We start from the raw sequence: 144,179 nt of genomic DNA, 5'->3' as shown, positions 1-144,179 counted from the left end.
AGGACCGACCTAAAAGCTAGGGTGTTGTCTACAACTATGGTACCCCTAGGGCGGCTACTTTCGTAATCCAACATGAGCTGGTCGACGCAGTGGAGCAAGGTTTCATCGAAGTCTGGGTAACTTCGATGGCGTTGGACGATCTGTTTGGGATTGAACCTAGCTAGTCGGGGGTCTACAGTGGCCCTATCTAAGTTCCTAAACATGTAAGGGTTACCTTGGCCGGAGGGACCTGCAGCTGCTCCGGACCGGATCCTCTCCTCGTCCGTTCTTTGGGCGACCTCCAATGCCCGCTTCCTTGTCCTCACGAGGGGCACCTCGTCCTCCTCCTCATCCTCATCCCCCGTGACCTCCTCCACGATGATAGGCCTCATATCGCGGGCTGGGGGAAGCACCCGGGGCCTCCTCAGGTTCAGAGTCTGGCCTGGGGAGATCAGCTTACAAGCCAGCATCGTCTCCTCTGTCACGAGCTGACGATAGTCCTTTTCACTGGGGGGTAAGCCCGCCAGTGTCTCGTACTGGCTCCCGAGGATCACAGACTTCTCTGTCCTCGCGAAGATTGCTGCAGAATTATTCTAAGTCAGAAATGGATATAGGGGGAGCTAACTGATACTTAACTTACGAGCTAAGGTTGAAAGGCACTTACGAGGACGATTGAAGTAGTGCAGCTCGCAGTTTCGGAACCTCGTCGACATAAAGAATTGATCTTTGAAGTCGTTGGGGTGGCTGGGCAACTCGATGACCGTAGCCTTGTTGGGGAACCGGGTTAAGTAATAGAACCTGTCACCTCGCCCCCGCTGCTCCGGGCTGGCCTTGAGGCAGAAGAAATACAGAATGTCTGCAGGAGTGGGGACCTCCCACTCCTGTTTCAAGAACAAGTATCTTAACCCCCGCAACAAATGGTAAGAGTTGGGGGGGAGCTGGAATGGGGCCAACCTCACGTAGTTGAGAAAATCGGCAAAGTACTGGTCCAACGGGAGGAAGGCCCCCGCCTTGAAATGTTCGTCGCTCCAGGCCGAGAACGCCTCATCAAGCGGCGCGCAGCTCCGCTCGCCTTCTAAGGGAGGTCGGGCAATCACGGTTCCTCTCCCCAGCTCGATGTTATGGGAGAGGAATATTTTGTTTACCCTCGCCTGGTCAGTGATCTTCGAGATGATCTTCTCCGCCTCAAAGAACGCGTCAGGGGCCACCTCGAGCTCCCGTTCCACTGCTGGCCCGAAGTTGGGAATCGAGGATTCAGCCATCACCTCCTTTCCCTTGTTTTGTTGGGAGGACGAGCTACCTACGGACTTCTTGGGAGCGTTCTTCTTGGGTCCCATCTGGTTGCCTAGCGAACAAAAAGAAGAAATTTTAGAAGAAGGCGACCTAAAAATGGAGAAGAATCTGAATGTGTTTCCTTGACACGAGCTAAGGTAAGCCCAGCCCATGGAGAGTGAGACCACGCGGTTCTATGAACACGCGCCTGTGCTCCCAACAGATCCCCGATTACTCGGAATTCATGTGTCAGGAGGGTCAGGATAGAATTTTCCTTGGAAGAAAGGTTTCAGTAGGAAAGAAAGGCAAAACCGCCTGTGAAGCGTGTCCCCTAAGCTACCCAGTTTTGCACCCAAAATACTGGGTATTTTAAACAAACATACCTAAAATCCTACCCAGAAAATTTCCCCAGAATGCACACCCTATAAACAATGCTCCTAAATGGGTTTCAACTACAAACGATACCCTAACCTAAAAGGCTTTTACCCTTCATGCCCACAAAAAACCAACAAAACCTTGCATGTGGCTACAGTAAATATTTAACTAAGCTACAGTGAAAAATAATTTCAAAACATGCACAGTTAGGAGACTTACAGAATGTTCTGGTTGAGAAGACGATGAAGGCATCGCCTGGGTTGGGGCTTCGTCGGAGTAGTTGATTCCAAAGCTTCGAAGGAGCCCTTGCACCTGAACTTCTTGAGTGTTGGGAATGGCAGTCGGAAAGAAGAGGGTTTTTTCTTTTGGAAATGAAGAGAGAAGAAGAAGAAAATTTCTGAAAATTTTCAAATGAACGGGTGGCCCATGCGTAAGGTGGCCACCCCTTTTATATACGTGAAGGGCCACGTGAGGAGGGCCGTTGGATTGCCCTGATGTGGGATCCAAGGCTCTCCACTCGAAAGACGAAACGACGGCTGAGTATAGGCTAGGCCATTAAATGCGGTTCTCGGAAGACGTACCGCCACCAACCACGATGTTCCACGTATTCGGTGCCTGCATAAAATGTGGAATATGAAGAGTTCATGGAGAAGCTTAAAAGCCCCTACTGTGGCCCTATGCGACGTCGTGTACCACGAGCAGGGGCTTGGGGGGCAAATGTACGCCCTGGTTTTCCCACGAGCTGTTAGCAAGCTGAGATACGGCCTAAATCATGAGATACGGCTTAATCATGTCTACCACGTGGACATCCCCAAGACCGGAGCTGCCATAGAAAGATCCTACCTCCTCAGCTCGAGGTAACCTAAGGGTTCACCAAGGTTAGACTAAGTTTGGACTCTGAAGGCCACAGGTCGAGGGAAGCATCCAGCTCGTGGTGCAAGCTAGAGTTGGAGGCTGTGAGCTTTTATAAAGTCAACCACGCAAGGTAAACGTGCATATATCAGACATCACGTGTCTGATATATCCCTGACTTCTCGGACACGCATCATGAACGTGCGCATTCTGGCACCCACGACTGGGTTGGGCCGTGCGGCCCATTATCTCCCTTACCTATTGATTAGACCACACTTCATGTGTCAGGTTTTAGGAATTAATCATGAATGTCACAGAGTTGACATGATAGGTAAGAAGGTCACGGGATGACCTTCTTACCAACTCCCAGGTGCCCTCTCCTATAAATATGGAGACCCTGGGAGTTGCAAGGAGTTGGATTCTATTGTGTAAGAAATACCCTGTAAAAGAATACCAAGCATATAGCAATAATATTGACTGGTGGAGTAGAAGGATTTTAACCTTTGAACCACCTAAAAACGTAATTGTGTCACCAGCCCATTTCTAAAAAGATCATTCATCTATTTCGGTTCAACATAAGCACTAATCCCTTCCTCTTATTTTCTTAATTACCTGTTGGTGAAGAACCGCGTCAACACAAATATTTTAACCATTAGAAAAATAATAAAATATTAATAGTTATAACAATCATAAAATATCTCAAAACAGTTAATCAAATTCAAATATCCATAAAAATATCTAACTAACAATATTCAAATTTCAAATAATTTAAATATTAGAAAACTATAGAATAAACAGATATTTATATTTTCAAATAAAGATTTAACAAAAATATCAAGAATTTAAAAAAATATATCTTAAATATCTAATATCTTAATTGTAATATTTTAATATATTAAAAGGTTTAAAATTAAGTTGTTAGTCTATTTTTAAATTTGAATTTGAATATTTGTAGAAAATATCTAATTATTTAAATCTCAACTAATAAAAATATCTTATTTTAAATATAAAAAAACAAATTTGATATTTTTGGCTTTGATTATAAATAATTTATTTCCACAAATTTTTTTTTTTTGATCAAGAAAAGGATAGTATATTGATCAACCAACAAGTACAAACAAAGGCCGAAGTAGCTTACTCCCCCTCAATTACATATTAGAGAAAAACTTTAGCATTAACTTCTCTCTCAAATTCAGTTTCTTCCTCATACAGCAAAAGTTAGTAACTCTAGCCTGAACTAACTTCCTAATAAGATCATTAACTTGAGCTACTGAAGAGCAGCAACTATTCACCCAGCAATTGTTCCTATTTTTCCATTAGTAGTACACTGATGCAGCCAAAATAGCTGACACAACCCGAGCCAGATCAACTGAACTAGGATCTTCCAGCCAGCAGCGCCACTCCTGAAAATGCCAAGGCCAAATAAGGTTTCCCAGCCACTTCTCAACTGCCTGAAGCACTTTCCTTGAAAAAGGACAGTAAAAAAAAAAGATGAGTATGGCTCTCCATTTCAATTTCACAAACTAGGCAGTTATGGGATGATACTGGAATGTTGCAATGATGAAGAAGATCCCTGGTTAACAGTTTTTGGTGATAAGCTTGCCAAAGTATAAATCTGTGTTTAGGCAATGAAAGCTTGCACCAAATAAGATTCAGACCTTTGCTAGGGGAACCAGGAATTAGGTTCAGATAAAGAGAATTCAGTCTTAATTTTCCCTTGCAAACTGCTGTAGATAACTCAGTTTCAGACAGAAAATTGCTAACCTTTACTAGCTTTTTCCAATACCAACTAGTGTCTTGATGAATTTCATAATCCCAGATTCGGGTCCCTTTTAGATAAATGCAATTAACCAATTTGACCCACAAGCTATCTTGCTTAGAAGAGATCGCCCAAACATATCTCGTAAGATTAATCTTATTCCAAAGAACACTCTCTTTAAATCCTAAACCTCCATAAGTTTTTGGCTTGCAAACATGATCCCAAGAAGCTAAATGAAAATTGCTACGAACTCCATTGCCACCCCATAAGAAACCCCTGCATAATCGGTCAATATCTTTGATAACTTTCTGAGGAAGGAGAAAAATGCTCATCCAAAAGTTCCTAATTCCTAAAAGAACCGATTGAATTAGCTGCACCCTCCCAGCATATGACAGGTTTCGACTAGCCCAACCATGAAGTCTTTGACGAATTTTCGAAATTATTATATCACAGTCCATTGCTTTCCACTTAGTAGGCCTCAAAGGAACTCCTAAATACTTAATAGGAAACTGCCCTTCTCTCAACCTGGATAAGCATAACAGCGACTCCTTCTCAGTTGAATTAATACCTCCAAAGTAAATGCTAGACTTAGCTTGATTGATGTTTAGGCCAGAAGCTGAAGAAAACTCCTGGAAAGCTTGCTGCAATATCTGAATTGAACTGAGATGAGCTTTGCACATAATCAACAAATCATCCGCGAAACAAAGATTAGTAATATTTAGAGATTTACAAAGCGAATGAAATCTGAATTGTTTATCTTTGGCAGCCCCATGAAAAATACGGGTGAGATACTCCATAACAAGGACAAAAAGAAGGGGGGAAATAGAGTCACCTTGACGCAGCCCCTTACCACCCTTAAAATCACCATAAAGTTGACCATTCATTAGAATACTATAAGAAGAACCTCTCAAGCAGACCATTACCCATTTGATATACCTTCCAGGGAACTTATAAGCATTTAACAGACTTTCAAGGAAATTCCAATCAATTGAGTCATAGGCTTTGCTCAGGTCTATTTTCATTAAGCATCTAGGAGACACTCTTTTCCTGTTATAACCTTTGAGGAGGTCTTGGAGAATAAGAATATTATGAGCAATACTCCTATTCTTAACAAAAGCACCTTGGTTTTGATTAATCACCTTAGGAAGGATAGGAATTAATCTGTTACAAAGCATTTTAGAAATGCATTTATAAAGAGTGTTACAGCAGGCAATTGGGCGGTAATCTGAGGCATTTGAGGGTTGAGTAACTTTGGGGATAAGGGCTAAAATAGTACTGTTCAGCCTCTTCGGAATATGGCCTAGATCAAAAAATTCCAACACTGCTGAAGCCACTTCTTTCCCTATATTAGGCCATAAATTCTTATAAAAACCAGCCCCAAACCCGTCTGGACCCGGGCTTTTTATTGACTTTATGCTGAACATAGCTGTTTGGACTTCCTTGAAAGTAAAAGGTTTAATCAGGGAAGCTTGATCTTCAATACTGAGGATAGGACCTGAGAGGACTATAGAGGTATCGACCAGCCCAGAAGCTGCACTAGATTCTCCTAAAAAAGATTGAAAATGCTGAGAAAAATGGTTAACTACTTTAGGATAATCCACTACAACACTACCTTGATCATCAACAAAAGAAACAATCCTATTGAGCCTCTTCCTTTTCTTCATGCTAGAGTAAAACAGATAATAATTCTCATCTCCAAACCTCATCCAATCAACCTTACTCTGCTGAGATAAGAAGCTAGCATAGGCAGCCTCTTTTTGTTTATAATTCAGGTGAGAAATTCTCTCTTTATCACTCAGACTTTGGTTATTCAGATCAGAAAACAAGTTATTTTTAGCTTGCTGTAATGACACCTTGCTATTCTCATACTCCTTAACTATATCACCTACCACTTTCCAGTTGAATCTCTTCAAAATGGACTGAAGACGAAGCAATTTCCTCAATATCTGATGCAGACCATAACCCTCTGAAGGTAACTCTTTTTCCCAGCTATCTAAAACAGTAGGCTTGAAGAGCGGATGATTAGTCCACATATTGAAAAATCGAAAGGGCCTCAGACCATTTTTAATAACAGAATTATTCTTCAAAATAATGGCACAGTGATCCGAAATTACCTCCCAACTAGCTATTGCATTGACATTTGGAAACATATCAATCCAATCCTCATTTGCAAATACTCTGTCTATTTTGGAAAAAATGTGATTAGGACCATCTTGGTTATTCGACCAAGTGTAATACGAGCCCAGCAATTTCATTTCTTCCACAATCCCAAGATTAAGCCAATTCCTAGCATCCTCAACTTCTTTAGGCGAAATAACCTTACCCCCAATTCGATCTTGCACATCAAAAACAGAGTTAAAGTCACCAAGAACTAGCCAAGATTTGACAGGAAGAGAAACTAAGGCTAACTCTGACCAAAGATCTTTCCTCAAATCTAGCTGATTTAAGCCGGAAACAACAGTGAAGCAGAAAGAGAGACCTGTAGCCCAAACCAGAACCTTGCAATGAAGAAACTGAACATGGTCAACTAGAATTTCAACCTTGACCCAGCAGCCTTTCCAGATTAAAAGGATCCTACCTTCCAAAGCCTTACTACTATAATACTCCCAGTTAACAAAGCTAGTATTCATTACCTTCTCTCTACTCTATCACCTTTTATTTTGGTTTCCAAAAGAGCCCCAATTCCAATCTTATTGATCTTGCAAATATCATTCACTGCTATTTGCTTATTTCTCTTATTCAACCCTCTAACGTTCCAGCTCATTAAGTTGAAATTGTCCATTCAAATTCAAAAGTGGAGAGGGATCATGAAGAAACTGTTGCTGTTCTTGGAGAACACTAAATGCATTTTTGGAAATCTGACCAACATCAGGGGATTTTATCTTCATGGTTCCTAATTTTTTCGGTGTAGTCCAATCTTTCTCCTTCTGAAATTCCCCCCTCTGGGACTGCAGTTCCTCTACTGAAACCACCTGATCTGTAACAGTTATCTTGTTGTTGTCCTTTCTTTCTGAGTCAGCAGGCTTAGAGTTGTTATCGGCATCAGCTACTGGGACCTCATTTCTCCTCCAAACCAGACCTTCCAATTGCTTGCAAGAGGGTGCTGTATGTCCTAACTTTTTACAGTTAGAACACTTTGTAGGCAGCCACTCGTAATCTATCAGTTGATCCATAACTTGGCCTCTCTCATTGATGTAGTTGATGAACTTTGGAAGAGTTTCAAAAATTTCCATATCTACCAAGATTCGAGCAAATTTAATCATCGACCGATCCTTTGTGACTTTATCAATCATAATTGGTTTACCAATGGTACTAACCAATGCACTTAAACATTTGGTACCCCAATACTGTAAACCCAGATCAGGCAGACGAATCCAAATAGGTACCGATTTGATCGATTTCAGATTTTCAATGTCTGTCGTCCATGGTCTCAAGATTACAGGCTTCCTATCAAAATGGATAACCCCTGCTTCTAAAATCATATCGCGTGTAGCTTCATCTCTGAACTTGACCATTGTATACCCAGAGTTCATCCGTGCTATTTGATCAATCCCAAATTTTCCCCACATCCTGTTGATGAAACCTTCAAAAACTGGCAATGGTGGATTAGCCCCAATGACAACACAGATCAGAGTCGAATTCCAGAATGATGCTTCAACCTCTATCTCCTCAATATCCAGCTGAGCTATCTTTTGACCTTCTTTCTGGAGAGGTTCCATAAATTCTAATTTCGAACCCCCCTGAAACGGATGGGCTTCCTTGAAACTAGACCATGTAGCCTTTGCCTCTTCTTGGAAATTTTGTGACTCAACCTCTTCCGCCCACGAATTAGGTCTATCGTTAGATATTACCGGAGCTTCAGGAGAAACAACTTCCTTCGCCTTATCAGGGCACTCAGGGAACTCTGAGGGAATTTCCTCATCTGCTCGTATTTCACACACAGGCTCAGACGATGGAGCCTCCGATTGGACCTCTGTGGATGAAGGGAGCTCTTGACAAGGGACTGCCTGGACTAGCTTCTGCACCACCTTTCTTCGCGGCGCCATGGCAGAGAGAGAAGGAGGAGCTCACGCTTTTATTTCCACAATTTTTAATTTTCTTTAATTTTAAAAAAAAATTAAAAAAAATGGATGGGTACTGTTCATCGTGCAGGTGGCAAGGCGGCTGGGTGTGCGAGCGCGCGTGGGCGCGCGCGGGTGGGGCGTGCGAATGGCAGCCAGTGCAAAAAAAATTCCAAAATATTTTTTGAGCAATTTTTCAAACTAAAACCATTTTCTAATTAATTTTTAACATGTTTTTATACAAAATAAAACATATATAAAAATTAATTGCATAGAAAACACTACAAAATAACCTAAAAATTTCTAATAATCACATAAAATCAATATGCTTCATAAAAATATGAAAATCATCCAATTATTCAAACATATCAAATAATCCAATTTTAAACATGTTCATGCATGAAAATAAAGATTACCAAAGGCTCTGAGGCCAGTTGTTGGGAAACTTTATACAAGATCTTTATTTATTTTCATGTAGATCTAATATTAAACAAATTAATATGAGATAACCTAGAACATGTTTTTAAAATTGAATTCAAAGAGAAACAAAAATAAGAATACTTACAGTATACGCAGCGGAATGAAAGAGTCCTCCCTTCAGTTTCTCCAACTCTTGTATCCTTTCTGTTGCAGAGTATTATCAAGAAACTGAACTGTTCTTCTAATTTCTTCACAGTCTTCCAATGTATCCTTAGAATCACCTAGACTAGTGTGGGAAATTCTCAACATATGAGATAGATACAGAGAGAAGAAGATAAAATAATAAAGAGGCTTATAAAATGACTTGTGTTTAGAGAGAATCTAAAACTTATCAGAAAATCTGACTTGTGACTTGTCAAACTTGTATTTTGACTTCTCTCTAAGCACTCATTTTATAGGCTCAATTAGGCCATTTAATTTAATTAAAAAATCAATAAAATAATAGCCAATTTGAAGCTCTAGGTCGAAATTAGCATAGGCTTTAGGCTCATGAAATTTCACATTGGACTTAAAATCAAGGCCAGTATTATTTTCTATTGATTTAATTAATTAAATAATTATTTAAATCCTTTATCAAATTAATTATTCATAATTTGAACATTGATTTTGTTGACCCAAGATTTGGCCAACTGACACGGAGTCAGAATATGCTTGATATGAATGAATGTATAGAAAAGAACGTAATGGCAAAAGTAAATAAGACACAGTATTTTATAGTGGTTCGGCCCCAGGATTTGGTAATGACCTACGTCCACTTAGACTGATATTGATATAAAAAATGAGAAGAATGATCAAAGAACTAGGGTTCAATGAGTTTCACTAATCTCTGAAGAACAATACAATATTACTAGGAGAATTACTATAATCTCAAACGATTCAAAAGCCAAAAAAAGTCCCCTCCTTTGAGCTATCTCTTGCTATTTATAAGCTCAAGGGGGATTACAAAAGATTGTTACAGATATTCTTTCCTGAATAATCGGGCATTCAGGAGATTGCGCGAGATAAATTCGGGATTCACAAAGATCTTCCCATTAATGTTGCCTTGTATGCGGAACTATCGACCAGACTGGTCGCAGGTAAGACAGGTTTGTACTGCTTCTTATGTATCTTCTAGTCGATACTCTAGCAGAACGTTTCCATGTGTCAGCCGCATGTCCAGGGATCACTTGCCACGTCACTAATGCTAATTTTTTGGATAACATTTTGCCCCCCAAGTTTATTTACCTCGAGCAGTAAATAAACTTTTGAACGAACGACTCTTCGGTAACCCCGCCTGACGTGTCAGAACCCTTCGTGTGTTCTTGAAAAAAAATTCTCTGTCCAATCACGTCCTTTCGGTTCCCCAGAAAAGATTTTGACGGCCATCCCGCTTCCCCATACTTTGAAAAAAGGGAAACTGATGATTACATCTTTTTAATGCCACAAACAAACTTATATAAGACATTTGAAGTCTTTATTTTCTTTTTACGCACGCCATCGTCTCCACAAGAAAGCCTAAAATCCAGAGCCCTTGACGTTCCTGAAGACCATTCCATCTGCACTTTCAGAACCCCGTCCGAGAGCTCCTTGATCTCCGAAGACCTTTCTTCCATCTTCACGATCACTTTTCTTGGTAAGTTTTCGAGTTCCCACGCTTTTAATTTTTCGTGGTGCATGCTTCTGAATGTGTACTGTTTGAGTTTATCTGTTTCTGGTTTGAGATGCTTCTAGACAGAATATTTTTTAGGCAAAATAGGGTTACGAGTTAGTTTAAAATCCAGGATCATGCTTTTTAGGACGTAAAATCGAAGTAAAGATTCGATCTTTAAGCTAGTTGAAAAACAAGTTTTTCCCGCCCTAAGGGGAGTTGAAAAAGCTTTTTCAGAAAAACTTTTTACTTTCACCCTTTAATCCGTTTTTCAAACTGTTCGTGTAGAAAAATTTAGCTTTTTGCTAGAATGCTATTGTATAAAAACTTAATTTTTATACTCGACCAGCGTTATTCTAATAAGCTTTTAAAAGTTTTCTATCCTCACCTCCCTATTCTTCTGTATGCAGACTTTAATGCCAGATTTGTGGGGAGGTGAAAGGCCTATTGACGACGACCTTCTCGCCCAACTGCTCGAGGGAGAAGAACAACCAGCTGACCGTGTCCACGAGATCCCTTTTTCGCGATCCTCTTCCAGACCCCATCCTTCTCCTCCAATGGCCCGTTCCAAATCTTTAGGCAAGAAAAGACCCGAGTCTGAAAACAACCCAGATTCTCCTGTCCGGCCTGATTCGCAGGCAAGGGCTCCCTCGACCAGTGGTCAAGAAAATCTTGTTCCTGACCCTAATATCCAAATTAGGGCCAGCCCTCGCCATCAGAACTTGCATGATGTCGAGTGGTATACTTCCCCAGCCAGTTCAGTAACTCTTTGAATGGTTGCTAACTGCTTCAGGAAATTCCCTCTCACAGGGGTTTCCATTATACGTCCTGCCGAAGACCAGAGGGCTAACCTCCCCGGAGGTGCAAACAGCGCCTGGTCTCGGTATCATATTGAGGCGGGAGCTTATCTCCCTCTTCATCCCTTTTTTATGGGGGTGGCCAATTATTTTGGTGTCGCCCCCTTCCAAATTACTCCAAACGGATATAGAATGCTGGCCGCACTCTATATCCTGTATAAAATTAAGAAATGGCCAGAACCTTCGCCCCACGAAGTCAACTATCTTTTTGACCTTAAGTCTAACCCGCAACAACACGGAACGGGTTTCTTCCATTTTTGTCACTAGGAAACCAATCGAACATTCCTGAGTGACACTACGCATATCTCGAATGTGGGGCAGTATAGTAAGGAGTACTTCCTTACCCTGGATATAACCAGCAACAACCTGGCCTTCACCCGAGGAGGTAAGTGCTTGTCTTCGATTGGTCGATACTTTTCGTCGATTTGTTCCCTTCCATTTTTCTTAAACTGTAATCTTTTTTTCAGGCCCCTGGTTACGTCCGACCCCAACACCAGACATGGTGTTGAGGTCCAATACCTTGCCCAGGATGTCCGACGCAGCAAAAAGCGTCAAGACCCTGGTAACCGAAGAAAACTTGAGGCGGTCTGGCCTCCTGGCTCCTCGCCATGAAACTAGAGGGTCCGTGGTGGACGAAGCCACTGTCGAGGGGGTTCCCGAGCAGCAACCTCCTGCGTCTCCTCCTCAGAGGAGGCCAACGGGGGTTACAATCAGGGAGCCCACGGGCAATCCTTCTGCAGAAAGACCTTCTGCTCCCAAAGGCAAGGGGAAACAAAAGGCCAAAGAGCCTACTGTGGATTTGGGAGAATCCTCTGATGATAACGGTAAAGTTATTTCGCTTTTAAATGGTTTGCCAATTCCCTGTCATTTGTTTGACGGGGAGGGTAACTTTACATATGCTCCAAACCTAGGGCCAGACTTCTTCATGCTAGATAATGAGTATATGACTAATAGAGTCAATAGTGTAGCGACCAGTAGTTGTAGCTCGGGTATTCACTTTGTTACCTCTTTTATGTTGTATAATAACTTATCATCTGCCTCTTATCTTATCAGTTTCCTGTGTTTACTCGTATGCAGATATGGCCACTCCCAATATTTTTGACATGTATCAGGCTGAGGAGGAGGAAGAAGTTCCTCAACTCCACCGGAGGTTCAAAAGGAGAACTAGAGAATCCAGCCGAGGTCCTCTAGCCAAGAAGGGTCGAACAGAAGACCTTCCCAAAGACGCGCCAACTGGGCAAACTTCTGCCCATCCTCCAGCTCCTACTGAGAAGCAGACCCCTCTAGCCCCGCCAAATCCTCCGGCTGCGCCTGCCAGAGAGGAAACTACCCGTGAAGAAGCTTTCGGGGCCAAACTCATGAGCCGTACCCTTCGATCAGCCAGGGATCGCCTTGACAGCATTGGCAAAGGTGACCGTGTCAGAGATGCAATGGTCGAGGATGAAAACATGGGGGCCGACCAGGTTCTGAACAGGGCCCTGAATGAAATCTCCAGTGTGAGTACTTCTTCACTTCTTAAGCCTTAGTCTTTTATTCTTCACGGCAGGTTCTAACTTTTTCCTTTGTTCACAGGCCTTGCTGTCTGCTATCACTACTCGTACCCGTATTCAGGCTTCCATCGAGCAGGCCAAGGCAAAGGCTACTGAGAGGCATCAAGTGAAGGCAGCTGAGGAGCTTTCGGCTGCAGAGGCTAGGCACGCCAAGGAGTTGGAGGCAATGGCTCGAGAAAGGGATGCTGCGGTGACTAAGCTGTCAGAGGCTGAAGCTGCAAAGGAAGCTGCAATAAATTCAAGGCAGCAGTATTGAGATGCCAGCGTAACCCATCTTCGCGAAATCAAAAGGCTGGAAGAGACGCTCAAGCCCAAAGATGAGGCCATTGCTACTCTCGAAGGCAAAGTCGCGCAGTTGGAACTCGACAACTCCAAAAATCTGGAGAGGTACAAGAGGACGACGCTCCGATGTTTCTACAACTTCTGGAAACATAATCAGGGTGCCGGCTTCAGCTATCTTTTGGAAGAAGTTAGGACTGCCGAGTTGGCCCGCTGCACTGCCCAACTAGCCGAAGAGGAGGCAAGAGCGAGGATCCCTGCCTCTCCAAGCATTGTTGGTGTAGAAGAAGAAGAAGTTGTCGAGGACACGACCAACCAGGATGCTGCCCAGGACCCTCCGGCCCCAAATGCCTCTTAAACTATCCATTTATTTTTTCTTTCTTTTCGGCTACACGACCCACGGGTCGTGATGTAAAGACAATATATTTTCGTTTTAAACTTTGCTGCACGGGCAGTAAATCTTTTTTCTTTTATTTGAACAGTTACATCCAAGCAGCGATGCTTGCGGTGTAAAAGCTTAAATCTTGATGCTATAATATCTTTATTTATTATAACATTTGTCCGTATGACCGAACTTAGCATAGTACTTTGGCATGATTTAACAAAACATAAATTTTGAAAAATAGTCTAAGTACTGTAGCATGCTTTCACTCATTTTGTTCATGTGTTTACATACCTTGCGAGTATGCTTTGCTATCGATGTACCTTATATGCCCCCCAAGTGATCGAGGAGCTTTAGGTCCTTGGTCACTTGCCCTGACCATGGCATGTTCGAACATTCCTGTTCGTATGAAAATTGATACTTGTAATACAGCAAAACAACACATGTAATGAACAAATACTTGTAAATGTAAATTCACAATGGTTGGCAAGAATGACTGGCTGCACACAGTCCCTTATAATCTCGTATTAAAAAGGGACTAAACATGTCTTTACGAGTGATTCTATAATAGAACCTTACATATACTAGCAGTTAGCCATACAACGTGGCTAACCCTCTTTGCAAAACTTGTAAAAATTGAAATTTAATACAAGCCAGTCCTTTAGAAAGGACTGTTTACTGACAATACTTGCGCAGGTGTTCTCCATTCCAATAGTGTGGAATGAGATCTCCATTTAAGCGTGCAAGTTTATAGGTGCCTGGATGAAGGACTTCTTCAATCTGGTAAGGTCCTTCCCAATTGGGTCCGAGCACTCCAGCAGTAGGGTCGCGGGTATTTAAGAAAACTCGTCGTAGCACCAAATCTCCGACGTTGAATTTTCTTTCTTTAACTTTGGAGTTAAAGTACCGGGTGACTTTTTGCTGGTATGCAGCAACTCGGAGTTGAGATTTTTCTCGTATCTCATCGATTGAGTCTAGGGAATCCATCATTAGTTAGGTGTTTTGATTCTGGTCGTAAGTCAAACGCCGATGTGAGGGGGGATCTAACTCAACAGGCAACATAACCTCATACCCATAGGCTAAGGAAAATGGAGTATATCCTGTCGCTGTTCGGTGAGACGTTCTATACGACCAGAGAACTTCAGGCAACTGCTCTGGCCATGCTCCTTTAGCTTCTTCAAGTCTTTTCTTCAGGGTGTCCTTAAGAGTTTTGTTCACGGCTTCAACTTGCCCATTCGCCTGGGGGTGTGCGACTGAAGAAAAGCTTTTAATAATTCCATGCCTCTCGCAGAAATTGGTGAATAAATCGATGTCAAACTGGGTCCCATTGTCTGAAACTATCTTTCTGGGCAAACCATACCGACAGACAATGTACTTGATGACAAAGTCGAGAACTTTTTTGGTCGTGATGGTTGCGAGTGGTTCAGCTTCGGCCCATTTGGTGAAGTAATCAACTGCCACAACTGCGTATTTTACTCCGCCTTTCCCCGTAGGTAGGGATCCAATCAAATCTATCCCCCATACTGCAAAAGGCCATGGACTCTGCATCTGTTTCAATTCGTTTGGAGCTGCTCGTGGAATCTTGGAGTACCTTTGACATTTATCACATTTTCGTACAAACTCCATCGAATCCTCGTTCATCATTGGCCAGAAGTAGCCCTGCCTTAGAATCTTTTTTTCCAAACTCTGCCCCCCAGTGTGATCTCCACAAAAGCCTTCATGTACCTCTTTCATGAGTTCCTTAGCTTTTTCTGGTGTAACGCACCTGAGTAGTGGCATCGAATATCCTCTTCGGTACATAATGCCGTCGACTAGTATGTACCTAGCAGCTCGTCTTTGTAGAGTTCTGGCTTTGTTTCTATCTGCTGGTAGCGTACCATTTTTCAGATACTCCAAGTAAGGTGCCATCCATGTATTCTCCATTCGAATCTCCATACTGGACTCAGCTTCTTGTATGCTCGGCTTACTCAGTCTTTCTACTGGCACAATGTTCAAAGTGTTAGCATCCTTCGCGCTTGCGAGTTTGGCTAAGGCGTCTGTGTTTGAATTCTGATCCCGCGGGATTGGCTGGAGGGTATACTTCGTGAACTGGGCTAGCAGGTCCTTTGTTTTATTTAAGTAGGCCACCATTTTCAAGCCTCGCGCTTGGTATTCTCCCACGACCTAATTCACCACCAGCTGTGAATCACTGTAGATATCAAGCGTCTTTATGCTCATATCCTTTGCCATTCTCAATCCAGCAAGGAGTGCTTCGTATTCCGCTTCACTATTCGATGTAGTGAAGTCGAACCTGATGGCGCAGTGAAATCGATGCCCTTCCGGCGTTATCAATATCACTCCCGCTCCAGCGTGGGATTTGTTGGATGAACCATCCGTGAATAGCTTCCACGAAGGGGTTTTATCTTGAGGCCCAGGCGCTTCAGGCTGTTCGCACTGCTCACTGTATGGGAGTTCGGTGAACTCTGCAATAAGATCGACCAAGACTTGTCCCTTAACTGCTGCTCGCGGTGAATAGGTTATATCGAACTGCCCTAGTTCGATTGCCCATTTTAACAATCGCCCAGCCGCCTCAGGTTTTTGGAGGACTTGCCGAAGGGGCTGGTCAGTTAGAACTGTGATAGGATGGGCTTGGAAGTAAGGACGTAACTTTCTAGAGGCTAGAATTAGGCAATATGCTAACCTTTCGATTGGCAGATATCTTAATTCGGCACCGATCAGCCTCTTGCTGATATAGTAGACTGCTTTCTGTATGCCTTCTTCCTCCCGTAAAAGTACCGCGCTAGCAGCAACTTCTGTAATCGCCAGATAGATAAATAAAGTTTCTCCTTCGATCGGCTTCGACAAGATGGGAGGTTGTGCCATATGAGCTTTCAACGCCTGGAATGCTTGCTCGCAGTCTTCCGTCCATTCAAACTTCTTATTCCCCCTAAGTAGATTGAAGAATGGGGCGCACTTGTCTGTTGACTTCGAAATGAATCTACTTAGGGCTGCGATCCTCCCGGTTAAACTTTGTACATCTTTAATCCTTTCTGGCGACTTCATGTCGATCAGGGCTTTTATCTTGTCGGGGTTGGCCTCGATTCCTCTTGAATTCACGATAAACCCTAAAAACTTCCCTGATCCGACTCCAAAGGAACACTTGAGGGGATTTAATTTCATTTGGTACTTGTTTAACATATCAAAGCACTCTTGTAAATCCCTCACATGCCCTTCTGTCTTCTTAGACTTTACCAGCATGTCATCCACATATACCTCCATGTTTACACCAATTTGCCCCTTGAACATGTGGTTGACTAGCCGTTGGTAAGTCGCACCCGCGTTTTTCAGTCCGAAGGGCATTACTTTGTAGCAGTACAAGCCCGTATCGGTCCGAAAGCTGGTGTGATCCTCATCAGGGGGATGCATGCTAATCTGGTTATAGCCTGAATATGCATCCATGAATGAGAGGATCTCATGCCCTGCAGTAGCGTCGACCAGCTGGTCGATCCTTGGGAGTGGGAAGCAGTCTTTTGGGCAGGCTTTATTGAGGTCTGCGAAATCCACACAGGTTCGCCACTTGCCATTAGGCTTGGGGACTAGCACCGGATTGGAGACTCACGACGGATAAAATGCCACCCGTATGAACCCATTCTCCTTTAGTCTTTCGACTTCTTCCTTTAAGGCTCGTGATCTATCTTTATCGAGCAGCCTTCTCTTTTGTTGCACGGGTGGAAAGGTCTTGTCTATATTCAGGACATGGCTGATTACTGCAGGATCTATCCCAACCATGTCTTTATGTGACCAGGCAAAAACCTCCTGATTTTTTCGCAAGAATTCCACCAGTGTGTGCTTTGTGGTAGGCTCTAAGTTTTTTCCAACCTTTATGACTCTGGTTGGGTCTTCTTTGTCAAGTTGGACCTCCTCCAGGTCCTCGACGGGTCCAACATTTTCTTCAAAATCCCCAAAGCGAGGATCCAAATCTCCATCCCCACTTTGGGCAACACCCTATTTGGTGACTTTATCACTGGATTGGGCTTCCGTATCAATTGCCATCTACAATCCATCTGAGGTAGTGCTCCTTGGCATTCCACTTTTCGCCTTTGTGATCGAGGCGTTGCAGCACTCCCTAGCTTCCCTTTGGTTTCCCAAAAGGCGTCCTACCCCTGCGTCTGTTGGGAACTTCATGGCTTGGTGCCACATAGAGATGACGGCCCATTGATCAACCAGTATGGGCCTTCCAATAACGGTGTTGTACGCCGAAGGATAATCGACCACTACAAAAGTGGCGAGTAATGTTCTTTTTGCAGGCGCTGTACCCGTCGTTACTGGGAGTTTGATCAATCCGGCTGGGGCGAGTCCTTCTCCAGAAAAGTCATATATCGTTTGATTGCAGGGCTCTAAGTCGCTCACGGACAATTTCATGCGTTCCAGTGTTGATTTATACAGGATGTTCACTGAACTTCCTGTATCGACTAGTACCCTCTTCACCATCATATTGGCCATCTGGATGTCCACGGCCAGTGGATCAGAATGTGGGAACCGGACGTGTTGGGCATCACCATCAGAGAAGGTTATCTCTCCTCCCTCTGACCGAGCCTTTTTTGGGGCACGGTCCTCCACAGTCATCATATCGATGTCCTGGTCGTGGCGCAGAGTCCGAGCATATCGTTCTCTGGCCTTTCAGCTATTTCCCGTGAGGTGCGGGCCTCCACAGATGGTTAAGAGTGTTCCAGCCATGGGGGCAGGCTGTAACGGTGGCGAGCGTTGGCGTGTGGATCTGCTCGTTGCCACCTGGAGCTTCTCGTTGGGAATTTCCCGAGGCCCGTACGTATCTTCTCAAGTGTCCTTGTCTAATAAGGAACTCGATTTCCTCTTTTAACTGGTTGCATTCATTAGTGTCATGTCTATAGTCATTATGGTAACGACAAAACTTGGTGGTGTCTCTTTTCGAAATGTCCTTTCGAATGGGCTCAGGTTTCTTGTAAGGCACACTGGAACTTGTGGCCTAGTAAACCTCTCCCCGAGACTCAACGAGGGCAATGTAGTTAGTGAACCGAGGCTCATAACGATTACCCTTGGCTCGTTTGTTGTCGGAGGTGGAAGGCTCGTTATACGGGCGTTTTCCACCGTTCTTGCCACTACCGTTGCCATTCTCGTTGCCTTTGCCGTTGTCGTTAGGTTTAGAACCATTGGCGGCTTTGGCGGGTTCGGCAGCCTTCTTACCCTTGTTCGCGGGCTTTCCATCATCAGCAATGGCTTCTTCAAGCTTGATGTAGCGGTCAGCTCGGTCTAAAAATTCTTGGGTAGTTCTCACTCCTTCTTTTCGGAGACTTTTCCAGAGGGGAGAGCAACGTTTAACCCCCGCGGTAATGGCCATCATCTTGCCTTCGTCTCCCACTGTTTTTGCTCCAGCCGCCGCTCGCATAAAGCACTGGACGTAATCCTTTACTGAATCTCTATCCTGCTGGCGAATTTCGACTAGCTGGTTTGCTTCGGTTGGGTGCACACGGCCAACATAAAATTGTCCGTAGAACTCCCGTACGAACATTTCCCAGGAAACAATGCTTGTGGGAGGGAATTTGAAGAACCAATCCTGCGCAGCTTCAGAAAGTGTTGCAGGGAAGATCCTGCACCGAGCGTCTTCGGACACTTTCTGGATGTCCATTTGAATTTCAAACTTATTCACATGCGATACTGGGTCTCCATATCCGTCAAAGTTTGGGAGCATAGGCATCGTGAATTTGCTAGGAGTTTCGGCGTTAGCTATCCTTTGTACGAAAGGAGTGCCTTTCCTCCTATCGTGGTCGATGTAAGAAGTCCTTCCCCCAACCAGCTGCTGCACAGCCTGGTTGAGGGCGTCTATCTGGGCCTGCACAGCGGTAGTTTTTGCTGTGGCCTCTATTGCCGAGGGGACGTTCTCGCCGTGCCTCTTGCGGCGATCATTGAGTACATCTCTCAGGTCCTCTTCTCTTCTCTGCTGCTCACTACCCCCGAGCCGGTCGAAGACATTATTTTGTCTGGGTTGCCCCCCAGCATCCTGCCTATTTGGTTGGTCATCTTGAGGTACCTGGCTCCTGCCTTTACCTCTTTCTTCATTCCACCCACCAGCATTTCCTTTGCCTGAGTCGGCCTCATTATATCCGTGGCCATCTCTGAACCTCGACTGGCTATGGTGAGATCGACTGTTCCCTCGATGTCCGTTCCTGGCTGAACTGTCCCGAGCGTTAGAGGGTGGCCTACGCTGGTCGCGGTGTCCTCGTGCATCATCGTGCCATGGGGGACCCTGGACCGCAGAGCCTAACTCCGAGTCCCTCCTATGGCCAGGAGGGTAATGACCTCTGTTCGGTAGGTTCGGCCCATCATCCCTACGGCGTCTAGGAGTGCGAGGCTGATGCTCGGCCCTATTCTGCCTCTGTTGCGGGGGATTACCCCGAGCAGCTTGGGATGGTGGTTGTGCCTCAGGCTCCAGTGGGACATCGTCATGGGGCATCTGAGGTTGCTCGGGCCTTTGCGGACTCGAAGGCTGGATTGGTGGGCTTGGATTAGGACCCCTCTGGGGCAGCCCATTCACAGGTTGGTCAGGCTGCGAGGCAGGTGCAGCTTGATTTCTGGCCAATAGCAAGGCTGCTTCGAGGGCTGCCATGGCTTCGTTCTGGCGGCGGTCCACCTCCGCCTGCCTTTCACTCAATTCTGCGCGCTGCCGTTCAATCTCCTGCTGCTGCCGCGCCATCACTTCAGCGGCAGTCTCCTGGCTGGCCCTCAGATTAGCCAGTTCTTCCTGCAAGGCGCCCAGGGTACTCTTCAACGTTGCATCATCCATTTCCTCCTCCTCAAAATCTAGTTGTGGCTCATCCTCTGCCATGCTTGCAGGAGGAGGAGGAGGTGGCGGGCTTGACAGTGCAGCGGCGGCCACCTGTCCAGTTTTCTTTCCAGCTTTCGCCATTAGTTTTCTCAACAACGATAAATCAAGCTCTCAATGAAAGCACCAAAATGTTGACCCAAGATTTGGCCAACTGACACGGAGTCAGAATATGCTTGATATGAATGAATGTATAGAAAAGAACGTAATGGCAAAAGTAAATAAGACACAGTATTTTATAGTGGTTCGGCCCCAAGATTTGGTAATGACCTACGTCCACTTAGACTGATATTGATATAAAAAATGAGAAGAATGATCAAAGAACTAGGGTTCAATGAGTTTCACTAATCTCTGAAGAACAATACAATATTACTAGGAGAATTACTATAATCTCAAACGATTCAAAAGCCAAAAAAAGTCCCCTCCTTTGAGCTATCTCTTGCTATTTATAAGCTCAAGGGGGATTACAAAAGATTGTTACAGATATTCTTTCCTGAATAATCGGGCATTCAGGAGATTGCGCGAGATAAATTCGGGATTCACAAAGATCTTCCCATTAATGTTGCCTTGTATGCGGAACTATCGACCAGACTGGTCGTAGGTAAGACAGGTTTGTACTGCTTCTTATGTATCTTCTGGTCGATACTCTAGCAGAACGTTTCCAGGTGTCAGCCACGTGTCCAGGGATCACTTGCCACATCACTAATGCTAATTTTTTGGATAACAAATTTAAATTTATTTATTAAATTAGATATCAATTTATCTTAATTAATAAATCTGCCATAATTTCTCTTTTCTTCTCAAAATTACACAACTCTGTAAAACTATCCAAAATTGACCTGGTCAACTTTGATAATTCTAATTGATGATTAAATCAATTAATTGAGACTATCTAGATGATTTTATCCAAGGTACAATGGGGACCATGGGCCTATGAAATCAAGCTCCAATAAGTTATCATAAATCTAACAAATAAATTTACTAACTTAATAATTCCTCGTGACTCCACTATAGACTCGGAATTGCACTCTTGAATTCATAGAACGCTCTATAACAAATATAGATAGGCTATTAATTATCCATTGTTACAACAATAATTGTCACTCAATCCTCTATAGACGGTCTACAATGAGATATGACTAAAATACCGTTTTACCCCTCATTGTATTTTATCCTTAAAACACTTAGTTCCTTGTAAATGATATTTCAGTAAACTAATTTAATTACTGAAATGAGATCTCTATCATTTAACACCTTGAACCAAACTAAAAAAAAACCATCGTTTCACTTCTTCATTAGAAGCTATAGATGTTCATATCTATGATTAACACTCCCACTCAATTATAGTACCGAGTTCCCAAGATGTAAGTATGGGCTAGTCCGTAGGGTAAGCTGGTAACGAACAAGTCAAAGAACTCAAATAATACAATCAGTTAGAATACTAACCACTGAGAATTTAGATTGAATTGACCTAAGGTCAACTATATGATATGACTAGAATAGATAATAACGGTATGTTTACTTATCTTATCAACTGTCAATATCGTTCCTGACCGATGTAACAAATACATCTGATCTTATCTACTTTGCTAATGTTCTGGAAATAACATAACACTACAATGTGTAAGTAGATCATATGGTAGATTGGCAAGTCAGTGTAAATCATGTGCATTGACTAATCTTAGGAATAACTTATTTTGAACATATAATCATATTTATATTCCATTGTGATTATGCCACTATAAATATGATAGCTATATGCTCGGGATTTAATAGAAGTTTATATTAAACAAATAATCATGAAAATAAAACATGTGAGCAAAGTGATTGACCAAGTCAAAAAATGATTTATATTCTTTTATTTATAATAAAATGAGATTACAAAGAATTTGAGTTTTAATTAGGGCATAAAACCCCAACAACATAGGCCTGATCCGCCTGTGCCCAAGGCCAAGCCTAAAGTCGGGGGTCCATCACATACCCTCTTAATAAAAAAAGTTTATCTTTTTTGTTTATTAAAAAAATTATTACTTTTTTCTATAAAATAAATGAACTATTAGCAAATATATTTCTTTACATAAATTATTTATTATATATTTTTAATAATATTTATATTAATAAATAAATTAAAATATAATAAAATTACGATATAAACATGGCATTCCAGACAATGATTATGTCTCCTACCTCTAAAATCTTTGCAGGTTAAATTGACATCGTGATAGATACACTCATCATTACATGCTATGTATACTAATAAACACTCATAAGTGTTAGAGAATATACGTAAAATCTAAAGATAATTATCATTAACAAGTATGAAATATACTAAATATATAAGTAATTAAGAAATAATGATTATCTTTACCAAAATTGAACTGGTAAGAAATACCTAAACAATATGTTATATTGATTAAAAAAATTGAATAAAAATTTCAAATTGAAAGTGTAATCATATTAATAAAAGTAGAAAATGATGTAACTGAATTGACGAGAAAAATAAAAATAACTAATAAAGATAACAAAACATTTAAATATGTAACTGTGTTATAAGAGAAATTTCATGTTATATGGACGATAATTTGGTAAAAATTTTTAATATGCCAATAAAAGTTTCTATCTTAAATATGTGATAATTTTAATTTTTTTGGACAAAAATATCCCTAACATTCAAATACATATTTCTCTCTTTGTCTGAACTCTCTCTCTAACTTCTCTCACTCTCCCACTCCCTCTCTCATTCTAATATTGTAAATCTCGAAAAAATACCAAAAATTAAAAAAAAAAATCATCTGAAACGGATATTTGAGTAAAAAAAATATGGACATCCAAAGTTTTCGTTAAATTTCAGTGCAGAGCATCGAAAAAACATCGTTTTGGCCAAAAATCAAGTTTTCATGATTGCATCGCAAAAACATCGATTTTGCATAAAAAAATCATCGTTTTGGTGAAAAAAATAAGTTTTCATAATTGCATCACAAAAGCATCGAAACACCATCGATTTTGCATCGAAATTGTATCGAAAAAGTATTATTTTGTCCAAAAATCAAGTTTCATGATTGCATCGCAAGAGCATCGAAATTGTATCGAAAAAACATCATTTTGCCCAAAAATCAAGTTTCATGATTTCATCGATTTTGTATCAAAAAATCATTATTTTGGCCGAAAATCAAGTTTCATGATTTCATCGATTTTGCATCAAAATTACATTGATTTTGCATCGAAAGTACATCGATTTGGCATCGAGAAAGCATCGTTTTGGCCGAAAAATCAGTTTTCATGATTACATCGCAAGAGCATCGAAACACCATCAATTTTGCATTGAAAACACCATCGATTTTACATCGAAATTGCATCGAAAAAACATCGTTTTGGCCAAAAATTAAGTTTTATGATTGCATCGCAAGATCATTGAAACACCATTGATTGTTGTTGCGATAATTTTGCTATGCAAGTGCACACAGTCGCAAATTCGTAATAAACTGGTAAAACCAAGTATCGTCCTCAATGACTGATTTACCAATTACCAGTCAATTAATTTCTTGTTCTATTTGATGAATTGAAATTTCTTGATTTTTGTAAAATACAGCAAAAGAACCAATAAAGTGCAGAAATAATAATCGACAATTAAATAGAATAATAACTAATAGTAAAAACTTTTAATTTAATCACTGAGAAACAATTAGGATATTCAATCTCATCAACTATCCTTCCTATTATTCCCTAATGCAAAGTATGAATTCTTCTTATTTTTTTACCTAATTCAATTAACAAGTTGAAACAACAGCCTATAATCATACTATGAATTATAAACTCAACCTAGGTGACAATTTCCTATATTTCTATGGTAAATTGAACCACAAAGGTAGCATTAAATTCCACAACTTAATAACAGTTACACAATTAATTCAGATACTTTCGTTCTAAATCAAAATTATGTCCAATATAACCAAAGCATAATTAAATCTCACTTCTCAGATTTTGACTTAAAAACATATGAATGTGACTAAAGATGGCCAATCAATAATCACTCTATAAGAACAGATTATATGGAATTGAAGAAGATTGAAGAAGAGGAAATTAAAATTGCATTAGGTCATAACAGAAATTCAAGTGATTCAATTGAACATCCTAAACAGAAAATTAGTTCATAGTCATAGTGCTAATCACAACAGAAATTAAAGATAACATCAGGAAGAAAAACATATAAAAAAATACTCTAAGCTTCAGCCTCCCAAAACCAGAACTCCTCCTTCATCCGTACCCCTGTATTCCTCTCCTTTTCGCAATCTTAAAACCTAAGATTTCAAAAATTAAAGAAGCGGGCCGCGGCTCTACATGCACTATGCCGCGGCCCATATCACAAATTCTGGGCAGGAGGTCCTTTTCATGCCGCGGCTCTCTGAAGCCATGCCGCGGCCCGCATCGACGAATTCTGGGCAGAGTACCCATCTATGCCGCGGCTCTATCTAGCCATGTCGCGGCCCGAAGACTTCCTGAAAAACAATGCTTCTGTTTCCCACCTAGCCGCGGCTCCCTTTTGCTCATGCCGTGGCTCTTAAGGGAAATCTCATTTCTTCAAGTTTTCTTCCCAAAATTTCACCAACACTTCCAAATTGTGTTGAGAACCATTCTTGATCAAAATATGATGGAAAACTCGGTTATTTCTTCCCTTTCTTTGGCATTTTCTTCCACATGCTCAATTCTTCCTGATATTCACAAAAACAACCAAACAAAGCATAAACCCGCGCTAAAACAAGGAAAAACAAAATAAAAGACTACTAAAAACATCACCAAAACATAATAAAAACTAGACTCATCAATTGTGCATAAAAAAAAACATTGTTTTGGCAAAAAAAAATCAAGTTTTCATAATTGCATCGCAAGAGCATCAAAACACAATTGATGCAAAATCGACAATGTTTTGATGTTTTTGCGATGCAATCATGAAAATTTGATTTTTTGCTTAAACGATGCTTTTTCGATGCAATTTCGATGCAAAATCAATGGTGTTTCGATGCAAAATTGATGGTGTTTTCGATGGAAAATAGATAGTGTTTTGATGTTTTTGCGATGCAATCATGAAAACTTGTTTTTTGGCAAAAAAAAAAAAGCTTTTTCGATGCAAAATCGTTGGTGTTTCGATGCTTTTGCGATGCAATCATGAAGACTTGATTTTTGGCCAAAATGATGCGTTTTCGATGCAATTTCAATGCTCTGCACTGAAATTTGACGAAAACTTTGGAGGTTCATATTTTTTCACTTGAATGTCTCTTTTAGATTTTTTTTTTTTTAATTTTGGTATATTTTTTAGAAGAATTTGTCAAAATGACGATCTAACAAATTGAAATTTGCAAAATAACATTTCCTTTTATGCTTTTGCAAAAAAAAAAAAAAAGCTTTTTCGATGCAAAATCATTAGTGTTTCGATGCTTTTGCGATGTAATCATAAAGACTTGATTTTTGGCCAAAATGATGCGTTTTCGATGCAATTTCATGCTCTGCACTGAAATTTGACGAAAACTTTAGAGGTTCATATTTTTTCACTTGAATGTCTCTTTTAGATTTTATTTTTAATTTTGGTATATTTTTTAGAGGAATTTGTCAAAATTACCATCTAACAAATTGAAATTTGCAAAATAACATTTCCTTTATTTTATTTTATTTATTAAAAATTAATGAAGTGGCACTCAATAAATTTAAAAAATCACATTAACAAACCCTAAAAGTCACGATACTCCACATTTTCTCTTCTCCTCTCCCTTTTCTTTCTTCCTCTGCTAAGACCAAAAAGACCAGCCACTCCATTTCCTAACCAAAAAGTCCAACCACACTCAATACTTTTCTCTTCTGATTCTTCTTGTCTTCTTCATCCATGACCAATCCCTTCCATTCCCCTCTTGGTTGTAAGACGAAAAAGATTTTTCTCTTATTTTTATTCTTCTTCATTCTCCATTAATATTTTGGGGATTTTGTTCTTCATTCTCTTATTTGCAATAATTATTCTCCCATAATTGTAATGGAATCAACCAATGATGTATTAACTACAGTTCCCACACCATCAAACGAACGTGAACAAGTAAGTATTACGATTTTTATTTTTTTTCTACATGAAAATTAGTGTTTGAATGTTATCTTTATCATATAGAAATGAAAGAAAAAATAGATAAAACACAACAATCAATTTTACACTTTTCATTTTGAAATTTTCATTATTCAATACTTGAAAATTAAAAAAAAAATGAAGTTGATTCATAGTAACCATTTGTAGAAGATATGAAAATATAGAGTATATTATGCGGCCATGTGCGACCCTATGCGACCTTTATGATCACACATGATTTGAACAAGATATGAAAATATAGACTATACAATGCGGCTGTGTGCGATCGTATGCGACCCACATGGTCGCACATGATTTGCAAAATATATGAAATATATTGTGTGACCGTGTGCAACCAGTTGCACAAGATGTGAAAATATATTGTGCGACCATGTGGGTCGCACAAGGTCTTTTAGTTAAATTTTTGGTCGTATAAAGTCGCTTAGTTAATAAATTTGGGTCGTTTAGTTAAATTTGCAATTCATGTTATAGTTTTTACATTTATATTCTTATTATTTATACTAATTTATATATTTTTATTCATTTGGCAAATTATTATCGTAGATGCTTAGAACTGTATTAGCGACAGAGCTTCCTTGTATACCCTGTGTCATTACTACTAATACAGTTGCAAAATCTAAAGTTACCATCAAATCTCCGCTGAGTGTGATAGGCCAAATAAAAGATTGGCTTTCAAAGTTTGACAAGGTCGTTTTTAAACATTACACCCAGTTGGTCCGTTTCTTGGACTCGACATTCAAGGCTCTTTCCTTGACACCTTAGCAAACTAGATAGTTTTGAGGATGATAGATTGCCAAAAGAGGCATGAGTTATGATTTTTGATTAATGACAAATCTATGAGGTTTTCTCTCAAAGAGTTTGCAATAGTATCTGGATTGTACACTAGTGGTGGACCAATACCTGAAGAAATGAAGGTTGTTTCTTCTGAGAACAGTTTAAAGAAAAAGTACTTCAAGGACAAGATGTCTATTAAAATAGAGGACGTAGCTAGTTCTCTGGATATCATACCGAAAGAATGTAGGACTAAGGACAGAGTGAAGTTGTGCTTTATATAATTTCCTCAGCGCATTTTTAATAATGCAAGTCCTGGTTCGATAATAGATCTTAAATGGCTATGACTAGTGGACAAGCTAGATGTATTTGACAAATCACTACAAGAAATAAGCTTTTTGCCGGCGCAATTCCGAATTGCGTCAGTAAAAGCAACTTTCACCGACGCAATTGGCGAATTGCGCCGGCAAAGGTGACTTTTACCGGCGCAATTTGGGGTTGCGCTGGCAAAAGTGATTGCTTTTTAAAAAATGGAGTACCTTTGCCGGCGCAACCCCGAATTGCGCCGGGAAAAGTCCAATCAGATTTTTATATATAAAAACCCACAAACTTTTGCCGGCGTATTTCACCTAACGCGTCGGCAAAAGTCAACGTATTTTTTGAATTTTGCACGTTTAGAAGAAGTAGGTGGGCATACTTTTGCCGGCGCGTTTAGTTGCGCCGGCAAAAGTCAAAAAATGCGCCGGCAAAAGAGGGCATTAGTAAAACGACGCCGTTTTGTGGTAGGGTTTACTAAGTACCTTTATCGGCGCATTTTTTGACTTTTGCCGGTGCAATGAAACGCGCCGGCAAAAGTCATAACGATTTATCACAGCCACAAGCCTTTTTCTTCCCCATTTCAGTCTCAAACTTTTTCAGAAAAAAATCTCTCTCTCTCTCTCCTCTGTTAATTTCTCTGACCCTCTTTCTCTCATTTTTTTTTCAGACACTATCTTCTTCAACGGCTCCATCTCTCTCAAGTGTAAGTTGTTTTATTTTTTTGTTTGTTTTGCCCCTAAATTTTCTACTAATTTCATTTTTTGTTTCTCTGTTTTAGTACGCCGACCGGACCACCACCACGCCACCACTCCGCCACACCTAGCCGACCGAACCACCGCGCCACCACCGGACCACCACGCCGACCGAACCGAGGGTATACCGATATATATATATATTTATATAAGTTATATTATATATATATGTTATATTATATATTATAATATTCTGATATATAAACTTATATATATTATATACCGATATATATTATATTATATTATTATATATAAACTGATATATATATATTATATTATATATAATTTGATATATATTATATATTTAAATTAATATATATTATATATAAACTAATATATATATATATTTAAACCGAAAAATGTATATGGTTATATTTATATTTATGTTTTTTTTTTCTATTTTCTATTTTGTATTTTTTATTTATTTATTTCTGTTTATATATGATTTAATTTTTGTTTTTTGTTTTTTTTTATTTTTATTTTCTGTTTTAAATTTTAAAAAAAGAGGTACAAGAAAAAAAATCAAATTTTATGTTGTGCATGATAGTATAGTAAAAATAATTACATTAGATGATCTAATATAATCTCATAATTAGAAATTAATTTAATTAGTATTCGATTAATCTTAAGATTATGAGATTAGATTTGGTATTATAATAAGATTAAATTTTAGCAATTAAAAATCATATTTTAGAAATTTTAAGTAAATATACGTTTATGTTGTGCATGCTCTGGGAATATTCTGTATATTGATCTAGTAATATTATGTATATTTTTGTGTGTAGTTTGCAGGTTTTATAAAATTTTGGGATAGTTTAAAATATAGTTGTTATGCTGTCCAAATTTTGTTAGTCTTAGGAAAATTAACATTAATTACAAAAAATATAGTCGTTAACATTAATTTTTATTTTAATGCTTTATATGTATTTGTTTATCTTAATAACAACTATATTTAAGTTACTTTTATAATATATGTTTTTTGTATTTATTAATTTTTTTTGTAAAATTTAAAAAACAGATTTGAATATGATTTTTATTTTATTTTAATGTGTTATATGTATTTGTTTAATTTTGCTTGTTAATATTTATTATATTGTATTTTGCGATATATGTATTTTAGTTAAAGTATGAACTTAAAAAAACCAGATTAATAATGTATGTTCATATTTTTAAATTGTTTTATATTAAATGTGATATTTTTGTAAATATGTATTTAATAATTTTTTTTGTATTAATAAAAAAATTAGTTTTGGTATATGTTTTTTTGTGGTTAAATATTTGTATATATGTAAATTGATGTATTTGTTAATGCATATATATGTTTTGTATGATCTGAGAATATTCTGGGTATATATGTGTTTAATTTGTAGGTTTTTCAATTTTTAGGATAGTTTGAAATATTGTCGTTATGCTGCCCAAATTTTGTTAGAGTTAGTAAAATTAATAAAAGTTTAATAATTAATTAAATAAAAATTTAAGTATAATTAAAAATTCTTCAAAAAAATAATTTTTAACTATAATTTAAATAAAATAAAATTACTAATCATAATAATTGGTTTTAACATTAATATTAGATGTTTTGTAATTGAAAAAAGTTAAAAATATAAATAATTTAATAAAATATAATTAAGTAAAATATAAATATAATAAAATTGTTATTGATTAAGTAAATAATCCAATACAAATTGAAGAATTTAATAAAAAATTACAAAATGAAATTAATGTATAATTAAATTAATTTTAAAATAAAAGTAATAAATAAGTAAATGTTAAAGTTGACTAGTCAAAGGACACGTGACACTACATGATTTGTCCACATTGTTATTATTCTTAAAATAATTTTCAATTTATTTTTCAATTTAACAAAAAATAAAATTTACATTTTTTTAATAAAAAATCAAACTTTTTTTCAATTTAAGATTAAGTATGAAAAATACATTTTTTTTAAATTTAATTTTTTATTGTTAATATCCTCAAATTTTTTAATTTATTATTATTATTATTAAAATCTTCCTATTTATCATTTTGTCTACTTTTTTTCAATTAAAGATTAAGTAATTTTGTTTAAAATCCAAGCAATAATTTAAGATTAAATATTTTTTTTTACTTAATCTTAAATAATTGATTAAAAGCAACAAATTTGATATTTTTTTTTGAAAAAATGAGAAAATTTTATTTTTTGTTACTTTTAAATTGAAAAACAATAAATTGGATTTTTTTTTTAAAATGAAAAATATAAAATGATTTTTTTTTATGAAAAATTATTTAAAATAATAATAATGTGTACCAATCATGTGGTGCCACGTGTCATTTGCCAGAGATAGGATATTATTATCAGTTAGTGATAATTAGGGAGACAAACAGTCATGAAATACTTTGACTATCACTTCCCTCATTTTAAGACAATGTTGTCCCCGTATCAGGGAGCTTGCGGGCTAAAGTAAATTTGGTCATGAAAATTCATATCTGAATGAGACACATGCAAATGTAGTTGATATATATGTTTGGAGACGTAAATTTCCCATTAATGGAATTAACTGCACTTACTGTATATATCAACAATATCTTCATGACTGTCATTCAAATATGGATTTTCATGACCAAATTTACTTTAGCCCACTTGTTCCCTGATACGGGAACAAAATTAATTACATTCTTTTTCAATCACTGGTCTGCAGTCATTAATGATAGGATGTTGGCAGACAGATAATAAAGTTATATTTTATATGTTGTTATATTAAAAATTTATAAGTTAGGTTTTCAAATAATGTTATATTGGAATTCGAAATACGTGCTTTTTATTGTGCAGAATGAGATGACCGAGCATTGAGCATCGCAAAGTACGGCCCCTGCATCATCTGCTGCTTCTTGTGTCGGCAATAATGTCGATGGTCATTTCCCGCCTGATATGGATATTGTCAGGGATGTCCTTGGACCCCGCTCGCGTTATAAGAAAGGGTTTGGGGGGGTTACCTAGGTTGAAGGCAATTGGCGCAAAGAGGGCAGCATCTTCGTCAACTTCTCAAATATCCGGGCAATTGCCACCTGAAGTGGACACCATTTTGCAACAAAATCAGGACATTATGCTAGAAAATCATAACCTAAAGAAGCATACAACTAAACTTGAGAGTCGTCAACGGCGTCAAGATCTCCTGCTCAGTGCTTTGTTGAAGCAGGTTGGTGAATTGGCTCCTGGTTTTACTGTTGACTTACCAGACCAGGATTCGGACGAGGACGATGATGCTGACGGGGGCGGGAATGATGAGGCGGGCAGTACTCATTTGTAGAACTTTTTTTCTCTTTATTTAAAATTTAATTTATGAGACATTTATTTTACTAAATTACTTTTATATTTTCATGTTTGGTAGAGAACAATAAATATTAATAGTTGTAATTTTTTTATTTATAAAATTTTAATTTTAATTTTATTTCTAATTAAATAATATTACTAAAAAATTAAATAATTATTAATATCTTAAAATTGAAAATTATTAATTAATATTAATATATTGAAAATAATATTAGTAATTTAATCAAAATTATTATTTTGAAAATACTTTTACTGGCGCAAAATTACGTCGGCAAAAAGTTTCAATCTTAACTTCACATATACACCTTTACCGGCGCAAAAATGCACCACTAAAAAAGTCAACTTTTGCCGGCGCATTATTGCGCCGCTAAAAGTGTTTTCCACAATATCTTGACAAAATTTTTTACCGGCGCATCCTTATTTTTACCGGCGTATTTTTTCGTTGCCAAAAAATACTATTGCCGGCGCATTACATTTGCGTCGGAAAAAGTGAAATTAGTGACGGAGATACGACGTGATTCTTTGCCGGCGCAAAATTGCGTCGGCAAAAACTCCCTGGGTTTTGCCGGCGCAAAAGTCCCATTTTTTGTAGTGAATATTGTTGGGGGAAGCTGGCATATGAGAAGCAAATAGAGCAAATCACGAAAAAAGATATGAAGAATAATCCCATTGAAAAGATTAAGCGAAACTTCTTTAGTTGTCATTGGATATTTCTGGTAAAAAATTTGATTATGATTATATTTTTATTAAGTTTATTTATTTTTGGATATTTTTTATTATATTTTGAGATATGATTTTAAATTATTGTTTTGTCTCTTATAGATATGGATTTGTGAAGCAATGCCAAAGTTGGGCGACATGGTAGGACAAAGAATCCCAGGAAACCATATTCCTCGATGGCTTGGTTGGAAAATAAATGATAAGCATAAACTCACAGTTACAAGATTATCAAAAGTAATAGAAAATGATGTTGATGTATTTATCTACATACAAAATTATTTATTGTCTTGTATTAAAAAAAATATGATCAAGGCAACTTATGTTAGTTTTTTTTTTTTTTTGTATTAGTTTTTTGTGCGACCTACATTAGCTTCAATTTCAAAGGAGAAGACATAACTTTTTTATGAAAGGCTTGGTTGCTACGAGGACAATGAAGATGGCATAATTGATCAAATTTCTTCATTTTTAGTGGGTGATGTCATTTTACGTGATCCACAGTGTTCTGCGCCACATGTGGAGCCTCCATCTTCAAATGTGGAGCCTTCATCTTTGAATGTTAAGCCTCCATCTTCGAATGTTGAGCCTCCATCTTCAAATTTGGAGCCTCCCCAATTCACTCAAATTCCTGAAATATTGTACTTGCATCCATCCTCACAGACTCCCTCTTCTTAAGATGCTCATAGTGAGTTATTGGATTCAGTGAAGTGTTTGATAGCCAACCAAGAAAAGTTGCACAATGCAAGATATGAGGAGATTGAACGTGTAAATAAAGAAAGGCACGATGCAATAATGACAACCATCGCCGACCATGCTTACTTGAATAGAGTGAGGCATGAGACACTATTAGAAAGATTGGATGTTTTGATTGACATCTTTCGACCTATAGCTGCACAACTTTCTGGAGCTGGAGGAGAAAAGACTACAAAAGATAACCAACAAGTAAATTTTATTTGCAATAACTTTAATATAGCTATTTTTATTGACATCTATATTTTTATTTATAATAATATGCCTTATAACTTCATGGTTGTAGGATTCACCATCTTATGCACACTTTTTTTTAGATGGATTTGTAATACTTACAGGAGAAAGGAACATGGAGGGTGGCCAAGCTTCCACACACGTAGGAGAGAAGACTGTTGAGAATACAACATCTGATTTTCCTACACAACCTGCAGAAAACAAAGTCACCACACAGTCTCACGTGTCTGCAAATTCCTATGAGACACCGCCATCAATTATTTATGAAGGGATTACTAATGAAGAGCCCATGACGAGGTAGAACAAATCGTTCGAGATGGTCGACCGTTGAGGTTAAGAAAACGTGCCCAAAGCTTGAAATCACCATTCACACTGTGGGCGAGGAAACGTTGATACTCTAAGTTAGAACCTCCTATTTTCGACCCTTTTAAGAAACCTATTGAAGATGATGTGCAAGCATTCTTCAGGTGGTACAATGGCAATACAGGTGGTACAAGTTATATTCGTTGTGGCCAGATGTCACATGAGAGAAGTTTTTTTGAGATATTGTTGGCAAAGCAACAATATATTGATAGTGAGGTAAGCTTTATCATTCAAATATATCATAATAATTATATAATACTAATTATATTCCCATCAAAATTAATATTGAATAAATGTTTTTTTGGTAGCATGTAGATGAAATTACCTATTTATTTATAAAAAGAATGGATAAATTTCATAATATTTTTCCAAAAGATATATTCATATTGATTGATGAGTTTGGACAACATGTGCGTGCACTATAACACGCGTCTCGATAGGAAAATAGTAATGTATGTAAAAAAAAAACTCAAGAGCTAATGTTATTTGTTGATGGAATCAGACCAGTTACGGCGAGAGTTTGATCGGACGTCAATTACTTCTATGTGCCTTGGAATGACGGTGAACATCACTAGATGTTAGTGGTAATTGACATCCGTAACTGGACGATATGGATTTATGACTCGATTCCAAGTCACTGGATCTCTATAGAGGCCATGAAAAAATCTGTGACGACTGCACTGATGACGTAAGTTTTCAAAATGGTCATTGTCTTGAAGTAAAAAAGGAAAATATTCTGCAAGTGGTTGCATAGATATTTTTCATGGCCTCTATAGAGATCCAGTGACTTGGAATCGAGTAATAAATCCATATCGTCCAGTTACAGATGTCAATTACCACTAACCTCAAGTGTTGTTCACCGTCATTCCAAGGCACATAGAAGTAATGGACGTCCGACCAAACTCTTGCCCTAACTGGTCTGATTCCATCAACAAACAACATTAGCTCTGAAGTTTTTTTTTTACATACATTACTATTTTTTCCTGTCGAGACGCGTGGTATAGTGCACGCACATGTTGTCCAAACTCATCAATCAATATGCATATATCTTTTGGAAAGATATTATGAAATTAATCCATTCTTTTTCTAAATAAATAGGTAATTTCATCTACATGCTGTCAAAAAAATATTTATTCATTATTAATTATGATGAGAATATAATTAGTATGATATATTTGAATGATAAAGTTTACCTCACTATCAATATATCGTTGCTTTGCCAACAATATCTCAAAAAAACTCCTGTCATGTGACATATGGCTACAACGAATATAACTTGTACCATCTGTATCACCATTGTACCACCTAAAGAATGCTTGCACATCATCTTCAATAGGTTGCCTAAAAGGGTCGAAAATAGGAGGTCTCAACTTAGAGTATCGACGTTTCCTCGACCACGGTGTGAATGGTGATTTCAAGCTTGGGGCACGTTTTCTTAACCTCAACGGTCGACCATCTCGAATGATTTGTTCTACCTCGTCACCGGGCTCTTCATAAATAATTGATGGCGGTGTCTCATAGGAATTTGTAGACACATGAGACTGTGTGGTGACTTCGTTTTCTGCAGGTTGTGTAGGAAAATTAGATGTTGTATTCTCAACAATCTTCCCTCCTATAGGTGTGGAGGCTTGGCCACCCTCCATGTTCCTTTCTCCTGTAGGTGTTACAAATCCATATCCAAAAAAGTGTGCATAAGATGGTGAATTCTACAACCATGAAGTTACAAGGCATATTATTATAAATAAAAAATATAGATGACAATAAAAATAGCTATATTAAAGTAATTGCAAATAAAATTTACTTGTTGGTTATATTTTGTAGTATTTTCTCCTCCAGTTCCATAAAGTTGTGCAGCTATAGGTTGAAAGATGTCAATCAAAACATCCAATCTTTCTAATAGTGTCTCATGCCTCACTCTATTCAAGTAAGCATGGTCGACGATGGTTGTCATTATTGCGTCGTGCCTTTCTTTATTTACATGTTCAATCTCCTCATATCTTGCATTGTGCAACTTTTCCTGGTCAGCTATCAAACACTTAACTGAATCCAATAACTCACTACGAGCATTATGAGAAGAGGGAGGATGTGAGGATGGATGCAAGTACGATATTTGAGGAATTGGAGTGAATTGGGGAGGCTCCACATTCGAAGATGGAGGCTCCATATGTGGCGCAGAACACTGTGGATCACGTAAAATGACATCACCCACTAAAAATGAAGAAATCTGATCAATTACGTCATTTTCATTGTCCTCGTAGCAACCAAGCCTTTCATAAAAATGTTCTACATTCTCCTTTGAAGTTGGAGCTAATGTAGGTCGCACAAAAAACTAATACACAAAGAAAAGAAACTAACATAAGTTGCCTTGATCATATTTTTTTAATACAAGACAATACATAATTTTGTATGTGGATAAATACCTCAATACATTTTCTATTACTTTTGATAATCTTGTAACTGTGAGTTTATACTTATCATTTATTTTCCAACCAAGCCATCGAGGAATATGGTTTTCTGGGAATAAAAATATAATCATAATCAAATTTTTTACCAGAAATATCCAAGGACAACTAAAGAAGTTCCACTTAATCTCCTTCTTAGTGGGATTATTCTTCATATCTTTTTTCGTGATTTGCTCTACTAGCTTCTCATATGCCAGCTTCCCCCAATAATATTTGTCAAATATATCTAGCTTGTCCACTAGTTGTAGCCATTTAAGATCTATTATTGAACCAAGACTTGCATTATTAGAAATGTGCTGAGCAAATAGATAAAGCACAACTTCACTCTATCCTTAGTCCTACATTCTTTTGGTATGCTATCTAGAGCACTAGCTATGCCCTTTATTTTAATAGACATCTTGTCATTGAAGTACTTTTTCTTTAAATTGTTCTCAGAAGAAACAACCTTCATTTCTTTAGGTGTTGGTCCACCACTAGTGTACAATCCAGATACTATTGCCAACTCTTGGAGAGAAAACGTCATAGGTTTGCCATTAATCAAAAACCATAACTCATGCCTCTTTTGGCAATCTACCATCCTCAAAACTATCGAGTTTGCTAAGGTGCCAGGGAAAGAGCCTTGAGTGTTGAGGTCCAAGAAACGACCCAACTGGGTGTAATGTTTAAAACGACATTGTCAAACTTTGAAAGCCATTATTTTATTTGACCTATTACACTCAGCAGAGATTTGATGGTAACTTTATATTTTGCAACTGTATTAGTAGTAATGACACGGGGTATACAAAGAAGCTCCGTCGTTAATACAGTTCTGGGCATCTACAATAATAAGTTGCCAAATGAATAAAAATATATAAATAATAAGAATATAAATATAAAAACTATAACATGAATTACAAATTTAACTAAACGATCCAAATTTATTAACTAAGCGACTTTATGCGACTAAAAATTTAACTAAAAGACCTTGTGTGACCATGTGGGTCACACATGGTCGCATAATATATTTTCACATGTTGTGCAATTGGTCGCACAAGGTTGCATAGGGTCGCACATGGTCGTACAGTGTATTTCATATATTTCGCAAATCATGTGTGACCATGTGAATCGCATATGGTCGCACACAGTTGCATTGTACAGTCTATTATTTCATATCTTGTTCAAATCATGTGCGACCATAAAGATCGCATAGGGTCGCACATGGTCACATAATATACTCTATATTTTCATATCTTCTGCAAATGGTTACTATGAATCAACTTCATTTTTTTTAATTTTCAAGTATTGAATAATGAAAATTTCGAAATGCAAAGTGTAAAATTAATTGTTGCATTTTATCTATTTTTTATTTCATTTCTATATGATAAAGATAGCATTCAAATACTAATTGTTATGTACAAAAAAAATCATAATACTTACTTGTTCACGTTCGTTTGATGGTGTGGGAACTGTAGTTAATACATTATTGGCTGATTCCATTACAATTATGGAAGAATAATTATTGCAAATAAGAGAATGAAGAACAAAATCCCTAAAATATTAATGGAGAATGAAAAGAATAAAAAGAAGATAAGAGTCTTTTTAGTTTTACAACAAAGAGGGGAAGGGGATGAATTGGTCGTTGATGAAGAAGACAAGAAGAAGGAGAAGAGAAAAATATTGATTGTGGCAGATCTTTTTGGTCTTAGCAGAGGAAGAAAGAAATAGAGTAGCTGGTTTTTTTGGTCTTAGCAAAGGAAGAAAGCAAAGGTAGAGGAAAAGAAAATGGTATTGTGATTTTAGGGACATTTAGGGTGTGATTGGTAAGTTATTGGGAAACAATTTAATGTTTTCAAATACTAAAAGTTGGTGGGACCCTTTAAAATAGATGATTGGAGATTTATTTTTGAAAACTAAACTCAAATCAGTATCTCAAATTTATAAAAGAAATGAGAAAACAATAAATTCACGTTTTCGGAGTTTTGCAATATTACAATCTAAAAACCCTAAAATCATTTTGTAAACTTTCTCCTTCTCATTTTCTCTCTACGCCGCCTCTCTGTCAAAAGCAGAGTTCTTCTTCTTCTCTCAACAAAGCTACACCATTGAAACTTTTCTTCTCCTCTGTTATTAATTAGATCGACCAGTCTTCTCCTCTGTTGTCTTCTCTCGTGATCAACCAATCTTTTCCTCTCCATTCTACACAGGTAAAATCTTCTCATATAATACATTTAAGTATATATATATATATATATATATAAAAGAGTATCTCTAAGTAGTTAAGTATATATGTATATATATATAAAAGTATCTTCTGAGTAGTAAAGTAGTAAATTTATATATATATAGATTTAAGTAAAATTCGTATGGCTTTTGGGTAGTGAAGTTCAGGGTATATATATATATATATAAATATATATATTTAAGTATAGTTTCAAATATATATATATATATGTAGAGGGATTTTTCATGTGCAGCTTTGTAGCAGAGGGACTTAGTTCCGAATATATTTATATATATATGTAGAGGGGTTTCTCATGTGCAGCTGGCTGATTTGCAGCAGAGGGACGCCGTTGCCAGCACCAGGCAGGGGAGAAGCATTTTCGATCTAAGATTGCAGGTTGACGGAGAGACACCATTGCCGGACTGAGTGCGACAGTCGGGTTGAGGTATAGTCTGACTAAGTGGATTGAGGTTTCTTTGTATAAGCATGTTCGATTTATATGTTTGCAACTTCATTTTTTGTGGTTTATATTTTGTTTTCAGTTTTGCAGTACTTTGAATTTGTGTTTCCTGGTTTTGTTTTGCCTTTGTGTTTTACTGGTTTGTACCTTTGTGACGGGTTTCATTGGAAAAAAAAAGAGAATGAAGTTTGTACTTTATTTGAACGAGGTGATGAGTTAAATTATTATTTTTTATTTTGTGATGAATTCTGTTGAATTTATTGAAAGACAAACTTTTCAATTTAAGAAAGGAATATAAGGAATAATAGACACGTTGTCATGTATGGTGTGCAAACCATTTTTTAATTTGTTCTCAGGAAATATTAAAATGGGTGGTGCTGATAAAAGTATTGTTATATAAATTGTTTTATTTTAGCAATTTGACTATGAAATAAATCTATAACAGGATCAAAATTAAAAAAGAGAATGGAAAACCTTATGAAAAATATTGGCGACAATCTTAAGTTGACAGATTGGTAGCCAACAATATTAATTAGTTGACATTTTGATTTCTAGTTTGGAGTGAAACAGCTGGAAGTAGGCCATTACTGTTGAGGCCGAAACAAAATAAAATTTCTTGCCTTTTATTTTTACTTTCTGTTTTGATTCATAAGTTTAGTTCTCTTGTTTTGCTTAATCTTTATAGTGTTCTGTTTTGTGTTGAGTTTAGTATATTAGCATATATTCGACTTCTTGATGAATACCAATCTAAAAGTTTTTATTTTTTTATTTTTATTTTTTATCTTTTGTTTGAAGCAACAGCTGACCACAACATCATCACACCATTGTAGTCCATTTACTCTCAACCTGCATCATCTAAGGTGAGCTCTTTCTCTCCCTCTCTCTACTTTCTTTACATCTCTAGAATTCTTTGTTTTGAATGTTTGATTTTGAAAACTTGGGCTATTAAATTTAAAAGAAGCATTATTTATGAAGACATAGATTGTGATAGTTAAAATTATGATTAGATGGATGAGAAGAATGTAGACATTGACGATCATGCTTCTTGGCCTGAGGCTATTGAATCATATTTTATTAGTCTTCTATATGAAGAAGCCAAAAAAGGATTACAAACAACAACCTTGGACAAAAAGGGATGGCTGAAAATAGAAAATGACATATTAAATTCTTTTGGAAAGAGATATAAAATGCATCAATTGAAATCCAAATTCAATCGGTTAAGAAAGGCACATCGTGAATTTTCTCATCTTTTGGAACAAACTGGTATGGGATGGAATCCTCAAACAAATACTGTTACAGCAAATGATGAAGTATGAGACACTTATCTAAAGGTAATATACTTATATTATACTTGTGTTGTTGATTACTTGATTATTCTAAATTCATGTTACATTGTAACCTTATGTGTTTTTGGATTTTTGTAGAAATATCCAAATGCGAAAAGATTTCAAAAAAAAGGATTGCAACACTATGGGATGCTTGGAGAAATATTCAATAATACAACAACCACTGGTGGGATGAGTTATGCCTCCACTCAACTTCCGCCTTCTTCAGTTGAAGAACGCCAACAAGAGCGTCATTTTGTTGGAACTGGAGCACATGTTGATGTTGGTTTTGAATTTGATGGTGATAATTATGGAGAGGAGGAAGAAGTTACTGGTGTATGTCGTCGAGCTACTTCTGCTCCACCAGATGCACCAAAACCAAAAGAGAAAAAGAACAAAGGGGCCAATCCATCCATCGACCATGTGATGGAAGAACTTGCAAAAAGTATTTCTGCTAAGACTGAGGCATCACTAGTACGGAGTGAGACTATGCGTAAGTATTATGAATCGAGAGAAAGGAGAATTAGTGAGGAAACCAGCAATGTCACTAACTCTTACAATGTGGAAGATTGTCAAAACATTCTAGATGGTATTCCAAATCTGGATAACAAAATATACCTCAAAGCGTTGCAAGAGTTTGTAGCAACCCCAGAATGGCGTGGAATATTCATGAGAATGAATGAGGAGCGTCGTCGTGCTTATCTTGATTCATTGATGGGGTGATTTAATATTGTTTATTTATTATGAGTTTGTCTGTCATGAACTACTAAACCATGAAGTTTACATTTTCTTAAATAATGTGTAATGAACTTAACTTGGTATTTATTGTCATGATTGAACTATCTTATATGGTTCCTTGTTATTTCTTTAACCTTTGTGAATTTTCGAATTAAACTTTTATTATTGTCATAATTAGGTACCTAAGATGGATGATTCAGATGAGGAGTTTGAAATATTATTTGGTGATACTTCTTCTTCATCAAGCGAGGAATTAATTGGTCAAGTTATCATGCTTAATCGATTACAAGAGATGCAAAAATCTAAACAGATTAGACGACCACTACGCACTTCAGATATGTCTGGACGTCAATATTTACTTGAGCTGTTAAATGGACACCCTGATAGATTTTTTTACACAATTAGAATGGACATTAATACTTTTAGATCTTTATGTCGTCGATTAGTTGAAATGGAAGTCATAGAACATGATAGGGTAATTAGTGTTGAAGAAGCTGTTGTCATGTTTCTATGGATAGTTACACACAACCAACGAGTTAGAACTGTGGCTGAAAGATATCAACATTCAGGAGAAACTGTTTGTCGTCAGTTTGGTAGAGTGCTAGATGCATTCTGTTATTTAGGAAATGAAGTAATAAGGCCTCTTGATTTTAACACTGTGCAAGCAGAAATTCAAAATAATTCAAAGTATTTCCCATGGTTTAAGGTAAATTTTATTTGTTAATTTTAATAATATACCAGTTATAATTCATATCAATTTAATTGATGTTGGTAATGATTTATCTAATTTGTTTTGCAGGATTGTGTTGGAGCAATTGATGGTACTCATGTAAGTGCAGTTGCACCAACTCTAAAACAACTTGCATTTAGAGGAAGAAAAGTAGATGTAACACAAAATGTAATGGCTACATGCTCCTTTAATATGATGTTTACTTATGTCTACGCTGGATGGGAAGGAACAACCAATGATTCCCGAGTGCTTCTTGATGCAATGAGAAAAGATGATAACTTCCCTATGCCACCACAAGGTATTAAAATAAACTAATTTTGATACATTATAATTTTCTTTCAAATGTTCTTATATATTAATAATTTCTTTTAATATAGGAAAATACTATGTTGTTGATTCTGGTTATCCAAATATGCCTGGGTTTCTAGCACCATATCGTGGTGAACGTTATCACTTGCGTCGTTTTAGAGGAAGAGGGAACCATCCTAGAGGTGCAATGGAGTTATTCAATTATAGACACTCATCATTGCGTAATGTGATTGAACGTTGTTTTGGACTTCTAAAAGCTAGGTTTCCAATTTTGAAGTCAATGCCTCCATACTTGCTTGGAAAGCAACGTCGAATACCAATAGCATGTTGTGCTATCCATAACTGGATTAGAATGCATTCTATTAATGATGAAATGTTTGAACAATATTCAGTTGATGCCAGAACTGTAGAAGATATTGAAGGAACTGAAAGCCAATCTAATACAACAATTGAAAACCAACAAGAAGGAGATGGAGCAGGAATTTCCGAGACACCAGAGTTGAATTTCAGTCAAGCTTATATGGCCCAGATGGAAAATGTTAGAGATGACATTGCTGGACAAATGTGGCTTAGTTATAACAACAATACTTAAATAATTGAAAAAAATGTAACTTTAATTTAGAAAAAAACCAAAATTAGTAACCATGCGATATTATTATGAATATAATCAATGTACTGTGATTAAATCAAAATTTAATATAATACATCCTATATATATATAAAATATATAAAATTAAAATAATTTTCAGATTGAGCTGAACCAATCACATATTCTGTTTCTGTTATATTTTCAAATTTATTACCAATCACAGATTCAGTTTTTTAAAATTCAAAAACAATTTACAGACAGTGAACCAATCACATTTTCAGAAACATGTTTTCAATAACTAAATTCAGATTTTCATTTCAGAATCACAATTTTAGAAAACTCAATTTTCTAATCACGAACCAATCAGCCATTTGTTAATGTGATTTTTTAAAATTAATTGAGTGTCACTCCATTAAGTTTTAATAAAATAAATAAATTAAAATTAAAAATAAAAATTAAAAAAAAAAAAAAATGTTATTTTGCAAATTTCAGTTTGCCAATTCCTCTATTTTTTTTACCTTCCCTCCCTCCTACCCGTGCTCCAAAATTACAAGTCCATCTCAGCTAGAAAATATTGGTTTGCGAAATTGAACAAAAGAAATCCAAAATCAGTTGGAAAACATAAACCCTAATCATGCATTTCAGTGCTTCAATTTCAATTACCTTCTGCCAAATCCAACTCTAATAGTTATTGCATTCGATCTTTGAAGATTCGACCGGGGAAGATGAAGGACGAGGAGGAAGGTAAAGAAAAAAAGGATCATCCATGGCCGTCGTCGTCGTCGTCCCCAAACAAGCCGTACCAGGAAAAAGAAGGCACGAATCTTTGGGGCGTTTTCCTCTTCGGATTAATTGGCGCCACCGCCACCACGTTCGCCGTCGGTCAATTGCGAAGAACTGTCGATTGGGTTTACTCTCAGTTGATCAACAGATCATCGCAATCATGGAAAGGAGGAGGATCGGGCAAATCATTCCGAACATCATTTCAAGAAGAAGCTTGGAAAAAGTACAATCGTAGGATGAGAGAGGAGTACGAAGAAGAAATGGAGAGAGTGGAACGTATAAGGCGTATGCAGAACGTGTTCAATCGAGAGAGGAACAAATACAGAAGGGGATACGAGAGTTGGAGGGAAAATGATTCTGGTTCTTATAATCAACATTTCCAGCGAGACGATTGGTACTGGAAGAAGTCTGATACTTCCTCATCTTCTTCTTCTTCTTCGTCTTCTTCCTCCAGGGCTAGGGCTAACTACTGGGAAGCTCCTAGAGAAAATTATAATGTTAGCTACTCGTTATCACATCACTACTCGGTGTTGGGTCTTGATAGGTTCAGAGCAAAGCCTTACACAGAAGCTGAGATCAAGACGGCGTTTAGGACCAAAGCAAAGGAATTTCACCCAGATCAGAATCAACAAAATAAAGACGCTGCTGAGGCCAAGTTTAAGGAGGTAATGACTTCCTATGAAGCCATAAAGAACGAGAGAAAAACCATGTAGTCTTGTAAATTCATTTGATGCATTTTGAAACATATGATTGTATTTTCATATATACCACAGATACACACAATAAGGGCGTGTTCAATAGCAATTTTGAATAAATGTTCTCAATTTTTATTGCTTACTAATGTTAGGAAGTAAATAAAATATTCCAATGTTTCTTCTAGGATTGATAATGGCATTGTTTTTCTTTTGATTTCTAGCATTCTCTCCTAGATTAGTTTCAGAAAGTAGGGCATTAGATAAACCATGTGATATCTAGTGAGCTTATATTTTACAGCAGATCTCATTTTAATGGAATTTCACCTATTTTTGTTGATGCTCTGGAGTCATGTAGAGTTAGCTGTTAGCATGAAAACATGCTTAGGTTAGGTCAAAGCAACATTAAGTCATTACTTCATTAATATCTGAATGAATCCCATGTAATCCCTATAAGCTCCACATTTCTCATTACACCTACTCCCAAAGCTCTGCTCTACCCCTCATTCATAGCAACTAGAGGTATATCCTTCTTGACGATATGTATATAAAAAAGTATTGGAGTTTAATCAGTAAGTACTGCAAATTATTACACAAGCAGGGCACCCATTGTTATTTCACACCCTTAACTTCTTATCTCCATTTCCAGTCTCAATTTAGCCAGGAGTACTACCAACTAAGACATTTCTAGGAAGGTCGTTATCAAAGCATATTCAATGACAGTATATGTTCCAATAGGCCATTTAGTAGCTTATGCTGGAGTGATTGAGATGTGTTGTCATTGTTGAGACAACCTTTATATTAAGATTTGCTTCTTCGAGCTGAACCAGAAGATGAATAATTTGATCATCTATGGGAGGCCAAACTATACCCTGCTCAGAAGAAGCATTTATTGGTTTTCTTTCAAATCTGAATGCCTTATAAGACTCAACAAACATTAAACAGATTCATCACTTTTCTTGATTTGTTTCTACAAGCTAGAATATGCTTGGTCTGAAGTTGCTTTTGACTTGTTTTTACTGCCCATTTTTTCCCATCACTTTTCTTTTGGGGCACTCATTTAGCTCTTGTGAGCACATATAGTGTCTGGCCTTTACTATTCAATGTAATATCCAGACTTTCTACCATGGCTCAACACTCTGTTTCAAAAATTCGACCAGACTCAAAATCATTTCCAGCTTTTCAATTCAGTTCTTCCCTGAATTTTGATCCTGTTGCCAAGCCTTTCACTTGCAAACACTATGGATAAAGGTCAATTTAGCATTACTCACTAGTGTGAAGATATCCCAGTTCTATTAACAGAAGCTCTTTCTTTTTGACTATTTGTTTTGAAAACAAATAGCACTTCGAAAATGTCAACTTTAATCCAAGGCAATAGAGAAATCAAGCTACCAAAGTTGTTTTTAAAGCAGCAATCAGGTATCCATTGTATAATAACTAGAACTAGAAGTCTGCGTTTAACTTCAACAGTTTCTCCTGGTACATGTGAATCTAAATACCACTCCTTTGCAGTGCTGCCCACTAGCTTTTATACACATGTAGCAGATAGCTTTAACCACAGTGGCCTAATCTTCTAGCTATACATACCACAAATATTTTCACCTTCCACGGATAAATTCAAAATGTTGGTGACCCTGAGGAAATGAACTTCATAGCATGAGAAAGCAAACCACAAGCCTCACCATACAAACCATCCGCAGAGTTTATTTCAAACAGCATTTTAGCTTGTATTAATTCATCATCCAGCCAGCATCTATTCATTGTACTTTCTAGTCACTTCTAACATACCCTTGCCGCATTGTAAGCTAACTCGTCGGGATTTATCCCGAGTTCTTCCATCTTCTCTAATACAATGAAAATTGATCTAAGAAAACCTCCATCTCCTTAACTACCTCCTTAGCATCACGAAAATGTCTATCCTCTGCCAAATCCCACTGCCAATCATTCTGTTGAACAATCCAAGAATCTCTTTCTGTTGCTGCAGAGAAGCAAAAAAACAATGGTGTGTAATTACATCTGGTGAACAATCCTTGTTAATCATTTTTTCAAGCACCCTGGATGCTTCCCTAAAGACATGGATTGAAAAATCAAACCTTTAAAAAAACCAACCGCTTGAATCACTAGTTATATGCTTCCACATCCAATTTGTTCCCTTTCTTCTCCATTTTTTCTTGTACAATTTCATAGCTTTCCACGGCTTCCCACTCTTGCATGGTATATCCATGTTTATATAGATTAAGATTGCAAATCTGAACCAGTCTATTGTGTCGTCACCCTCTGTCTATCTAAAATACACAAAAATCCATGTAAAATATAATCGCACAAAATTACTTATAAATATTTTCAGTGTAAAATATAATCACTAAAATGTTCTTAAAATTATTATTTTTGTATAGAACTTTATGGTGTCAAAAGATTTGTTAGACTTAGTTTGGGCTTTTAATGACAGTTGCTTATAGGTATAGCTGCTACTAATTAATGCGTAGAATAAAAGCTTCCTTCAACTAAAATCTAATTATAAACTACATTAATAGTGCTGTACACTTTCTTGATGTGTTTGAAGAGAGTTATTTTAATAATGTTTTACTGTAAAAATATTTCATATGAATATAATATATTATTGATTCATTTAGCTACCTAATCCTAAATATTCATACTTTAATCAAATACAGACAAGATTCCCTCATGTAATAAAGAATTAAAGTAGTACTGGTTGTTTCACTATATACCAGGATGGACATATCATGTTAAGAGTTTATTCTGGCCCTTAAATACTTTGGTCTTCTTCTTGAAGATTTTCATAATGGATATTTAAGTATAAGAAACTTATCTAAGTCAATCATCTTACATGTAGGATGATTTGAAGAACATAACCACGTGATTCTCTCAGTCTTTCAGGTGCTTATGTTTCATAAGTACTGGACTCGTATATATATATATATCCACTAACTACCAGAAAAAGTCAAATCCACTTATGCTATATGCATACTTCTATAACACATTCACCTATATATCCACACACAATTATTCAATCAACTAGTTCTCATCAACTTAATTATATTATCTTTTGGTGTTAATCTGTTGGCTGCTGACCAATTGTTTTTTCCATTTCTGAAACTTTGATTACATTACATAGTGAGTAGGAAGACAAAATTATGTGATTACTTCTAAACCCTTTCTTTATTGACCTACTCCAAATTATCCAATTGAAACTTTAGTTTGCACCATGGAACTATCAGAAAGTCTTTATAAACACTCACGAGGACAGTTTCAGTATCAACCCAAGTCCTTGAGTGTCCTAGCTCTCAGTCCTTACATCAAGTACTTTGAGATCTTTGTCTCTTTGCACTCTCTTGAACTCTATTCTTCCTCCTCAAACACAAACATATACAACAATGGGTTTTCGATTAGCCATAGTATCTAGTGCTAAGCAGCTTATGAAGAAGTCTTCTTCAAAGCCAAACCAACTAGCTGCAGATGTCCCAAAAGGGTATTTGGCTGTGTATGTTGGTGATGAGAACAGAATGAAGAGATTTGTCGTCCCGGTTTCATATCTGAACCAGCCTTCATTCCAAGTGTTGCTAAGTCAAGCTGAAGAGAAATATGGATTCGAACATCAAATGGGAGCTCTTACAATTCCCTGCAAAGAAGATGCCTTCGTTGATCTCATTTCTCACTTGAATGAATCATAGATGGTAATCACTAACAAAATTATTAATTGTTACGTTTTTGTAAGGCGTACACAATTCTGCTTATTATACAATGTAAATATTTTTCCTTAGGGACTGAATGGAAAACGTTCCTAAGATTGATGAAGCAATTTTTTCATCAAAATGTTAGTAGTGTACTTTTCTGTTTTATTGTTTTATTTCAACATATTATCCATATTGTATTTTAATGCTACTTTGCTCTAATTTCAATCAAAATGAGATCGGATCAGCTATACTAATCTATTAAATCTCTTGTATTCTCTTGGAAGACAATAATTACCATGTGATCTATGATGATCTCATAGCTATCAGAATACCTCTTCTAAATTCCCTCACATCATTGTTTTCAAACTACAAGAGTGCTGCATAATAGAGTTAGTGGTTAACATAAACATGATAAGCTCCAGATTAAGGATCATCAATCGTTGCATGTTTTTTTAACAATCATACTTTTGAGGGAACCTATTAATCTGAGTGATAATGTAACATCCCCACACAAAAAAAGACTGATGATGGTTAATGAAGAATTTGGAAGATAATCACATGTTAATATGAAAATGCGTCTTAAATAATTTGTCTAATTACATGACCTTGATGGAATAACAGGAATAATCTAAAACCTTGTGTGTTACTAAAAATATAGGCAATGATAGTACAACTAATACTGATATGTCCCAAAATTTGACAGTAGCCAGTGGATGAGCAGATCAGATTTTAAACAAGGGGTGACTCTGGTTTTGATATAAATATGTGTGCGTGATCCGTGAATGGGGACATGCCTAAGACATCTTTTTACAACATATCTAATGAGTTGGTGTTGTGGGGTTGGGAAAGAAGAAAAAATATTGTAGAGAATAGATAATTTCAAACAAGTCAGCTCTGAAATTTGAATCGATAATTATGAGTTAGTAGACAATACCATGTGATTTCTCAAGGGCTATGCCTCTAACCAGATGACCCCATCCAACTAACTGCCTCTTTAGTCTTCACCATTCATTTCCATCTAATAGACATGTCTGTCCTACGATACCTATCAAGAGTATTGATTATATATACTCATACCATGGGTTCCTTAGCACCTCAAGTCTTCACTTTCTCAATTATCAAAGCTTTTCTCTGAAGTCCTCTGTCATCTCTTTGTTTGTCCACTTTTTCTTTCTTTACAAAATTTTACTATAATGGGTTTTCGCTTTGCTAGCTTAGTTCATGCCAAGCAACTCATTCAGAAACCTTTTTCAAGTGCAAAAGATACTCCAAAGGGCTTTGTGGCAGTTTATGTTGGTGATGAGAGCAGAAAGAAGAGATTTGTGATCCCTGTGACATACTTGAACCAGCCATCATTCCAAGACTTTCTAAGTCAAGCTGAAGAAGAATTTGGATTCGATCATCCAATGGGAGCTCTGACAATTCCCTGCAAAGAAGATACCTTCATCGATCTTATTTCACGCTTAAGCGCCTAATCATACGAGTATAGACACCCATAGATGATAGTCACTAACAAAACTTATTGTTACAATTTGTTTAGGCAGCCAATGCATGCCAATACCTTGTAAATACTTTTTCCTTGGGGACTAAGAGAAAGTTGTCCCTAAGAATGATACAAATGAATTTTCTTCAATGAATATATGTGACATATAATACTTATTCATGTTCTTGTTCTACATTTCATTTTGTGTGTATGATCAGCAATAGACAGTTCTTCTCATCATTAATGACTGTTCATTTTGGAGTTAGCTTTTGTAAAACTTAATAATTTAAGAAGAGTGAAGCCATGCTAACCCAAGGGGAATATTAAAAATACACTAGTAATGAAAAAGAACATCTGTAATGTCAAGTACTTGTCAAATAAAGGCCATATTGGTTTTTGAAGCTGGTACAGACAAAGACATTGTGTGATAAAAGATAGCAACAAGCAAGATAGATTCAAGTATGACAAGAAATGTCACATGAATCTGCCTTTAATTGTGACTTATATGGCTAGTTTTTGTTTGAGAGAAAAAAAATGTTGGACTGCATTGATTTCAATCATGCTATGTTGTTAGCACTACTTGAAAATGTAGAGAAAGATTCATATAGGTATGAATCACCTAAACATTGAAAAAGAGAATCAACGTCATTACCATATATAAATGTAAAAATGGATTTGCACAACAATTTACCAACATAATCTATCCTAAATCAAATTTGTCTTAATATTTTCTAGCATAGTTCGCATCTTTAACAGCAGATGATGTTATGGATTGTAAAATAGTCCAAAAAAAAAACAGATTTTATCACATGAAATCATAAAGGGTAATTGAAATTCCATGCACCAGTTACTTAAGAACCCTGCTTGTAATTTGACTAGAGATTTAGACTACACAAGACACTTGCTCATTGGAAAACAAGGTTGAGACTCATGTAGCCATCTTTTGTATCACATTTTTACATTTTTTTTTTCAAGAACAAGTAACATGATATAACACAATTCATATGTTCTAGACAAACTACATAATGAGTAGCCTGTAAAGAAGAGAAAGGCTAAAAATATATACAAATAGTAGTCTTTTCTGTCATCAGGTTATAGAGCCATGACAGCAGAGTTGATAATGACAAGTCTTTTGATGCAGCAACCAGCCACTGCAGGATCATATAGTGAAGATTAGAAATCAAACTAAGTCTGCATATTTTGTAAGTAACTATGTGGCCCCTTGCAATAGGAGACATGTCTTGGACATTAAATAGAGAGCTCAATCACAAAAGTAGAAATAATGAACAAAAATGTACCCTCAGCATGTTCTGTGATTCTAGTGAAGCTAGTACATCCTGAAAGTTACAATCTGTACTCTCATTTATTTAGCTTTTTAAAATAATATTTGAGTTGGCCAAATCAGAAAATGACTGTTGGGCCTGGTGTTGTTCTGTTTTCTTTTCAATAAGCTGGATATGAGTAGGATGGCAATAGCATGTGGTTTCTCAAGGACCATTCGATTCAATTGACCCCATCTAGATATATCCCACCAAGGGTCTCTTAAGGGTCTCTCCAATGTGTATATATACACACAAGATTGGGTTCCCTAGGACATCAAAATTTCACATTCTCAAGTATTCAGCTTTCCCTGCAAACCCTTTGAGATCTCTTTTCTGTCTTCACCTTTTCTTTTTCTTTTCTTCCTTTAGAAACAATCACAAGAATGGGTTTCAGATTTCCAAGAGTAAGTCATGCAAAGAAGCTAATTCAGAGATCTTTTTCAAGTTCAAAAGATGTTCCAAAAGGGTATTTGGCAGTTTATATTGGGGAAAACAGAATGAAAAGATTTGTGATCCCTGTGGCATATTTGAATCAGCCATCATTCCAAGAATTGCTCAGTCAAGCTGAAGAAGAATTTGGATTCGATCATCCAATGGGAGCTCTTACTATTCCCTGCACAGAAGACGCCTTCATCCATCTTATTTCTGGCTTCAATGCCTAATAATTTGCATATACACACACTGATTATTGACAATCACCAACAAAAATGATTGTTACAATTTTGTAAGCCTAACAATGTCAACCATGTATATATTTTTCCTTGGGGATCAACAAAAAAGTTGTCCTTAAGATTGAGATAAATGAAGATCATTCCAAAACTTCTATATATATATATATGTGCAGTCTTTCATTGTAGATGTTTTTGATAACATATTGGTAATTGAGTTCATTTAACGTTTATTACAATAGCTTTGTCTTGTTATATAGTATGTAATATATTTTGATTATTTTCCCCCACTAGATTATTAATGTTTAGTTTGTGCAGGCAATTTAAGTGATAAGGATACATGTTGAAATTACAAACATTTGACTGTAGAAAATTAACACTCCAAAATTTTATTAATATACTTCATTTATTATTAAAAATTAAAATAAAAAATATATTTTTTTCAACTTGTGCTCACTTGTTTTTTTTTCATATTCTAAAATATATATATATAAATAAAATATATGTTAAATATATAGGCATAAAAAAATTGTTTATATGAGAAATCATAGAGTAAAAATTTTAAAAAATATTTAAAGATAATAAGAAAAAAAGACTGAAATTAGCACAAAAAGAAATTAAACAATGTCAAAAGAAATTGAGATAAATTTTTTCTCATTACAATCAACGGTGGAGTCCCTCTTTTATTTTCCGGCCACCTCTGTATAATCTAGTTCCGATTAGTAATGATCTCACTGCCTTCTATAATTCTCTTGCTCTTGAGGATGATGAGGTGGACGAATTCTGTGATGTAGTGGATCAAACTCTTCTTGATGAAGGAGCCAATTCTATTGCGAAAGCGATTATCGGCAGGGTGATTACCACAAGGTCGGTTGATCGTGATGATTTGACTTATGCTGTTAAGATCTTTTGGAAAATTCTTGGGACTTTTACAGTGGAAAACCGTGGTAAGAACACGTTCATTTTTCGGTTTGAGTTGGCTACAGACCGTAAAAGAGTCTTGGAGGGTGGTCCCTGGATCTTTGAAAATTGTTTATTGGCTCTGAAGGAACCGGATAATTATACGGATCCGACTGAGATGGAGTTCGAGGTGGCACCTTTCTGGGTCCAAATTCATAAGGTTCCAGTTTTTTGTATGTCGAAAGCTTGGGGTTTCGAGCTTGGTAAATCTGTCGGGGAAGTCCGGGAGGTGACTTGCGGTCCGGGAGGGCAGTGTGTTGGACCTTTCTTGTGGGTTTGGATTGATGTGGCTATCAAAAGACCCCTTCCTCGTGTGATTAAGCGTCGTTTCGCGCCGGATAAACCGATTCTTATTTTTCCTTTGCAGTACGAGAGATTACCGGAACTATGATATTTCTGTGGCATTCTTGGTCACCCTATGAATGAATGCATGTCAAAGCCTAAGGGTGTTGGTGGGAAAGATCAGTTGAAATATGGGGAGTGGATTCGTGTCCCCTTCCTGGATAAGATTACCAGAACTGTTTCTAAAAAAGCTCGTAACTGGGACCATGGGAGTTCGTCAACTGGTTTGGGTGGTACTGTTGGAATAGATACGGCTAAAGTGGGTGGTTCGAAGGCTGTTGCTTTGACGTCTGCTTGTGCCCCGACTCCGGTCGTATTGCCGTCGACTGAAGGACAACGGAAAGGGAAAGCTTCGGCCATAAATGATAATATTAACTGGCACCCTGTTTCAGAAATATTCAATAAAGATTTGAATCCTTCTAAGGAAAGTTTGGAGATTCCCTCTGCGTCCTTGCCTTGTAATGGGGCAAAAAATGTGGAACCTCCAAGTATAGTTACCCAATCCCATGATTTGAGTAACCCCATTAATACAAGTAATGTATTATTTGATTATGGGAACTTTGACTCTCACCGTGTATCTAATATTGAGAATGAGGCTATTAATAAATCTGATATGGGAGTGGTGGGACCTTTGGGAATTGATAATAATGTGGTTAATGGGGAGGTTGGATTGCACGTGGGTTCTAATGGGGTGATAACTAAAGATCCACGTGAGGGACATGTGCTTCATATGGAGGAGGTCACTGTTCACGTTGATTCCATGCAGGGACCTCCAATCTCCTTCGTGAAAGCTGATACACAGGTTGGTGGTTCAACTGGATTGACCTCTGTTAGTGGTAAGGTGGATTCTTCGTCCTCCACTATGTCTTCTCGAAAGAAAAAGCTCAAAGTTTCCTTTGTAGGAAAAAAAGGTGCCCTTGGAATTAAAGCCAAAAGCCCAAAAAAGGTTTATAAACGGGGTCCGAAGGAGTTGTCAGCCCCTCTATTGGCAACTCCGGAATATTTACATGAGGTGGTGGTAAGTTCTTCATTGTCTACTCTTTTACCGGATGTGGTTGGGAATGACGACTCTCTATTTAAAACGGTGGACCTTGTGGAACAGGGCCACCGAATGTTATGAATTGTTTATGTTGGAACGTCCAAGGTTTGGGGAATGACCGGACGTTCCAAATTTTGCATTCCTACGTGAAAGAATTCTTACCTGATGTTGTCTTTTTCTTCGAAACCCTCGTCACCCATTCGGTTCTTGAATTGATGCGTGTTCATCTTGGTTTTGTGGGGAAATTAGTGGTAAATAAGGTGGGTCGTAGTGGTGGCTTATGCTTATTTTGGTCTTCTAATGTTGATGTGGTTTTGAAAGGTTACTCAAAAAGCCATATTGATGTAATGGTTGGCTCTCACAGCAATCGTTGGTGGAGGTTTACTGGGTTTTATGGCCAACCCGATGTCTCATTAAGGCCGGTGTTTTGGCGGTTGGTTGAAAGGTTAGCGGATGGTTTTTCGGGTCTGTGGTTGGCTGGTGGTGATTGGAATGAGATTCTTTATGGGCATGAGAAGAGCGGTGGCCCTCCTCAGGCCCAGGTTCTTATGGATAACTTTCGACGTTCCCTAGCTTACTCCGGTCTTTCTGATATGTGTTTTGAAGGAGCAAGATATACTTGGTGCAATCGTCATAAAGATGGTTCGTTTACGCAAGAACGGTTGGACGGCATGGTTTGTAATAAAGACTGGTATGATTTATTTCCCAACTCCTGTGTGTCTCATCTTAAGCTTTGGGGGTCGGACCATTGGCCGTTGTTAACTCGGATTCTTCAAGCTAATGAGAAACGGACGGTCCCTCGTGTAAAGGCTCGTTTTCACTTTGAGATGGCTTGGGCCAATGAGAAAGATTGTTGTGATATTGTGACTAGCAATTGGGGCTCTAATAGTACTGGTACCATCGCCGGGGTGCAACAAAAAATCGGTCAGGTGACTAGTGTGCTTAAGGATTGGAATGTGTCTACTTATAAGAAGAATAGAGGGGCTATTAAGAAAAAGAAGGAAGAATTGCATAACTTGGATTTGTCCTTAGATTCTTCTTCTTGGTCGGCTTATCTTCAGACTGAAAAAGAGTTAGATGTGTTGGTATACAAAGACGAGAAATACTGGGCTTCACGGTCAAAAGATTCCTGGCTTAGGCTTGGGGACAAAAATTCTTCTTTGTTTCACCAAAGTGCCTCGCATCGGAAGCGGAAAAATGCAATTGCTGGTATTTTGGATAGTGATATGAACTGGGTGGAGGAGCCGAGTGGTATAGCCTCGGTCTTTGAAGATTATTTTGGGACCCTATTTACTTCTCATAGACCTTCCTCAGTTGTGATGGATATGGTGTTGTCTTCTGTCCCGAGTCGTGTTTCTGATGATTTGCATGCAACCCTCCTGCGTCCTTTCACCGAAGCTGATGTTCGGATTGCTCTGTTTCAAATGCATCCCAGTAAAAGTCACGGGAAGGATGGTATGGGCGCTGGCTTTTACCAAAAATTCTGGGGTACCGTTGGGCAAGATGTTTGTAAGGCCTGTTTGGGATTCATTGCTGGTACTGGTACGGTGAGTAATATTAATGAGACTATTATCACTTTGATCCCAAAAATTAAGAGCCCCACTCGCACTAGTGATTTTCGGCCCATTAGCTTGTGCAATGTGCTTTATAAGATTATTGCTAAGATGATTACCAACAGATTGTGGGAAATGTTACATGATGTAATCTCTGACGAGCAAAGTGCGTTTATCCCTGGACGCCTTATTTCTGACAATGCTATGATTGGGTTTGAATGTCTCAACGCAGTCAAGCGACATAAGAAAGGTAAACAGGGGTACCTTGCTTTTAAGGCTGATATGGCTAAGGCTTATGATCGGGTGGATTGGGCTTTCTTGGAGGGTATGATGATGCGGTTGGGCTTCCCTAGTGGGTGGATTGCTTTGATTATGAGATGTGTTACAACAGTTTCTTATGTGATTAATGTTAATGGGGATGTTATTGGTCATATTGTCCCTACTCGTGGGTTGAGACAAGGTGACCCACTTTCACCTTTTCTCTTCTTAATTTGTGTTGAAGGACTCTCCTCAATCATCAAACAAGAGCTTCGTTTACACACTATTTCGGGTCTTAAGTGTGGTCGGCGCGGTCCTATTGTCTCTCACCTCCTTTTTGCTGATGATAGCTTTTTCTTCTTGGAAGCTACTGTGGCGAGTTGCACTAGATTTAAGGAAATTCTTATGCTCTATGAAGATGCTTCAGGCCAACTTGTTAACTTAAATAAGTCCATTGTGTGTTTTAGTTCTCGTATGAGTACTTAGGATCGTGATGGTTTGGCTTATATACTGGGGGTCCCTTTGGTTCCTTGTCACGATAAGTATTTGGGCTTGCCTTGTTTTGCCGGTAAAAGCAAAAGTGCTCTCTTCCAGTCTATTAAGGATAAAGTTTGGAATAAACTGTTTGGTTGGAAATCCAAACTTTTTTCTTCAGGGGGTCGTGAGGTGTTGTTGAAATCTGTTGTCCAAGCTATCCCCACTTATGCTATGAGCCTCTTTAGGCTCCCTGTTGGTATTGTTAATGAAATCCACAAGTTATGCGCTCGGTTTTGGTGGGGTGGGGACCCGGATAAGAGGAAAATGCATTGGTGTACGTGGTCCCGTCTTTGCTGGCACAAATCTGATGGGGGTATGGGATTTCGTGATATGTTCCTCTTTAATCAGTCTCTCCTTGCAAAGCAAGCTGCTAGGCTCTATAATTTTCCGGAGTCGTTAGCTGCTAGAGTTTTGAAAGGATTTTACTACCCTACTACTACGGTGGTAGATGTGGAACCCTCTAAAAAAGCATCTTTCTTATGGAAGAGCGTGCTTTGGGGGAGGGACTTATAGAAAAATGGAGCGAGGTGGCTTGTGGGTCAGGGCGATACCATTAGTATCACGAAGGATGTGTGGATTCCTAAGGATCATGTTGGTCGTGCTTACTCTTTTCGTGGGGGGCCAGAGTTTACTCGGGTGTGTGATCTGAAGGACGATTTGGGAAGGTGGAATGCTTCGCTCATTGAGGAATTGTTTGAGCCAATGGAAGCTAAAGCATTTTACGGAGTCTTAGTTGGCATTTTACGGAGTCATGATACTATACTGTCAAAAGTGGGTATTGGAGTGAAGTGAAACGGTTGGGTATAGGCCAAGCTTCATCTTCTTCAGGTCAATCTCCTTGGTGGAAATTTATGTGGGCACTATCTCTACCCCCTAAGGTAAAAAAAATTGTCTGGAAAGCGGCACTGAACTTTCTTCCTACCCATGCTAATTTGATGAGACACGGTCTCTCTTCTCCACCCGTGTGTCCTATTTGTGGTCAAAATAATGAAACCACTCTTCATGCTCTTTGGACGTGCCCTTCCCTTAAGAATATTCGGGGTGAATGGCTTGTAAAAGGCTTGGAACCGCTGGGAAGTGCCTCCTCTTTCTATGAAGTTCTTATTGGGTGTATGGAGATTCTTGAGAAAAAAGAGGTGGAGGAATTTTTGGTGTTGTGTTGGAGAATTTGGTATCGTCGTAACCATTTTGTTCATGACAATAAGCTTCTTGATGATGGTATGGTGGGTCCTTGGGCTCTGAATTTTTTGTGGCGTTATCAAGAGGCTCAAAACCAAACCCGAACTGAGGAAGGTGGTGGTGGGTCCTCTTCGCATCCTACTGTTGCGCAAGTGGTTCCCTTGGCTGATGGAGAGATGTGTGTTCATGTAGATGCTGGTTTAGATGGTGATAAAGGGTTGGTGGGTATGGGGGCGGTGGTGGTTGATAGCTTGGGGTTTGTTCGTTGCTCTGCTGCAACTTCGTTGACGGCATCATTAGCGCCTCATGTCGCTGAAGCAGCTGCTGCCCTTCAAGGGATGCTTCTCTGTATTCGCCTTGGCTTCCTTCGCATTCGGATTAGTACAGACTGTCTTCGTGTTTGCCAAAACATTGCCCGTAAGGAGGCTAATAATTCAGAATGTGGCATTGTTCTCCGAGACATTTATCAAGCATGGAGCTCTTTCTCATCTATTTCCATTGGACATTGTAATAGAGCTAGTAATTCTACAACTCATTCCTTAGCAAAACTTGCATTATCTCTTGATTCTCCTAGAGTTTGGTGGCCTGGCTTGCCTTCATGTCTGTGGCCTTAAAACTGTTTATGTTTGATGTTTTTGCTTCATCTTGACTGTTTGCCCAATAAAATTCTTTGAATTTCACTCAAAAAAAAAAAGAAAAAGAAATTGAGATAAAGTAGTTTTAAGAAAAAAAAATTTGGTTTAATAAATGAAGTTTCTATATATATATTATTGGGTGTAAATCTCAAAATTAAATAGTACAAAACACAGAAAGTGGCAATAGATATAAATGGATACAAATTATTTTCATTCATAAAAGCAAAATTAAAAAAAAAATTCCATAAAATTGACCAAGGTCTTACTACCCTTTTTTGTTGCATTCTATACAAGAGACTTACTTTTTATTTATATTAAAATTTCAATCGCAATACCAAAAATGTCGTTGTAGTATAGTGGTAAGTATTCCCGCCTGTCACGCGGGTGACCCGGGTTCGATCCCCGGCAACGGCGATTTTTTATTTTTTCATTTGAATTCAATTATTTATTTATTTTTTCTATTTCTCAATGAATTTTATTTATGGCTCTCGAACATTCGATGAATAATCTTTTATGCAGTGAAGGAGATTGTGAGTTTCTTAGCCAAATAATCTTTGAAGCTTTGTGTGATGGAAAATGAAAATCATTACCCAACAGCCAAAACTACATTTAACATATAAATAAATATATTGAAGAGGCAATGGGATGTAGCAAGCTGAGAAAAATCCCTAATAATAAACTAGCAAACTATATATAATAAATATAGCAGTTAAAAAGCTCATGTTTTTTGACGACTTGTTTTACATGGTTTTTCTTCTTTCTTTAAAGATAAACAGAAAACAAGAATGGACCAAAACATCTTCTATAAGCATGGGTGTGTAGACCAAACTATTATCAATTCAATCTTACCCACTTCATAAATTTTTTGGAATTTGGGAGTTTTGCCCATGTAGAGTGTTCAAGAAGAGAGTCCGGTATTTGTACTAGTCAAATACAATTCTAGTTACTCAAAACTAATCCTTATATTAATTGGTGCTAATTAATAATAATAACATATATACATTCTTAATGTATTATTATTCCTAGTCTTCAACATTGTGTCTTACTCCGGGAAAACGTAAATGTGTTTGTTTTGATAAGTTTTGAAATGATTATGTGAAGGAAAAAGTTTCTTTTTGAAAGGGTCTGAGTTAGTTTGGTTTTAGGACTTGGTTTGGGACTATATAGAAATAGAACATCATCACATGACGTTATCTTTCAGATCGTTTCATAACAATATGATTTAATTGAAACTATAAACTTATTGGATAATCCTACTTGAGATTAAGTGAATTTGGATACAACATATTCATTTGTGGCTTTCAACATAATAGCTCCTCTCATGTGACCAACCATCATATTCTGTGTAGAAAGAGGCTTATAGACTTTTATGGCCATCATAAATACTCGTCTTTTGACATGAAAAAGTTAGGATATTCTTTTTAAGTTTATTTCTATGTAATATATTGTGTTCACAAATAACATATTGAATGGTTAATAGTTATAAGCAATGACTAACATAACCAAGCATAAGTTTTCTATGTCGTGAGAAAAGTAGGCAATCAATAGTATAGTAGATAATGAAATGTCTCATAATGCAGCAATAGCCATAATTGGAGGATCAGATTAAGATTTCACATTGAGGGTTGCTTTAGTTTTGATATGAAAATATTGTGTCCCTGTGGATAAGGGTCATGTCTAAGACTTCTAAATTGCAATTGTTTTGCTCTGAGTTGTGTGGTGAGGGTAGGAACAATAGCATGTGATTACATGCACAAGGTCTATGCCTCACTAGACCCATACATTCCAGCTAATTTGCTTATAAATACACACAAGACTGGATCAATACCATCCCAAGTTCTCAAATTCCCAAATGAAAATTCTCTCCCTGCAAGTTTTTCTGAAATATCTCTGCCCACTTTTACTTCATATTTCTTCCTTTATACTCTCTTATTACAATCATGAGTTTCCGCTTTGCAAGCTTGGTTCATGCCAAGCAACTCATTCAGAGGCTTTTTCCAAGCACAAAAGATATTTCAAAAGGATTTTTAGCAGTTTATGTTGTAAGTGAGAGCACGCTGAAGAGATTTGTTATCCCCATGGCATACTTGAACCAGCGCCTTCATTCCAAGACTTTCTAAGTCAAGCTGAAGAAGAATTCGGATTCGATCATCCAATGGGAGCTCTTACAATTCCTTGCAATGAAGATTCCTTCATCGATCTCATTTCTAGATTGAATGCCTAAAGATTGGCATACACACTAATTATTGACAATCTCTAACAAAAATTATTGTTACAATTTTGTAAAGCAAACAATGCCTATGCCATGTATATATTTTTCCTTTGATAAAAAAAAAATTTGTTCCCTCAGATGGAGATAAATGAACCCTTAGTTATTTTATTAATGTTTACTCCGATTTTATTCTCAATTACCTTTATTGAATATAAATCTTGACTCTTATTTTATTCTCAATTACCTTTATTCTATTTTCATATTGATTTATTTGTCAATGAAAATTAATCACTACTCTATTTTATTTTCATATTGATTTATTTCATAATGAAAATCAATAACTACTCATTTAATATATAAACTTTTGTTGATAAAATTTAAATGAGAAGGTTTATATTTTTTTTATTATTATTATTTGTAGGAATGCCAATATCATATGATATTATTTTTGTTGATTTTTGTTGAATGGAGGAAAAAAGTTATAGGTATTGAAATGCTTTGTCTAATTTGTTCTTGATAGACTGACTAATGCTAAATGGACTAACAAAATTCGAAGCTTTATAGTGAAAATGATGTGGGAGCTATCAAATGCATTGGGTTTTGCCATTAGATTTTACTTGCAAGATACTTTACTACTATTACTAAAACTAATATTTTTTTTATTTAAATTTATTTGTAGTACGTCTCTTCTTAGAAACAAAATGTACTATCCCATCTTATTCTCTCTAATTATGTAATGCTTATTGTTTATAGATATGATTGTTTTCATTATCAAGAGATGGGGGCAAGAGTTTTGCTGCAATTTGCTTAGTGTGAGGGTAAATCAGATAAGGGTAAATGAGACTAATTCAATGTCAAGATCAATAATAAAAGATTTGGAATGTATTCAATTATCTCGATATTAGGGACAGCATTTTTTTGTTGATCCCCAAGGAAAAATATATATACATGGCATTGGCATTGTTTGCCTTACAAAATTTTAACAATCATTTCTGTTAGAAATTGTCAGTAATCAGTGTATGCTAATCACTAGGCATTCAAGTGAGAAATGAGATCGATGAAGGCATCTTCTGTGCAAGGAATTGTAAGAGCTCCCATTGGATGATCAAATCCGAATTCTTCTTCAGCTTGATTTAGCAACTGTTGGAATGATGGCTGGTTCAAGTATGCCACAGGGATCACAAATTTCTTCATTCTGTTTTCCCCAACATAAACTGCCAAATACCCTTTTGGAACATCTTTTGAACTTGAAAAAGGTCTCTGAATTAGCTTCTTAGCATGAACTACGCTTGGAAATCGAAAACCCATTCTTGTAATTGTCTCTAAAGAAAGAAGAAAGAAAAGAGATCTCAAAGGGTTTTCAAGGAAAGCTGTATACTTGAGAATGTGAAAATTTGATGTGCTAGTGAAGCCAATCGTATGTGTATATATATACATTCAAGACCCTTGAAAGACTCTTGATGGAATATATCTCGATGGGGTCCATTGAAAGGCATAGTCCTTGAGAAATCACATGCTATTGCCATCCTACTCATCAAAGGTTATGTTTTATGTTCTCATAGTTGTGTGGCCAAAAGCCTTCATATCCAGCTTGTTGACAAGAAATCAGAACAACCTTAGGCTCATCAGTCATTTTCTGATTTGGCCAACTTAAATTTCATTTTTTAAAAAATAAATAAAAAAGAGTACAGATGTTACTTGTAGGATGTACTAGCATCACTTGAATCACAGAACATGCAGAGGTACATTTTTGTTCATTATTTCTGATTTTGTGATTGAGCTATTTAAGGCTTGGTTATTTCATCTATTTCTGAACACAAATTGTGTAATAAAATGTCCAAGACATGTCCCCTATTGCAAGGGGCCACATATTAATGGCCTTGTCTATGTCAACTTTGTCTATAAAGCCTTTATCTTCCTTCCAGGCTACTCATTATGTTATTTGTCTATAAAACATAACAATAAATGTCTGAATTGAGTAATATCATATTCTTCTTCTTCTCCAAAGGAAAAATGGAAAATGAAAGATGACCACTTAAGTCTCAACCATGTTTCCTAATGAACAAGATACTTATTAACGTAGTCCAAATGTAGGTACGGTGTAACATTCTCCATTCCAAGTAATCTTGTTTCAAAGACATCAAATTCACTTTAGATGACCCTGGAAGAAATAACCATGTGATGTTTCTAAACAAATTGCTTCAATTCACTATATATATAGAAAACAAACAAGAACCAAAGCTCTCATCACATTCTCTACAAGCAAACTATTCCTATATTGTTTTTCTAGACATTCTTGATTTTGAACCTCTTTCCACTTCGACGTCTCTAGATGTTCATAAAGGCTTCTTTGCTGTTTATGTTGTAGAGAGCCAAAAGAGGAGATATGTTGTTCCCATTTCATTGCTTAAACAGCCTTCATTTAAGGAATTGCTAAGTCAAGATGAGGAAAAATTTGAATATGGCCATCCAATGGGTGGCCTAACAACGATTCCAAAAAATTATATATTCCAAAAAATTCTAGCACTGTTTCATTCACTTATGGTATATTTTGATGAAATAATTTCCTTTTAATGAATAATGACCTAATTACTTGAGTTGAGATTATTAAGCTTCTTGAACTTTGATTTAAAATGTGAACTCTGCTAGAAAACATCCAGGCAAGGGTTACTTTAGTTTTGATAAGAAAATGTGTGTGTCCCTATGGATATGGGACATGCCTAACACATCTAATTGCAATTGTATTGTTCTGAGTTAGTGTGGTGGGGCAGGGAAAGAAGAGCAAGAAATTGCAGAGAAAAAAATGTATTGGTACGTATTGTATTTGAAGCTATAAAGATGACAAAGAAGACAGTACCATGTGATTGCACAAAGACTATGCCTCACTAGACCCCATCCAATCCATCTAACTTGCTCTATAGTCTCCTGACCATTCAATTCGTTTCAATGCAATCGATATATCTGTTCTACATATCTAATCAAGTGTATTATTGATTATAAATACACAACAAGACTGGACTCATTAGCAAGCTTTCCTTGCAAGTTCTTTGAGATATCTCTGCCAGCTTTTGCTTCTTTCTTCTTCCTTTAGAAACTCTTATTACAATCATGGGTTTCCGCTTTGCAAGCTTAGTTCATGCCAAGCAACTCATTTAGAGGCCTTTTTCAAGCACAAAAGATATTCCAAAAGGCTTTCTGGCAGTTTATGTTGGTGGTGAGAGCATGATGAAGAGATTTGTGATCCCTGTGGCATACTTGAATCAGCCATCATTCCAAGACTTCCTAAGTCAAGCCGAGGAAGAATTCGGATTCGATCATCCAATGGGAGCTCTTACAATACCCTGCACAGAAGATACCTTCATCGATCTTATTTCTCGCTTAAGCTCCTAATCTTATGAGTTTAGACACCAATAGATGATAACAGCTAACAAATTTATTGTTACAATTTTTTTAGGCAGACAATGGCATATACATTGTAAATATTTTTTTCTCGGAGATCAACAAAAAGTTGTCCACAAGAATGATACAAATGAGTATTACTGGAAATTTTCTTTCATGAATTTTATGTGATTTGGAATTTTTTTCTTAAAAATCTGACATAGAATCCTTATCATGGTATATTATTTGGTCTTTGTCTTGTTAATAGAAATTACAAACTAATACAGTTATAAATAATTTACTTAAGATAGTATTTCAGGTAATGAAATGTTTAGTGAACCACTAATATCAAAGAAACATTCATTAGAATCAATGTTTTTCTTAAAGGGGCTTATCAGGGATCTAAAATGGTTCTATGATCAACAAATAAATGACAAAATTAACCTAATTTTACAAAACTTTGTATCAGGAAAGCTAGTAACACAAAATAAATAATGTTTTGCATTCGTTGTTTTAGTATTGTGTGTGATTAATTCTAAGTAATCAAATAAAAGGCCAATGGATTTTGAAGCTTGCACAAGAGATATTATTTGATAAAAATTGGCTTTAAGCAAAACAGAACTAATTAAGTATGACATGAAGATATAAATCATTCTAAATGTCTCATGGTTTATTCAAAGATTTCATTGGAAATTTTCTTCCATGAATTTTCTATGAATGGAACCTTGTTTCTTAATTAGAATCAAGAGAAATTATTAGACACAAAAGTTTTCAATGCCAACATAGAATTAGAAGGAGCATACTTACAAAGCAATGTTTAAATAAAGTGACAAAAGAAAACAACCAGTAGTAGAAAAATTACTCTTCGGAACAAATTAAACAAATAAACACTTGTGCACAACCATTTAGGCTATGATTTATTTATTCATAGGCTTCTGTGGCCGTTACAAATTCCAATTATATTTATTTAGATGAAGACAGCAAGCAAAACATAAATATCATACCAAGACCTAAATCTTCCTCAGATATAGATTCAAATGAACAATTTCTATTTACAACTTTGTCAAACAGTTTCTTGTATCTTAAAAGAAGGTAAAGAGTATGTTAGTGCTATGATTTATAATCAATCCAACTGAGAAGTGAGATAATTGAAGATGTCTGATCATATCCAAACTCTTCTTCGGCCATGCTTAGTAATTCTTGAAATGCAGGTTCATTTAGGTACGAAACAGGTACTACGTAACGCTTCTTTTGCTCCTCTCCAACATACATTGCAAAGTAGCCTTTTGGAATTGTTTTGGAGTTCAAAGCAGCTTCTTTAATGCCCAAAAATGGTCTTCTGAGAGCCTTCTTACCCTGAATAAAACTAGGCAATCTAAACTAGGCAAGCCTTCTTGAGAATAAGTATATATTAGTTCACAAAATATTTTTCAGTAGAGAGTGTGAGGTTACCTATATATTTATAGAGGAATGGACTCATGGGGAAGTTTGCATCTAAAAAATCACTGGTTCTGAAGGCATTTGGATACTTTAGGTGTACATATTCAAAGACAATCACTTGAAAGTCCACATGACTTTGTCTTCCAAGTCATGTATCGAAGTTTAGCTGTGGTTGAAACATTTATACACATGTGATATGTCTAACCATTATCAAGAGAGCAAGCAACTAGTGAACCCACTTGCAATTAAGATTAGCAGCAGTGGCCATTGATTAATCAGATAAAGATTTCAATTGGAGGTTTTATTAGATTTTATATGAAAAGGAGCACCCCTGTATATATAATTGCATTTTGTTTTTCAAAGTTGACGTGGTGGGGTTGAGAAGTATACCAAGAAAGTTGAATAGAAAAATATTTTAGACCAGACTACCTGGTCTTAACTTTGAAAGTATAATGATGACTAGGAAGGCAGTATCATGTGATTGCACAAGGACTATGCCTCACTGACCCCATCTAGCAAATTTCCTCTATATAGTGTAGAACATTCATTTCAATACAAAATATATATCTGTTTTACATATCTTTTCCAAGGTTCTTGAATATAAATACACATAAACTTGAGATCACTACCATCCCAAGTCCTCGAATTCCCAAGTATCAAACATTCTTTCTTTGCTTGACTTAAGCAGTTGCTGAAATAAAGTTACAAATCTCATCTTTTGGCTCTTTCTAAAAAACAAACTCTGCTGCCTTAGTAAAATACTTGCAGTACTATAGTCACATTTCATAATCTAATTGTGATATACATGAAAAAAAAATGCTGTAAAGTTCTGGAAGACTATAAAAAAGTTTTCTTGTACAAATCATATTGATCATAACTTGCATTGTTTGTGTATACATATGTATATATATATATGCACATAAATATGGAACACTGTTCACTTTGAGGTAGTTTGGTTAAAAATACATTAAACATCTTACAAATGATGATGTGTTGTCTCTCTGCAATCTAAAAAGAATTTGGTTTGAGTGATTGAATCTGTAACATTGTTAGCCACTTTGTAGAGAAGAATTCATATAGGAAATCCTCACTTATTAGTTTTATTTGTGTAGAAAGAGGTTGTGACTTTTGTGGCAAGTCAAATGATATTGGTATTAAAAAATATATCTCTACATTTTGTTGACAAAGACAGCCTGTAAATAATGAAAAAAGCCTTCAATAAGCAGAACTCTAGCAGATAATGAGACATGTAAGCAACCCTTGGTACAGAAAATAATGACATGTCCTATTATGCATCAATAAGATTGGAAGAGAAGATAATGATTTTAAATGGATATGGCTGCTCTAATTTTGATATGAAAATGTGTCCCTTCAGATGTTAGACATGCCTAAGACATCTTATTACAAATTTTAAATTTTATGTTCTGAGGTTGTTTGGTGGGGTTGGGGGCAAAGAAAAATGAACTGATATTTTATTTGAAGGCAGCCAGATCTGAACTTTGAATCCATAACAGTGACTGGTTAGACAATACCATGTGATTCTACAAGGACTATGCCTCACTTGACCCCTTCTAGCTAATTTTCTCTACAGTCTTGACCATTCATTTCAATGCAATACATCTTGTCAAAGAGTATTGGTTATAAATACACATATGAATGGGGATCACTACCATCCCATGTTCTCAAACTCAAAAGTATCAAGCTATCCTCGCAAGTTCTGCCCACTTTTGCTTCTTATTTCTTCCTTTAGAAAAACTCTTATTACAATAATGGGATTCCGCTTTGCTAGCTTAGTTCATGCCAAGCAACTCATTCAGAGGCCTTTTTCAAGCACTAAAGATATTCCTAAAGGCTTTTTAGCAGTTTACGTTGGAGATGAGAGCAGAATGAAGAGATTTGTGATCCCTGTGGCATACTTGAACCAGCCTTCATTCCAAGACTTTCTAAGTCAAGCTGAAGAAGAATTTGGATTTGATCATCCAATGGGAGCTCTTACAATTCCCTGCACAGAAGATGCCTTCATTGATCTTATTTCTCGCTTAAGCTTCTAATCTTATGAGCTTAGATACCAATAGATGATAACAGCTAACGATATTCATTGTTACAGTTTTTTAGGCAGACAATGCCATATACCTTGTAAATATTTTTCCTTGGAATCAACAGAGAGTTGTCCCCAAGATTGATACAAGTGAATATTATTGGAAAGTTAATTTCATGACTTTTATTTGATTGGAACCTTTTTTTTTTATGAATCTATCATAGACTACTTGTCCCAAGTTCTTGGTCTGCATTATGATCAGCAATATACTTCGGAAAGTAAAATTAAATTGAGTGTGCCTCATCGTGAAGATAGGAGATTGTTTGTACAAGATACTTCATTTGAATTAAGCAGAGAACAAAATTATGTTGTACTTTTGACAATTCTTTCTCTAAATTTTTAAAGAAGTTGTCACATAAAAAATTTTATATTCTTTTATCAAAGTTATATTTGAAACAGGGATAAAGCCTTTTCTCTAATCATAAACCCTTCTTGCTACTTTTCTTCTATTTGTTTCATTGTCACTCATTGAGTGCTACTTATTGTCATGAATTTTACTTTCTATTCCCTAAATCTAAATAACAAATTATTTGGTCTCTGACTTCCGAAATGACCAATTAAAAGAAATGATTGACTGGTGACTATCAAAGAAATATTCATCAAAATCAATGTCTTTATTTAATTAGAGGGCTTATCAGGGACCTGAAATGGCTCTGTGACCAAGAAATGTAAAAATAACAATTCTAATTTTGCTTTACTCTTTGTCAGGAAAACTAGTAACACTTATTCAATACCAACAATTATTACTGGTAGTCATCTTATGAATAAATGGTTTGTATTAGAACTTTGTGATTAATTCTAAGTATTTATAATATAAAGGTCAATGGATTTTGAAGCTGTGGTACAACAACAAGTGAAATTGTTTGATAGGATATAAGCAAAACAGAAATAAGTATGACATGAAGACATAAATCATTAAATTCCAAATGTAGTCAAACACTTTCCTCTTCAGGGTCAAAGTATCTACAAAATTGTTTCTGCAAAATTATGTTAGTTCTATAATTTACAATCAATTCAACTGAGAAGTGAGATCAATGAAGATGTCTTCTCTGCAGGGAATTGTGACTCCTCCCATTGGATGTTCATATCCGAATTCTTCTTCAGCCATGCTTAGCAATTCTTGAAATGCAGGCTCATTTAGGTACAAAAGAGGTACTACAAATCTCTTCTTTTGCTCCTCTCCAACATAGACTGCAAAATAACCTCTTGGAATGGTTTTGGAATTGAAATCAGCTTCTTTAATGCTCGAAAGCGATCTTCGGAGAGCTTTCTTACCCTGAACAAAACCTGGCAATCCAAATGCCATTTTGATTTTCCTATGTATTTTCTTGAGAGAAAGTATTGATGAGTTAACAAAAATATTTAGTAGAGAATGTGAGGACTTATTTAGCTGTGTGGTTATCATGTACCTATATATAGATATAGAGAGGAATGGACTCATAAGTCTTCTAAATAACTGGTTCTAAAGGCAATTGGGTACGTTTGGTACATAATTTCATATTTGGTGGAGCCATAAGCATTGAAGTTCACATGGCTTTTGTCTCCCACAATTCAAATTTCAAAGTTTGGTTATGATGACTGAAATTAACATTAATACATGTGATCTGTCTAACCATTACAAAGAGAACAAACAACAACAGAGCTCACTTGTGATATAAGATTTGCAACTAAGAAAAACCATCGTGGAGCATATATGATCGATGAACTACTTTATCCTTTTTTCTACTCCTTCAAAAGATGAGAGAAAGTTCTTGTAGACAAAACCCACCTAGTTTATCCGAACTAGTTTGAGATTGGGCACAAGTTCATTAAGAGACTTTTCTCAAGTACAAGAGATGATATTTGAGACATTAATTTTTTAAAATGGAATACGAATAGCTAAATATATAATATTGTAATTAAAAATGAAAAATAAAACTAAAAGCTAGAGTCAACCATTACATAGTTTTCTTCCAAAAAAAAAAAATCTAAATCTAAATATAGCTAAATAGAACAAATCATGAAGAAAATGGAACACATAATAGTTTTCTTCAAAAATATATATATAAATCTAAATCTAAGTATTCTTAAATAGAAAATCATGAAAATGGAATCATTGGCTAGTGTTGATTGAACCAAGTATCTATGGTATGTTTATTACTGTTAGCTTCTTCTGTAGAGGCACTGTTAGCATTTGATCAAATATATCAGTTTTTGGATTATAAGTGAGGAAAATCCTCAAATGAGTACACATAATTAATATTTCACCATTGTCCAATGGCCCTATAACTCGATATGGATTAAATTCGAATAGCCAGTCTTGTGGTACTTTCATTCTCATTTCTAGTTTGTGCATTTTAATCCAATATTCCTTCTCATAATCTTTCAAATTCCATATCTCAATGTCATAATTATTATGCGCAGCCGATGAATCCACCAAACTTAAAACTCCACTATTAAGATCAACCAATTGAAAAGAATCAATCCTATTTATTGGCAAAGTAACCAATCTAAACTCCTCTTTCTCCACATGGAGAATGGAAGACATTGAGGTTGTGATTTGGTCATCCTCATTCGATTGTGGAGAAGATGGCCATGGAAGTAGCTTCAAATTAATCTCCAAGATCGTCCTTTGGTTCATCCCAAATTTCGAAACTGTGTAGGGATTCTTGTCAGGGTTATCATGGGATTCTTGGGAAGCTGGTCCACTACTGAGAAGTAAATGTAAGAGTACCTTTCTTCAAGAGGTTCTCAGCGAGTTGCAGCCCAAAAGAGTTGCCGTCGATGATTTGACGCCATGGTTTACAGATGCACCTTAAGCTTAGAACGGTTTTCACCGTTAAATTTGAGAAAATGTTGACTAAGACATCGTTAGGCAATTGATCCATTCACTTCTTACTTTTTTGTTCGGTAAAACTACGTACCTTATATATATATATAGGAAGTGCATGGGCAAAAGAAACAAAACCCTATTTAAATATGATTTATATTTAAAATTTATCTCAGATTTTTTTTTGTCAAATATCTCTGAGAGATATTATTCATTTTGTCGTTTTATTATTATCAAATTTAATGAATAAAAGTTATTTTACTTTTTAAGATTTAAAATTAATTTATTATTTTGAGTTTGATAATTTTTTATTTATTTATTATTAGATTTAACATAATTATTGATTTGCTTTCCTATTGTGTTTTCTTCATCGTTCAATTAATTTTGATTTACTGATATATTTTTGCAGTCAAAACAAACATTGTTCAATTAATTTCAATTTACTGATATATATTTGCAGTTAAAACAAGCAATAGAGGCAGTCTAATTTCTACTTCAAATTTGTTGAACTTTTGTTGATGATCTTCTTCATGAAGTTCTCTAGAAATTTGTATTTGTTAATGTATGAGAGAAGAGAGAAGATAATCATTTGGAAAAAGTAGAGTAGTTTGTCACGTCATAGTAATGCAAACTTATTTTGTTGAATAGCATTTTTATAATATTCAATGTACAAATTTTGTTTATGTTTAAAGTTCAGTTTGCAAGAGTACCATTAATTCATATATTCAAAATTTGCTCAAAATATTCACTAATTTTTCATAAAATTAAATTTTGAATAAAAGGAGAACATTATATATGTAGAGTCAGTCAACATGTCGTGAAATTGGTTTGTGGAGAAGTGAGATGAATTAGGAAGATGCGGTGTGTGCAGGGAATGGTAATTCCTCCCATTGGATGATCGTACCCGAATTCTTGTTCAGCCATGCTTAGCAATTCTTGAAATGCAGGCCGATTTAGGTACGAAAGAGGAACTGCATAACGCTTCTTCTTCTTCTGCTCCTTCTCAGTATCATCATCATCGTCTTCAACATACACTGCAAAGTGGCCTTTTGGAATGGAGGATTTATTGGACTTCATCATCAAAACAGCTTCGTCTTTATTAATCCTACTCCAACCCTTGCAGATGCGCTGCCAAAATCCAAATGCCATGCTCATCATCATCTTAATATTCTTCTTCTTCTTCTTCCTATCTATACCAACCTTGTTTTCGGTATTATAAGCATAATTAGAACAAGACCCCATTAGGACTACTCACACTGAAGATGCTGATTGATTAGCTAGAGGGATCTTGGGAGAAAGATCGAGAGACAGAGAGAGACGATCGAGACTCATTGTAAACTATATTATATATTTATAGGCTTAATTAATTATGTCGGTTACACTATTCAAATTTGATTTATATTATCTAAAACTAAAAGGATAATTTAAATCTTTAAATTTAAAACCCAATATGCTTATTATATAAACATATAAATATACATAAGGAATTATCTTTAAAAATCGTTTATTTATTTTAAATTTACCTCATAGATATTATTAAAATAAAACAATTTTCTATAATAAGAGTATCTTTTACATGTTATTATTATCGAATTTAAATTTAATTCATAAGATTTACGCATTATTAGGTAAAAATTGTGACGTAATTTGTTTGACTACGCCCAATCAATAAACTACCTCTTAGTAAAAAAAACAATAATAATAGAGATTTTGTCAAATAAAAAAAATCGAGAAAAATCTCATCAAAAATTAAAAACTTAAATTTCAATTTTTAAATAAAAACAGTTAAATGTTTGGTAAATATTTTTTTAAAAAAAACAACATTATTATATTTTCTTTATATTCTCATTACTTTTATCTATTTGAAGTGAAATCAACTAAGTAATTAATAATTTTAAACGTATAATTTTATTTTCCAATCAACTTCTTCAAATCATATTATTTTAGAATAATAAAAATATAAAAATTTGCATAAAACTTTAATGCTTATATCAAATATATACCCATGAATGGTACATTAAATTTAGTTATGGGATAGTTATTAAATGAACGGTTCTGATTAATTTAGTAATTAACTAAAAATATTTAATGGGTAAGTTGTAATCTCATACTATATTATTTATTTAAAATATTTTGTTTCCTTATGAAACACTAATGGAGAATTATTTTATTTAAAAAATAAATTTTATTATAATTCGTGACAAAAATTATGTATTTTAATCAAAATATTAGATAGGATTTTTTTAGCAATTAAAATTTGTAATTATTGGTTCTTAATAATGCAAATTTTAGTTTCTAATTTGCTTACATTGATTGCTGATAATGAATAACTCTATTTGTGTTCTTTCCTTTGTCTTGTTTGTGATATTTTCATCGATATTAACACACACATATATGTAGTCATTGATACATCAATCAAGAAAAAGTAAAACTATTTACAAGAGCCATGCAATGCAACATTTTTCATATGCTGCTTAACCTTTATGACTTAAGTTGGTAAAGTCTTAATCGATTAATGCTTAACCGTGTCTTTATTTTTGACATTAAAATACTGAAGAACGTGAAAGTTAACACCATTGGCAGCAAGTGCAAGAAATTAAAAAAATTTTGCAATGCCATGTGCATTCAAGGAATTTTTAAATTATATATATATATATATTTTTGGAGCAATTACAACGCATCTATTTTTTTTTATAACACCGGTACATCATTTTTCTATTTATGACACATGGATAAATATAATCCTAAATTTTTTATATGATGGTGTACATTGTAGCTATCTAGAACATCATACAAATTTTTATGAAATTCTGAATAAATTATATGGTACCGAAAACAGGATTCAAACAGCTTGTTGCACGAGTGCTTATTTTTTTGTATACGCATGTAAAAGTCAACTGTTTTAACTTTGTTTTCGGCACTGTAAATTATCTTGAAAACTTGCAGAGTGTCTTAAATAATTACAATATACACTGTCATATAAAAAAATTAGAAAAAAATTATCAAGGTGTAGAAAACACAAACTATTACACTAGTATTGTAAAAAAAATGGATGCACTATAGTGGCTCCTATATATTTATATATGTTTATATAACTTGAATTCGCAAGTCTTCGTTTGTTTATTCTTATTTATGATCAATTTTCTTGCAGTACCTTATAAGAGTGTTATAACGTGCCTTATTTATCATTGATTAGGTGTACATTAATATTATGATTATGTGGTGTAATATGAACTTTTAATTTGGAATCTTTGTTACTCAGACTACTCATAAAATATTTTCATGTTTTCATAAATATATTTCTACTCTATTTTATCTTTCTTATCTATAATTTTTTTTCTACAGAGTTATTGTCTCGAATATTTTTACTTCTATTTCTACCCTTTTAGTTCACTATTAAGTGTGTGTTTATGTATTAATTATTTAAATTCTGAGCGAATATCACGATGGAAACAAGAGCATAATAAATCATGGATTGGAGGGTGGATCTATCTTCAAACATTAATTTCTTTGCTTTGTGTATTTGATTATGTTTTGTTGTTCACTTTTTAGGTAAAACGTGTGAAGGACTAGTAGTTTGTTATGTCTTGTGTATACTTCAAAAATTTAGTAAGAACTAAAAATCTTTCGAAGTGGTGATAGTTATGGTTTAAATTGAATATTGTAACTTAATTGATTTAATTAATGTATACTCATAGTTTGTGAGATATGTTTAGTTGTCATTCTAGCTTACATAGTTTTTTTTGCAAGAATGTATTTACATTTTAATCTTTTTAAGGATACTTACATAGTTAAGACAAGGATGCATTTACATAGTTAAGACAAGAATTATACATTTTAATCTTGTAATTTAGCTTTATAATATACTAAATTATTTTGATTTTGTATGCTGGGTGATTTTGTTTGGATTATACTGTAATTATACAATACATTTTTGATGAATGTAGATATTTAAAATAGGGAAAAAAATTCCCATTTTCTGTGTGTGGTACATCAATTCAAAATATTATGTTGTCTCATGTACCACATGGCACACTGTTTGCTTAAAACATGTTGTCTCATGTTACAACAGTTGCCCATAAACTGTCGGATCATGTACTGCAGAGGACGACATTTTCATAGCAACTGTTGTCCCTGTGATATATGAAACGATATTTTTATTTGAACTGTCGTCTCCTGCTAGTACATGACGCTACACTGCATGGTACAAGAGTATCAAAACTGTTGTATGAACATTCTTACCACAGTTTAAAACTATTGTACTACGTCAATTTTTTAGTAGTGGGGGTTGCCCCTTAAATTATATGTGGGTAAGCACACTACAACAATATAAGAGTTTTATGACTTTATTTTGGAGACATTAAAAGCCAACAATGTTTCCCGCTAGGGGAGACATCAAGGATGACCTACTTCCACTACAAAATGACTAGTTAGCAAGATTGATGTCATTTATTTATCAAGTCTAATTTTTTTTACGTGTAACTTAATTCACATGTTCTTAATTTTTCTTATGTATAAATACCAAATTAATTATCTATATATAAAAGACATCTTTTAATGAAAATGATATATGAATGTTTTTTTTTATTTTAATTTATACATTATGTTTATTTAGATAATAATTTATAAAATTTAGTTACATAATAATAACATAAAATATGGTATTGTATATTAAAAAATTTAACTATAATTTAGTATTGAATATATTATTATTAATATAACTATATTGGTATTAAAAAGAGTATATATTTCGAAATAAAAAATAATTATATATATGAAAAGAAATAAAAATATAATTATATAAAAAAAAGTTTCATTGCGGTTTTTTAGTAGATTTTTCTCAGCGGTCGATTACACTGCAGTTCCTGTTACTCCCAAAAATCACAGAGTATTAAGAAAAAAAACCGCAGAGAAAACTCAATTTTGTAGTAGTGGTTAAGGAATTATCTCTAATCCATATTCGTCGCTGCTCATAAATTAGTTGCACATGCTCTTAGGATAGATTAACAACTTGTTTGATTAGATGACATTCTTGATTTCCTTTGGGATGTTTAGTCCTTCAGTGTATGACCTTATAATATTTTTATCAATGAAGTTCATTTCATAAAAAAATAAATAAATAAATAAACAACTATCCAATTAAGTTTTTGGAAACATAATTGTCATTTTCAATCAATATTTTCAAATCTTACAATTTCAAAAATTTTAAAAATATATCTAGAAGATTTGAATAAAACACTGTAAAATTTAAAAAGTTTTGTTTCATATATTCATGATGTATTATTTATTTTAAAAAAAAGTTTTGTTAACAATTAGTTAAGAGAAATTGAGGTCAGTACTTCCTCTCTCTCTCTCGCACATCTCTCTTTACCTCTCAACCTTTAGTACGTAAAATCATGGTGCATGGAACAGATGGATTTTGATGGAAGAAGTGACAGCAAGCAAAATGGAAAAAAACTTTATTGGCGGCTAAAATTCTTAAGTTGTTATCATTCAAACACTTAAAGACCGAAGATTTTTTTTACGGAAAAAATACTTAACTTCCTGTTGGGGCAACAATTTGTCTTTCTATATTTGGAAGTAAAAACCCAATGATGAATGATAACTTGCTTCTACTCCGGTGATGAAATTTGCCTTTGACTCATCGGGATCACCTGCAAGAAAGACACTCCGATGCTTAAGTCAGTTCATAATTCGATCCCTTTCTCTTCTCAGAATCTCATATTTATAGGATGAAATATACAAAGCAGTTAGTTGGTTCAAGCGAATCCTGGAAAGGGGGGAAAGAGAATAACTGGATTTCCCTCCAAAAATACCGACTTTTAAAATGTCTCGCTCAGGGGTCAGAGGCGCAGATTGCCTCTGACCCACAGCTTCTGCCTTCGGAACCTCTCTTTGTCAAAACGCCCCGTTTTGAATATTTGATAAATGAGGTAAGTGTTTTTCGGGCCGAACATTTTGGGCCCAACAGATGCCCCCTGGCCCAAGCTTCGGACAGGCGTGGTGTGTTGATCTGTTAGAGTCTTGGGCCGACTCTTCAATACCAAAAAGTTCTCCTAGAGCCGTCATTCTCCGTAAACCGAGGTAATCCGTAGGTACATGATTATTTGATTACCTGACAAGTTACACTTAATGCAAACACGGTTATCGAGTAAAACGTTCGGTTCAAAATTTTACCTTTCATTTAAGTAGTTTTCGTTTCAAAATAATTTTCATTCAAATTCCCAAACTTTGTTCCAACTTCCAGAGAGAAGCTCCGAAGAAACCCTAGAGATTTCCTTCAGCTCAAACCTTCGACAATCATCTCATTCGGTGTAATAATGTCTTCTCGTTCATCTCTCGAACCTTTGGATCGTGATGGATACAAAAATGTGTTCGAACGCATGCGCAAATTGTTCGACATTCCTGACAATTTCACGGTGAGGATGCTCTCGGAGGCCGAGCTTCGAGAATGGCGATTTAAGGACGTAGTGAAGCCTACTGAGATAGTCATGAGTCTAAGACACATCGAATGGCTCCGCTTACCTCTCCCGGCTCTGCTCGTTCAGATAATTTCAAACTCTGGGGCTCACATTTCGCAATTTCTCCCAAATGTTATTCAGTCTATAGTCGGGGCTCAGATGATAGGGAGCCTCAGGAATGTCAATATTCAATCGGATGACATTTACGCGTGCTTCACCAAGTCTACGAACAAGGTGATAGAGGGAAAGCCTTGGAAAACTTTCTACCTCTCTCCCAAAAAGGATCGGACAATCTTCACCGATTTCGATAGCTCCCATCGAAATTGGGATAAATATTTCTTCGCTGTTGGAGGAGCGTGGTATCCTGAGTTCCTGCCTCAGGAAATTTTCCCTCTGGCCAGGGTATTTATAAAAGGTGAGTCACATTTTTCATTCTGTTCTTATTGATTTTAATGTGAATTAATCATATCTGGATGATTGTCTGCTAGTTTAACTTTGTGTACTACTGTTTTGGTTCTTTGTATCAGATTTTTCTTGGCCTCAGGTTAGCATGAGTTCTGAGCGACAGAGCAAGCTGATAGAGAAAGGGCTTCTACATGAATCTAAGGAGAATGCCATTAGTATCAGGGGTGTATTGAACCCCTACTGTATGCAGATTATGACTCGGCTTTGTTTCGTGGATCGAGTCGACCCTGGAGCTGTGCGAGTTAGATTGCAGAAGGGTGACATGACCCTAAGCAAGATTACCGCAGCATGCGCGAAGCAGCTGGGAGCTTTCCAGAAGAAATCCCCTCCTACTCCTTCAACTCTGTCGTTGACGAAGGCTGAGTTCGAAAGGGCGTGTTCTGAAGCCTACGCTGCGTGTCACAAGCGTCATGGGGTCCCAGAGGGCAAAAAGAAGGAGGACTCTGGTCTGGCTCCTGCTACAGAGTCTTCCCCTGATAAGTGCGGTTTATCGCGCAGGTCTTCCCGCATCCAAGGGCGATCATCCACGCCTTCGGATGTTCTGCCAATTCAGCCTCTTCAACAAGTGCCTTTGCCCACAGAAGCCTTAGGAAAAAGGAAGGAGCCTGAGGAGTCCTCTGGCGAAGATTCGGATGAAGGGAAGTGCATTTCGTCCAAGCTTCAGATCCCAAAAGGTTCTGTCCCCACTACTCAAGGATCTGCCTATGTAATCCCCAGACTTACCCCAGGAAAATTACCAACGGGTCAGGCCCTCTCGTTGTGCAAGAAGCCACGGGGATTTTCCCCCGCTGGGCATTTACCTAGGGCGTCTCCTACTTCACATGCAGGTGGGTCTTCCTTGGCAGCTGGCTCAGAAGGGGTGGTTCATGCAGAGGTCGTTTCCTCTTCTCCGTCCAAATTATCAGGAGTAGCGATTGGAGATGGAGTGCAAGGTGGCTTACCGTTTGAAGTGAAGTCTCCTTCTGTCTGTGTGAAGCCGTCAGAAGCATTGCCCTCTGCTTCTGATTTGTCTGAAGGGTCTGCTATTGGCCATAAGCGTGGTTCAGAGGGGAGACACCCTTCCTCTGCTTCTCGTAAAAACAAGCTTCTAGAGGATGCCTTTGGAGAGGGTTTTGAGTCTGCGGATACCACTCCTCTTCCAGTTGAGGCAAGTAAGGCCGTTGAGTCTGAAACTATCCCTGGGTGCTAGGAATCAGGGGCTGTCAAAGTAACAGGTGTTGACACTCTTGGTGTTGTCGTTTCTTCATTACCGCCTACCGCTTCTGAGTCTCATCCAGGAGATGTCATTGCTGTGTCCCCGAAGGGTACTAACACTTTTGAATCTCCTAGCGCTTTCTTGGAGAAGCTCACGTTTTCTGCCGTGCAGACGCCGGTGTACCTCCCCAGTGATTTGGGTGAAGATGATAGCTTATTTGTACGCCCTTCGAAGACATATTCTTCTGGCGTGGGGGCAGTTGCGTTGGTGTCTGATAGCATTATGGTATCGACGTTAGCAGAAGGTGAGAAGCCAGTTGCCCCTGTTGCTTCTGCGGCTGCATCTGTAGGGGGAGAAGCAAGTGACAGAACAGGAGTAATGTCGGAATATGGCCCCTCTGCGTCTAATGAAGTTATGGAGGAAATGCTATGCATAAGCAGACCCCATCTACCTACGGAAGGAATTGGATCTTTGAGTGGTCAAGGTGATTTGTTGCAGCAAGTATTAGACCATATCTGGATGGTAAGTTGGTTAAAAAATTAGGCTCTTTTTACATTTCGTGATATGTGTGTAATATTAGTTGTAATGGGCATAATTGATTTGTCACAGAGCTATGTATGCGCTTCGGCTGAAAGGCGAGAATATGCGGCGGCTATGCAGAATAGTTCCAAACTGGCGGAGTAGATGGCGAAATTAGAAGAGGAGCGGTTAGGGAGAAAGATGGTCGAGGCGAATCGGGACGTGCTTGTGGAGGCCATCAAGAGGTTAGAAGCAGAGCTGGCAGAGGCAAAAAAGAGGGTGACTGCCACAGAGGAGAAGCTGATAAGCATTGTCGGGCTCGAAGTAGAGCGAGACAAACTGAAAGCTGATTTGGTGGATATGACCAATAAGTGGATGGAGAAAAGTCAATTCTGCGTTCAGCATGAAGCCCGCATGGAGAAGCTTAGCAGTATGATGAATGACCTTGAAGAAGATGTTGTGTCGTTGCAGACTGATAAGGAGACCTTAGAGAAAGAGAAAAAAGAGCTGGAGCAAAGGGCAAACAGTCTTGAGGCCAGCGCAGCGGACGCGAAGAAGCAGAAGCTGGAAGTTGAACTTCTTTTAGGGAAGAAGTTGAAGGAAGCAGAGGAGGCGGTAACCGAAGCCAAAAAGCAGTTGGAGGAGATGGCAGATGTATCTGACTCTTCTTTTGTTACTGTTGCATTTAGAAAATTAATTGGCCCATAAAACACGTGTGTTGATTCCGTAATGTTTTTGCTTTTGCAGAGGGCAGCAGAGGCAGCGATTGAAGCCACTAGGCAGCGTATTCGAGATCGGGAGATCACCGAACGCAAGCTTGTGAGGGTGGCTGAGGTAGATACTGCGAAGTACCTGGATCTGGCATTATGTAATAAGAAGCAGACCCCAGAGGATAAATGGGCAAAACTGGAGATGTATTGTAAGAGCGTTGATGTAAAAATAGGAGAGTATGATGTCGACAAGTATTTGAATGAGCTTGGGGATTTGCAGATTTCTTATCCGCCGTGTCATCTGGAGAAGTTGAAGCTGAGGGGCGATGCGCTGGGATCGATGTATAATGTCAACGGGGAAGCTGTTGAAGATAGTGCTGCCAATGTGGCTTCTGATCAGAAGGCATCAGGATCCGCACCTGTTGCAGAGGGCATGCCAGATGGTGAAAGAGGTGCTGTAGAATGAACGACACACTATTGTTTTGTTAAATTCTATCATGTTTTGTTTTTTTAATTAACTTCTGTATATACATTCTTTGGGCTCTTTAGGCCGCTAGTATGTAGATGATTGTAATAGAGAAAATTATCAATACAAGTAGAACTTTGTTTCCTGTTGGTTGTCTTGGTGTGTGTACGATATGGGTTTGTTGTTGTTTAGGACTTAATTGAAGGCGTGATGACAGGTGTGAGTCGTATGGTTTACTCGGATCAGAAGCTTCATAGACCCTTTAGGCCTTTGCGTGCGAAATACAGCGAAAGATTATACAGATGGTGGGAGAGGATTCCCAGTTAAGTGTTGTGTGAGTGATCCGTCTTGGTGTTTTGGTGATGGGCTGGAGCTGACAACATTGTTGTTGCAGGTGAGCACATTGAGTGGATGAAGGTTCCCTTTTTAAGAAAATCTTTGACAACCCACAGTGGCTTTACTCAACATGGGCTATGGAAGAGCTTATCAGAAGTGGCATCCCGTACTACATATCATGTGAACGCTATGGGTTAGGCCATCCGAAGCTAGAGAGTGCGATGGCAGAGTATATGCGTCGTATTGAGTGGGATTAATTATGGGCAAGAAAATAGTTATTCGTAGAGAATAGATCAAAAATCAGGAGTTAATATCGTCGTTAATGTAACATAACTTATAAATAACAACTTCTGATTTACTGCTATTTTTGAGTATACATCACCTTCTGATCCCATGCTTAGCATTTTCCAATTTAAGTTATAGTACAAATATTCATTTTTGTTTATCGAGAAAGGAATTGAGCAAATATGTGTGCCCATACTTAGCATCTGCCAATTTAACTTATAGTGATAAGTGTGTTGTACTCCTGCGATGTTGCCATTATTGTTGGGTGGCAGACCTTCTTACTCGTAGGGAATTGTTGTAGTGGTCCTGATCGGAACGGGCTCGGCCTTTGGAGACGGAAACATTCCCATGAGGTCAGAGGGATTAATGTGATCCGGACCGAACGTCGAGGCAGATGCAAAGAGGTGAAAATTGTGAGGCAGGTATCTTTCCAATGCACTCATATCGTGTAGTGTGGCGAGGGGTCGTTTGGGCTGCTGCGTATCCTGTCAGAGGCACCCATTGTGTAGGATATGGGTGCGACTGCGGGAAAAGTTCCTCCCAGCCTTGGATTGCCAAACCAGCTAGTGTATATTGGAGAGGAATCCAAAGCATGACAACAGATGGTTCTGCTGTGATAGTTAGGGTAGATTAAACAGCAGGAGGTGCTCCTCTTATGCGGGTAAAAGGGTAGGGTTTGCAGTGCACCTATGTTGGATGGCCAGATCAGTGTAGTCAGGGAAGATTAGACTGCGAAATGGCTGGCCGTAGCTCCCTGTGAGCTTAGTCAAGTCAGATTAGAATGCGGTACAAAATCCAATGTAACGTGTACGTAGAGGCGGTAGGATCGTGTACGCAGATCGTGTGTAGTGGCCTTGTTGCCACGAACTGTTGAGATGCAACCTGGTGCCAATGTGAGGGGTGTGATCCTCGCTGTGCATTATTATTGCTCTTTGTTTATTGAAGTGTAGGTGTATGTATTGAGATTAAAGACATACGGTGTATTTCCAGGGGAGGTTGGCAACTTCAAGCATTAGATAATTGTTTATTTATAGCCATTGTGGTAGGTGGTTTTTGAGTACACGTGAATAATGTTACAAAGTTAGGTGAGGATATAATTGAGGAAACCTTTTGAGTGAAAAGTTAATTGTCACGTGTCTGACTTGGTGAAATATGGTTGGTAATAATGCCAAGGAATTGAATATACAAGAGAAATTTAAAAGAATGTGAAAAAATGGAAAGTTGTTGTATTACTTTTGAATTGCACAGTACAACCATTAGCAATAATATTGCTTCAAAGACATTGAATTCCAAGTACGGGGAACGATTTTCCCACTACGTACATTTTTTAGGGTGTAGGACCCTCTGCCTAGTACTTTAATGATTTCGAAAGGCCCTTCCCAATTAGGTTCTAGCTTCTTCTTGTTGCCCGTGACCTTACGCAGAACCCAATCATCTTCTCGAAATGTGCGTGAGTGGACTCTTTTGTTGTAGCAGCGTTCTGCAACCTTCTGATAATTCTCTAGTCGTAATTGTGCTATTGCACGTGCTTCTTCTAGAAGGTCCAGGTTGTGCATCAGTTGAATATTGTTTGTTGTTGGGTCAGATGCGATCTTTGTCCGAAGTGTAGGTAGACCGACTTCTGTTGGGATGACGACCTTTGTTCCATATACCATGGCGTAGGGAGATTCCCCCGTGGAGGATCTTTTTGTTGTCCTATACGCCCATAATACTTTTGGTAATTCTTCTATCCATGCTCCTTTTTTATCTTCCAAGTTCTTCTTAATGTTGGCAAAGATTACTTTGTTGGAAGCCTCTGCTTGACCATTGCCCTGTGGGTAAGTGACAGAGGCGAAGCTTAGCTTGATCTTGTATGTGTCACATAGTTCTTGTACCTTCACATTTTGGAACGGAGTTCCATTGTCCACGACTATCTCCCACGGTATCCCAAATTAACATATAATATGCTTCCAGATGAAGGACATAGTGTCTGTTTTGCTGACCGTGACGTACGCCTCTGCCACAACCCATTTTGTGAAGTAATCAGTGGCTACAAGAGCATACCGTCTTCCACCAGCAGCCTTAGGTAGTTCACCTACTACATCCATACCCCATTTTGCAAAAGGCCAAGGTGCAACGATGGAGTGTAAGGTTTGAGCAGGTTGATGGATGGTGGGTGCAAATCGTTGGCATTTGTCGCATTTTTTGGCATAATCCCGTGCTTCTGTCATCATGTATGGCCAGTAATACCCTGCTGTAAGTGCCTTGTGTGCCAAACTCCGTCCCCCTGTGTGATTTCCACATGTCCCCTCATGTATTTCTTCTAACAATTTTTTAGCTTTTGATGGGCGCAAACACCGTAGCTATGGGCCGTTGAAGGATTTTCGGTACAACGTCCCATGGATCATGGAATAGCGTTGTGCCCGAAGGCGCAGAAGCTTTGCATCTTTCAGATTAGGTGGGAGCTCGGAGGTGGTCAAGTATTTTATGATCGGATCTATCCAGTATTCAGGTTCTGATGAGGTTGAATAGACTTCCATGTCTTTGCTTGATCGTCTTATAGATATGGAAGACTGGCGTGTGCATCCTCCCGCAGAAGCTAATTTGGCAAGGGCGTCAGCCTTCTGATTTTGCTCCCTAGGTACTTGTATGAGTTTGAACTGGCGAAAATGCGATCGTAGTTACCTTCTGTAGAAGGCTAGCCAGATGGGGTGCTTTGGTATCGAAATTTCCAGCCACTTGCTCTATCATAAGCTGCGAGTCGCCTCTGACATCCAGTCATTGAATGCCCATTTCTCGTGCGAGTTCTAAACCATAGATTAGTGCCTCATATTCTGCTTCATTATTCGTCGTGGATTGCTCTAAACGAATGGCTTCTTCGATTTTGAGGCCTGAGGGAGCTTCTAATACGACGCCAATACCAGCCCCTTGGGAATTGGATGCTCCGTCAGTGTACATCGTCCAAACCCATTGATCTTCTGATTCTAACAATTCTGGCAGAGTGTCAGGGGTGAACGACTGAATTTCGACCAGGAAGCCAGCGAGTACCTGTCCTTTTTTAGCTTTTCGTGGCGAAAACTGAATATCGTCCGTCCCTAGCTCAATGGCCCATTTAGATAACCTTCCAGAGAGGTCGGGCTTACTCAATACCTGCTTTAATGGATAGTCCGTATATACAATGATGGTGTGACTCTCAAAATATTGTCGTAACTTCTTCTTTGCCGTAAGGAGTGCGAGTGCCAACTTTTCCATCATACTGTATCGGGTTTCAGCGTCCAAAAGCATCTTGCTGCAGTAGAACACTGGCCTCTGACGATTGGCTTCTTCTCAGAAGAGAACAGAACTCACAGCGAATTGTGAGACAGACAAGTATAAGAATAAATCTTCATTAGCAATGGGGGAGCTCAATATAGGAAGAGAGCTCAAATAAGTTTTCAGTTCTTCCAATGCTTTTTTCTGCTCTGGTCCCCAGGTGGTGGTGGTAGATTTCTTTATGCATTGCAAGAAGGGTCGGAAATGGTCAGACATTCGTGATATGAATCGACTTAATACTACTACTTTGCCCGTCAGAGCCTGTACGTCTCGGATGGTTCGGGGCTCTTTGACTTCTGAGAGGGAGGCAATCTGCGTTGGATTTGCCTCGATGCCCCTCTGACTGACGACGTATCCCAAGAACTGTCCAGAGGACACCCCGAAGACACATTTAGAGGGGTTTAATTTCATTTTATAAGCATCAAGGATGTCGAAGCACTCAGTCAAGTCGTCTATATGTGAAGAGCTTTGTTTGGACTTGATGACCATGTCGTCAATATAAACCTCCATATTTCTCCCGAGTAATGAAGAAAACAGCTTGTGCATCAGCCTCTGGTATGTTGCGCCTGCATTCTTTAGACCGAAGGGCATAACTTTGTAGCAATATAAACCACCCTTTGTTATGAAAGCCGTATGAATCCGATCCTCTGATTTCATGGGGATCTGATTGTATCCAGAGTAAGCGTCAAGGAAGCTCATTCTTTCATATCCTGCCGTGGCGTCTATCATCTGATCAATCTTTGGTAGAGGGTAGCTATCCTTGGGACACGCTTTGTTTAAATTTGTGTAGTCTATGCATACTCTCTTTTTCCCATTTTTCTTTGGGACCACGACGGGGTTGGCAAGCCAACTGGGGTATAAGCATTCTTCGATTGCCCCTGTGCTTAGGAGCCATTGGACCTCCTCTTGTATAACTTGATTCACCTCTGGATCGAACCTCCTCTGCTTCTGCTTGACGGGTGGGAAGTTGTTGGAGATATTTAGGCTGTGATTCATGACAGAAGGGTCTATTCCGGGCATGTCATGGGGAGTCCAGACAAAAGTTCTCATTCTGGTTTTGAGAAATCGTATGAGGGTCTGCCTCTCTTCTCCAGAGAGCTTGGTACTTATCAGGACCGTTTTAGAGGGGTCAGCGTCGTCTAGACCCACTTGTTCTAAGGTATCTAGTGTAACTTGGGGTTTTGCTTGGTCTTCCTCTAGATTGATTCTTTTTAGGCACGCTGGTAGGTCCTGCTGTAATTGCTATTTGTCAGGGGAGTTGTCATGGGAAGCAGTGCCAGAGCTATTTATTTCTTTTAAGGTAAGGAAGCATTTTTTGGCCTGCTTCTGGCAGCCTTTGATGTCGACGGTGTATCGCCCGTTGAGTGATTGACACCGCATCACCTGATGTAGAGTTGAGACTACCCCCTGCATCCGGTGGATCCAATTTCTCCCCATGATGGCATTGTAGCTCGTGGTGGAATCTATAATGAGAAAGTCTACTGGCAGGGCATGTTCTGCAGCCACCACAGTTAATCGAACGACGCCCTTTGGATAGACTCTTTGGCTGTTGAATCCCAAAATGGGCATGGTGGAGGGCCGGATCTGATTCTCCTCTAACCCCATCTTCTGGAAGGCTTCCCAGAAGAGGATGTCGACCCCACTGCCCCCGTCGATTAGAACTCTGCCCAGCTGGCAATGGTCAACTTGTAGGGAAATGACGAGTGGATCATCATGGGGTAGGTGGACGCCCTTTAAGTCATCATCGGTGAAGGCGATTGTAGAGGCTGGGTAGCTTCTGTCTTCTGAAGTGACGAGACTGACCACGTGGCCTAATGATTTGTATCTCTTCACTCGTTCTTCCATCCTTTTATGGATTTTAGTTGCATGCTCTTGATTATCAGTGGGTTCTACGATCCCGTGGATCATAGGGACTTGCTTAAGAGGCTCCTGGGTGCTGTCAGAGGCTGTGTGTACGGGGTCTGACGCCTGCGGAGCGGGGGCAGAATCGGGGTTCTGCCGCGAGGCGCCTGGTCTGCCTGTCTCCTTGATGTATTGGGTAAGCCTCCCACTCCTCATGAGGGCTTGGATATGATTGTTCAAATTATGGCATTCAGCGATCGTATGATCGTGATCTTTGTGGAAGAGACAGTATTTGCTTTTATCCCTTCTGTCAGATGGAATGGTAATTTTGTAGGGCTCTCGCTGGATAGGTCTGTCTTTATTTTCTTCATAAATGACTTCTTGCGGGACGGTGTATTCGAAGGATGGGTATCGTGATGGCTGCCGATCCTGTCTTGGCCTTTTTCCTTCCTTCGTATGATTTGTTTGGTTCTGTTTCCTCTTGTCATCCCTGGCAGGTGGTGGAGGATTATTTGCTGGTGGAGCAGAGATGAGTGCAGACTTCTTCTGTGCGCGCTCTCGAAATTCTAACACTCTGAAGACGCCCTCGGCTCGGGTCTGCACGTCTGCCATGTTGTATGGAGGTGTCATGGTGAGATTCTCATGTAAGAGAGATCCCACCTGCAGGCTTTTGACGAAGAGATTTGCTGCGGTGAGTGGGTCGACGTCGTGGATTTGATGCACGAGGTCAATGAAACGCTGTAAGTATGCTTTCGGATATTCATTCTCCCCCTGTTCGATCCAATAGAGATCGGCCATTGTTCTGGGCGCCTCTCGATTCGCGCTGTACTGCTGTAAGAAGGTCTGCCGGAGATCACCAAAACTGTTGAGTGACCTGGGTTTTAATTGTCAGAACCATAACAGAGCTGGCCCGGACAAAGTCGTTGAAAAGACTTTGCATTGTATGGCTTCGTTATTAGCTTCTAATGCCATCTTCTGTTGAAATTTAAATAGGTGGTTTAGTGGGTCTCCCTTTCCATTGAACGCAGGCAGGGAAGGGATGACGAAGTCTCGAGGCTTTGGCTCATTCTGAATCCATTCCGAGAAGGGTGATTTTTCAGTGGTTCTTGATACTAGATCCAAATGTTCGGTGGCGTAGGCAGATCGCTCATCTGAGAACTTCTGCATCATTTCCCTCATCATGCCTTCTTTCCAGCTGTCGAAGAACCGGATCGAGGGAACGCGACCTTCAGAGGGAGAATCGAGTGCAACTTGAGGTGCGGTGCGTTGAGGCCGGACTTCGGCTGCTGGCTGAGCGGGTCCGGTGGGTTCTGCTTCCGCCCGCCCATGCGTGTCAGAGGTTGGGGCTTTTCGCTCTTCGGCCCCGGAGGATGGCGGTATGCCTTGGGATCTCCCGTTACCTGGGTTCATGTTTTGATGTGGGGAATTAACGCGGTCGATCAGAACGTCAGATCTGCTAGAATCAAGATTGTCGTGGGCTTGGGTGTTGCGAGTCGTGTCAGCGGACCTGCGCAGCTCAGTAATCTCGGCTTCGAGCCTAGCTTGGGCTTCAGTCAATGTCTTGATTGCTTCGTCGGACAGCTGCTGGCTCGCCTCCAATAGACGACACATCCTTTCGATCTGGTCGCTCATGTCCGTCGGAGGGACGCTTTGTGCGACTGGGCCCGAAACTTCGTTGCCTTTTGGTGGCATGATTTCTGGGTTCGTAGTGGATCTTGATTTCTTGGTTCGACGACGTGGCTAAAGCCGATATGTTTGTCGTTTCCCACAGACGGTGCCAATTGTTGGGGCAACAATTTGTCTTTCTATATCTGGAAGTAAAAACCCAACGATGAATGATAACTTGCTTCTACTCCGGTGATGAAATTTTCCTTTGACTTGTCGGGATCACCTGTAAGAAAGACACTCCGATGCTTAAGTCAGTTCAAAATTCGATCCCTTTCTCTTCTCAGAATCTCATATTTATAGGATGAAATATACAAAGCAGTTAGTTGGTTCAAGCGAACCCTGGAAAGGGGGGAAAGAGAATATAACTGAATTTCCCTCCAAAAATACTGACTTTTAAAATGTCTCGCTCAGGGGTCAGAGGCGCAGATTGCCTCTGACCCACAGCTTCTGCCTTCGGAACCTCTCTTTGTCAAAACGCCCCGTTTTGAATATTTGATAAATGAGGTAAGTGTTTTTCGGGCCGAACATTTTGGGCCCAACACTTCCAAAATTTCATACTCCGTAAGTACCTAAGTAAATTTTTTTGTTAATTATTGATGTGATATTAATTAAATAAGATATTGACGGCTAAAATACTTAAGTTGTTGTCATCAAAGTACTTAAATACCTAAGTTTTTTATTTTTATTTATTATTTCAAAAACATAATTAAACACTTAAAAAATTATAAATAAAATTTATTAAAAAAAAATAATAATTAAAATAATATAAATAAAAACTTAATAGATAGTTTATTAAAATTTAATACAAAATTAATTAAAATAATATAAATAAAAGCTTATATAATTTATTATAATAGTGGTGGCTATGGTGTTATTTAATTTTCCATAAAAAAACATAGGTGTTTAAGCTTTTATTTATATTATTTTAAATACGTTTTAAGTGTTTAATTAATTTTTAAATAAAAAATAAACCTTTTTTTTTTAAATTGGATAACAGTAATTTAAGTATTTTAGTCGCCAATATCCTATTTAATTATTATCACATCAATAATTAACGGAAAATTTAACGTCAAGTACTTACGGAGTACGAAATTTTTGAAATTAGGTATTTTTTCTGTGAAAAAAATATTAAGTATTCAATTGCTTGAATTGACAATAACTTATGTATTTTAGCGACGAATATCCATGATCATAATATAATCATTTGAATCAAAATTCAATTTCTATTAACATATTCTCATCAGTGAAAAAAAAAGTATATGATATACAAAATTTGTGTGTGCTAATTAATGTCAGAGCTACATGTAGATACAATAATTAACCCATTAATTAATTCAACTGAGAAGTGAGATCAATGAAGATGTCTTCTCTGCATGGAATTGTAAGTCTCCCCATTGGATGATCGTAACCAAATTCTTGTTCTGCCATGCTTAGTAGTTCTTGAAAAGCAGTCTCATTCAAGTTCCAAACAGGTACTACATATCTCTTCTTCTCCTCTTCTCCAACATACACTGCAATGTACCCTTTCGGAATCGAACTGGACTTCAAAGCTGCTTCTTTAAGCCCCGAAAATGATCTGCGAAGAGTCTTCTTGGCACTGAGAATACCGGGCAATTTAAACGCCATGTTAATTATCAACAATCTACTTGTGCTATTTCTTTATAGAAAGTTTAAGAGTTTCTGACAACCAAAAAACTTGATTGTAGTTGTAAAGAAGGCAGAGAAGACTTGATGATTTAGGTGTGTGGTAATGTGGATGTATATATATAGATCATGAATGGCTGTAAAGGCAGGTGAGAATTAAGTTTTTGAATTTTCAAGGAACATAGGCATTTGAATTCACATGGTACTGTCTTGGAAAAAGCTTACTTTAATTGTTTGTGATTTGGACACTATCAAGAGAAACAAACTACTAAGGCAGGAGCCCACTTGAAGCAAAATACATGCAACAAATTAAAGAAACCATTTTAACAATTTGTCTATCTTGTTTCTTTTTTTTTTCTAGTCGATGAGGAAGAGCAGAAAACACTACACCTGTATATGTATATCCACATCTTGATTTGAATATGTGATCACTTTGATATGAGACATGCCTAAGACAACTTATGGTCCATTGTCCTCAGAGTAGGAGTAGTGGGGTTTGGAAGAAGAGCAAGATAGATATACTTAGAAGGAAGGAGCCCACTTGGGAACAAGGGAAAGAAAATTGCAAAGCAGCCGGATCTGAACTTTGAATCCATAATCGTGACTAGTTAGACAATACCATGTGATTGCACAAGGATTTTGCCTCACTTAACCGTTCATTTTAATGAAATGGATATATATGCCCTACACATCCTATCAAAGAGTAGTTGTTATAAATACACATAAGAATGGGATCACTAAATCCCAAGTCCTCAAACTCACGAGTATCAAGCTTTCTTTGCTAGTTCTCTGAATTATCTCTGCCCACTTTACCTCTTTCTTCTTCCTTTAGAAACACTCTTATCACAACATGGGTTTTCTCTTTGCTAGCTTAGTTCATGCCAAGCAACTCATTCAGAGGCCTTTTTCAAGCACAAAAGATATTCCGAAAGGATTTTTAGCAGTTTATGTTGGTGGTGAAAGCAGGATGAAGAGATTTGTGATCCCAGTGGCATACCTGAACCAGCCTTCATTCCAAGACTTTCTAAGTCAAGCTGAAGAAGAATTTGGATTCGATCATCCAATGGGAGCTTTTACAATTCCCTGCACAGAAGATGCCTTCATCGATCTTATTTCTCGCTTAAGCTGCTAATCTTATGAGTTTAGACACCAATAGATGATAACCACTAACAAAACTTATTGTTACAATTTTTTAGGCAGACAATGCCATACTTGTAAATATTTTTTCTTTGGGATTAAAAGAACGATTTCCCCAAGAATGATACAAATGAATATTATTGGAAATTTCTTTCATGAATTTTATGTGATTGGAACCTCTTTTTTTCTTAAGAATCTGACATTGAATCCTTGTCCTTGTTCTTGGTCTACTTTCATTTTTGGTATTTTCAAACCAAAAAAATAATTCCAAGTACAAAGTAAAATTCTTAACATAGAATCATGCATAGAATATGTAGGAGCTAATTGGTTTGTGCAAGTTACTCTTTTCAAAACTTCATTTAGATTTAAGCAAGGAAAAAAGTTGTGTTCCACTTTTACATTGGATTTCTTAAAGAAGTCGTCCACCCAAAGAAGTGAAATTTCCATTTTTTTTTAAAAAAAAATTTCTGATAAAGTTATATTCTTGGATGAAGTTACTTTTCTTTCGGATGAAGCCTTTTCTCTAGTCATAAACCTTCTTGCTATTTTTATTTTATTAATTTTAATGTGACTTGTTGTCATATTTTTTTTTAATTTCTAGGCTCTAAATTAAAATGGTATAGTATTTCTGTGCTTACTTTGAGGGGCTTATCAGGGATTTTAAATGGCTCTGTAATCAACAAATGAAAGATAATATATTCAAATTTTGCTGAAATCTGTGTCAGGAAAACAAGCAACTCTTGTACACTTATTCAATACAAACAATATATAATCAGGTATAGTTACTTGCATTTGTTTTATAAGAATCTGCTAGTCTTTTTTTTGAAAAGATGAGTTAGAGGTCATAAATACCTCCTCTCAAAATCAATTATAACCCTCACTTTGGGCGGAGGAATACCGTGGAAACAAAAATAAGACAAAAACAAGGCCCTAGAAAAAGAACCAGAACAAAAAGATTAAGACCACAAATACATCCATTCCCTACAAAGATCCAAAAAGAAAACATCCTCAAATCCTTTCGACCTATAAACCCAGGTAGCCACCCAGAATCTAATTTTATCCCAAAGAGAATCAACAGAACAAGAGGACTCATCAAAGATCTTGCTATTTCTTTCCAGCCAAATAACCCAAAAAGTTGCCATGACTGTACTTTGCCAAAGACGAGCCATTCTTTTCTCTCCCTCTAGTTGACACAAGAACAGTTGCGAACACGAAGAAGGCATACACCAAGATACCCCAAACTCTTTTAACACTTTACTCCACAAAGCCGTGGAGAAAGAGCATTCAAGGAAAAGATGGGTAATTGATTCACCATTGTTTTTACAGCAAACACACCAACTTGGTGACAAATATTGAAAAGGTCTTCTTTTCTGCAAAATGTCGAAGACACTTAATTTATTCGAAAATAACAGCAAGCCAAACACTTCACTTTGTAAGGGACCACACTCTTCCATAACCGCTTAGCCCAAGGTAACTCTGGACCTAAATTAGCATAGGACAAAGATTGAAATGCAGTCTTGCAATTGAAAACTCCACTAGAATCTGGAATCCAAATCCTCTTATCCTCCAAAATCTGGGGTAAATCTACAAACTTAACCAAATTAAACAACTCAACCAAACTTGGAATCTCCCAATCAAAAAGATTCCTTCTGAATCTAAAGTCCAAGCAACGGCCTTCCGAACTGTTGATCTCCTCCCCCACTAACACGTCCTTAATCAAATAATTCTTGGCCTCCGATACCCTGAACAAATCTGGGTATTTCAGTTTGAAAGATGAATCACCAATCCAAACATCCTCCCAAAAACGAATTCTGTCTCCCCTTCCTACTTTAAAATAAACCAAGCTTCTATACTCCTCATACAAAGACGAGATGTCTTTCCAAGGGCCACGAGTCGAAAATCTTCCTCCAACATTAGTGTCCCAATGGCCCCCATCACTCCCATATCTGCTTCTGACCACCCTATGCCACAAAGAAGTACTCTCCATAGGAAACCGCCACAACCACTTGAAAAGATAAGCCTTGTTCCGCAGTGCTAAATTTCCAATACCCAAGCCCCTGTGACTACGTGATTTACAAACTTCGTTCCAAGATACCAAGTGGTCAGCCCCTAAATGTTCTGCCCCTTCCCACAAGAAATCCCGCATCAGCTTTTCTATAATCCCCACCACACTCTTAGGGATACAGAACAAAGACAAATAATAAACGGGGATTGATGACAAAACTGATTGAATAAGAGTCAATCTGCCACCTCTAGACAAAAAAGCGCTCTTCCAAGAATCCAAATAATTAGCACATTTCGAAATAACAGGCTCCCAAAAACCCTTGGAACGAGGAGAATCCCCCAAAGGAAGACCCAAATACTGGATTGGCCATTGACCTACCTCACAACCTATCTCTTTAGCTTGCCGTTCCACGATCTCCTTATTCAAATTGATTCCCAACAATTGACATTTCTGCAGATTGATAGATAATCCAGACACCACACTAAACACCTTGAGAATATCCAAAAGTACAACCAAAGACTCCTCATCGTTCACAAAAAATATCGTATCATCGACAAACTGAAGATGACTGACATCCACTTTATCCTTTCCTACTGAAAAACCTCTTAAAGCTGAATTACTTTTAGCCGTATCAATCATTCTTCCCAGAACATCTGCTACCAGAGTGAACAAGAACGGGGATAAGGAATCCCTTTGCCGCAGACCCCGTGAACGTTTGAACTTACCCCTTGGACGACCATTTAAAAATATTGAAAAAGAAGTGGAGGAGAGACAACCACGGATCCACCTTCTCCAGAGATCGCCAAACCCTTTATTTTTCATAACTAAATCCAGGAATCCCCAATCCACGCAATCATAAGCCTTAGTGAAATCAATTTTGAAAACCCAACCCTTCCTACCCTTGCTCCTGTACTCCTCTGCTGCCTCATTTGCTATCAAAACTGTATCCAGAATTTGCCTACCTTCTACAAAAGCTCCTTGCGATTCCGCAATTGTGTCCGAAAGAACCCCCCTAAGTCTATAAGCCAACACCTTAGATATTACTTTGTAAAGACTAGTCACCAGGCTAATAGGCCTATAATCCCTCACGCGGCAGCTATTTAATTTCTTAGGAATAAGACAAATGAACGTTTCATTAGTCCTTCCATGAATGATTCTGTCGTTGAAAAAATCTTGAAATACTGCGAGAAGATCATTTTTGACAACATCCCAATTATTCTGATACACAGCCATGGAGAAACCATTCGGCCCCGGGGACTTAGATCCATCATAAGTGAAAACCGCTTGTTTGATTTCATCTTCCTCGAAAGGCCGCTCTAAAAAGGAAGCCATAACTGCTGAGATCGGTAACCACGAAATGCCCTCCACTCCAATCCATTCTCTGGGGATCGCTGAATGCAAAGCAGAATAGAGAACCAAAATAGCCTTTTCAATATCCTCATCTTCAACCCAAACAGTACCATCTTCTTCCTCAATCCTAGAGATTATATTCCTCGCTTTCCGCGCACTGAGGATGCTATGGAAAAGTTTGGAATTAGCATCCCCTTCCTTGGCCCATTGACACTTCACTTTAAACCAAACACTCCTTTCCTCCTCAAAGACAATCTGCTGCCATTCTTCCTTTACCTTAGAACGCTCCTTTCGAAAATGGTCGTTCCACGATCCCCCCTCCTCTAATCTGTCTAAATCAAGCAACCTTCTTTCGAGCCCAAATTTTTGCACTTTCCTAGCCTCAAAGACCTCCCGACTCTACTTCTTTATTTTATCTCGAACCATTGCAAGCTTAGACATAAAGTGACAACCCGGCCAACCATGCACTTTAGCTGACTCCCACCACTTTTTGAAATAGCTAGAGAACTCCTTATGCTCCAGCCATGAATTGTCAAAGCGGAAAGGAGAGGGACCCCAAGAAGGAGGGCTCGTATCTAACACCACCGGACTATGATCAGAAACTATTCGAACCATAACTTCCTGGCGAACGAAGGAATATAGTCCTGACCAAGAGAGAGTATGCAGGAATCTATCCAATCTACTGCAAACAGGCTTAAGTCTAAAATTTGACCACGTGAACCGCCCATTTTGCAGTTTAGGGTCAACCAAATTTAACTCTCTAATCAAAGCATCAAAATTCTTCATACTCCTTGTATTTGACTTGCTATTTAGTTTATCACCAACCCTCCTAACCACATTAAAATCTCCACCAACGCACCAATTATTACCACAAATAGCACTCAAACCAGCTAATTCATCCCAAAAACTTTCTCTCTTACCATACACTACCGATCCATAAACACCTGATAGCCACCACAGATCCTTCCCTTCAGCCTTCAAGAAAATAGAAACGGGGAAATCCCCAACTAATGAATCAATAACAGAAACACTCCTTGTATCCCAGACCACCAAAGTACCTCCTGATCGACCAATCGCCTCCTGCAGAATCCAACCTTTAAACCTAGATCTCCAAATACTACCAATGAACCTCCTATCTATAGATGCCTTTTTAATCTCTTGAAGAATAATAATATCTGGATTAACTTTGCAGATTAACTCCTTAATCACTTTACGTTTTTCTTTGGAACCACAACCCCTCACATTCCAATAAAGAATCTTCATAAGTCCAGATTATACCCCCCAACATTCCTCTTTCTTTTGTCATAGTTGACATTAAAGCTGAGCTTTCGTAATTCATGGCGACTTTTCTTAGAAAGACTTACAGAACCCCCTTTATCTACCTTTTCCAAGACATAAGGAATGACCGAGATACCAAGAGACTGCATGGAATTAATAAGTCTCAGAGACTCAGACAAGCTCTTGTCCTCCATTTCCGCGGAGATGCCCAAAGCTACTGAATTGTCCTGTATCGTCTCTTCCACCAGTACCTCATTCATGTTCTCCTGAGTAGAGCCTTCCTCCAGTACCTCATCCTTGACCTCAGCTCCAAGCAAGTCATCTTCTTTACTAATATTTTCCTCCCACAAACTTCTAATTTGTAATCCTATATCATCCCCGTCCACATTTCCATCATCGGAAAGAACATCGATAAATTCTTCTTCTGAGCTTCCAGAATCAAGCTCTTCAACCACTGGATAAATAAAATTATCCTCCTTCAAAACAGGGTCAGGGAAAGACAAGGCCCCTCCCTCTTCCTCTTCTGAGACAGGACTTACTGTGCTCCTTTGAGAAGATTTGCGGGAATACACCTTCCAGCCATTCAAGTCTGCTTCAAGCTGTGAATCATTGTCCTCTGTGCTTTTCGACAAGACACAGTGTTTACTAGACTGGGTCTTCCTAACCGAATCATTCCAGTAATTTATTTGTCCATGAGAGAATCTACCCCTTCCCAATGGATTAAAACCCCGGTGGAGTCTAATACAGTCAGAAAAAAGAGGCCCAGCAACAATTCTATGGCCCATAAAATTAAAGCCCAACCTTGGATTGAAGAGAGCCCTTATTCTTAAATCAACTTTGAACAAACAAGGCCCATCAGCCTTAAAAACTGAGAACCAGCCCAAATCCTTGGTCAAGAAAGAGACTTTTAAACCCTCCAATTGCCACGTGAAGAAGGAAATCTTTCCCTTTTTAAAAACTGAACACGTGTCTTGCTTTTCTGAATTTTTAAAAGATAAGTCTAACTTTAATCTTTTAAAAATCTCCTTTAATGGCATGCACCCGTTACGTGATCCTTGGGATTCTACCAAAATAGGCGTCTGTAACTGCTCTGCATTAAAAGCTCCCAGATCACCACCGGCCACCGAAAATCCTCCCCTAACACCAGCGGCTTCCTCCCTAGACTCCATTCTACCACGACTGAAGCCCTTTGAGACCATCGCACTGAGCTTCGCTGGACATTTCTGACCACTGAAAGACTTCGAAGGGAATTTCCTCATCCACACTTGTCTGGAATGCTTAGGGCGCTTCCCTTCAATGAGAAGGCTTCTAAACAGTCTTAGGGATAACGTTTCCCCATTGACTAGAACTGTAATGCAGCTGGGAATGAAGCCAAAGTCATCCCCAACCAATTTGAGGCGAGCACAACAATGATTCTTCCCTTTTAACGTATCTCCATCTATTTCTAATAACCCTCCACAGATTGTCCCAACCATCTCAAAAACCTGAAAGTTCCACAAATTCAGAGGAATTCCTTCAACATCGATCCACTCATATTTACATGATATTTTCCTTTCCATCAAATGACTCGCCCAACACCATTTGACAAAAGAAACTGAAGTGAGTCCAGGAATGTTGATCGATCCACAGGAGACCAAATTCTTCTGCATACTCTCGTTTTCACACCATATTATCACCCTGTCATCTGAGAAGGAAGAGAATCTTAATTTTTGACCCACCCATTTCTGCACTCCCTCCTGAATAGACAACCAGGAGGATCGACTATCCAATCTAATCAAAAGAACAACCAAACGCCAGTCGAGAATTTCCTCTTCCCCTGAATCATCCGATTGGCAGTCCCCCAGTTTCCTTTTATCAGTTTCGACACCCGTCTCCTTCATTGCTCTTGAAGACAAACTTGAATTCCTCTTAACAACTGAGGTCCAAGAACCTGGCTTGTCCACCCTCCCTCCATATTTTTACATACAACTTTCACAAGAATATGTAGATTCAAATGAAAAATTTCTACATACAACTTTCACAAGTAATCAAACAATCTTTTTCATGGTCAAAGTGTATGATCTACGTACAAAGTTGTTTCAGCTAAATTATGATATAGTGCTATGATATTTACAATCAATTCAACTGAGAAGAGAGATCAATGAAGATGTTTTCTTTGCAGGGAATTGTGAGTCCTCCCATTGGATGCTCATATCCGAATTCTTCTTCAGCCATGCTTAGCGATTCTTGAAATGCAGGCTCATTCAAGTAGGAAAGAGGTACTACATATCGCCTTTTCTGGTCCACTCCCACATAGATTGCAATGTAGCCTTTGGAATTGAACTGGACTTCAATGCTGCTTCTTTGAACCCCGAAAGTGATCTGCGAAGAGTCTTCTTGGCATTGATAATACCGGGCAATTTAAACGCCATGTTATCAACAATCTGAGAGTGCTATTTCTTTAGAGAAAGTTTAAGAGTTTCTCACAAAGAAACTTGCTTGTAGTTGTAGAGAAGGCAGAGGAGACTTGATGATTTAGGTGTGTGGTAATGTTGCTGTATATATATACATGAATGGATTTCTTCGAAATTATCCTGAAGTTAGGAATTTGCAAGGGACATAGGCATTTGAAGCTCACATGGCTTTGTCTTTTGAGTCATACTTAAGTGTCTATTTATTATCAAGAGAGCAAACTACAAAGGCAGGAGGAGCCCACAAACCAAAGATATGCAGCAAAGAAAAATCAGTGAAAGCATATTTTTAATCCACATTCTTTTTCTATTTCTTTTCTATCTATTAGTGGTTGAGAAATGACTATTAAATTCCACTTGTCTATCAAATTCTTCTGAATCTTTCTTTCTTTTTCTTTTTTAAATTTGTGACCATTTAGATATGGGACATGACGAAAACATCTCATATGCTAAATTTTGAAGTTTTGGCTGTCCACTTACATTCTTTAACAAAATAGTTGTTGTAGTAAGTCAAATATTGAAAGTGCAATGTGAAATATTATTCTTTGAATATCAAAATTGAAATACCTCCAAGCATTTCGCTTCTTTGTTCAATGGATTACTTGGTTGAATTTTTTATTTTTTTTATCCTTTAGATTATTCTGATGTAGATTTCTTGTCTAGTTTCATTTTCTACAGTCATAAGATCAATGGCTCAATGTTGCATATTAAAGATTGGAAAAGAAAAAAAGTATGAGTAGTCTCAATCAGGGAGTACATTACAGCAGTAAAAGTAATAACAATGACTCAAATGTTGAAGAAATCATTCTTTAATAATTGATATGATCATGAGTAACCTCTTTCAAATTTTGAAGTTCTTGTTTCTGGAAGATAAATGCAAGATAAAATCGAAACTTAACAAAATAGAACAGAGTTTTGTTTGATTTTTACTGCTCATTTGGATAAAACTATTGTGCAACTTAATATTTCCCATGGCTTTTTTTAAAAAAAAAAAACTTTTTGTAAAAAAACTATTGAAAATAATCTTCTTCTCAAAGAGATTTATGTACTAAAAAATGATTTTGTAAACAGGTTTCAGCTCATAGATGCCAAATGGAGAGTGGAGTCAAATTTCACTTTCTATTCGCAAATTTCTCACTAATCAAACAATTCTCTCTTTTCTAAAAAGGAGAATAAGTATATGGTGTACAAAATTGTTTTTGCTAACTCTTTTTAGTTAGTGCTACAAATTACAATCACTTCAATTGAGAAGTTATATCAATGAAGATATCTTCTCTGCAGGGAATTGTGAGTCCCCCCATTGGATGATCATATCCGAATTCTTCTTCTGCCATACTTAACAATTCTTGAAATGCACTCTTGTTCAAGTATGAAAGAGGTACTACATATCGTTTCTTCTGCTCCTCTCCAACATACACTGCAAAGTAGCCTTTTGGAATGGTTGAAGACTTCGAAGCTGCCTCTTTAATGCCGGAAAGTGATCTCAGAAAAGCCTTCTTACCATGAACAAAACTAGGCAATCCAAAAGCCATATTGACAAGGTCTTTTTGCTGTTGCTTTAGAGAAAGTCTAGAGTTTTTTAAACAAAACAAAAAATTGCTAGTAGAGAATGAGAGCACTTGATGATTTAGCTCTATCTGATATGCCTATATATATAGATGAATTTCTTGGAAATTGTCCAACTCAAAACTAGTGGTTGTGAAGGCAATTTGTTTTGCTTGTCCCTTTGAAAGTTCACATAACTCTGTCTTTAAACTCATTAATTGAAACTTTGTTCTGGCTGACACATAGATATATGATTTGTCTAACCTTGACCAAGTAAAAAACCAACAAGGGGAGCCCACTTGGAACAAAATAGTTGCAGCAAAATGGAAACCATTTTGGAACACAGCCAATCTCAAAAACAGAAAATTTACTCGAGATATGACACTCTTCTATGCATTGGTAAGGAAGACAATATCATGTGAGCCTCTCAAAACTCACTAGACCCCATTCCATTAAAGGCCTTCTTAGTCTACACCATTCTTTTCATTCAAGTGTACAATATATTATACATACACTTTCACAACAACTTCTCAAATATCAGAGATTTTTCTCACTAGCTTTCCAAACTCTCCAAATTAAAAATCTTTGCTCTTTTGCCCAAATGGGATTTTTTTTTCTTTTTTGGCCAAGAGTACTCAATGCTAGGCATACTATTCTAGGGTTCTTTGCAAATTCAAACCAAATAGCAAATATCTTAAATGCATGGGGTACCTTGGCAGTTTATTTTGTTAATAAGAGCAAAACGAATAGCTTTGTGGTATCTGTTTGTTGGTACCTAGACCAACCTTGAGAAATTAGATATTAGATAGGATATTTTTAGCAATTAAAATTTGTAATCATTGGTTCTTAATAATGCAAAATTTAGTTTCTGATTTGCTAACATTGATTACTGATAATGAATAACTCTATTTGTGTTCTTTCCTTTGTCTTGTTTGTGATTTTTTCATCGATATAAACACACACATATATGTAGTTATTGATATATATATTTATATATCAATCAAGAAAAAAGTAAAGCTATTTACAAGAGTCATGCACTGCAACATTTTTCATATGCTGCTTAACCTTTATGACTTAAGTTGGTAAAGTCTTAATCGCTGCTTAATCTTTATGTCTTTATTTTTGACATTAAAATACTGAAGAACGTGAAAGTTAACACCATCGAAAGCAAGTGCAAGAAATTTTAAAAAAAATTTGCAACGCCATGTGCATTCAAGGAATTTTTAAATTATATATATATATTTTTTAGGAGCGATTACAAGGCATCAACTTTTTTGACAACACCAGTGCTTCCTTTTTCTATTTACGACACTTGGATAGATATAATCCAAATTTTTTTATATGATTGTGTACATTGTAGCTATCTATAACATTATACAAATTTTTAAGAAATTCTAAATAAATTATATAGTACCGAAAACAGGATTCAAACAGCTTGTTGCACGAGTGTTTATTTTTTTGTATACGCGTGTAAAAGTCAACTGTTTTAACATTGTTTTCGGCACTGTAAATTATTCATAATTTCTTGAAAATTTGCAGGGTGTCTTAAATGATTACAATGCACACTGTCATATAAAAAAAATTGAACAAAAATATTATCAAGGTGTAGAAAACACAAACTAACTGTACTAGTATTGTACAAAAAGTGGATGAACTATAGTCACTCCATATATATTTATATATGTTTATATAACTTGAATGTACATGCCTTTGTTTGTTTATTTATGATCAATTTTCTTGCAGTACCTTATAAGAGTGTTATAACGTGCCTTATTTATCATTGATTAGGTGTACATTAATATTATGATTATGTGGTGTAATATGAACTTTTAATTTCTTAGAATCTTTGTTACTCAGACTAGTGATAAAATATTTTCATGTGTTTCATAAATATATTTCCGCTCTAGTTTATCTTTCTTATCTATAAATTTTTTTTCTATAGAGTTATTGTCTCGAATATTTTTACTTCTATTTCTACTCTTTTAGTTCACTATTAAGTATATGTTTATGTATTAATTATTTGAATTCTTATGTAGTCGAGCGAATATCACCATGGAAACAAGAGCATAATGAATCATGGATTGGAGGGTGGAGCTATCTTCAAACTTTAATTTCTTTGTGTATTTGATTATGTTTTGTTATTCACTTTTTAGGTAAAACGTGTGAAGGACTAGTAGTTTTTTATGTCTTGTGTATACTTCAAAAATTTAGTTAGAACTAAGAATCTTACAAAGTGGTGATAGTTTCGGTTTAAATTTAATATTGTAACTTAATTGATTTAATTAATGCATAATGTTATAATACTCATAGTTTGTGAGATATGTTTTGTTGTCATCCAAGCTTACATAGTTTTTGTGCAAGCATAGATAACAAAAGAGTGTGCATGGTAAACTTTAGATCAACCAGTTCAATCAACAACAGAGTACAAGTATTAAGCTAGGCAACAATAACAATTTAATCAAAACATATAATTCAATCTTAATACAATTAATTAGGTGTCGGTGCCCTTAGGCCGAGCCCTATAGTTATTTAGGTGATGTTGGCTCACTTAGGCTGAGCTACGTTCAGTATGCATAACATCAGCTCTGGCTCCCTTAGGCTGAACTTTCACATCAAACATAGCATACATACACGTTGTGAAGCACACAATCGAAAGTGGCACGAGCTAACCTGCCTATCTAGATATTTCCAATCACAATTACATTTATAATCTCACATAGGTTCATTTACACGGGATTTCAGCCCCAATCACAACTCTGGTGCAGTTTTCTTACCTCGGATCTTGAGCTAAAGATATATAGCGGTCTCGAGCACGATCCTCAATTCCGAGCCTTAACCGTAACCCTAGTCACAAGAGAAAATGAATAACTATTAAAATCTAATCCAATTATATGCTTTGGAATAAAATACTAGCCTCCAGGATCTCGAATTCTACTAAATCGGGTTGTAGAATTCATTATGAGTGCTTAGATTTAAGTCCCCAAGCCCAAAAACCTATTTTGGCTAAGGCTGCCTAGGCGGATCGCGACCTGGCCCTAAGGGTCGCGGCGCGCCCCCTAGTCAGAGGCGCCAACCCCATCTCCTAAGGGCATGCGGGCCACTACTTGCCCATGTTGGGAATAGTGCCCTTAAAGCAATTGTAGTTTGACAATTGTTTTAAATGAAATAAATACACTACAAGAAAAAACAGTATTCATAACACTTAAAAACTGTTAACCGGAAGTATTCATAACACTTCTCAAAACTCTAACATAGCGCCTGTTATTAAAAGTCCCATCTTTTTCATAACAGCTTTTGAATGTTATATTCGATGTTATCTTACAGTATTCAATAACACATTTTTTGTTGCTATCATATTAAAATAATAACGTTTAGTTAGAGTAATTAGTTATAAATTTGAAGTTTAATCTTAAACTGTTTGCATAACACTTTTCAACTGTTATAATTGATTATTTTGATAATGTTTTTAGTTTGTTATATTATATAAATCATAACGTTTTGTTACACTTATAATATGTATAAAAAACAGCCATAAATGTCATATTAAAGGTCCACTAATAAAATTTGTTATTTTAGTCTAGATAATAGATTTTTAATTGTGTTGTGTAAGGATAATTATAAGTTTTTTTTTTAAAATGAAAAGGTTTTTATTATCGTATTTGGATAAAAAAAAAATCAAAATTAATCACAAAATGTAATATTAAATAGATTGATAAACCATAAGTATTACATTAAACAAGAACTAACTCAAACCATGACTGTGACTACTTCATGAGATCTTAGTTCTAACTTAAGTTTGAAAGCATACATAATAAAGTTATATAATCTTGAACATCTTTTACTTCAAAAATGAAAAACAAAAATATAGCAAGATACACAAAAAGTAAACCATGAAATTTGCTCCATCCTTCAATTCATCATCCATTGTGCACTTGTCTTTGTTGTGGGTTGATTTACTTAGCTACATAAGAATTGAAATAATTAATGCTTAAACTTAAAGTTAATAGTAAACTAAAAGAGTACATAAAAAAAGATTAATTACCTAATTATGACTTTATCAACTGGCCATGCAATTATACTACCTATAACATCTTCTATAGTAGACATAACTCCTGAAGGCCTCCACAGAAATGCATCATTCTTTCTTACAAGATCTATCCCCACTTTCATAGCACTAGGCCTAAGAGGAACATGGTGAACCTCATCCTTTGGGTCACTTGAAACAAAATAGCCTTCTGCAATAATTTCACTAGATCCAATCCAATCTAATATTCTGCATTTGGAGCCAAATGTGTGATTCTTGACACTCTAACAATATATCAATAAAACAAATTCACCATCAGTAAGAAGTAAGTGTAATGACCCAACTACTCTAGACTTTGGACCATTAATGAAAACTACACATAGACCCTATTCCTTAACAAAACTTACAAGTGAAAAGATCATAACTTTATTAAAACTTGTAAAAACAAATGTTAAACTTACATAAAATCTCAAGTAGGATATGGGATCCCATGGTTTTAAAAACAAAACATAACATAATGGTAATTAAAAAGAGATTACATAAATAAGTGCAGAAAAATACACATAAAACCATAAGTAAAGACTTCATCCTCGAATCGAAACTCTCGGCTCTTTGAATCCATTCTGCCTCAATACACATTCCCCAAGCTTCCAAGAACCTTTCCCGCCACTAAAGCTATTTTCCTGCACATATAAACATAAAAGGCGTGAGCCTAATGCCCAGCAAGGAAAATCTAACACATAAACCATATACATAAATTTCATAAAGAAACATAAAACATATCATAACACTTATGTCACATACATACTATAATGGCCATTATTACTTGGGGTCCCATAAACTAAACAAGTCATATGCCCATTAGATTAGTGGGGCTTGCTAGCTAAGCAAGTCATATGCCCATAATCTATTTGGGGCTTGCTAGTTGTATAGGTCATATGCCCAAGTCTGCAAACATACTTAACATAGCATATTACATAACATAAAATCATAAGATAACATATAAAGTCATATAACACATAAATCCTATCCTATTTTCCTTGCCAAAATTATCGGGATATGAGAACAAGTTTGGGACCTTGGAACACTCCTAAAAACCATTTATAACAGGGTGAGTATATTGAAGAAAAGGGATGGAAGTGATGAAGGAACTATACCATCAAAATACACTTACCAAGAATCTTATGCTCAAGAACTTAGATTTCCTAACCAAGAATAAAGAATAAGGTTAGAATGCTGAGTAGAAGACTATGAGAACTTAAAAAAAATAATACCAATTGAACTAGAGTTTGGAAATACCTTGAAGACTTATATGACCAATCTAAACCTTGAACTGAAATGTGAATAAACCTTACTTCCCAAGTGTTTGGTAAGCTTATAGTGATTAAGCTTATGATCCCCAACCCAAGTGTTTACACTCTCACAATAACCTAGCAACTTGCAGCCTCTGAACTTAGCTTGAAGAATGAATAAATGGCTGGGCACTAGGTCCTATTTATAGAGTTTAGGAATGAAAAGATCTTCATTTAACTTGAATAAAAATAATGGCTTTTTAAGTGAAAAACATTTGAATTATCATTCAGCAGAGGCTGAAGACTCGTTCAGAAAGATGCTGGACTTATCAAGAGGTTGAAGATTTGAATGGAGAACATTTTAAAAATGTTTCAAAATTCCTTGAAGGAGGTGATATATTGTCTGGGCCAGTATGCCTGAGGCAATCGTGCGACGTTTTTTTTTTTTTTTTCCGTGCTGCGATATATCGCCCCTATAGCTGCGATATATCGGCATACGCTGAATATTTAAACACAAAATTACACATTTTTAGCTTAATTTGAATTGAGTAAACAGCCTTGACTAAACCCTCTAACGTTTTCAAAGCTGTTGACTGACCCTAGGATATTCAAATTTTAACCTTAATAAATTTAATCCTCAAAATACTTAATCATTATTAAACATACACATGACATGTGCTATTATCTTATTGGGTCTTATCTAAACCTTATAATATAATAAATATTACCCTCAATATCAGTCATATTAATCAAACCTTAGGTTAAAATTAATATTCCTAGACTATAAGTTAAACTTAGAAAATTTACAAGTGTTATCATGAGTGTCCAAATAAATCCAGGTCTGAACCAAAAATCCACAGTCATAACAATAATACTACTATTACTATTATACTACTATCTAACTAGCTAAGTAAAGTTCTTTGGACTCTACAGTAAGTGATTTTATATTGAATAATATAAGTTCTAAATTTTATCATTTTCATGTAATTAGTATTATAATTACCATAGGGGAAGGAACATGAGAATTTGATTGAACATTGTTTGATTGCTCCTCACTCTGAGTAGATGTATTCTATTTACAAGTAAGATAGCAAAACATGAATTCAGCATCAAAATTAAAAGAAGAAAATACAAAAGTAAAGACAAACCTAAAAATTAAACATGAATCTTAGTTATTATTATATGAAGAGAATAAACAATACTTTCAATCACTGATGTAACAAAAATATCCCAGAAAAATTAAAGAATGAACATAACCTTACCACTAATTCAGCCACATGAAAATTAAAAGAAGAAATTGCAATTCAACCTACACTAACTCAGCCACAATACTTTCAGTCACTATCTCTTATTTTGGAGTACCAACAAATGATTGTTTCATTCTATTCCTAAATTTCTATGAAAAACAATATATATATAACCATTAAACAAGTAAGCAGTCACAAATATTAAAAATAATATTTAGAGATAAAGATGCTATAAAAAAATTAGATCAATGAGTTTACAATAAGATATAAGCTTCAAAGACGATAAAATGAAGAAAAATATGAAGAAGAAGGTGAGGCCATCAAGCAATAAGTTAGGGGTTTGCTGATATTAGAATAGTTACAAAGAAAGAGATGACAAAATATAATATTCTTTAATTTTTAAACTTAAAAAATAATGAGACATTCAAAATTTTAAAAATAGACTCCAAAAAGAAGACAGTAGACATCGCAAAATACAATATTGAGAGTCACTAAGGATGGACAAGTCACTGTCATGGCAACCAAATAATAATCTCACTACACTTAATTCATAGTAATTACTCTTGAAAAGTTTCAGACACCTGCCTTTATATAATTTGCAATGTCTTAATTGGAATTTATATTTGTCAAGACAACCAATGAACATGGACATAGACTTTTTTATGCATAATTAAGTTGTCTAGATATATTTTCAACCATTTACAAGAATATTTTTTTTTTATATACAAGTCATCAAAGTTTAAATTTTTAAGAAAAGTGATAAATATAATTTTTTTAAAACAAAATGCGTTGTATTAATTTATAAAAAATACAAAATGTGGAAAAACCACAAATAACAATAGCAAGAAATTACATATATAAATATTCTCATTTTTTTTTAACTTTCATGCTAACTAAACTATAAAAAGAACAGCCAAGCCTATATATAGAAAAAAAATTCAAACAAAAAACCAAAAACAAGAGTTACAGGATACCCTTCCAATTTTAAAAGAGATCTAAGAAGAAGATGATAAATATGAAAGTTGATTTACATGATTAAGGAATTTACAACAAGGCAATCAATTTGAGAAATGAAAAAATAAAACTAGGAATTTCAAAATGTTAGTTAGATGGTAGTTGTCATGTAAAGTTAAAATGGCTAGTATACAATAAGAATTATCAAATTAGTCCATCAATATAAATGAAAATTAATTACTCATACTCCAAACAATTTCAAATAAAGTTTCCTTCTAATTTGAAATTTAATTGAGCCACTAAAATAAAAGTAGAATTACATTCATAATTTTTCTTATGTGTCTATGAAAAATTAAAAGAAAAATCAAAATAAATAAACAGACAAGTGTATGCTTTTAACAATCTAATTAATCTACCAATGACCAAACCAATCAACCAAACACAAGTTAATTATAAGATAATAATAGATAATTCTACATAAAATCAGAAAACATTACTCCCATATTATCAACTAACCATCTACCATTATCAATTCAAAATATTCAAACAACACCCAAGTTTTCTTCCTCATTTCGCCGCAACACACAAATTTATCAGATCCTACTTCACTAAGACACAGAAGTTCTCAACCTTCTGTTATCACCGCAACACACAATAATAATCTCAGGACCTACTTCACTATGGATGAATATCTAAGATATTCAAACTCTTCTAACATTTGCATAATATTATAACAAAAACAAAAGTAAGAGAAGATATCTCTTGCAAATTGTTGGAAATAAAGTTTCCTTCCAATTTAAAATCCAATGAAGCCACTAAAATGAAAGCAAAATTACATACTAATTAATAAACTATCAACATCAATACACAAATTAATTGAGATAATGTGTTAAGAAAAAAAAAATCAAACTCTAAATTTTTATATTATATTTTGTTGGAAATCAATCTAGATATATATTCTTAGTAAAAATAAGAACAAAGGAGCTAGCATCAAACCAGTAGAAAAGTATCTCGACTAGGTCGGCACCCAACCCTAAAAGCTATCACCTAAACCATATCCAATCTATTAAAATAACTATAAATGCAGAGTTTAGGATCACAAATATAAAATAAACACTGAAAACAAGATACATATGGTTTTTTCATTAAGGAATAAGAGTGCAATGCTTTACCATATAATCTATTTAAAGCTACATAATGAATAGTGATGACTCACATCATCATTAGAGAGAATTAAGGCAGTCTATTTGATTGATTTCCTGACATATAAATAAGAGACCAAAAATTGAATGAAAGTTAATAGAAGAATTAATAAATAGAAGAATTGAATCAAGATATCACGCCTCCATTATAGAAAGAGAATAAAGAAGATTGACAATATAAGTATAATCAAATTCCAACAGAAGATAGTTTTAGTTTCTTAGCATACTCAATTGCAATCATATACTGAAATATCATTTCATTGATAGCTCATCTTTCTTGTACTGGCTTTAGTTGTATTGTAAATTTAAATTGTATGTATGTTAGTTTAGTGAATCTAATAGACTGTATTTTATCTTTGACATAACTGCTTCTTTATTAGATAGCTCATACTCAACCTACAAATTTGCACACTTGTACATATATCAATAGTGGAAAAAACTTGTTAGACATATGACAAATAAAAATAAATAAATAAAACACGATCAAAGCTTCTGAGTGGTGCTTATTGCATAATATCACTTAATATCTTAGTGGTGCTTCCACAACAAGCAGCAATAATTATATACATCAATAGAACAATCAAGCAATGGCTACTAGGTTCAATGTTATTCATAAAATAAAACCACATTTTAAAGTAGAGAAATTAGGAAAAAATGTTTTATCAATCATTTTTTTTTTAGTTTAATCAAGAACCATTCAGGAACTACAGAACTAGCATACACCTTTATATATAACATATACCTATATTATATATTTATATATATGCATTAAATTAGAAAGTAGAATAAACGAAAGATATAAAAGGAAAAAATCTTTATAGAACAAAGATAAAATAACAAAGAATTATAGCTACCATGTGTAAGTGTAGCCTGTCGTGAGTTGTCTTCTGAAAGCTAAGTGCTAACTCTGAAGAAATTTCTGGATCTCATCATGAGATGATTGTATCTTCCAAACAAAAGGGAAACAAACATATAATTAAATACAAATTCATGTTGGCGCAATGGAAGTTATCACAGAGGAAGAAAAAATACACTGACCAGCACACAAATACCTTCTTGCTTTCAAAAAATGCCATCTGCACTAATACAATGCAAAAGTAATGCCATCACAAACAAATAAATCAAGCTCTTCTCTTTGTTGTGTAATAATGACTAAATGATATTCACATTCAGTCATGATACAAACAATATATAGCAACCACCAAAAAATTCTATTTGAAAGGGTTTGTAAAATTCTTTAACACTAAATGTGCATAAGGATGGATCAAGGAAAAGAAAAATCCTCCAAATTGTCAAGAGTGACATGCCCAACCTTGATCATCCCATTTTCCATCATCATTCAATCGGTAGACCTTAACATTGAAATTTATGTTCAAAAACTAAGGTTAATTAGTCAAATGAACATATGTATACACAGTATATTCAAACGAATATATATATATATATAAATAAAACTAAAAATAAAACCCCACCTGAGAATGCGACACACATGGAGAGGAAGATAGAGAAAAAGAGAGAACCACGTATGGGCCCTTGTTCTTGCTTGTCGCCTGAGGGCTGAGGCGGAGAGAAAGAAAAATGGAGGGTGTCGCGGTGTGCTTCAAGGGATCATCCTTCAGCCATCAATGGTCTTATGACTCAAAATTGTTGTAATATGTCTAAACATTCACAAAGTTTTTTACCAAAAAATTATGCTCATATGAAATGAAAGATACAAGAGCTCAAAAGGATAAAATTCCACTGAGTTGAAGGGAAACATCAAAAACATCAAAGAAAAACAATAACTCCACCACTTGAACCTCATACATGAAAAAGTTCTTGTACTGTATATGCATTTAATGCTAAATGAAAAATAGAACCCAATGCCAATAGAATTAGCCTAATATACTCAATTGGGGAAAGCAAGTAATCACTAGAGTACCCTTGTACCAATGACAATGGTTTTATAGTTATTATGTGAAGAAACGATTACTTAAAGACACCATGACTAGTCCACAAATTCAATCAATAAACAATAAAGCAATGGAAAAGGCAAGAGGAGGAAATTGAGAAAAAGCAATAAAAGTGCCCAATAACTTGATATATTAAGCTTCGGCGGCTCAATAATAATATAAGGGGGCGTTTGGTATGGGTTAATCTTAAGGTGGGAATGGGAAAGTGGAGACAAACTCATGTTTGGTATGCCATTTTTGACATTTTTAGCTGAGGGTTTTACTTTCTAGTGGGATTCACGTGACCTTATTTGGGGGTAATATCATCACTTAAAAATACTTGAGTTTTATTTTACTGCAATCTCAACCTCTTCTCTTCTTCATTTCGTGAAGCCCTGGAGCTGCCTCTTCTCTTCATCTTCTTCACTAAACCAAGTATGTAATCTCTCTCTCTCTCTCTCTCTCTCTCTGATTTTGATTTTTTGTCTATGATCTGTACTAGCTGAACTTTGTGTTTTCTTGGTCCGTTTTCCATGGGAAGTTATTGATGATGGTAGAGTTGAAATCTAGAGATGGGTTTAGGTTTTTAAGGTCAGATGATGAGAATGATATGGAGGATCTATTTGGCTTTTTTTGTTTATGTGTCTTTTGCCTTTAATGACCTTGATTTTTTTTCTGTGTAATAAGAAGATCACGAACTGTGTTCCTCCATCTACCATGTGATTTTTTTTTCTGCCTTCAAAAACACTTTTACTTAAAAATTTCAAACCGTTTTTTGTTAAGCTCTAGGATAGGATAGGATATATATATATACTCTCTTTCAAAATCCTAAAGAAATCTCCAAAAGCTTAAACTTCAAATCTAAATAAACTTATTCAAACCACTACTAGCTCCCCCACACGAAGGGATGAAAACTACAAGAGAGAGAAATGAGGGATGGTGAAGATGTATGGAAGAGATAGAGAGGAGTGAGTACCATTACAAGAAAAGGGCAAGCAAATCCATTCAAACTGACATATCAACAAACTCCAAAAATTTCAAAAGAGCAGAGATAAAAAAAATAGTTGAAAAGACTTGAGAGAGTAATAAAAGTGGGGAAAATACAAATGAACTGAATTATATCACTGTTAAACTATTTCTCTTTTCATATTCAGATCTAACATCTTTCCAAGAATATATGTTACAAGAAAAAAAAAAGAATAAATCCTTGTGAAATAAATGAGCCCAAAGATAGTAGTTGAAATAGTGACAATTATGTCTACTAGTCTACTAGAAGACTAGATCGTAGATGTCATGAAAGTGTAGTTTCTAATATATGTTATGGGGATACTACTACTCATCATCATTAAATCATGTATGTACATAAATTTTCTGATTTGATATAGAAAAAGGAATTAACATATATATACATAATGATAAACTAAAGATTAGTACCTTCTGGTGAACCCCAATATGGCAAGCCTTACAAGAACTTTGCCTGGAGAGACACAAAAGAAAGATGAAAAAACAAGAGATAATCAACATGGTAGTGAAGTGTATGTAGATTATAACTTGCTCAAGCTAAGAGTTTATATAACTCTTTCTCTGTTTGTAGTAAGATTATTAAGTAATAAATATAAGAGCAAGTTAGTAATAAGGAGAAATATATATATGACAGAGCTTCATATATAAAAGAAAAAAGAGGGTGTTCAGAAGAAAATTTAAGGGGAGTGATTGACAAATTAAAAAGGAAAACGATAAGACAGTGGTAGCCAGTTGCCTCACTTGTCTACTATATATAATTAAGTGAATAAGGTCCATATAGCTAGGAGAAGATATAGTATATTTATATATATGTATGATGCTTTTGTGTGGACTCTGTAGAACACGATTCTAGGCTTTGATTAGTCAAACATTCTTAAGTCATTATTAATTAATTAATTAATGAACCTAGAGTTGATCCTATGCAACTAATTATATATATTAAAAACAGATATGTGATGCATGCTTCTTTTAGTTTTGTGATGCATGCTTCCTTTAGTTTCTATATATACTAATATTACAAAGGACACTTATTAATTTTGTGAATGTAGGTTCTTTGTTTCTTATAATTGTTTTAGATTATTACACAATATTATATAGCTCAAATTTGTAGAAGATTGTTTGTTTGTTCTGTATGCATTATTTGGTATAGCATTATAAAAAAACATAAGTGAGTTATTATTTCAAACTTCATGCAGATATGACTCGTCTTCCATTGGTTGCAAAGAAAAAAAGAATTGTAGCAATTTTGCTTCAGTATATGGAGATATTAAATGATATGATACTTTTGTTCGTACTCAAAATAATTTTCGTTATTTATAAGAGGCGTATAAGTACAAATATGTTTCTTGAAAGTTCCTTTCGTAGACACAAAATACATCAACTAAATAGTTTTAGAATGATACATGCTAGTAGGGCTGAGCATAAAATCCGAAAAACCGAAAAAACCGTGTACACCGACCTACCAAACACCGAAAAAACCAAAACCGTTTAAACCGAAAACCGAAAAAACCGCCGACGGTGCAAACCGCCACTGTTCGGTCGGTTTGGAAATTTTGGGTGAACCGACCAAAAAAACTGAAACCGACCGAACACAATAAAATAATAATATAATATTATATAATTATTAATTATTAAAAATTAAAATTTTTAATAAAAAAAAAACTTAAGGCACTTGTAAATGTAATTATGTTCTATATATTTATGTTTTAAAAACATACAAAAATGGAATCTAACAATCCAAAATTTTTAATTTTTTAACTAAAACTTTCAAAAAAATAATAAAAAATAATAAAAAAAAATAAAAAAAAATCAATTCGGTTTGGTCGATTTAACCGACCAAACCGCGGTCCAAAACGGTCGGTTTTTTTTTAAACTGGTTTGGTTCGGTCGGTTTTCGGATTGCACCAATCCGAACCGAAAACCGAATTCTGGATTTTTTTTGTGAAAAAACTGCCCAAACCGACCGATGCTCACCCCTACATGCTAGTGACTTAGCATGTGTAGAAAATACTTGCATGGATAGGAGAACATTTGCCATTTTGTGTCACCACCTTAGAACTATTGGGGGTTTGAAAGGAACCAAAAATATGGATGTTGAAGAAATGGTTGCTATGTGTTTACATATTGTATCTCATGACATTAAGAATAGAATTATGAGACGACAATTTGCACGTTCGGGTGAAACAGTTAGTAGACAATTTAATGCGGTTTTAAATGCTGTGTTGCACCTTCATGAGTTATTGTTAAAAAAAACCTGAACCAATTCTTGGTAATTCAACTGATGAGAGATGGAAGTGGTTTAAGAATTGTTTGGGGGCACTAGATGGTACATACATTAAAGTCAATGTGTCCGCCTTAGATAGGCCTAGGTACCGGACTAGAAAGAGCGAAATTGCTACTAATGTATTAGGTGTAGTCTCACAAGATATGAAATTTATTTATGTCTTACCTGGATGGGAAGGATCAGCTGCCGACTCTAGAGTGTTACGAGATGCCATATCTAGGACAAATGGGTTGAAAGTTCCACAAGGTATATATTTCTCTCATATGTAGTATCATACATATACAAGTTAATTTCATAATAGGTTCACAATATTGTTAATTAATTTACAGGACATTACTACTTATGTGATGCTGGATATCCCAATGGTGAAGGCTTCTTAGCACCATATAGAGGACAACGATATCACTTGAATGATTGGGATATCCCACCTAATACACCTGCTGAATTTTTCAATATGAAACATTCTTCAGCTCGAAAGGTAGTAGAGAGAGCATTTGGACTATTGAAGGGACGATGGGCAATTCTTAGAGGTAGATCATACCATTCTGTCAAAATTCAATGTCGAATTATTTTGGCATGATGCCTTCTTCACAACTTGATTAGAAGAGAAATGCCTATTGATCCTCTAGAACAAGCAATAGGGGAAAGTGAGGAGGACAATTGTGATGAAGATGAAAGTGTAGGCAATGATCATTATACACATATTGAAATATCTAACGCTTGGACTTCTTGGAGAGACAACTTAGCTAGAGAGATGTTTGACCAATGGCGCAACAGGAGGCATACATAAATTGTATTTCTTTGCATTATTTGTGTTTGATTTTGTTTGAAACAATTTTATCATTATGTGTTGGATGTCTCCAAATAATATGGATTTTATTTGATTTGGTTTGTAAATGCTTGGAATTTTTATGGAAATTTATAATGTTGGCAGTTTATGCTATTAATTTTATATCTATATTCTTAGTTCAATTTTATACCCATGGAAATGCTATCATATTATATCGATCTTCTTAGTTCAATTTTATATGTTAATATATTATTGCTATACTTTTGTTATAAGTAGATGTGAGATACAAATATGCTTAGAAAAATGGATGCTCTGGAGCAATCAACATCAATTCCTGGAAAAAAAAAGCATCATTGGACTTCAATTGAGGATTCAAAGTTGGTTGAGTGTTTGTTGGAGTTGGTAAATAGTGGAAAATGGAAAGCAGACAATGGGACCTTCAAACCTGGCTATTTACAGCAATTGGAAAAATGGATATGTGAGAAAATTCCTCATTGTGGATTGAAAGCACAACCCCACATTGATTCTCGTATCAAGATACTAAAGAAACAATTTCATGCAATTTCTGAAATGTTGGGACCTTCAACAAGTGGTTTTGGTTGGAATGAGTACCTAAAGTGTGTTGTTGCTGAAAAATGTGTTTGATGAATGGATTAAAGTAAGTGTCACCTTATTGTTGAATTTAATTTAGAACTTAATCACATATTAATTCTTTCTCTATTGCTTTTAACTATTACAGAGCCATCTGAATGCAAAAGGCTTAAGGAATAGACCATTTCCTCATTATGAAGACTTAGTTACTGTATTTGGGAAGGATCGTGCAAATGGGCAAGGAGCTATGGGATTTTCTGAAACGGTTGATGAGATTGATAAAGAGGTAGACAATGATGCGAATTCTGAGTTTGATCCTTTATCTCCAATAGATGATCTTATTGGTAATGCAACCAATAGTCATACAAACACGGCGACAACTTTAGCACAGTCAAGTAAGAAAAGTAGAAAGAGATCTAGGAATGAAGATCCATTGGTTGAGGTATTGACTGACACAGTGAAAAAATTTGGTGACATACAAGTTGTTGCTGGTGATAGTATTCGAAGAATTGCTGATTGTTTCCAGTTTGAGACAGAAGGTGCTACCGAAAGGATGAAAGTGTTTGATGGACTGAAGCAAATTGATGGGCTGAAAAATGAACAACGAGTCAAAGCTGGAAAACTTCTTGTCCAAAACCAAGCTTACATAGATTTTTTATTCACATTGGATGATGAATTCAAGTTGGGATTCATACCTGGGCTCTTTGAATGAGGTGAGATCTAATATTTGATAGTATTTTAGAAAATAGTACTGGTGAGATGACTTTGAGAAATGTATGTCTTTTCACTTTTAGATGAAACTTTTGGAAAAAATAGTATGTCACATTTTGGTTGAAACTTTTGGCAAGGTAATATGCCACCTTTTGGATGAAACTTTTTGCAAGATAATATTTCATCTTTTGGATGAAACTTTTGACAATATAATATGCCATTTTTGGATTATATTTTGGGAACTTATGTTTGTATTTTACTCATTGGAATGAAACTTTGACAAATATAATTTGAAAATATGCTATTATGTTATTTTTATTATTTAATAATATATATTTTTTATTGTTTTTATACATACAACATTGATAATAAAAATAGTTACAAAAATATTTTTAATATTTGGAAAAAAAAATTAAAGACAAACTGATTCATTTGTATTTTACAAAATAATTTAATTATTCCAAAAAAAGATGAATAATTTGAAAATATGCTATTATGTTATATTTTATTTTTATTTTTTATTATTTAATAATATACATATTTTTTTATTGTTTTTATACATACAACATTGATAAAAAAAATAGTTACAAAAATATTTTTAATATTTGGAAAAAAAATTAAAGAAAGACGGATTTATTTGTATTTTACAAAAAAAATTAATTATTAAAAAAAATGAATAAATCACATTTCATTCCTATGTGCAATTAAACAAGATAATATTAATATTCCTTGGAATCATAATAATATTCCCAAGGGCAACCAAACATAGCAATGTTGCTTTTCTATGGTTTAACATCCCCTTCTTCAATTTCCAAGGAATCTTAAACGTATTCCCATCAAGTCAAACCCATGTACCAAACGCCTCCTAAATGGTTTACACATTCTCCAAGGAACCAACATCTTGTTCATTTCTTGTAATAATAATATATAAATATTATGTATACTAGAGAGGAGTGTGTTAAAATTTCATTTAATATTAAATGAGATTTATTTCATTTTATAAATTAAAATATTCTAAAATATTAATTAATTTAATTTTCTTTATATATATAAAGTAAAAGCTATAATACACACTTTTTTTTATCTCTTTACTTTATTCTTCACTTCAGTAGAGAAAATATGATTATAATTTTTCTCATTAAAAGCAACAATATATAGTATTAACTAGCCATTTTTGTATATATATATATATGTACAAAGTAAAAGCTATAATTTACATTTTCTTTTTCTTTTTATCTTTATTTCTTAACTTTATTCTTAACTTCAATAAAGAAAGTATAATTATAATTTCTCATTAAAAGCAACAATATATAGTAAAAGCTAGGCGTTTTTGTATATATATGTACAAAGTAAGAGCTATAATATACATTTTCTTTTTCTTTTCATCTTTATCTCTTTACTTTATATATTTCTTAACTTCAGTAGATAAAATATGATTATAATTTTTCTCATTAAAAGCAACAATATATAGTACTAGCTAGGCATTTTTGTATATATATATATATATTTTTTTTTTGCTTCTCAATGACTTAGAAGACTCTTTCTCTCTTTTATTAAAGAAATAAAACATTTTCTTATACATTATTTATTAGCTAAAAATCAATTGCTTTACTTACTTCATAAGTAACCAATAATATACTCTTAAACAAAACATTGCGAACAGAGAAAAAAAAAATTAATTAAGAAGAAAAACAGTCCAGGAAAAGGAACTCTTGTACAAAAAAGGTGCCATTATAACAAAAATGAAATATAATTGTAAATTAATCAAAAAATTAATATATATTTTTTTCTCAGTGACAATTTGTAACTCTCTTTCATCTCTTTATTAAAGATAAAGGTAAAGATAGAAAAACATTAGCTAAAATATAAATGGTTTACACATTTCCCAAGGAACCAACATCTTATTCCTTTCTTGTAATAATAATATATAAATATTATGTATACTAGAGAGGAGTGTCTTAAAATTTAATTTAATATTTAATGAGATTTATGTCATTTTATAAGTTAAAATATTCTAAAATATTAATTAATTTAATTTTCTTTATATATATAAAGTAAAAGCTATAATATACATTTTTTTATCTCTTTACTTTATTCTTAACTTCATTAGAGAAAATATTATTATAATTTTTCTCAATAAAAGCAACAATATATAGTATTAACGAGCCATTTTTGTATATAAATATATATGTACAAAGTAAAAGCAATAATTTACATTTTCTTTTTCTTTTTATCTTTATTTCTTAACTTTTTTCTTAACTTCAATAGAGAAAATATAATTATAATTTCTCATTAAAAGAAACAATATATAGTAATAGCTAGGCATTTCGGTATATATATGTACAAAGTAAGAGCTATAATATACATTTTCTTTTTCTTTTTATCTTTATCTCTTCACTTTATATATTTCTTAACTTCAGTAGATAAAATATGATTATAATTTTTCTCATTAAAAGCAACAATATATAGTACTAGTTAGGCATTTTTGATTATATATATATATATATATTTGCTTCTCAATGACTTAGAAGAATATTTCTCTCTTTTATAAAAGAAATAAAATATTTTCTTATACATTCTTTATTAGCTCAAAATCAATTGCTTTACTTACTTCATAAGTAACCAATAATATACTCTTAAACAAACCATTGCGAACAGAGAAAATAAAATTAATTAAGAAGAAAAACAGTCTAGGAAAAGAAACTCTTGTACAAAAAAGGTGTCATTATAACAAAAATGAAATATATTTGTAAATTATTCAAAAAATTAATATATATTTGCTTCTCAGTGACAATTTGTAACTATCTTTTATCTCTTTATTAAAGATAAAGATAAAGGTAGAAAAACTTTAGCTAAAATATAAATGGTTTACACATTTCCCAAGGAACCAACATCTTATTCCTCTCTTGTAATAATAATATATAAATATTATGTATGAGAGGAGTGTGATAAAATTTAATTTAATATTAAATGAGATTTATGTCATCTTATTAAATTAAAATATTATAAAATATTAATTAATTTAATTTTCTTTATATATATAAAGTAAAAGCTATAATATACATTTTTTTTTATCTCTTTACTTTATTCTTAACTTCAGTAGAGAAAATATGATTATAATTTTTCTCATTAAAAGCAACAATATATGGTATTAACCAGCATTTTTTGTATATATATATGTATAAAGTGAAAGCTATAATTTACATTTTCTTTTTCTTTTTATCTTTATTTCTTTACTTTATTCTTAACTTCTATAGAGAAAATATAATTATAATTTCTCATTAAAAGCAACAATATATAGTAATAACTAGGAATTTTTGTATATATATGTACAAAGTAAGAGCTATAATATACATTTTCTTTTTCTTTTTATCTTTATCTCTTTACTTTATATATTTCTTAACTTCAGTAGATAAAATATGATTATAATTTTTCACATTAAAAGTAACAATATATAGTACTAGCTAGGCATTTTTGTATATATATATATTTGCTTCTCAATGACTTAGAAGACTCGTTCTCTCTTTTATTAAAGAAATAAAACATTTTCTTATACATTCTTTATTAGCTAAAAATTAATTGCTTTACTTACTTCATAAGTAACCTGTTGACGCGGTTCTTCGCCAACAGGTAATTAAGAAAATAAGAGGAAGGGATCAATGCTTAACTATGAACCGAAATAGATGAATGATCTTTGTAAATGTACTGGTGACACAATCACGTTGTTTAGGTGGTTCAAAGGTTAAAATCCTTCTACTCCACCAATCAATATTATTGTTATATGCTTGGTGTTCTTTTACAGGGTATTTCTTACACAATAGAATCCAACCCTTTGCAACTCCTAGGGTCTCCATATTTATAGGAGAGGGCACCTGGGAGTTGGTAAGAAGGTCATCCCACGACCTTCTTACCTATCATGTCAACTCTGCGACATTCATGATTAATTCCTAAAACCTGACACATAAAGTGTGGTCTAATCAATAGGTAAGGGGGATAATGGGCCGCACAGCCCAACCTAGTCGTGGGTGTCTGAATACGCACGTTCATGCTGCGTGTCCGAGAAGTCAGGGATATATCAGACACGTGATGTCTGATATATGCATGTTTACCTTGCGTGGTTGACTTTATAAAAGGTCACAGCCTCCCACTCTAGCTCGTACCACGAGCTGGATGCTTCCCTCGACCTGTGGTCTTCTGAGTCCAGACTCAGTCCTTAAGTAATCTTGGCGAACCTTTAGGTTACCTCGAGCTAAGGAGGTAGGATCCTATGATGGCAGCTCCGGTCTTGGGGATGTCCACGTGGTAGACATGATTAGGCCGTATCTCAGCCCGTGGGAAAATCAGGGCGTACATTTGCCCCCCAAGCCCCTGCTCGTGGTACACGACGTCGCATAGGGCCACAGTAAGGGATTTTAGGCTTCCCCATGAACTCTTCATATTCCATATTTTACGCAGGCGTCGAATACGTGGAACATCGTGGTTGGTGACGGTACGTCTTCCGAGAACCGCATTAAATGACCTAGCCTATACTCAGTCGTCGTTTCGTCTTTCGAGTGGAGAGCCTTGGATCCCACATCAGGGCAATCCAACGGCCCTCCTCACGTGGCCCTTCACGTATATAAAAGGGGTGGCCACCTTACGCATGGGCCACCCGTTCATTTGAAAATTTTCAGAGTTTTCCTTCTTCTTCTCTCTTCTTTATCTTCAAAAGAAAAAACCCTCTTCTTTCCGACTGCCATTCCCAGCGCTCAAGAAGTTCAGGTGCAAGGGCTCCCTTGATGCTTTGGAATCAACTACTCCGACGAAGCCCCAACCCAGGCGACCCCTTCATCCTCCTCTCAACCAGAAAACTCTGTAAGTCTCCTGACTGTGCATGTTTTGAAATTATTTTTCATTGTAGCCTAGGTAAATATTTACTGTAGCCGCATGCAATGTTCCGTTGGTTTTTTGTGGGCATGAAGGGTGAAAGCCTTTTAGGTTAGGGTATCGTTTGCAGTAGAAAACCATTTAGGAGCATTGTTTATAGGGTGCATTTTCTGGGGAAATTTTCTGGGTAGGATTTTAGGTATGCTGGTTCAAAGTATCCAGTATTTTGGGTGCAAAAACTGGGTAGCTTAGGGGACACGCTTCGCAGGCGGTTTTGCCTCTCTTGCCTACTGAAACTTTCCTTCCAAGGAAAATTCTATCCTGACCCTCCTGACACACGAATTCTGAGTAATCGGGGATCTGTTGGGAGCATAGGCGCGTGTTCGAAGAACCGCGTGGTCTCACTCTACACGAGCTGGGCTTACCTCAGCTCGTGCCAAGGAAACACATTCAGATTCTTCTCCATTTTTAGGTCGCCTTTTTCTTAAATTTCTTCTTTTTGTTCGCTAGGCGACCAGATGGGACCCAAGAAGAACGCTCCCAAGAAGTCCGTAGGCAGCTCGTCCTCCCAACAAAACAAGGGAAAGGAGGTGATGGCTGAATCCCCGATTCCCAACTTTGGGCCAGCAGTGGAACGGGAGCTCGAGGTGGCCCCCTACGCGTTCTTCGAGGTGGAGAAGATTGTCTCGAAGATCACTGACCAAGTGAGGGTAAACAAAATATTCCTCTCCCATTACATCGAGCTGGGGAGAGGAACCATGATTGCCCGACCTCCCTTAGAAGGCGAGCAGAGCTGCGCGCCGCTTAATGAGGTGTTCTCGGCCTGGAGCGATGAACATTTCAAGGCGGGGGCCTTCCTCCCGCTGGACCAGTACTTCGCCGATTTCCTCAACTACGTGAAGTTGGCCCCATTCCAGCTCCCCCCCAACTCTTACCGTTTGTTGGCGGGGTTAAGATACTTGTTCTTAAAACAGGAGTGGGAGGTCCCCACTCTTGCAGACATTCTGTATTTCTTCTGCCTCAAGGCCAGCCTAGAGCAGCGGGGGTGAGGTGACGGGTTCTATTACTTGACCCGGTTCCCCAACACGGCTGCGGTCATCGAGCTACCCAGCCACCCCAACGACTTCAAAGATCAATTCTTTATGTCGACGGGGTTCCGAAACTGCGAGCTGCACTACTTCAACCGTCCTCGTAAGTACCTTTCATCCTTAGCTCGTAAGTTAAGTATCGGTTAGCTCCCCCTGTATCCATTTCTGACTTAGATTAATTCTACAGCTATCTTCGCAAGGACAGAGAAGTCTGTGATCCTCGGGAGCCAGTACGAGACACTGGCGGGCTTGCCCCCCAGTGAAAAGGACTATCGCCAGCTCGTAACAGACGAGACGATGCTGACCTGCAAGCTGATCTCCCCAGGCCACACTCTGAACCTGAGGAGGCCCCGGGTGCTTCCCCCAGCTCGCGATGTGAGGCCTATCCTCGTGGAGGAGGTCGCGGGGGATGAAGATGAGGAGGATGAGGTGCCCCTCGTGAGGACGAGGAAGCGGGCGTTGGAGGTCGCCCAAAGAACGGACGAGGAGAGGATCCGGTCCGGGGGAAAGAACCTGAATTTTTCCCAAAGTGTATATATACTTGAATTTCGCCTTCGTTTTTGTTTTTGCATGACTGCTTACTGACATATTGATGTTGTCTCTGTTTTGCCAGAGGAGATGTCTCAGCCCGGGGGAAAGAACCTGCGAGCTATGTTCACCGAGGGAACTCCTCAGCTGGGGCCTCTAGGCCCAAAATGAAGAAGCTCCGGGTGGCGAAGAAAACCGCTGGGACCCCAACCAAGTCCCCTACAAAGGGGAAAGAGCAGCTCCTAGCTGCCCTGGCCGAGGTAACTGCGCCCCCTGCTGCAGTGGAGAACATGCCCCCACCCCCTCTGCGAGCTCCGGCCTTTGTCCGGGACATAGGGGCGGAGCCTGGGGCTTCGGCAACCGCACCTCCCGAGGTGCGTATCCCGGTGGACCCCCAGGACCTGGAGAAGATTCCAGATGTCTTTCGGGGGACGGTGTACGAGACGGCGAACTACGCCATTAGCCACTTCTACCATTTCAATGAGAGGGAGCTGCGGGCCATCGAAACCAGGAGCCCGGTGGGCGTAATGGAATCGTCATTGGGCATGGCCCTAACGGTAAGCAGACTTTACCCTTCTATGCTTTTTGATTATTATGCCTTGCCCTGTTTTTCCTCTCTTTTTTTTTTCTAAGGCAGTAGCCTCTTTTTTTTTTGCAGAGCGTCTTGGCCCTTCACCGGAGCATAGCCAGGGCCAAGGCCCAGCACAAGGATATGAGGGGCGAGCACCAGACGGCCCTGGCCGCCCATCAGACTTCCTTGCAGACGACCCAACAGAAGGAAAAGGAAGCCAATGATGCCTTGGAGGCCGCGCAGGTCGAGCTGGCTGAAGCCTGTCCTAAGCTTCAAGAGGTCGATGCCACCAAAGACGCCCTCGCCGCAGCGGGGGCAGAGCTAGACAATGCGAAGGCTGGGGCCGAGGAAGCCAAGGCCGCCCTGGAAGCCGAGAAGGCAGCCTCTAGATCCGCCATGGAGGACATGCTCTACCACTGCTGGGTTTACAACTCGGACAGTGATTTCTCCTTCTTGGGAGCGGACGTCTGGGAGCCCTTGTTGGAGGGGTTTAAAGCTCGACTCCAGAAAGAGGCACCTTCTGAGACTGGGGAAGTCTCCGTCGTAGCCAAGCACGAGGGCGAGACGGTGACCTCCACGGGGCCGACTGGTGGATCCTAGGGCCTTTCCATTTTGCACCCACTCTTTTGTTACCATTCATTTTTTTTTTTTTTTGTAACTTTGCATGAGGTTTTTCACCTCGAGACATCTACTTATCAATTTTATTTTTAATCGATTTACTTCCTTTTGCCTTTACGCATTTTAGTTACTATTTTGAAAAACTTATTTCGTGTTAATTTTTATTAATATCTCGTGCTCTTTAAGAAAAACAACGATCAATCAATTTAAATTAACTTCTAAGTTTTGTGACCTGGTTATATCCAGGAACTTAATTTGAAAACTTAGTTCGCGTGAATTTTTATCAATATCCCGTGCTCTTTAAGAAAAACAACGATAAATCGATTTAAATTAACTTTTAAGTTTTATGACCTGGTTATATCCAGGAGCTTACTTTGAAAACTTAGTTCGCGTTAATTTTTATCAATATCTCGTGCTCTTTAAGAAAAACAACGATCAATCGATTTAAATTAACTTCTAAGTTTTATGACCTGGTTATATCCAGGAGCTTAATTTGAAAACTTAGTTCGCGTTAATTTTTATCAATATCTCGTGCTCTTTAAGAAAAACAACGATCAATCGATTTAAATTAACTTCTAAGTTTTATGACCTGGTTATATCCAGGAGCTTAATTTGAAAACTTAGTTCGCGTTAATTTTTATCAATATCTCGTGCTCTTTAAGAAAAACAACGATCAATCGATTTAAATTAACTTCCAAGTCTTTTAAGGCGACTTGGTTATATCCAGGTACCATATGCTCCCCAAGTAACTGGGAAAGGGTCTTTCGTGGTTACTTTAGATTACACTTGTAAACATGTACAATTATAAACGAAAAGTTAATTCTCATTGCTTAATACATAAAAAATGGCCTTTTAGGCCTTACAAGGGGGGTCATTGATAATATCTCTTCAAATGGATGGCGTTCCACGTTCGTGGGACTGCCCCTCCATCGAGCCGAGCTAATTTGTAAGTTCCCTCTTTAATGACCTCGATGATTTGATATGGCCCCTCCCAGTTCGGTCCCAATACTCCATCTTTGGGATCCTTACCGGCTCAGAAAACTCTCCTGAGGACCAGGTCGCCAACGCTAAAGGCGCGTTTTTTGACCTTTGAGTTGAAATAACGAGTGATTTTTTTGCTGGTAATGTGCGAGCTGGAGTTGCGAATCTTCTCATCTTTCATCAACCAAATCAAGGGAAGCGCTAAGTAGCTCATGGTTGCGATCCTGGTCATATGTCTGGACCCTATGCGAAAGTACCTTAATCTCCACGGGGAGGACTGCCTCACTCCCAAAGGTCAGGGAGAAAGGAGTATGACCCGTAGGAGTCCGATGCGAGGTCCGGTATGCCCATAGAACCTGGGGGAGCTGTTCTGGCCAGACTCCCTTAGCTTTTTCTAGTCTCTTTTTAAGGTTCGCCTTCAACGTCTTGTTGACGGCCTCGACCTGGCCATTCGCCTGAGGATAAGCCACGGAGGAGAAGATTTTCACAATCCCGTACCTTTCGCAAAATTTTGTGAATAGGTCGCTGTCGAACTGAGTCCCATTGTCGGAAACGATCTTCTTGGGCAGCCCGAATCGGCAGATAATGCTCTTAACCATGAAGTCGAGGACTTTTTTGGAAGTTATCGTCGCCAAAGGTTCTGCCTCAGCCCACTTCGTAAAGTAGTTGATGGCCACCACGACGTAGCGGGCCCTGCCTTTTCCAGTAGGGAGGGCGCCAACCAAGTCGATTCCCCAGACCGCGAATGGCCATGGGGACGAGATCATCTTCAGCTCGACTGGGGGAGCTCGGGCAACTGCGGTGAATCGCTGGCACTTGTCACACTTCTTGACATACGAGATCGAGTCCTTGGATAGAGTGGGCCAGTAATATCCTTGCCTCAGGACCTTTAGGGCCAAGCTTTGCCCCCCAGTGTGATCTCTGCAAAAATCCTCATGCACTTCCTGCAGGATGGCCTTTGCTTCGCCTGGAAGAACACATCGTAGGAGAGGTAGGGAGTGCCCACTTCGGTACAGTACCCCATCCACCATCGTATACCTGGGAGCCTGATACAGTTCTCGCCGCGCATCATTACGCCCTTCAGGTAGCTTCCCCTCGGTGAGATACTCAAGGATGGGGGTCATCCAGGTCGGCCTAGCGTCGATCATCTCGACCTCCATCCGGACTTCTTCTAGACTTGGTTTCTCCAAGAATTCTACCAGCACTAACCCCAAAGTCTTCGTCTCCCTGGAGGTGGCGAGCTTGGCAAGAGTGTCGGCGTTAGCGTTCTGCTCCCGAGGTATCTTCTCGATTGAGCCTCGCCCAAATGTGGACAGCTCGGCTTTTACCTTTGCTAGGTAGGCAGCCATCTTGAGTCCTCGTGCTTGATATTTGCCCAGCACCTGATTTACCACGAGCTGGGAATCACTGAAGCACTGGACGAAGCTCGCCTTCAGCTCCTGGGCTATTCTTAGCCCGGCCAGCAAAGCTTCGTATTCGGCCTCGTTGTTGGAGGCCTTGAATCCGAATCTCAGCACCGAGTGGAATCTATGTCCCTCAGGGGATATTAAAATGATTCCAGCCTCGGAGCCGTTCTCATTGGATGAACCATCCACAAAGATCCTCCACGACGCCTGGGCCGAGGTGACCTGGGGTGAGTCTTCTGCAGGATCCTCCTGGAATCCTGTGCACTCCGCCACAAAATCGGCCAGGGCTTGACTTTTTATAGCAGTTCCTGGGGTGTACAAAATCTTGAACTGACTGAGTTCGATAGCCTACTTTAACAAGCGTCCCGATGCTTCAGGTTTTTGCAAAACCTGCCTTAAAGGTTGATCATTCATGACGTGTATTGAGTGGGACTGGAAGTACGGCCTGAGCTTTTGAAAGGCCGTGATAAGGAAAAACGCCAATTTCCCCATCAACGGGTACCGAGATTCAGCTCCGAGAAGTCTCATGTTGATGTAATAGACCGGTCTCTGAACCTGTTCTTCTTCTCGGACCAATACGGCACTAGCTGCATCCTTTGTGACAGCTAGGTAGAGAAAAAGAGGCTCTCCTGCTCTTGGTTTGGATAATACGGGTGGCTCGGTCAGATGTGCCTTCAGGGCGAGGAAAGCACTTTCGCACTCTTCTGTCCATTCGAACTTCTTATTTCCTCGGAGCAGGTTGTAGAATGGCAGGCACTTATTGGTGGATTTTGAAATAAACCGATTGAGAGCTGCCACCCTTCCTGTCAGGCCTTGGATGTCTTTGCGCGACCTGGGTGAGGGAAGCTCGAGTAATGATCTGATCTTGTCGGGGTTTGCCTCGATTCCCCAGGTATTGATGATGAAACCCAGGAATTTTCCCGATGCGACTCCAAAAGTGCATTTCTGTGGATTAAGCCTCATGCCATACTCCCGTAGTATCTTGAAGCACTCTTCCAGGTCGGAAACATGGTTATCGGCAGTCTTTGACTTGACTAGCATGTCATCAACGTACACTTCCATGTTCTTCCCGATCTGGTTTGCGAACATTCTATTTACTAACCTTTGGTACGTAGCACTGACGTTCTTCAGCCCGAATGGCATGACCTTGTAACAATAAACGTTAGTCGGGGTCATGAAGCTGGTGTGCTCCTGGTCCGCCGGATTCATGGCGATCTAATTGTAGCTTGAGTACGCGTCCATAAAGGACATGAGCTCGTACCCCGCCGTGGCATCCACCAGTTGGTCAATCCTTGGCAATGGAAAACAATCCTTGGGGTAAGCTTTATTCAGGTCGGAGAAGTCGATGCAGGTCCGCCATTTTCCGTTGGGCTTCGGGACCAGCACGGGGTTGGCGACCCAAATCGGAAACTTAGCTTCACGAATAAAGTTGCATTTCTTGAGCCGGGCTACTTCTTCCTCTAAGGCTTCAGCCCGAGTTGTTCCCAGGCGCCTTTGCTTCTGGGACTTTGCAGGAACATTTTTATCCAGATGAAGGGTGTGCATGATGACACTCGGGCTAATTCCCACCATATCCTCGTGGGACCATGCGAACACATCCAGGTTGTCCTGCAGAAATTTAGTCAGCTCCGCCCTCCTCTTGCTACAGAGGTTTTTCCTGAGCTTGACCATCCGTGAAGGGTTCTGCGGATCGATGTTTACTTCCTCGAGCTCCTCAATAGCCTGAAGCTCGGACCTGTCCTCGCCTATTCGGGGGTCAATATCCTCACTTAAGAGGATATTTTCCCCTTCGGCGCTCTGAGGTTTTTCAATCTCAGGATCAGCTAAGGGTTCCTGAGATTCCTCTCCACCACCTTGGATGGCCATTGCTAGCTGCCCGGGTTTCGATTTTCCCTTCATGGAAATGCTGTAGCATTCCCTGGCAGCGAGCTGATCGCCATGGACCATGCATACTCCCGTGGAAGTAGGGAATTTCATCGCGAGGTGGCGCATGGATGTGACGGCCTCAAAATCTATGAGTGTGGGTCGTCCCAAAATAGCATTGTATGCAGCGGAGCAATCGATGACCACGAACTCGTGGAGTTTGGAGACTGTCCAAGGTCCTTCTCCTAAGGTGATCACCAGCTCGATAGTCCCTATGGCCGCTGATCCTTCTCCCGAAAAACCATACAGCATCATGGAGGTCGCCTTCAGCTCGGCGACAGCCAAACCCATCTTCTCCAGCGTGGACCAGAATAGAAGGTTTACCGAGCTCCCATTATCGATCAACACCCTCCTAACTCTTCGATTAGCGAGCTGAACTGCTATGACCAGAGGGTCGTTATGAGGGAACTGGACATGGCCAGCATCTTCTTCTGTAAAAATGATTGGTTGCTTCTCCAATCGTTGCTGCTTTAGGAGATGCTGCTCCGGGACGAACTCTACTCCGTTATGCGCCTTGAGTTCATTTATGTATCTTTTCTGGGCTCCCCTGCTCGCGCCAGCTAAATGCGTACCTCCCGAGATTGTGGATATCTCTCCTCCTATCACGGGAGGAGGTACGTCTTGATCTATCTGAGTCCCAGGCTGACTGACCGGGACTTCTGGAGCAAGTCGACTTGCTGGAACCCTGTTCCATGCGTACTGAGCCAAGGGCCCGGCTCTGATGAGAGTTTCGATCTCATCTTTCAAATGCCTACAATCATCAGTATTGTGGCCGACGTCGTTGTGAAAATGGAAAAACTTGGAGGTGTCTCTCTTCCCCTTCTGGTGCTTCAATGGCTTTGGCTTCTTCCAGGGGAGGCGAGCAGAATTCACCAGGAAGATGTTCTCCCTAGAGTGGGTGAGCTTCGTATAAGTCGCGTAGACGGGCTTAAATTTGTCTACAGACTTATTCTTCTTTGGGCCGTGCTGGTTGCCCTCGCTGTTCCCCTTTCTTTTGCCTCCGCTGAACTGGTTATTCTGTGTGACGTTTTGGGTCGCTATCACGACCTCCGTCCCGACTCCAGCGGGCTGCTCAGGGACCTGGCTGGTCCCTGCAGCTGAGGCTTCGGCCTCCTCCAAGTTGATCCATTCCTGGGCCCTATTCAGGAACTCATTCACTGAGCTAACTCCCTTCATTTGTATATCTTTCCAGAGTCCTCCTCCGACGAGGATTCCAGTCCTCAAGGCCATGAGCTTGGAGTTGTCATCCGCGTCTCTAGCCCGAGCAGTGACGTTTGCGAACCTGCTCAGGTAAGCCTTCAGAAGCTCGTCGGGTTGCTGCCTCACGTTAGCCAGAGAGTCGGCCTTGACACGGGCAACCTGGGAGGCTCGGAATGCCCTTTTGAAATCAGCTGAGAAATTTTTCCAGGAGCTGATTGATTGTCTTTTGCTTTGCTTGAACCACTGCCTGGCTGGTCCAGTCAGTGTGGAGGGAAAGATCAGACACCTTAGCTCAGGGCCAATGTTGTGGGCCATCATCAGGGTGTTGAACATCCCCAGATGATCCGACGGGTCTCCATCTCCGTTGAATTTGGACAGGTGCGGCATACGGAAACCGGGCGGGTATGCCGTTGCTGCTATGCTGGGGGCGAAGAGCTCCATTTCGTCCCCTGAATCATATTCATCTTTCTCTTTCTCCGACAAGAGCTTCCTCATTAGCTCCTCCATCTGAGCCAGGCGCTCGAGGGTTTTGTCCTGATTTCCTTGGTTATTCCGGGGCTGCTAAACAGCTCCGGATCCATTGTACATATTTGGTGGGTTATTGCCCATCCTATCTTAAGATAGGTTATTTAGGGCATTCTCACCGTTACGTACTTTGGACAGGTCCCCCCCTGAGCGAGCATGGCTGCCACCTCCTACTGACTCTCCTCTATGAGAGTTAAGGCGATCTCGAAGGTCGCCCCCCTGGGTGGTTGAAGGACTTTGTGCCGAGCTTAAATGTTGACGCAGGTCTCCGCCAGAAAGGTCACTCCGGCGACTTTCGTTCCAGTAGCTCCTGTTAGAAAAGCTCGGAGTCCACCTTTGGGGGTGAGGATCCGGGCTCTCTCTCGGCGCCGTGCTATGTCGGGAAGGTCCTGCGGACGACGGGTTTCTCCTGCTGCTTCCGTAGGCTGGAATATCTCGGATGGGCTGAGGAGGAGATAGATATCTTATCGGAGACGAAGGATGCCTGACCGGAGATGCAATCTTGGTTCCGTCAGGGCGGATCAAGTTAGGTGGGGGCCTTTCGGCCCTGCCAACCTGCGGGTCCCGCGCTTGGCAATCTAGACGAGGCGCAGGATGGCTGGTGGGGGCAGGCTGATGCTGTGAGCCTTCCCCGGACCTCCTTCTGGAAATTCCTCAAGCTCTCCTGGGCGCGCTCGAGGCTGGTTGGGAGCTGGGAGTTGAAGTTCGGACCGAACGGCTGTACTGTTGTTCGGCTCTAGGCATTTCTTCGAAGTTTGCCTCTCGACGGTGCGATGAGGGAATAGAGTTGGATGTCGGAGGTCTGTCCGAGCGGCTAGGCCTGGACCGATTACCCCGGCGGGACTTATGAGTTTCGCCTTGCCTCTTTCCGACGTTAGCGTCGGTTGTAAGAGGGGGTAGTCGGGCCAACACCTCCTTAATCAGTTGATTAGCTTTCGCTAGTTGGCTTCTCAGCTGAGCATTTTCCATCTCTACTTCAGTAGATAAAATATGATTATAATTTTTCACATTAAAAGTAACAATATATAGTACTAGCTAGGCATTTTTGTATATATATATATTTGTTTCTCAATGACTTAGAAGACTCTTTCTCTCTTTTATTAAAGAAATAAAACATTTTCTTATACATTCTTTATTAGCTAAAAATTAATTGCTTTACTTACTTCATAAGTAACCTGTTGACGCGGTTCTTCGCCAACAGGTAATTAAGAAAATAAGAGGAATGGATCAGTGCTTAACTATGAACCGAAATAGATGAATGATCTTTGTAAATGTACTGGTGACACAATCACGTTGTTTAGGTGGTTCAAAGGTTAAAATCCTTCTACTCCACCAATCAATATTATTGTTATATGCTTGGTGTTCTTTTACAGGGTATTTCTTACACAATAGAATCCAACCCTTTGCAACTCCTAGGGTCTCCATATTTATAGGAGAGGGCACCTGGGAGTTGGTAAGAAGGTCATCCCACGACCTTCTTACCTATCATGTCAACTCTGCGACATTCATGATTAATTCCTAAAACCTGACACATAAAGTGTGGTCTAATCAATAGGTAAGGGGGATAATGGGCCGCACGGCCTAACCCAGTCGTGGGTGTCTGAATACGCACGTTCATGCTACGTGTCCGAGAAGTCAGGGATATATCAGACACGTGATGTCTGATATATGCATGTTTACCTTGCGTGGTTGAGTTTATAAAAAGGTCACAGCCTCCCACTCTAGCTCGTACCACGAGCTGGATGCTTCCCTCGACCTGTGGTCTTCAGAGCCCAGACTTAGTCCTTAAGTAATCTTGGCGAACCTTTAGGTTACCTCGAGCTAAGGAGGTAGGATCCTATAATGGCAGCTCCGATCTTGGGGATGTCCACGTGGTAGACATGATTAGGCCGTATCTCAGCCCGCTAACAGCCCGTGGGAAAATCAGGGCGTACATAACCTATAATATACTCTTAAATAAAACATTGCGAACAGAGAAAAAAAATCAATTAAGAAGAAGAACAGTCCAGGAAAAGGAACTCTTGTACAAAAAAAGGTGTCATTATAACAAAAATGAAATATATTTTTAAATTATTCAAAAAAATAAATATATATTTGCTTCTCAGTGACAATTTGTAGCTCTCTTTCATCTCTTTATTAAAGATAAAGATAAAGATAGAAAAACTTTAGCTAAAATATAAATGGTTTACACATTTCCCAAGGAACCAACATCTTATTCCTTTCTTGTAATAATAATATATAAATATTATGTATACTAGAGAGGAGTGTGTTAAAATTTAATTTAATATTAAATGAGATTTATGTCATTTTAAAAATTAAAATATTCTAAAATATTAATTAATTTAATTTTCTATATATATATATATAAAGTAAAAGCTATAATATACATTTTTTTATCTCTTTACTTTATTCTTAACATCAGTAGAGAAAATATGATTATAATTTTTCTCATTAAAAGCAACAATATATAGTATTAACTAGCAATTTTTGTACATATGTATGTACAAAGTAAAAGCTATAATTTACATTTTCTTTTACTTTTTATCTTTATTTCTTTACTTTATTCTTAACTTCAATAGAGAAAATATAATTATAATTTCTCATTAAAAGCAACAATATATAGTAATAGCTAGGCATTTTTGTATATATATGTACAAAGTAAGAGCTATAATATACATTTTCTTTTTATCTCTTTACTTTATATATTTATTAACTTCACTAGATAAAATATGATCATAATTTTTCTCATTAAAAGTAACAATATATAGTACTAGCTTGACATTTTGTATATACATACATATATATATTTGCTTCACAATGACTTAGAAGACTCTTTCTCTCTTTCATTAAAGAAATTGTTGACGCCGTTTTTCGTCGACAGTGAAAGAAGAGCACGTAAACAATAAACAGTAATGGCCAATGAAAATACGATAATAAAAAACACGATTTTTTACGTGGTTCAGCAGTTTAATCTGCCTAGTCCACGAGTCTTTGTTATTAAACTCAAGATGATCTCTGAAAATTCTCTAAGGATGAATTCTTCAGAGTTTTCTCTCAAGGTCACAAAAATTCGGTCCTTTACAATGGTGCATAACCTCTCTATTTATAGAGAAGGTTTCAGAATACTATCCCACATATTTTGGGTAGTTACTCTTTTTATGCAAATAAATTAAATGGCCTTAAATGCCTGTAATCCGATATAAAAGGAAACGTCCCCTGAAGACCAGGGGGCGTATAACTGATAAAATAATATCCCATGATTGTAGGGGATTTATAGTAATAAATGTAGACCGCGTCTCTTTTAGATGACTCATTAGGATATTCAAGGTTATTATCTTATATCACCAAGACCCTATTCTCTCCAGGTCTCCTATTGACTTTCGAGCTAATAGCATCTCCCGAGGCTTCATGACTTCGAGACCGTACGCGCGTCAGGGTCGGAGCCCATGACCCGAGGTCATCCCTGAGAACAGATGCACCTCGGGGCTTACCTTTCGAGCTCATGGGGATTTCGAGGCCACCATCTTCGAAGTCATCTCAGCTTTGCAAGCTCGATGTTTAGACTTCGAACATAGTCCAGACTTTACAAGTTCATTCACTATGCATCCAGCTTTCGAGGTCACACTTCTCATGGCTCGAAATCTGGGTATAATAGAAATAAAACATTTTCTTATACATTCTTTATTAGCTAAAAATCAATTGCTTTACTTACTTCATAAGTAACCTATAATATATGTAAAGTCCTTTTTTGGCTAACTTTATTTTAGACAAAATATTTTAAAGTTATTAAGGAAAATCAGTAGTATCTCCATATTGATTTTCGGTTTTATTTGGCAATATTCTCAGCTGATTTTGTAATGTGAAAAGATCTTTACATGTGAATATATTTGTTACCTTTTTTATCTCAAATAATCAATTTTTGGTAACAATATATTTGTGCAAATATCTTGAGATTATTTTAAGGGATTATATGGGATTATGGTTATCTTGGAAATAAAGAAGGTGTCGAAAATGAACATGGTCAAGAGAAATGACCATGTTCGTTCTGCCAGATCAAACGGATCACGTTGCTGACTTATCAGTTTCCTTTTCTGTCGACACAGAATTCATTTGGCTGGCTGTTTTCCTAAATCAAAGGAATTCGCAAATTGATTTCAAAGATTCCAGAAAATCATGGCCTTGGACGATTTCCCTTCCTATAAATACCTTGCCAAGGCCTTTGGATTTTTACACCTCTTCCATTTTCAATATTTGTAAAAATTATTTTGAAGAGTGTCTTTATTTGTAGAGATTAAGTTTGTTCACCTTAATCTTTGTGAGAGTGCTGAGTGTACTTGTGGATATCTATCTAGTCCATTGTAAACAGATAGTGTCTATTGTGAACGTGTTCATAAGGATCTTCCGGAGATGATTCTATCTAAGTCTCACTTCGGGAGGAAGTGTGCACTCACTATTCTTTGAAGGGAGTTCAAGAGAATCAGCGTTTCATCAAACCAGATTCGTAGAGAAGAGTACAACAAGATTGCGGCAATAGTTTAAGAGGGAGTCTTACATTGTTTAAGTCAATGCTTTTGTACACTTTGTTTCTTTACTAATTGGTTTATTCTCTGGGCGTGGCCCCAAGGAGTAGGTTATCCGAAAGGGTTTCTGAACATTGTAAAAATTCGCTGTGTTCTTTAATTTTTGCACTGTCTATTTATTGTGTTCAGTTCTGTCGTGACAAGTTCGGATTCTGTTCCGACAGAACTGGTATCTGTGTAAACAATTAATTACCATTCCGCATTTTAATTAATTCATGGTTTAATTAATTTGGTAATTACTAAAAACGGAATTTCAATATACTCTTAAACAAAACATTGCGAACAGAGAAAATAAAATTAATTAAGAAGAAAAACAGTCCAGGAAAAGAAACTCTTGTACAAAAAATGTGTCATTATAACAAAAATGAAATATATGTAAATTATTCAAAAATTTAATATATATATGCTTCTCAGTGACAATTTGTAACTCTCTTTCATCTCTTTATTAAAGATAAAGATAAAGATAGAAAAACTTTAGCTAAAATATAAATGGTTTACACATTTCTCAAGGAACCAACATCTTATTCCTTTCTTGTAATAATAATATATAAATATTATGTATACTATAGAGGAGTGTGTTAAAATTTAATTTAATATTAAATGAGATTTATGTTATTTTATAAATTAAAATATTCTAAAATATTAATTAATTTAATTTTCTTTATATATATAAAGTAAAAGCTATAATATACATTTTTTTTATCTCTTTACTTTATTCTTAACTTCAAGTGGAGAAAATTTGATTCTAATTTTTCTCATTAAAAGCAACAATATATAGTATTAACTAGCCATTTTTGTACATATATATGTACAAAGTAAAAGCTATAATTTACATTTTCTTTTTCTTTTTATCTTTATGTCTTTACTTTATTCTTAACTTCAATAGAGAAAATATAATTATAATTTCTCATTAAAAGCAACAATATATAGTAATAGCTAGGCATTTTTGTAAATATATGTACAAAATAAGAGCTATAATATACATTTTCTTTTTCTTTTTATCTTTATCTCTTTACTTTATATATTTCTTAACTTCAGTAGATAAAATATAATTATAATTTTTTTCATTAAAAGTAACAATATATAGTACTAGCTTGGCATTTTTGTATATATATATATATATATTTGCTTCTCAATGACTTAGAAGACTCTTTCTCTCTTTTATTATAGAAATAAAACATTTTCTTATACATTTTTTATTAGCTAAAAATCAATTGATTTACTTACTTCATAAGTAACCAATAATATACTCTTAAACAAAACATTACGAGCAGAGGAAAAAAAAATTAATTAAGAAGAAAAATTGTCGAGGAAAAGGAACTCTTGTACAAAAAAGGTGTCATTATATTAAAAATGAAATATATTTGTAAATTATTCAAAAAATTAATATATATTTGCTTCTCAGTGACAATTTGTAACTATCTTTCATCTTTTTATTAATGATAAAGATAAAGATAGAAAATTTTTAGCTAAAATATAAAAGGTTTACACATTTCCCAAGGAACCAACATCTTATTCCTTTCTTGTAAAAATAATATATAAATATTATGTATACTAGAGAGGAGTGTGTTAAAATTTAATTTAATATTAAATGAGATTTATGCCATTTTATAAATTAAAATATTCTAAAATATCAATTAATTGAATATTCTTTATATATATAAAGTAAAAGCTATTATATACATTTTTTTATCTCTATACTTTATTCTTAACTTCATTAGAGAAAATATGATTATAATTTTTCTTATTAAAAGCAACAATATTTAGTATTAACGAGCAATTTTTGTATATATATATATGTACAAAGTAAAAGCTATAATTTACATTTTCTTTTTCTTTTTCTTTTTATCTTTATTTCTTTACTTTATTCTTAACTTCAATAGGGAAAATATAATTATAATTTCTCATTAAAAGCAACAATATATAGTAATAGCTAGGCATTTTTGTATATATATATATATGTACAAAGTAAGAGCTATAATATACATTTTCTTTTTCTTTTTATCTTTATCTCTTTACTTTATATATTTCTAAACTTCAGTAGATAAAATATGATTATAATTTTTCTCATTAAAAGTAACAATATATAGTACTAGCTTGGCATTTTTGTATATATATATATATTTTCTTCTCAATGACTTAGAAGACTCTTTTCCTCTTTTATTAAATAAATAAAACATTTTTTTATACATTCTTTATTAGCTAAAAATCAATTGCTTTACTTACTTCATAAGTAACCAATAATATACTCTTAAACAAAACATTGCGAACAGAGAAAAAAAAAATTAATTAAGAAGAAAAACAGTCTAGGAAAATGAACTCTTGTACAAAAAAGGTGTCATTATAACAAAAATGAAATATATTTGTAAATTATTCAAAAATTTAAAATTTATTTACTTCTCAGTGACAATTTGTAACTCTCTTCATCTCTTTATTAAAGATAACGATAAAGATAAAGATAGAAACCCTTTAGCTAATATATAAATGGTTTACACATTTCTCAAGGAACCAACATCTTATTCGTTTCTTGTAATAATAATATATAAATATTATGTATACTAGAGAGGAGTGTGTTAAAATTTAATTTAATATTAAATGAGATTTATGTCATTTTATAAATTAAAATATTCTAAAATATTAATTAATTTAATTTTCTTTATATATATAAAGTAAAAGTTATAATATACAATTTTTTTTATCTCTTTACTTTATTCTTAACTTCAGGAGAGAAAATATGATTATAATTTTTCTCATTAAAAGCAACAATATATAGTATTAACTAGCCATTTTTGTACATATATATGTACAAAGTAAAAGCTATAATTTACATTTTCTTTTTCTTTTTCTTTTTATCTTTATTTCTTTACTTTATTCTTAACTTCTATGGAGAAAATATAATTATAATTTCTCATTAAAAGCAACAATATATAGTAATAGCTTGGCATTTTTGTATATATATGTACAAAGTAAGAGCTATAATATACATTTTCTTTTTCTTTTTATCTTTATCTCTTTACTTTATATATTTCTTAACTTCACTAGATAAAATATGATTATAATTTTTCTCATTAAAAGTAACAATATATGGTACTAGCTTGGCATTTTTGTATATGTATATATATATATATATATTTGCTTCTCAATGACTTAGAAGACTCTTTCTCTCTTTTATTAAAGAAATAAAACATTTTCTTATACATTCTTTATTAGCTAAAAATCAATTGCTTTACTTACTTCATAAGTAACCAATAATATTGTAATGACCCACTAATCTAGACTAATTGGACCATTATCGAAACTATACATAAAACTTACATTTTTACGAAAATACCATAATTTATTGAGTAACTTGAAAATAAGAGTTATTTACAAATAAACAGAATACTAAGAAGGATTTTGGGATCCCATTGTCTTTAAAACAAAACAAGATTTAAAATAAAAGACATTACATAATAATGCGGAAAATACACATAAAAACCATAAAAACATAAAAGGAGACTATATCCTCGAATCGAATAATGCTCGGCCCCTTGACTCCATTCATCATCGATACACATTCTCCAAGCGTCACGAATCTTTCCGCCTCTAAACTTATTTTCCTGCACATAAACAGAAAGGAGTGAGCCTAATGCCCAGTAAGGAAAATCTAACACAAAGTCACATACATAATTTCATAAGAAAACATAAAGACTTAACATAATACATATAACATACACTTATTATAATGGCCATTATTACTTGGGGTCCCATAGACTAAACAAGCATATGCCCATGGGATTAGTGGGGTCCTACTAGCTAAGTAGGTCATATGCCCATAACCCATTTGGGGTCTTGTTAGTCATATGGGTCATATGCCCAAGCCTACAAACATACACATATATCATAACACTTTTAATAACATAATCACATAACATGTTGATTCTAGCCTATTTCCTTACCAAAGTTACCGAGATTATGGACTGAGTTGGGATTGTTGGAACACTCCTAAAACCATAAGAAAGAGTAAGTCTAAAGAAAGGAGATGAAATGAAAGAGATGGAAAGACTAAACCATAGAAAACATACTTACCGACTTATATGCTTAAAAGCTTGGATTCCCTAACCAAAATAAGAATAAGGTTAGGGGACTGAGTAGAAGGTTTTGAGAAAGGAAATAACATAAAAATACAGAAAAGAACTAGAGTTTTGGGTTTACCTCAAAGATTGCAAGATCAATCTAACCTTCACCGAAATACTATAGAACTCACTTCCCAAAGTGTTTGATAAGCTTATGATGTTTAAGCTTATAGTTTTTCCCCAAACCAAGTGTTTACACTCTCACACTCACTTATCACTAGCAGCCTCTGAACTTAGAGCAAATGGTGAATAATGGCTGGGTACTAGGTCCTATTTATAGAGTTTGGGAATGAAAATATCTTGATTTTACTTGAATAAAAATAATGGCTTTTTAGGTGAAAATCATTTGAATAATCGTTCAGCAGAGGCTGAAGACTCGTTCAGAAGATGCTGGACTGTTGAAGGAGTTTGAATGGCTGAAGGGAAAAGAATTCAAATGTATTTGAATTCATGCTGGTGGAGGCGATATATCGCCCCCTATAGGCGATATATCGCCTGGACCTTTGTTCCCGAGGCGACCGTGCATCGATTCGTGTTTTCCGTATCTACGTGCTGCGATATATCGCCCCTATAGCTGCGATATATCGGCATACGCTGAATATTTAAACACGAATTTACACATTTTTAGCTGAGTTTGAATGGAGTAAACAGCCTTGACTAAGCCCTCAACGTGCTCAAAGCTGCTGATTGACCCTATACATTCAAACTTTTACCCTTATTTAATTTAATCCTAAAAAATACTTAATCCTTAATTACCATTCAAAACATGTGCTTAAAATCCTATTGGTTGATGTCTAAACCTTATAATATAATAATATAATCCTTAATATCAGTCACATTAATCAAACCTTAGGTTATACTTAATATTCTTAAACTATAGGTTAAACTTAGAAAATCTATAAGTACTACTATGAGTGTCCAAATAACTCCCGGTCTGAACCAAAAATCCAAAGTAACAATGATAACACTAAACATACTATAATACTACTAAACAATTTGCTAAGTAAAGTTCTTGGACTCTACAATTCTCCCCTACTAAAAAGAATTTCGTCCTCGAAATTTACTTACCAAATAACTCCGGATACCGGCTCTGCATGTCCTCTTCCAACTCCCACGTTGCCTCGCGTTCAGAACTATTGCTCCATAGGACTTTAACTATAGGAAAGCTCTTGGACCGTAATTGCTTCATCCCTCTATCTAGGATGCTAACCGGTCGTTCCTCGTAACTTAAGTCTTTCTGGAGTGCTATGGTATCGTACTTGAGGACGAGAGATGGGTCTGACACATACTTGCGTAGCATCGAGATGTGGAAGACGTTGTGACTATCGGCTAGTGCTGGCGGTAGGGCTAGTCTATACGCAACTGGTCCCACTTTGTCCAATATCTCAAAAGGACCTAAGAATCGGGGACTGAGCTTGCCTTTCTTCCCGAACCGCTTGACACCCTTCATAGGAGATATCTTCAGGAAGACTTGGTCTCCAACTTGGAACTCCACATCGCGTCGCTTGGTATCCGCATAGCTCTTCTGACGGCTTTGAGCAGAAAGCATACGCTGTCTAATATGCGTTACTGCTTCTTGAGCTTGCCTAACAGCTTCGGGCCCTAGAAGCTGCCTTTCTCCTACCTCGTCCCAGTGCAACGGTGATCGGCACCTTCTTCCATATAGCAACTCATAAGGTGCCATTCCGATCATCGACTGGTAGCTGTTGTTGTACGAGAACTCGATCAGCGGTAAGTACTTGTTCCACGATCCTCCAAAGTCAAGTACACATGCGCGTAGCATATCCTCTAAGATCTGAATCGTACGCTCTGACTGTCCATCTGTCTGAGGATGGAAAGTTGTACTAAGACTTAACTTAGTACCCATGGCTTGCTGTAAGCTTCTCCAAAATCTTGACGTAAACACTGATCCTCTATCTGATACTATCGTCTTGGGGATTCCATGCAATCGTACAATCTCTTGGATGTAGATGTCTGCATATTGGTCTGCCGTATAAGAAGTCTTAACAGGCAGAAAATGAGCCGACTTGGTTAGTCTATCTATGACTATCCAAGCAGAATCATGCTGCTTATTTGTCTTTGGCAGACCCGTCACGAAGTCCATGGCTATATCGTCCCACTTCCACTCCGGTATGCTAAGCGGTTGCAATAATCCTGCAGGCCGCTGATGCTCCGCCTTCACTTGCTGGCATACCAGACACTTAGATACATACTCTGCTATGTCCTTCTTCATCCCTGGCCACCAATAGACTGCCTTGATGTCATGAGTCATCTTGGTAGACCCTGGATGAACCGAGTATGGGGTGCTGTGCGCTTCTTCTAGGATCGTCTTCTTAATACTTTGATCGTCTGGCACGCATACCCGATCCTTATATCTCAATATACCTTGACTGGATATTGAGAAATCTGTAGTCTTGCCTTCTCTGACTGCATCCATGTGCGTTGCTAGCGAATCATCATGTCTCTGACCATTCCGTATGTCTTCTAGCAGATTCGATTGGATAGACAAGTTAGCCAGCTTGCCTACAACCACTTCTATTCCGGCACTGATAAGCTCCTGTTGTAGTGGCTTTTCTATTCCGGATAAGGCTGCTAAGTTCCCATAACTTTTTCGGCTAAGGGCATCGGCAACTACGTTTGCCTTCCCCGGGTGGTATAGGATTTCGCAGTCGTAATCCTTTACTAATTCCAACCACCGGCGCTGCCTCATGTTAAGCTCCTTCTGAGTAAAGAAGTATTTTAAACTTTTGTGGTCCGTATAAATCTCGCACCGTTCTCCGTAAAGATAATGGCGCCAGATTTTTAACGCAAAGACCACCGCTGCCAACTCCATATCGTGAGTTGGATAGCGTTGTTCATACTCCTTTAACTGACGTGAGGCGTAGGCTATCACCTTGTTTCCCATTATTATAATATTCAGAAATGTTTGTTTCCCTTTATTATACTTTTCGGAATTGTTTGGTTTCCTTTATTACAATTTTCGGAAATCCACTTTCCTTTTGTGTGAATTTTGGACAATAATGTGCTTCCTTATTTAACCTATATTGTCTCATTTTGTTTATAAAGGAAACAAAGTATATTGCAAATATTCGGTACTTACCCAAAGTTGTTTTTGGATTATTTGCTGATATATTTTCGTGCAGCTCAAGGATTGCAATCAGGAATTTGGCTCTTAATGTCATTAATTGTTGTTTCCTTTTTTAGCTTGTTTTTTATCCGACACAGGTCTGAGCTGTCCCCACCGATATCACATCTGTCGGATCAGCATCTTCTAAATAAGGCAACTCTTCGACAATCAAGAATAACTTCTATGATTCTTGCCTTTATTAGAAGAGTTTATTCTCAGCTTTTGTGAGCACGAAAAAAGGACTCTATAAATAGGGCTCTAAAGGCAGTGAGAAAAGTGAACTCTTTGGTGCATTATTCGTGAGCTTTATTGTAATATTTATGAGAGTTCCTCTTTGTATTCAAGATCATAAGTATTCACGTGATCTTGTAGAAATATGTGTGTTTATTTTTTAGTGGTGAGTTTATATCATGTTCATGAGTGAATACACATTGTAATTTGAACATAACGTTTGTAGTCTTCGGGAGAAGATTTTTACAAGCCTTGCGTCGGGAGGATGCAAGCACTCGCTGGCCATTGAAGGGAGTTCAAGTGGTTGAGCGTTTCAATCAAGATCAGATTAGTGAAGAGAAGTACAACAAGTTGCGGCAAATCTCAAAAGGGAGTCTTGTTTTGTTTAAGTTAATGTTTTTGTACTTGTGATTCTTTATTAGTTGGTTTTATTCTCTGGGCGTGGCCCCAAGGAGTAGGTTATCCGAAAGGGTTTCTGAACCTTGTAAAAATTCGTTGTGTTCTTTATTGTTTTGCACTGTCTTTTTATTGTGTTCAGTTTCTATAGTGACAAGTTTGGATTCTGTCCCGACAGAACTGTAATCTGTGTCCACAGTTAATAACCATTCCACACATTAATTAATTCACATGGTTTAATTAATTTGGTAATTACTAAAAATGGAATTTCAATTGGTATTAGAGAGGGTCACTCATTTCTGAGTGTGATCTTGGTTTATTCCATTTGTTGTTCTTGTTCTTGCAATGTCTTTTTTCACAGAAGGAGGTTCCATAACTCGCTCCCCTTTACTCAACGATTCGAACTATCCATACTGGGTAGTTAGAATGAGAGCCCTTATCAAATCTCAAGATGAAAAGGCTTGGAGAGCTGTTTTAAGTGGTTGGACTCCTCCAGCCGAAAGCGATGATATAACTAAGGTAAAATCTGAACTTGAATGGACTGATGCTGAAGATAAACTGTCCAGTTACAACAATAAAGAATTACATGTTATTTTTAATGGTGTTGGTGAATGTTACATTAAATTGATTTCTTCATGTGTTTCGGCCAAAGATGCTTGGCAAATTCTTCAAACTTAATTTGAAGGAACTGCTGATGTCAAGCATTCTAGGCTTGTTATGCTCACAACAAAATTTGAAAATGAAACCTTCACTGAATTTTATGAGAAATTGTCAGATATTGCTAACGAATATTTTACTCTTGGTGAAAAACTTGAAGAGAATGTTTTGGTTCGAAAAATTGTTAGAGTTCTCCGGACAGGTTTCAGACAAAGCTAACTGCAATTGAAGAAGCAAAAGATCTAGACAAAATAAAAGTAGAGGAACTGATGGGTTCACTTCGAACTTTTGAATTAAACCAACAAATTAGACAAAAAGGTAAGACAGAGGAAATCAAGGAAAAATCTATTGCCTTGAAATCTTCTAAAGAAAAGAAGGAAAGTTCGGATGATGAGGATGATGAGATGGCTCTGTTGACAAAAAAATTCCAAAAATACATAAAGAAATTGGGAAACAAAAAGGCCATATCCAAAAACCCATAAGGTAATTTTTCTAAACCCTTTGAGACTAATAAAAAGGGTATTCAGTGCAGGGAATGTGAAGGATTTGGACACATTCAATCTGAGTGTGCAAATACCTTAAAGAAAAAGAAAGTCATGACAGCCACATGGAGTGATCAAGACTCTGAACAGAGTGATGAGGAGGAAAATAGTGTTGCCTTAACCTCTGTTCACAAAGGTATTGTTTTCTCTTCAGTCGATTACAAGGATGTGTTATGCCTTAATAATTCTGTTCAGAATAATGAGAATTCTGACAGTGATTTTGATGATTCTGACTTAGATGAGGAGTCATTGAAAGAGTCTTATAAAATAATGTATGATCAATGGCTGAAAGTGTGTTCTGAGAATCGTCTAATGGCTAGCAATAATAAAAATTTTGTTGAAAAAATTGAAAAACTTGAGATGATTATTGCTTCAAAAAATGATGAAATTATTTCCTTGAATAAAGAAAGTGAGTTTTTGCAAAAAGGTGTCAAAATGCTTAATCCTAGATCTGGAATTTTGGATGATATTCTTTCTGTAGGAAAAAAGGTTGGTGACTGCAGTGGATTAGGATCTAATGGATCTGAGTCCTCAAGAAAAACGGTTTTTGTAAAATCTATGAATTATCCATCTTTTGTGCCAGCTAACTGTATTGCAGGAACAAGTCACTCTGTTGAGAGCACAAAGTTGTCTGTAATATCCGTTTTCCCGGAAGGGCAATTTCGTAATTTTCCCATTGTGTGCATCCTTGTTTTTTTTTTCTTTTCTTTTCCTTTGATGGATTATTGGATATGTATGACTTCCAATGGAAATAAAATTCATGGTTTCTCATGTTTGAGTTTTTGTGGAATCACAACATGAGAATAATGTCAAGTGAATAAATAATGGCTCGGGTTAAGTTATTTATTTACTTAAAAATTATTATTATTATGAGCATAATAGTAATAATAATATGCTTGAAATTATTTTATCATATTATGTGAAATTTCTGGTTTGCCATAATATTAAATTTTTAATGTTGCGAAAAGACCATAATGCCCTCAAGGTTGAGATTGGTTCAAGGGGCATTTTAGAGACTTTATTTCTTCTGTTTTAACCTGATTAAATATTCATAAAATTGGTTAAATTTTCGAAATTTAATTGATAATATCAGTTGTGGAACTTAGTCATTTTATTTTAAAGAAAAAAAAAAAGGAATTCCTTGAAAAGAGGATTTTACCACTTCAAACGCTAACTTATTTTCTAAACCTATTCTAAAACGTGTTACCATGATAATCTGAAGGAGAAATCGTGGAAATATTGAGGGAATCAAAGGATTGAAGAGAGAGAGAGTGTTATTATCGTTTTTTTTTAAAAGAAAAGAAATTTTTGAGTTCTCGCACTTAGGAAAAATCTGGGCAGTAATGAAAATTGTAGAATCATTCTAGGGGAGGAAATAAACATTTTGAGTGTGAGAAATACATTTATAAGGCATCGGATTGTGATTCACCATTTTTATCCAAGAAAATGCATATTCTTGGATAATTTTGGATTTAAGTGTGTTCAAGAGTGTATGGTGTGCGTGGTTGGTGATAAACAAGCTTAGGGGACTCCAAGAATCGGGTTTGACGTGAAGAAACGGGCTAAAATGGTCTAGAGCAAGAAAAACTAATTTTGAGCTCCATTTTTGGCGGTACACTGGACTTGGAGAAGAAGACTTCGGAACAAGGGGTTACAGACATATTTTTGGGCTGGGGTCTATTGTTTGAAGTTCTATACATAAGGGGATCATTTTCCAAGCAAGAGAATGGTTGGAACGCAGCAAAACTCAGCCCTAGAGTCGCCGTCGCCGGGGAAGAAGACAAAACCGGCGATATTTCCGGCGAACCCGATCTGGGTGTTTACTGAGGTGTTATTTTTGGTTTTTCAATCTTAAAAATTATTACATTAATTTTAGAGCATTTTCCAACTGGTTTCATATTTTTCAGCTTTTTCTTTGAATTATTATGATTTATTTAAGTTTAAATAAAGATTAATTATGAAAAATATTTTTATTGTTAAGAAAAATATGATTTTATGTTTCAATGATATATGTATGTTTTAGAATGGCTTTGTATGTTTAGATTTAAGTTTTGATCGTATTTGATAATTTTCTTAAATTATTTACTTTTAAATGTGTGATTTAAGAAAATAAATGTGGAAAATTATTTAAAGTATTCTAAAAATTCTGAGAAATTTTGTATATGTTTAAAATGAGATTCTAAGACTCTCTGTAATTGTATTTCAAATTTTTATCATTTATGTAATTTTCATGATTTATTTGGCTTATTTTATATTTTAAATATAAAAAAATATTAATGCTATTCTGAACCCTAGGTAATTTTTATGTGTTACTGTAGAGTGTAGAAACTGATCTGTATAGTTAGATTCTATTTTAATCAGTTATAGATTTTTCTTCAATTAATTAGTTTTTCTATAAAATTAATTAAGAAAAATAGTTATTTTTCCCAGAAAATTCTAAAATAATTTTTATAAGTTTATTTTTGATTTTTAAACAGTTCTGTATGTTAGTTTGATTTTTGGGCTTGGTTCTGTATTTATTTATATTATTTGGGTTTTATTTGAGAAATTGAAGAAAAATAATTTATAAATGTTAAAAATTAT

At 36.7% G+C, this 144,179-nt stretch overlaps 11 protein-coding genes and 1 non-coding gene across 12 annotated transcripts; 7 read left to right on the top strand and 5 right to left on the bottom strand.

Moving 5' to 3' along the window:
* Nucleotides 1-39,779: 39,779 nt before the first annotated feature.
* LOC133784849 (uncharacterized) lies at nt 39,780-40,820 on the top strand. Its single transcript, XM_062224122.1, has 2 exons — nt 39,780-40,082; nt 40,197-40,820. Exons 1-2 carry the CDS (start codon nt 39,780-39,782, stop codon nt 40,818-40,820), a joined length of 927 nt encoding a protein of 308 aa, XP_062080106.1.
* Nucleotides 40,821-41,022: 202 nt separating this feature from the next.
* Nucleotides 41,023-42,466, top strand: LOC133784848 (protein ALP1-like). The gene is made up of 3 exons (XM_062224121.1): nt 41,023-41,541; nt 41,635-41,863; nt 41,943-42,466. Exons 1-3 carry the CDS (start codon nt 41,023-41,025, stop codon nt 42,464-42,466), a joined length of 1,272 nt encoding a protein of 423 aa, XP_062080105.1.
* A 491-nt stretch (nt 42,467-42,957) lies between these two features.
* LOC133781912 (uncharacterized) lies at nt 42,958-44,083 on the top strand. The gene has a single exon (XM_062221021.1). The coding sequence runs from the start codon at nt 43,189-43,191 to the stop codon at nt 43,957-43,959; it is 771 nt and encodes a 256-aa protein (XP_062077005.1). The 5' UTR covers nt 42,958-43,188; the 3' UTR covers nt 43,960-44,083.
* A 4,198-nt stretch (nt 44,084-48,281) lies between these two features.
* On the top strand, nt 48,282-49,296 carry LOC133783886 (auxin-responsive protein SAUR24-like). Its single transcript, XM_062223489.1, has one exon. The coding sequence runs from the start codon at nt 48,827-48,829 to the stop codon at nt 49,106-49,108; it is 282 nt and encodes a 93-aa protein (XP_062079473.1). The 5' UTR covers nt 48,282-48,826; the 3' UTR covers nt 49,109-49,296.
* Nucleotides 49,297-50,703: 1,407 nt separating this feature from the next.
* Nucleotides 50,704-51,308, top strand: LOC133781911 (auxin-induced protein 15A-like). Its single transcript, XM_062221020.1, has one exon. The coding sequence runs from the start codon at nt 50,822-50,824 to the stop codon at nt 51,098-51,100; it is 279 nt and encodes a 92-aa protein (XP_062077004.1). The 5' UTR covers nt 50,704-50,821; the 3' UTR covers nt 51,101-51,308.
* Nucleotides 51,309-57,951: 6,643 nt separating this feature from the next.
* On the top strand, nt 57,952-58,023 carry TRNAD-GUC (transfer RNA aspartic acid (anticodon GUC)). The gene has a single exon. It is a non-coding gene; the product is annotated as a tRNA-Asp (tRNA).
* A 2,657-nt stretch (nt 58,024-60,680) lies between these two features.
* Nucleotides 60,681-61,200, bottom strand: LOC133781910 (auxin-induced protein 15A-like). Its single transcript, XM_062221019.1, has one exon. It carries the CDS (start codon nt 61,127-61,129, stop codon nt 60,851-60,853), a length of 279 nt encoding a protein of 92 aa, XP_062077003.1. The 5' UTR covers nt 61,130-61,200; the 3' UTR covers nt 60,681-60,850.
* A 5,128-nt stretch (nt 61,201-66,328) lies between these two features.
* LOC133781909 (auxin-responsive protein SAUR24-like) lies at nt 66,329-66,868 on the top strand. Its single transcript, XM_062221018.1, has one exon. It carries the CDS (start codon nt 66,409-66,411, stop codon nt 66,688-66,690), a length of 282 nt encoding a protein of 93 aa, XP_062077002.1. The 5' UTR covers nt 66,329-66,408; the 3' UTR covers nt 66,691-66,868.
* A 693-nt stretch (nt 66,869-67,561) lies between these two features.
* LOC133784847 (uncharacterized) lies at nt 67,562-70,788 on the bottom strand. The gene is made up of 3 exons (XM_062224120.1): nt 70,414-70,788; nt 69,263-69,309; nt 67,562-68,053 (listed from the first exon to the last, which is right to left on the bottom strand). The coding sequence occupies exons 1-3, from the start codon at nt 70,786-70,788 to the stop codon at nt 67,747-67,749; spliced, it is 729 nt and encodes a 242-aa protein (XP_062080104.1). The 3' UTR covers nt 67,562-67,746.
* Nucleotides 70,789-84,516: 13,728 nt separating this feature from the next.
* On the bottom strand, nt 84,517-85,914 carry LOC133784846 (uncharacterized). The gene has a single exon (XM_062224118.1). It carries the CDS (start codon nt 85,912-85,914, stop codon nt 84,517-84,519), a length of 1,398 nt encoding a protein of 465 aa, XP_062080102.1.
* Nucleotides 85,915-87,973: 2,059 nt separating this feature from the next.
* On the bottom strand, nt 87,974-88,501 carry LOC133783885 (auxin-responsive protein SAUR24-like). Its single transcript, XM_062223488.1, has one exon. It carries the CDS (start codon nt 88,408-88,410, stop codon nt 88,114-88,116), a length of 297 nt encoding a protein of 98 aa, XP_062079472.1. The 5' UTR covers nt 88,411-88,501; the 3' UTR covers nt 87,974-88,113.
* A 9,216-nt stretch (nt 88,502-97,717) lies between these two features.
* Nucleotides 97,718-98,244, bottom strand: LOC133783884 (auxin-responsive protein SAUR21-like). Its single transcript, XM_062223487.1, has one exon. It carries the CDS (start codon nt 98,178-98,180, stop codon nt 97,884-97,886), a length of 297 nt encoding a protein of 98 aa, XP_062079471.1. The 5' UTR covers nt 98,181-98,244; the 3' UTR covers nt 97,718-97,883.
* Nucleotides 98,245-144,179: the final 45,935 nt, after the last annotated feature.

The sequence above is a fragment of the Humulus lupulus genome, chromosome 6 (assembly GCF_963169125.1).
Source record: "Humulus lupulus chromosome 6, drHumLupu1.1, whole genome shotgun sequence".
In the NCBI taxonomy this organism is placed as follows: Eukaryota; Viridiplantae; Streptophyta; class Magnoliopsida; order Rosales; family Cannabaceae; genus Humulus; species Humulus lupulus.
The sequence above is the reverse complement of the archived record's forward strand: the minus strand, read 5'-3'. Positions and strand labels throughout refer to the sequence as shown.

What these genes read in the sequence shown, in the direction of transcription:
- LOC133784846 (XM_062224118.1), bottom strand. Translation starts at nt 85,914, where the DNA reads ATGGCCGATCTCTATTGGATCGAACAGGGGGAGAATGAATATCCGAAA.
- LOC133783884 (XM_062223487.1), bottom strand. Translation starts at nt 98,180, where the DNA reads ATGGCTTTTGGATTGCCTAGTTTTGTTCATGGTAAGAAGGCTTTTCTG.
- LOC133781911 (XM_062221020.1), top strand. Translation starts at nt 50,822, where the DNA reads ATGGGTTTCAGATTTCCAAGAGTAAGTCATGCAAAGAAGCTAATTCAG.
- LOC133784848 (XM_062224121.1), top strand. Translation starts at nt 41,023, where the DNA reads ATGGATGATTCAGATGAGGAGTTTGAAATATTATTTGGTGATACTTCT. An exon ending in AGTATTTCCCATGGTTTAAG is followed by an intron (nt 41,542 to 41,634) that starts GTAAATTTTATT and finishes TTTGTTTTGCAG; the next exon opens with GATTGTGTTGGAGCAATTGA. An exon ending in CTTCCCTATGCCACCACAAG is followed by an intron (nt 41,864 to 41,942) that starts GTATTAAAATAA and finishes CTTTTAATATAG; the next exon opens with GAAAATACTATGTTGTTGAT.
- LOC133784849 (XM_062224122.1), top strand. Translation starts at nt 39,780, where the DNA reads ATGGATGAGAAGAATGTAGACATTGACGATCATGCTTCTTGGCCTGAG. An exon ending in CTGTTACAGCAAATGATGAA is followed by an intron (nt 40,083 to 40,196) that starts GTATGAGACACT and finishes GGATTTTTGTAG; the next exon opens with AAATATCCAAATGCGAAAAG.
- LOC133783885 (XM_062223488.1), bottom strand. Translation starts at nt 88,410, where the DNA reads ATGGCGTTTAAATTGCCCGGTATTCTCAGTGCCAAGAAGACTCTTCGC.
- LOC133781909 (XM_062221018.1), top strand. Translation starts at nt 66,409, where the DNA reads ATGGGATTCCGCTTTGCTAGCTTAGTTCATGCCAAGCAACTCATTCAG.
- LOC133783886 (XM_062223489.1), top strand. Translation starts at nt 48,827, where the DNA reads ATGGGTTTTCGCTTTGCTAGCTTAGTTCATGCCAAGCAACTCATTCAG.
- LOC133781910 (XM_062221019.1), bottom strand. Translation starts at nt 61,129, where the DNA reads ATGGGTTTTCGATTTCCAAGCGTAGTTCATGCTAAGAAGCTAATTCAG.
- LOC133781912 (XM_062221021.1), top strand. Translation starts at nt 43,189, where the DNA reads ATGAAGGACGAGGAGGAAGGTAAAGAAAAAAAGGATCATCCATGGCCG.
- LOC133784847 (XM_062224120.1), bottom strand. Translation starts at nt 70,788, where the DNA reads ATGGGGTCTTGTTCTAATTATGCTTATAATACCGAAAACAAGGTTGGT. An exon ending in GAGGAATTACCATTCCCTGC is followed by an intron (nt 69,310 to 70,413) that starts ACACACCGCATC and finishes CTACTTCCATGG; the next exon opens with CCATCTTCTCCACAATCGAA. An exon ending in GACCAAATCACAACCTCAAT is followed by an intron (nt 68,054 to 69,262) that starts GTCTTCCATTCT and finishes GAAAATACATAG; the next exon opens with GAAAATCAAAATGGCATTTG.